Source organism: Bufo gargarizans, chromosome 1 (assembly GCF_014858855.1).
Source record: "Bufo gargarizans isolate SCDJY-AF-19 chromosome 1, ASM1485885v1, whole genome shotgun sequence".
NCBI lineage: Eukaryota > Metazoa > Chordata > Amphibia > Anura > Bufonidae > Bufo > Bufo gargarizans.
The window spans coordinates 494361216-494503780 of NC_058080.1; the positions used below are offsets into that span (position 1 = coordinate 494361216).

The 142565-nt window shown below is 44.1% G+C and overlaps 2 protein-coding genes across 2 annotated transcripts; both read right to left on the reverse strand.

The window, feature by feature from the left end:
- Window positions 1–76899: 76899 nt before the first annotated feature.
- MMP14 (matrix metallopeptidase 14) lies at window positions 76900–113787 on the reverse strand. The gene is made up of 10 exons (XM_044274284.1): window positions 113469–113787; window positions 85351–85499; window positions 82930–83052; window positions 82539–82846; window positions 82257–82424; window positions 81112–81275; window positions 80870–81008; window positions 80413–80563; window positions 80206–80321; window positions 76900–79125 (listed from the first exon to the last, which is right to left on the reverse strand). Exons 1-10 carry the CDS (start codon window positions 113547–113549, stop codon window positions 78800–78802), a joined length of 1725 nt encoding a protein of 574 aa, XP_044130219.1. The 5' UTR covers window positions 113550–113787; the 3' UTR covers window positions 76900–78799.
- Window positions 113788–128366: 14579 nt separating this feature from the next.
- On the reverse strand, window positions 128367–140553 carry MRPL52 (mitochondrial ribosomal protein L52). The gene is made up of 5 exons (XM_044287924.1): window positions 140350–140553; window positions 134750–134837; window positions 134602–134669; window positions 130979–131043; window positions 128367–128776 (listed from the first exon to the last, which is right to left on the reverse strand). The coding sequence occupies exons 1-5, from the start codon at window positions 140366–140368 to the stop codon at window positions 128627–128629; spliced, it is 390 nt and encodes a 129-aa protein (XP_044143859.1). The 5' UTR covers window positions 140369–140553; the 3' UTR covers window positions 128367–128626.
- Between the last annotated feature and the right edge of the window lie 2012 nt (window positions 140554–142565).

The window sequence follows — 142565 nt, forward strand, 5'->3', positions numbered from 1 at the left end:
CTCTTGTAAGCCAAGCTGGCAGCTATGGTGGAGCTCCACTGACCTCTAGTGGAGGTTTCTGGTACTGACCAGGTCAAACTGGCTAAAGCTGCAGCTACTTGCTGCTTAATGTTGCTGGAACTAGTGATGGGAAGTTCGGATCTTTCAGCTGAATCGGTTCATTTGAATCAGCTCATTCAAATGAACCGATTCATGAATCGGATCTTCGGTTCACTTCATGAGCCGGCAGAGGCAAGTGAACTGAAGATCAATGCGCATGCTCAGCTCATCGAATCTTCGGTTCACTTGCTGAGTCGGCTCTCAAGTGAACCGAAGGTCAGGAGGCTCCTGGCAAACACAGCTCTGCTGCAGTGAGCAGACTGTGATGTAGTGCTTATAGTTGTTGCAGGGACTCAGATAATTGTCTGAGAGTTTTAGTTAATAGAATCGTGTCACCGAGTCCCTACCAGACTTCCTGCTCTGCTACAGCATGTAGCAGAGCTGTGTGTGTACAGGGTGCATGCAGCAGTGTAGCATGATGCTACACTGCTGCATGCACCCTGTACACACACAGCTCTGCTACATGTGCTACATGCTAGATCAATGCCCCCCCTTCCCCCGGACGGACTTACTTACAGGGAGCCGCAGAGCAGGGATCCTGGCAGGGACTCGGTGACTCACAGTTCTTTTAACTCAAAAGAATCAAATGAGTCTCTGACTCATTCGATTCTTTTAACTAATAGACTCAGACGATTCTCTGAGTCCCTGCGACTCCCACTGTGCTGGGAGTCAGTGCTGCGGCCTCTGATTGGTTGGAGGGCGGGGAGGGGGCGGGGCTAGCGTCCACTGGCTGCCTCTGATTGGTTGGAGGGCGGGGCTATTACACTGCTACTGCTGCCTCTATGCTGATCTGACTGAGCCGTTTCATATCGGATCGGCTCAGTCAGAGGAACCGACTCTTCCGGATCAGTGAACTGAATCGGTTCAAAAGAACGATTCGTTCATGATCCGGACATCACTAGCTGGAACCTCCTGCCGGGGAAGACGGGTCTCGGGATCTCCGGCTGTAAAGGCTATGGCCAGGAAATCTCCAGTGGTGGTGATGGAGATTGGGAACTTCTCGCTGCAGCGGATGCCATTTTCCAGGGCAGCTGGTAGTTAATCACCGTCGGATTATAGGAGAAAGCGGTGGTTGTGAGGTATCCCAGCTGAAAAGTTGGAGGCGGTGGTAGACCTGGGATCAATAGGTTCTGCTGGGGCTGAGGTTTCTCTTGTGGCCTGCGGCTGCTGGATCCTCCTGCCAGCTCTCAGCTGCTGGCATAAGGACAAGTGGTTTGGAGAGGAGGGTCACCCCGGTAGCAAAGGATCCCTTGAGAGAGTTTATGGGGGTATACTCAACATGGTCCCCACATATAAGCTATATAAGCTATGGAGGGCCTGAGGGAGGTAGGGGCGTTTCACAGACCGATGACACACAAAGAGTTCCTCACCATCTTTGTCATCTGCTAGGAATCCGCTACCATGTTCCACTGAAAATCATAAGATAGTGCCCCGGTGTCTCTCTAGATGCGGATCCCCCGGCCGTGGGTGGTCCAGGACATGGATCACCCAGTCCTCAATGCTTTTTTTGTAATCCCACATTGTCTGGGCGTGGCCTGTAACTTCTGGCAGGACTATGGGGTTCAACTAAAAGAAGGAACCACTCTTTCTGGGCGGCGGAATGGACGCTCCGGCGCGGCGGACGCCTCAGACCTTTTCTCCAGGTTCCGATGCACCTGGGATAGTCGTACTTCTTGCAGGGAAGCCTGCACTTTGGGCTTGTCACCCCAGTTGGGCCGCAGAAGACGCGCCATTTTGTCTTCCTCTGTCTCTCCGGCACACACTGGTAAAAGGGGCGTACTCTTGGAGGTGGAGTCTTCACTTCCTACACTTGCATTGGGCAGTTCCCGGTGGGCAGGGCTGTTGCTTCCCGCTCTTGGGCTGGGCGTTTCCCTGTTTTCCCGCTCTTGAGGTACAAGAAGAACATACACCATCATTGGCAAAGATGGCGGATTAAAGATGAACATTGTGGAGGACCTGGACAAAAATACATAGATGACATTTTGTTAGACTATTAACCCCTTAGTGACCACCCATACACCTTTTTACGGCAGTCACTAAGGGCACTTAAGCTGGGCTGCCGCTTTTTTATGACTGCCCAGTCTAAGCGCTGCACGGGTCATCGGCTCTCATGTGCTCTAACAGCCTGGACCAGCAGAAGTGCTGATCCTGGCTGTTTGACACTTTACATGCGCCCGCCGCATGTAAAGTGCTCACAGAGGGAGCGGACTCCCTCTGTCTCCCATCAGCACCCCGCAAATGCGATTGCAGGGTGCTGATGTGTGTGAAGGTTGGCTGTGGTCTTGTGTAGGCCCCATACCAGCCTTGAGTCAATTCCAGCAGGCTGCGCATCTCTGGCGCAGCCTGCTGGTTAATATCAGAATAGCACTGATATTAAAATGCAATGCACTATAGGGATAATGCATTGCATTTTAAAATAAATCAGAATGTTGTCTGTTATAGTCTCCTTGTGGGACTATTAAAGGGAGTCTTTCACCTAAAATGACCATTATACACCACAAACATCATGATATCCATTACATTCCCCATATTATAATCTTACCTTTCATATTGCTGTCCGTCGCCTATTCTCTCTTAAAAACGCTTTCATTCCATATGCTAATTAGGTTCTGAAGGTGCCCAGGGGCGGCGTTTATGCGGCCGGTGCCCAGGCTCCACGGCGCTGTTCAAATCAAACCCCTCCCCTTTCACCCCTCTGGCCCGCCCTCGGTTCTTCAGATACCATCCTCCAGTCAATGACAAATCCGGCGCCTGTGCCTGCGCACTCCATTACCCACTAGGGCAGAGGCAGCAGAGCGTTTAATCCGCATGCCCGTACTTCCCGATCTAGCCGGCGGAAGTAAACTGCCAAAATATCGGGATGTACGGGCCGGCGCATGCGCATTAAACGCTCTGCTGCCTCTGCCCTAGTGGGTAATGGAGTGCGCAGGCGCCGGATTTGTCATTGACTGGAGGATGGTATCTGAAGAACCGAGGGCGGGCCAGAGGGGTGAAAGGGGAGGGGTTTGATTTGAACAGCGCCGTGGAGCCTGGGCACCGGCCGCATAAACGCCGCCCCTGGGCACCTTCAGAACCTAATTAGCATATGGATTAAAAGCGTTTTTAAGAGAGAATAGGCGACGGACAGCAATATGAAAGGTAAGATTATAATATGGGGAATGTAATGGATATCATGATGTTTGTGGTGTATAATGGTCATTTTAGGTGAAAGACTCTCTTTAAGTGGTTAAAAAATAAACAAACACATTTATTCAGAAAAAAATATCCCTTAAAAAAATTACGCTTTTTTTCCATTGAAAATCCATAAAAAATCCTGCATATGTTTGGTATTGCCACATCCGTAACAACTCGGACTACATAAATATCAGGTAAATTATCCCCTACGGTGAACGCCGAAAAAAAAAAAAGGAATTGCTAATTTATTCTTAGTTGCCACCAAAAAACGTAATAACAAGCGATCAAAAAGCGCCATTTACTCCAAAATGATGCCAATAAAAAATACAAGTCGTCCAGCAAAAATCTAGTGCTCACACTACTCTATAGACAGAAAAATAAAAAAGTTATGGGTCTTGGGAAGTGGTAATGCAAAAAAAAAGGGGTTTTATTGCAAAAAAGTCGTAAAACAGGAAAATTAATTATATGTATTTTGTATCACTGTAATCATAGTGACCCAGAGAATAAAGATATTATTATTTATACCGAAAAATGAACACCATAAAATTTATAACGTAAAAACCCAGTGGCAGTATTGCTGTTTTTCCCATCTCCCTCCCAGAAAGAGTTAATAAAAGATAATCAGAAAGTTATGTGTACTCCAAAATAGCACCATTAAAAACTACAACTTGTTCCGCAAAAGACAAGCCCTCATAAAGCTATATAGACGGAAAAATGTAAAAGTTATAGCTCTTGGAACGCGACGGTGAAAAAAGGAAGAAAAACGCTTGGTCAGTAAGACAAGTGCACAAAGTGTCACTAACAGGATAGGCTATGGTGCACACACGTATATATTTATATACATTGTTCTGTGCTGAAGGGCCTTCCTCTCTGCTTCCTCATTGCCATAACACTGGCGCCTGAGGGCACTTCCTCTGATGTAATTTCCCATTGCTATATATTTTCTCTCTGCCTTCAAGGGATGTCTGTTTTTGTTCTCTTAGGGCCGCTTCACACGAGCGGATGCCTTGCGTGGCATCCGCTCCGTGACAGAGTGCCAAGACCCGCTGCAGACTGCAGAGGCACGGGGCAGTAACATGACTGTTAATGCTCCGTGCCTCTCTGTGATCTCTTTACTACGAAATCACAGTTGTCACTGTGATTTCGTAGTAAAGAGATCACAGAGAGGCACGGAGCATTAACAGTCATGTTACTGCCCCGTGCCTCTGCAGTCTGCAGCGGGTCTTGGCACTCTGTCACGGAGCGGATGCCACGCAAGGCATCCGCTCGTGTGAAGCGGCCCTTATTCCCTTACAGACCTGGCCGATTTTCTTATTTTTTTCTCTCTGCCTTCCAAGGGCCATAAGTGTTTTTTTTGTTTTTTACTGTTATGTTCACATAGCCATATAAGGGCTTATTTTTTTTTTTTTAAGGGCTTATATTTTTTTTCTTTATTCCGATGTATAAAGCATGTCATCGCATATTACATATAATATACAAAATGAGGTAAATAGCCATTATCCATGTCAGATACATTCACATACATCCTTTTATGTCGCTAGTTTACATCATATTGGAAATCTTACAATCAAAAAAACTAATCATATCTCCCTCCCCACCCCCCCCCTTCCCCCATCCCAACATCTGCTGCTCATACTAATCTTACCACTCCCTCTTTACTACTATTATGCGATATTGTCCAAGACTACTCACTAGTGTGCCCCTCACCTTTGCCTCTAGGTACCACTTAGTTAGCTCAAATGGTGTCATCAATTCCTTAATTTCTTCCCTCGTCAAGGTATGTTCAATCAATTTCTTCCATTTTTTTATAAACTTTGCCACTGCCTTCTCCTTGCTTCTACCCGCTTCTAGTCTCTCAAAATACAGGATCTTTTTTATCAGCCCTACTACTTCTTCTCTAGTAGGTAGAGTATTTATCAACCAATGTCGCAAGAGGCATTTTTTCACCGCCATGAGGACAATATGTACCCCCGGTTCCGCTACCCCTTTTCCTTGCAAGACATCCTGGCCCACTGGAATATATTGAAATATGCATTGCTGAGGATCTGCCTTCACCTCTACCTCCCATACCTCTTTAATAAAAGATATCATGTCATCCCATAATGGCCTAATACTTTGGCAACTCCAAAGACCATGTAAAAGATCCGCTTTAGGCTGCGAGCATTTAGGGCACTCCCTAAGATAGTGTGCTGGGGCATTAGAATATGAGAGATTATATGCATATGTAGCTTTATGCAGGATCCTAAATTGCGATTCACGCCACTGTTCGCTATGAACTGGTTTTCTAATATACTCCACCCCCTCCCTCATTTTCAGAGTTAAATCTTCCGCCTCCAAATCTCGCTCCCAGTGTGTAAAGACATTTTTCGCTAGACCTATAAAACTCGTATTCTTCAAAAGTCTATACGTGTCAGCTAGCGAGACTGCAGCCCCACCTCCCCTCAAAAGAGCTGAAAACCAAGTCATTCTATCAGCTTCCCCCAGGGAAGTCGATTGGGATTTGCAATAAGCAGAAAGCTGATAGAACGGTAATGGATGCAAGGTTTCCAGCTGATATTTGTTTGCGAACTGTTCCCATGACATCAATGTATGATTTGGACCTATTAGTATGTTATTGAGCGTGGAAATGTTTTTCTCCTTCCATTGTTTGTACAGACTATTTTCTCGCCCTTGCGGAAAAGCCGGCAAAGACCACAGGGGCATTTGGGGCGACAAATAAATCGGAAGTTTGTAAATTTTCCTGACCGCTTTCCAAGCATTATAGTATCTCTGAGAAGAACAGATTGCTTCACCTCACTGGGCAGATCCTTAATCCTAGTATGAATAAGGGCCGCTAAATCCCACGGCATCGCCAATTCCCTCTCCACCCCACCTGCTGAAAAATGATCAGTTTTCCATATCCAGTCCCGTACATGTCGGAATAGGGCCGGCAAGTTATACAACCTAATGTCCGGCATATTTAGTCCTCCCTCCCATTTCATTAAACACAACTTCTTGTAGGCTATTCGGGGCCTCTTCTTATTCCAGAGGAATTTTACAAACGCCGATTGCAATTTGCCAAAATCTGTATGCTTAAGAAGAAAACTGATCATTTTTATCAAACAGGCTCTCCCCATCAGGGACAGTGGCAGGTCCTTCCATTTATCAAGCTCCTTGATAACTTTGGCTATAAGGCCTCGTTCACACTTCAGTGTTTAGTCAGTGATTTCCATCAGTGATTTGTGAGCCAAAACCAGGTGCAACTCTAAACACAGAACAGGAGCAGGTCTTTCCCGTCTACCTCATGTCTGTGGAGGCTCCACTTCTGGTTTTGGCTCACAAATCACTGATGGAAATCACTGACCAAACACTGAAGTGTGAACTAGGCCTAAGTGGAGGGTAATTTAAGGAGTAGATTGAGGATGCTGTTCTACCTATTTTATTTCCCAGATATGTAATGTAATCTTTACGTATCTCAACCCCTATTTGGGACTCGGCTTGTGCATTTCCATCTCCTAAAAATAACCGTTACCCCCCCCCCCCCATAGTTATGGAATAACTCCAAAATAGATTTCAGATGAGTGTTCGGTGATTTCATAAAAATCAACAAGTCATCTGCAAAACACGTGAGTTTCAAGACTACCTTCCCCACCTTGATCCCTTCATACACATCTGACTTCAAGAGGTACAAGGCCAGAGGTTCCAAAGCAAGGTCAAACAACAAGGGAGATAAAGGACACCCCTGCCTTGTCCCCCTGTGAAGCCAAAATATATCTTACAAGAAACCTGGGATATGTATCCTAGCCTGAGTACCCATATATGCAACACGCCAGACCTGCAGGGTATAGACGAAGTGAGGTCACGGTTATGGGAAATCGAGGGTTACTCACGGTATTGGAGAACCCTGGGCAGGCGCGTGGCAGTGAAGGAGAGGTAGACACGGTTCCTCTGGGGCACACTCTGTATATAGGGACCAGGCCTGATGGTGGATGAGGTGCCCTGGATGTTACGGGTATTTTGAGTGCCTGGGGCAAGGTCCCTGTTGTATTCGTAACGCCAGTGCCTTTGGACGGTGGCACGTCGGTTGGTAGTTGGAATGATGGAGGTACACAAGCAGAGTAGTGAACCAAACGTAATTTTACTGAACAATCCAACTTTGTACAGCAGGTAGTAGTACAGTCTTTCAATCACAGTTCCACAAGTAGGCTTATTCACAAAATGGCAGGCAATATTTATGCAAGATACGCAGAGGGTAACTTCACAAGCACTCCGCAGCAGGTTGTACCTTTCCTCAGAATCAATGTACACTGTCCTTTCTAGAACTCCTGCTCTGGCTTTATATCCCAAGGCCCGGATGCCTAAAGGGTGGCTTAAATCCTTGGTTACTATCTTCCTCAGGTATTAGATTCTTGCTGCACTTTCCAGCTTCATCTGCCCATCAGGGTCACTTAGCTTACCCTGGATCGCCCTCTCTTGTAAAGTGGATGACTGTGGGTTTCTCCCAGGAGGTTGGGTCCTGCAACTGGGGTGTCTCTACTGAGCTAATCCTAGCCTCAGGAGCTTCAGGTGGACGAAGTAACTCCTCTAGTCCCCTGGAATGAACTAACTCTTCCCTGTCTGGGCCTTCCTATATATAACTAGGGCTCTCCAGCTCCCTCTAACGTCTGGGAGGCTAAATTACACCCTGACAGGCCTGACACCCAGATAATACAGGGAAAACAAGCACATGACATTTAATGCAATGCAACACATTAACCTGTGCAGTGCCCACCTTTTACCTAGTGGGACACTACATATACATTGCTGCCAGATAATTCCTAAAGTTCCCTTTCACTGCCAATGTATCCAAGACATCATCTAGCCACTTCCAACTAACATTGTCAAATGCCTTTTCGGCATCAACGGCAAGGAGGGCTTGCATTTCTCGGGATCCACTATTTCGCTAACTATCCTGAACCGCTAATACTTTCCTGATATTTGTAACCGCCGAGCGGCCTTTGACAAACCCCACTTGATGTTCCCCAATCAGATCAGGCATGAGTGATGCCAACCTATTAGCCAGTATCTTTGAGGCCAATTTAAGATCCTGATTAATCAGTGAGATTGGCCTGAAAGATTCCGGCTGTGCCAGATCTTTTCCTGCTTTTGGGATCAGCTTAATATAAGCCATATTACTAGACGGAGGTATCCTCCCTCCCTTAAGCACCGCATTAAACAGGGCAGCTAACGTAGATACTATTTCCGGTCCTATAGCTTTGTAGAATTCTGCCGGGAACCCATCAGGGCCCGGAGACTTCCCATTTTGTAGGGTCTTTATAGTTATCTGTATCTCGGACTCTGTGATATCAGCATTAAGACTCTTTAACATTTCCGCCTACAGGGTTGGAAGCTTTACCCGACTTAAAAGCTCACTTGCCTTCTCTGCGGATCATATGGTGCACTTGAGTACATAGCTGCAAAGTATTTTTCCATTATCTCTAACACCTTTTTAGGATGTGAGTGTAAGTCACCCTTCTCATCTCTTAGGGAAAATGTTTGCGGGCGTCTGGTATATGGGCGCAAGAGATTCGCAAGCAATCTACCAGCCTTGTTTCCAAATTTGAAGAGGGTGGTTTGTCTACAGTCTGCAAACCACCTGACTTTACCTTCCTGATAATAATCATAGTTATGTTTGGCAGTAACCCATTGCACCTTGTTTTCTTCTGACGGATCATTGAGATATCTTGTGTACGCTAACCTGACCTGTTGAATGGCCTGCTCATATTTCTTCTGTGCATCTCGTCTTTTCCCTATTGTATATGACATAATCCTACCCCTCAAGACCGCCTTTGCAGTTTCCCAAAACAATTCAGGATTTTGTTTATGAGCTTCATTATCTTGGGAGTACTCCCACCACCAACCTCTCAATCTGTCGATGAAATCCTTATCCATCAACAGATGGTTTGGCATTCTCCAGACCTGGTCTGTACCCCTGGGGAAAGTTTCCTCCAGTTCCATCCAAACTGGAGCATGATTTGAGATCAATATGTCTTCTAACTCCGCCTTGTGAATTCTCGAGACCAAATCCGGAGACACCATAATATAATCAATTCTGGACCAGGATCTCTGAGAAAAAGAATAGTTTGAGTACTCCCTTTCAGTGGGATGACATCTCCGCCAAATATCGACCAAATCTAGGGTTTCTAACATCGGTGCGAGTGTATGGGAACCCTCTGGATTTTGCAGAAATCTATTATGACTCGTCCGCTTTATATCCCCCACACTATTTCTTACTCTATTAAAGTCACCCGCTACTATCATGGGTGGCTCCTTGTCTTGTAGAACTAAGTTCTCCAGGGCCTGATAGAAACCTGTTTGTGCCGAGTTAGGGGAGTATATATTATATATGATCAGATGTCTACCTCCTACAGTAAGTTCAACCTTCAATCTCCTCCCTTCCTTATCCACATCACTACTAACTAACGTGTACTGAAGGTTCTTATGAAGAAGCATCATTACCCCGGCCTTCCTACCAATTGATGATGAACCTAATACCTGACCCACCCAGTGTTTTACGCATCCTCCATAGGTCCCCTTCCTCCAGGTGTGTCTCCTGCAGCAAAGCCACATCCGCTTTTAGCTTCTTTAGGTGTCTAAGCACCATATTTCGTTTGGTTTGGGAACGTAAACCTTTCACATTCCATGTCACTATTTTCATACTGGCATCTCAAATAAAGCTACTACTAGAGACACGCCTGGAGAAAACCTAGACCGTCCATCTCTGTAAAGAAAGCATAAGTTTGCAGTAAGCAGCAGTACAAACATTCCCTAACTCAGAATCCCCCCCCTTCCCTCCCCACCCCCTCCATGAACACAACAAACATCCATAAGCGATATCAGTCTCCTTGCATAGACTTCTCTTTTTTCGCGCATCATCCGGAACTATCGCAATTCCGTGTCCCTATCTTCTCACAACAGTAAAAATCAAGGAAAATCTCCTACCCCCAAAGCCCTTTGCACCTTGTAATATTTATAACTTTTACTTTAAACCACTCACTGCCCCTCCCTATTAAGTCAGGATTACAAATTCAGTATCTCCCTCCCCCTATCTCCCCTATCTCCCCTACCTAACATCCCCATTAAGACCTGGTATTGCAAACTACCAATATAGCAAAAAGTGTCCTAAGTCTTCTAAATATCAACCGGTAACCCACCATACAAAACAAAAGTCCTCAGAATCTCCTCTCTTCAACCTTGGGAGTCATCTATGGGCTCCATAAAAGTCGGCGATTTTCTTTGATATCGAGGATCCGAAAGTCCCTCCTTCCTGCGATTATGGGTAGATTCCGACAATCTTCTTTCTCTTCCTTGCCTTGACTCTACCTCCGTGTTCTCTTCAAGCACTCTCATGGCCTCCCTCGGATTGAGATAAGTGTCAATGCATCCATCTTGGCGAAATACCCGCAACGTGGCGGGAAACAGCAGCGCAAATTTGATTTTTTTCCTGACCAAGGTAGAGCATACTTGTGAAAAAGCTCTTCTGCGCTTAGTAACCTCCATCGAATAATCACTAAAGAGGAATATTTTCGAGCCTCTCAGCACAATCGGATGGTGAGCTCCCTTGTATTTCCTCAAAATCGCCTCTTTGGCGGCATAATTTAAATATTTTGCAATAGCTTGTCTCGGTCTTGTGTGCCCCCGTTCTGCATCTACTGATCAGCCTATGCGCTCTTTCGACCGTACATTTGCCTTGAAGCCCCAAGGCCTGGGGGAGTTCCACCTCAAAGATTTGAAGCAATTGCGACTGCGGGATATCTTCAGGTAGCCCCACTATCCGAAGATTATTTCTTCTGGATTGATTTTCTAGATCTTCCAGCTTGTCTTTACGTATCTGGTTATTCGATAGCACCTCTCGCACCTTTACTTGAGTCTGCTCCAGCTCCTCTTCCATCAGAGCTACCCTCTGCTCTAACTCATTTATCTGAACAGAATGTTGAGACACCTCCGTTTGTATCTGGAGAAGTGTCATCGAAACTGTGGCTTCCAGAGTAGTTTTGATATCTGGCGCTAACAACTTAGCCTCCTCCAGCGCCATGGTTCGGCAGGAAACAGTAATATCCTGATCCGGGGCCAGACTAACCTCGGGACCCTCCGGTTCCACATCAGTGCTTCTGACTAGCTGCTGTGCTGCCGATCTGGTAAGTCTCTGCGTCTTCTCCGCTGCTGCCATCTTGCCTTTCAGCTGGCGCTCCTCACCCTGTGAGTGACGCGTTGGAGTGTTCGGCATGCCGTCTTTCTTCAGGAATTTCTCCATTCACTTGCTGTGTGTCACAAGTGGGGGTCATAGGAGGATTTAATCACACCCGGAGGGTCTTGTGGCTCGATTTACGGGCTTCGGGTATCAGAGCTCCGGTCTTCCTCGCCCTTACATGCGCGCGCCGGAACCGGAAGTCATAAGGGCTTATTTTATGTGGGACAAGTATTTTTTTAATGGCACCATTTGATACTATATCTTGTTTTAAAACGCAAGAATAAAAACACTTTTTGGGGGTGAAATTGAAAAAAGTGCAATTCAATGTTTTATTGGGTTCTGTTTTTATGGTGTTTACTTTGCACTTAGAATGAAATAACAACCTTATGCCTCATTCACACGTCCGTGTTTTGGTCAGTGATTTCCATCAGTGATTTTTAGCCAAAACCAGGTGTGGTTCTACACACAGAACATGTGCAGATCTTTCCATTATATCTTATCTCAGTGGAGCCTCCAATCCTGGTTTTGGCTCACAATCACTGATGGAAATCACTGACCAAAACATTGATGTGTGAATGAGGCTTTCTTCTTCGTCCTACAGCAGCACAGAAGGGATATTTCCATCCCAGTACTCCACTCTAGGACCACCCACCTAGAAATAATCCAATAATAAATCAATTAACCAGATTGAACACACCTTAGGCACCCAGTGCCCACCCAGTGCCCACCCAGTGCCCACCTAGGAATGGACTGTGGGCCTTGCGTTGTCCAGGCTCCATCTTGTATGGCTAGTGTGTTCCTGGCTTAGACCTGGTATAGTGTATGGTGGCTATTTTTGCCTGCCAGTGCATTTGCCTGGTAATGCCTGTACCAAGTCGTCTGTCTACGTCTAGTGCGGTTGCCTGGCTGACATGGTCCCGGTAAGCAAGATTCCTTCACACCGGTGTGGTAGGTGCACGGACTGCCAGTTCATTGTCTGGCTTATAATTTTGCTGCCGGACCATATACACTTACTGGTTAAATGGTAAGTGCTCCCTCCATGCTGTATCTGCTCCTAGTCCTGAGCTCCAATCAAGCCGCTTTCTCCCCTGTTGAGCGATCCTCTCATGCGGTAGAAAACTTTCTAGGGCGCGCGCCTTATGCCTCTGCTCCTGTCTAGGTTCCGGCCTCCATGCGCATGCGCACTCTGCTCTCTTCCTCCTCTGAAGGCAGGCTCTTGACGCGCCTTGGATGGGAAGGGCAGGGGGGCGTGGCTTCATTGGGGTAGATTCTGTTCCATATATATAAAGCCTCAGTTGCCTGCAGCACACCGCTGATGTGGCAGGCAGCTGAGTCTGAGTTTGTCTAAGGTAGATGTTTCTTCTTAGGCATAGAGGTATATTATATGCAAGAATTATACTGTAATAAATATATTTCTTATCTCAGATGTCGAGCCATAAAAGTCAGAGAAAAAGGAAACAGAAGTCCAAGCACCGTATTTGTGCAGGATGCAAATTGCCAATTCCAGAGGATTTGCATGATGATATCTGTGATTTATGTGCAGATAAATTGCGCACTCCTGTTTCGCAGCCTACTACAGCAAATCTATGTATTACGTGTCTTCAACCCTTAACACCGGGAGCAGTGTCTAACATTTGTAATGACTGTAATCCGCAAGATGGATTAGCAGAAGAAGCAAAAAAATGTTTTGCCTGGTTTAGAGACAATATGCAGGAGGTTGCCTCTATTTCTGTTCCTAAAGGGAAAAGATTCCTTCATCATCACCAAGATGAAATGTCACTTTCCTCAGCGTCTTATTCTGATTTATCATCTGACTCAGATGGGGGCAGTGAAGAATTTTTTCTATTAAAGAAGAGAAGTTGCTAAAACGAGTAAAACGGTGTCTTGAAAGCAATGAGGAAGAGGAGTCGGTTCAGGATAAAGGAAGTTTGTATTACTTTCCCAAAAAGAAATCCAGGGTTTTTCCTGCTCATCCAGTTCTAAAAACTATTATGGAGAAAGAGTGAAAGAGACCAGACAAGCGCCTGGACTGAGGTCCTCGCTTCAAGTCCCTGTATAAGCTAGATCCTGCAGCTTCTGAAGAATGGGAATTACTGGCAAAAATTGACCCAGAGGTCCCACGTTTGTCAAAAAGGTCTTTTTTCCCTCAGAAGATTCTTCCTTACTAAAATACCCGGTAGATCGGAAGGCGGACACCTTCCTTACGAGATCTCATTATAATCTGGCCTCTTTACAAAAAGGGGCGTTGTCTTTGGTGCCGGTTGCGGGAGCATTGAAGGTCTGGCTTAGTGAGCTTTCAAGAGATATCCAAACGGGAATATCAAGACAAGAACTGTCAGACCAAGTATCATCTTTAAAAACAGCCGCAGAGTTTCTTTGCGATTTTTCCTCTGGACGTAATAAGGATCACAGCTAAGAACATGGATTTAGCAAACTCAACCAGAAGAGCAATATGGCTAAAGCCTTGGACGGAAGACTCCACCTCCAAAGCTAATTTTTGTTTTCTTCCCTTTGAACCGGGAAGACTGATAGGCTCCCAATTGGACAAAATCCTGGAAGAGAATAAAAAGGAGAAGGCACTGGCATTCCTGCAGACGTTCAGATCTAGATCCTCAAGATTTCGTAACCAAAGAGGAAGGTTTTCCTTTCGTGGATGTAATACTCAGGAACCACCAGGAAGAAAATTTTGTTCCTGTTACTTAGATAAGGGAAAGAAAAAGCCCTCAGATACCCCAGCCTCAGCTCGAAATTCTAAAATCAGGCCTGCTGTCACTGTAGGGGCGGGGTTGAGAAACTTTTACGCGGCATGGGAAAATGTCACGTCAGACAGTTGGGTTTTGAATCTGATCAAGATTGGTTACTCTCTCGAATTCCATCATCTTCCAAGAGAAAGATTCCTAATAAATACCACAGAAGATATAAGAATTATGCCACTTCTTCAGGAGTTCCTACACATGGGTGCGCTGGAAACAGTTCCAGAAGAAGAAGCGTTTTCAGGTGTTTATTCAAGAATCTTTCCAGTACCCAAGCCAGAAGGCAAGTGGCGCCTCATCATAGACCTAAGGTTTCTGAACAATCATTTGAAAAAACGGAAGTTCAAAATAGACAACATAAGATTCGTCCTAAGCAACCTGCAAACCGGAGAAGTGATGGCGTCTATAGATCTAAAGGATGCGTACCTACATGTACCAATCCACAAAGATTCAAGGAAATATTTGAGAGTGGCGATCAAGACTCATCATCAGACGTGGCATTATCAGTTCAAGGCACTTCCGTTCGGGCTGTCTCCGGCTCCTCGTATCTTTACAAAAATTGTTGTGGTGCTGGTGGCTGCACTGAGGATACAAGGTCTAAGAATAGTCCCATATCTGGACGACTGGCTATTTTTTGCAGCATCCCCAGAAATTCTAAAGTCAAATCTTCACACTGCTTTGACTTTAGTTCAGAAATTTATTATCAACCTAAAGAAATCTCAACTGATTCCTACGACAAGAATTCAGTTCCTGGGCCTTATCTCCACAACAAGGCAGTTCTCCTCCAGACGGACAATGCTACGTCGGCATTTTATGTGAACAAACAAGGAGGAACTCTTTGCCTGTCTCTCCAGGCCATTTGCAGCAGAATCATGGCCTGGGCGGAACCGGTGCTACACAGTTTGGTGGCAGTTCACATCAGAGGATCAATACCACAGCAGACCGTCTCAGTCGAGAAAGTATGTCCCCGGGAGAATGGCCTTTGAACCCCAAATACTTCCATCAAATAGTGGACATATGGGGTTGTCCAGAATGGGATCTGTTTGCAACGAGGAACAACAAGAAAGCATTGAAGTTTTGTTCACTCAGAAGAACAGACAGACCCAACTGTCTGGATGCCTTTCCTCTCAATGGGAGTCAAAAGTTTGTTTACCTACAGTACAGACCAAAAGTTTGGACTACCTTCTCATTCAAAGAGTTTTCTTTATTTTTATGACTATGACTATGAAAATTGTAGATTCACACTGAAGGCATCAAAACTATGAATTAACACATGTGGAATTATATACATAACAAAAAAGTGTGAAACAACTGAAAATATGTCATATTCTAGGTTCTTCAAAGTAGCCACCTTTTGCTTTGATTACTGCTTTGCACACTCTTGGCATTCTCTTGATGAGCTTCAAGAGGTAGTCACCTTAAATGGTTTTCACTTCACAGGTGTGCCCTGTCAGGTTTAATAAGTGGGATTTCTTGCCTTATAAATGGGGTTGGGACCATCAGTTGCGTTGTGGAGAAGTCAGGTGGATACACAGCTGATAGTCCTTCTGTCCCCAAGTGCAGTCACAAAAACCATCAAGCGCTACAAAGAAACTGGCTCACATGCGGACCACCCCAGCAAAGGAAGACCAAGAGTCACCTCTGCTGCGGAGGATAAGTTCATACGAGTCACCAGCCTCAGAAATCGCAGGTTAACAGCAGCTCAGATTAGAGACCAGGTCAATGCCACACAGAGTTCTAGCAGCAGACACACCTCTAGAACAACTGTTCTGAATCTGCTGTCAGACTGTGTGAATCTGCTAGGAAACCACTGCTAAGGACAGGCAACAAGCAGAAGAGACTTGTTTGGGCTAAAGAACACAAGGAATGGACATTAGACCAGTGGAAATCTGTGTTTTGGTCTGATGAGTCCAAATTTGAGATCTTTGGTTCCAACCACCGTGTCTTTGTGCGACGGAGAAAAGGTGAACGGATGGACTCTACATGCCTGGTTCCCACCGTGAAGCATGGAGGAGGAGGTGTGATGGTGTGGGGGTGCTTTGCTGGTGACACTGTTGGGGATTTATTCAAAATTGAAGGCATACTGAACCAGCATGGCTACCACAGCATCTTGCAGCGGCATGCTATTCCATCCGGTTTGCGTTTAGTTGGACCATCATTTATTTTTCAACAGGGCAATGACCCCAAACACACCTCCAGGCTGTGTAAGGGCTATTTAACCATGAAGGAGAGTGATGGGGTGCTGCGCCAGATGACCTGGCCTCCACAGTCACCGGACCTGAACCCAATCGAGATGGTTTGGGGTGAGCTGGACCGCAGAGTGAAGGCAAAAGGGCCAACAAGTGCTAAGCATCTCTGGGAACTCCTTCAAGACTGTTGGAAGACCATTTCAGGTGACTACCTCTTGAAGCTCATCAAGAGAATGCCAAGAGTGTGCAAAGCAGTAATCAAAGCAAAAGGTGGCTACTTTGAAGAACCTAGAATATGACATATTTTCAGTTGTTTCACACTTTTTTGTTATGTATATAATTCCACATGTGTTAATTCATAGTTTTGATGCCTTCAGTGTGAATCTACAATTTTCATAGTCATGAAAATAAAGAAAACTCTTTGAATGAGAAGGTGTGTCCAAACTTTTGGTCTGTACTGTATATCCTCCCACACCGCTATTACCTCAGATCATAACCAAATTGATCAAGGAAGTGCCAGAAGCGATACTGCTAGCCCCATATTGGTCTCGCAGGCCTTGGTTTCCTGTCTTGTCTCAGCTATCAAAAAACGATCACTGGACTTTGCCTCTGTACCTGGATCTTCTTCTACAGGGAGACCTCTACCATCCTCAACTGAACAAGCTACATTTACCCGCCTGATACCTGAGAGGGAAAGACTAAGAGAAAGAGAATTATCGGATTAGGTCATAACCACTTTATTATCTTCCAGGAAGCAATCTACAAATATTGTGTACAACAAGTTATGGAAGGAATTTTCATTGTGGTTACAAGAAAAAGAAGTAGAATTATACAATTGAGACCATCCGTTAGACCACCTGTACCAATCTGGGATTTGTCATTGGTTCTGAACAGACTTACGGTCTCCCTCCTTCAAACCTATATCTGATATACATCTCAGTTAGTTATCCTACAAGATAATTTTTCTCATTGCTATCACGTGCTAAGAGATTAGGGGAATTACAAGCATTGTCCTCAAGAGAGCCGTATCTAAAGATTCTACCTAATGGTGTCCGAATTAGAACTGTACCATCTTTTATACCAAAAGTTGCTTCCTCTAATAACATTAATAGAGAATCTGTTCTTCCAGTCTTTTACCCGGAGCCTGAAGAAGAAAAAAGATTTCATACTCTGGGTGTTCAAAGAACATTAATTGGCTATCTTGAGAGGGTAAAACATTTTTGAAAAGAACAAAATGTATTTGTTTTATTCTCCGGTCCAAGAAAAGGTATGAAGGCTTCAAAGGACACTCTGGGTCAATGGATAAAGACTACGATCTCGAAGGCCTATACTTTAGAAGGTAAAGAGACGCCTATTCCCTTAAGAGAACATTCTAACAGAGCGACTTCAACATCTTGGGCAGAGAGACAACAAGTTCATCTTTTGGACATTTGCAATGCAGCCTCTTGGACGTCATCTTCAACGCTGGTTTGGCATTATAGGCTCGACATGCAAACCAGGGACTCAGCCTTCAGCACAGCAGTATTGTCAGCAGTAAAAGAGAGCTCCCCCCCCCCTTTGATTTTTATATGTAGATCCCTTCTGTGCTGCTGTAGGACGAAGAAGAAAGTGGGAATTTTACTTACGTAATTATACTTTCTTCGAGTCCGAAGGCAGCACACTAACCCTCCCAATTTTTTTTTTACTTGCATGAGTTTGCTCTATGTTATTACACGAATATCTGCAGTACGCTGGTTCCTCATCCACTTGCTTGCGGATGCTTGCGATTTTCACTGAACCCCATTCACTTCTATGTCTGCAAAAAAAAGTATGTCCATATTTCCGTTCGGCAAAAAAATAGATGTCATCCGTATTTTTTGTGGATTTGTTTTTTGGGGACGGTCATGTGCATGAGCCCTAAAACTGCAGTTTCCCTGAACATCCCATAAATATGCAAATTTAAATAAGCTGAGTGTGCATGTTTATTTCAGTGTGAGCAAAATAATATTCCAGTTCCAGATCAAAATGACCTGCTTCAGTGGTGACGTGTCCACAAGAGACATGTCACTGCTGAAGCCAGTGGTTGGCGGCAGTGGAGTATGTAAACATGCCTGTTTTCAGAAGGAAGTAAACAAGCCGGGGATGAACTCACAGGAGCCAGAGCACAAGCCCAGAGAGGTTCTTTCCATAGTAGTGTCATTTATTTTTGGACAACTCCTTTAAGCTGTAAAGAACTCAGAGCATTTGGCAGAGAAATTATAAATAGAAATGCAAACACATCACATGAGCAAAAGCATGCAGGAGATTGAAGAGTTAGCTGGAAAGCCGCTGAAGGAAACAAAGCCAGCAATAATCCTGTGAATAACTACCTATATAGTGGAGGTGAATGTTACTAGTAATAAGGGTGCAACACTGCATTGGAGTAGAGGCTGAAGCTTAGGGGTAGAAATAAACGACCGAGACGCCGATCGGAAAAGCAGCTGTCACTGCGGCAGGCCACGGCCAGGTGATCAGCTGAGCGTTCCCCGAGTCCCTCTAGTGATGCTGGCAGCTGCCTAGCGCAGGGCGGTGCTAGCGCAGCCTCAGAGCGCTGTCTTCAGAGTTCAAGTCTCCCTCACTCCTCCCCTGCCTCCCAGTCCCTCCATCTGATACGAGGAAGTCAGGAACAGGAAGTGACATCAGAGAGAGAGGCAGGGAGCTCCATGGGAGAAATCATTCTCCAGTCCAGCAGCCTGCCAGTGCCTGCCCAAGTGCCCAGACAGCCAAGTGCCCACTGTGCCCTGCCTGCAGACAGTGCAGCAGTGTTTGAGTGTTTTTTCAACCTCTGTGACCAAGTCCTGTCCTAGTAGTCACTTCTAAAAAGGTATATAAAACATTTGAAGTGTTTAAACGGGTTTCTGAATCTGTCATCACCAGAAAAAATTTCTTCTTTTACTATTGTTCCTCCTTGTGTTTCCTTTTACCCTACTGTCCTCTCTGTCTGCTTGGCCCGTTCCTCAGTTACAGCTTGTGCTCCACAGCTGGACCCACTTCCGGCCTGTGGAACGCAACTTCCGGTCCCAATGCGTTCCACCCGTGTTCGGGTTTGGCTTGAAGAAAAGGTGGAAACCCTATGTGTGTGCAATGAGCAGGACACTGGGTCAGTGGGGTTGCTATGCAGTGGGTCAGTTTATATGTGTAAAAGTTTGTGACGCCAATTGCAGCTTGCGCAGGTACTGTAGCAGGGCCCTTTAAGATGTTATAGCTCATATACCAGGTGAGGAATGCCAGAGGGGGATAATGTCTCTGTGTAGTGTCAACGGTGTTTCCTACCTTGGTATGGCTGGACTCCTGTATCCTGGCTCACATGCAATAAAATTGAGTGTTGTCAATAGGAGTTTTGATGGAATAATTGAGATCCAGACAGGAGATATAGTCCAACTCGTCTTTACTTAATGGCAGCTTTAAATCCGTACAAGTTACAGCTTTAGTCTTTAGGTCCCGGCAGGTATTGGCAATATGTGGCAGGAATTTATATGTATTCTGCTTCTTATCATATGCCTAGTAGATCTGGCAGGTATCTGTCTTCTGCTCTGTCTGTAGTCTGCTTTACGATAGGTCTGACTAGCTGAGGAGGTACTTATCTTCTCCTGGGCTTGGGAAATGTACTCACAGCTTGGCTCACAGGGTATGCTTCTTCCTGGAGGCTGGAGATGGCTGCTTCTCTGGTCGACCAGCTGAGGCGGATAGATCAAGCTGGGAAGATGGATCCTGGCCTCAGCCGAGGCGGGATCCAGGGTTGGGATCCCTGGTTCTGGAAGCTCCTAATAACACAACCTAGAACTCCTGGTACACTGACTAGAACTTTCCTTCCTCCCCATGAGGTAGGAAGTGGGAACAATCCACTCCTCCTCAGAAAGGGGGGAGCTAGCCTGGAATGGACTATTCCAGCCTAGATATACTAAAGTGTCTATAGACTGCCTACACTTTGCCGCCACCTACTGGTACATGGAGAATTACAGCAATTTATATAAAACAGATATAGGAAATTCATATAATGGAAAATGCAATGTAAGATTACACAGGATGATAACACATATACACTTAACATCGTGTAGCTGGGTGACAGTAGTTTTTGTGACATACTTCAGGATGTTACATGTGTTGCATATCACAACTGAGGAGAGTCTGCACACTGGTTGTGACAAGAGATACTGCAACCTGGGAGACTGCAGATTGTGTGGTACTATGACACGTGGAAAGACAATCATGGAGATAACTGCAGATACAGTCTTCATTGCTGCCACTCTGAGGAGACCAAAGCCAGAGTGTTGCAACCCAAGAGCTGGATGCAATGCATAACAAAGAGGTGGAGTGAGTTGTCTTTTAAAGAGACTCAATGTTATATTTTCCTGTTTCCACTTAAAAGAGGCTATACCTAATTAACCTGTTGCCTCCAACCAAGGCTATTTAGCCCTCATTGGGAGACTGTAACCAATAAGCCTGTTGCCTGTCAAAAGACTGTTTTAACTATTACGTTAGTTGCCCCATGAGTGAAAAACACCTTACAACTGTGTCTGCTTATTTCCTTCTGCCATCCTTGAGTGGGTTACCACCCATATCACTAAGGGACACAAATATTCCATTTGTAAGGTCTGATGCATTTCTTCAATGTAATAACTATATAAATGTTCTAGTCTTGTAATGTAATAAAATAGAGATGACAAAAACACTGATTGTTTAGGTCCTGTAGAAGCCCTTAATTGGTAATAGAGTTGTGAGTCATGCCTGTCATACTGAGTATTTTTTGAATTTCACAACGCTTTCTAGAGAGAAAAAAATATATGTTGCAATAGGTTTTATCCTAAATTACCTCATGAGGGTCACATGATGAAGATGGATTTGGTGAGTCAAATAATTTTTTGTTATTTCCTCATAAATGATAGCATATGATAGATGTGTTCTTAGAACAACACTCAATTCAAGTCAGCTTCTGTTCATACCATTATCAGTATTGAATCTTGTAGAATGCCACCTTAGTTCTGCCCCACAGTAGTTATGCCCTCTTAGAGACCCCAAACAGTAGTTATATACCTTATTTTATAGTAGAATGCCACCATAGTGACCCCCCACAGTATTAATGCTCCATTAGTGCCCCCCACAGTATTCATGCCCTCTTAGTGCCCCCACACAGTTATTTTGCTCCATTAGTGCCCCCACATAGTAGTTATTCCCCCTAAGTGACCTTAAACAGTAATTATATGCCCCTTAGGCCTTTTTCACATGAGTGTGTCCAGATAAGGTCCGGATGCTATAATTGCCTAATAATTTGATCTATTTTGATTTCTTATCACACAAGTTTTCAAATATATTATTTCTAGAATTAGTGACTTTTAAAAATACCTTTATTAGTGATTATGCGGGTATAGGTATGTATATACCGACAAGTGTACTACAATCTCAAAAGAATTATATATAAATTTCTTTTGATAGGGGAGTAGTAACCCCTGAACTTAAACATTCACTGGTGACACATAACTGTCTATAGGCTTAACGGTTCGAGGAAAACACCAAATGACGGCAGGGTCTGAGAGAGGGCAGGGCAGACTAACACTTACCCTAATGGCCCTATTATCTTCTCAGCCCAGGGTTGCCCCCTAATGGTGGGGGTTCCCTGTCCCCGAACCTAAGACTATTTAATCCCTAGATCAACCCTACACAGGGAAGAAAATTAAATGCAAAAAGACGGTTAGAAAGGCGATAAATCGTCAGTGGGAGGTGGCCCAAAATTCAGGGATCACCACCTGCCCTCTCAGAAAACCAATCTTTGAAATTACAACGAGAGTGAAAGGGGTGGTCCGGATTATCGGATAATCGCCAATCCTCTCAAGTAGATAATGCACACATTTTTAGTATACACATCATAGTATACAGACCTCGACGCGTTTCACCTGAAACAAGGCAGGCTCATCAGGAGGTAGGTAGACATTTGGACATAGTCCGACCATGATACAGATGTGAATAAGGATACCAAGGCGATAATAAAGAAGAGCAATACTTAGCTAGAGATGTCTCAAAAGGGGAGGCGGAGGTTAAAGGGTTACCGAGTGGCAACAGATATGCATCCCATCAGAGGATACCTAAAAGGGTATGTATAAATGGACGGAAGGTTAGATCCAGAAAAATTTAGACTAATCCCAACTAAAGCCCCAAACAATTGCAGGTTCTAGACTTATAATAGTGACTTACATGACGGTAATGCCGGCCAAAAATGTCCCCCTGGTAGCCTGCTCAGGGCCCAGGAGGGTTGCTGGCGTGCAGATGATCTATTTAAATGGTCCATTCAGTGCGTCCGGACGCCGGTGATGCACTTCCGGTCTCCGGAACGCACTGTGGAACGCAACTGATTTCCGGCCTAGGTCACTTCCGGTGCCGTGGAATGCATCATGAGCCGCATAGGGCTCGATGCCGGCACCGGAAGGTGACAGTCGGATGCCGCACTGCCAGAGGTACTAGGGCATTTTAAGATAAGAGATAAGGGGATTAAAATACAGGTACCTAACAAATGGCAGTCCAAAATGTTAAGGGGCATAGACAATAAACATCTTTAATTAGAGATGGAAAATTATATTAACACACATTGGCACAAATAACCCTCAGCAGCAACGCCTTCCCTAGAGACACAAAGCCACCAATGAGCTAGCGATATTTAAAGAGATATTGATGAAGATAGAGAAAAATATTACCTGCCTCTTCCATCATATTAATGATAATTTTAGAGGTACCAGGCCATATTTTTAAAGGATATGGGGAGTCAATCTTAATAGCCCCTTAGTTGTGTGGTGCTTTTCGCACTGATCGGCGCAGAGTGCTTGGGTCACATACCACTGGTACTTAAAAAATTACTTAGGGTCATCAAAAATATAAAAAATCAGACAGGGGAGATCTTAAATAAAACATGCAAAATTAAGTCTTTCATTGAGACCAAGGGGGGACTGGGACTGGAAACGATAGATCCAGGAGGACTCTTTTTGGAGAATCCTTCTGTCCCAGTCGCCCCTCCTCTCAGAATAGGGGACTACCTCCAAAACCGAATGGTCCGGATGCGTTGCGGCAAACCCGCGCGAGTAGGTACGCAATTGCAGTCAGTTTTGACTGTGATTGCGTTCTGTTGTTCAGTATTTGTCGCGCGGGTGCAATGTGTTTTGCACGCGCGTGATAAAAAACTGAATGTGGTACCCAGACCCGAACTTCTTCACAGAAGTTCAGGTTTGGGTTCAAGGTTGTGTAGATTGTATTATTATCACCATGGTAAAAGATCATGTGATGGACCATGTGATGAGCGCAGTGACGTCATCAAAAGTCCTATTCCTCAAAGAAGAAGACAGAAGAGATGCCGGCTGCGCAAACAAGTGGATTAAGATGAGTTAAATTATTTTTTTAAATTTTTTTAACCCCTCCAGCCCTATTATACTATGCATTCTGTAGTCAGAATGCTATTATTTTCCCTTATAACCATATTATAAGGGAAAATAATAAAGATTGGGTCCCCATCTCGATTGTCTCCTAGCTACTGTGCGTGAAAATCGCACCGCATCCGCACTTGCTTGCAGATGCTTGCGATTTTCACGCAGCCCCATTCACTTCTATGGGTCCTGCATTGCATGAAAAACGCAGAATATAGAACATGCTGCGATTTTCACGCAACGCACAAGTGATGCGTGAAAATCACCGCTCATGTACACAGCCCCATAGAAATGGATGGGTTCGGATTCAGTGCTGAAATCTCGCCTGTGGGAAAGAGGCCTTAGTGTTTACAGTAAATTGCAGCCTTAGTGCCCCAACACAGTAGAATCCCCCCTAGTGCCCTCACACAGTAGTTATGCCCTTAGTGACCACAAACAGTAGGATGCTTCCCTAGTGACCCCAAACAGTAGTTATGCTCCCTTAGTGGTACCTTCACAGTAAAATGTCTCCTTAGTACCCCCACTCAGTAGTTATGACCCCTTAGTGCCCCCCTTACTATAATGTTGCCCCTGTAATGTTAACAAAATAAAAAAGTAATACTTAATCCCCTGATAAATGGCGCATATCATGTTATCCCTAGCAGCAGGCATAATGCAGTGACATCATTGTTCCTGCTCAACTGACTAGGAGATTGCACAGGCCGGGGGATGTGCTCTCTATTTTGCTAAGCTTAGCATACACAATGACATCACTGCATTGCATTTGCCTCTGGGAAGAGCACAGACCACAGAATGATGGAGCAGGGGGCTGATGGGTCCCTACTTTACCATTGCCTACAATTGTATGTCCATCCTCAGGATGCAGATACAGTTGAAATTAGGACATACCACAGGCCTTCTTGGACCATGGGAAATCTACTGAAATCCCGGACTGTATGCCAAGGCGAAATGGCCGTTGATTTTTGTGTATACCGCATCTCTCACCAGCTCTTTTAAAGGGCTTCTCTGGAAGTTTGTTATAATGGTCATCAGCAACCCATCCTGACTGGAAGTGTTCCCTTGTCATCCTGTTCAGCTGCATAATGGAAAATGCAGCTGAACAGGAAGAGAAAGGCATACATCTGGTCAGGATCCAAACGGAAGAGCGGAGACGGCTTCAGGATGGGTATGCATTAACCAAGCTGTCTTGTCCCACAGAGCTGAAGAAAGCATTGGGTTCTTTAAAAGCCCGGAGAATACCTTTTAAAGGGGTTGTTTCCCCTCATTAAATGGCCCTTATGCTGCTTAAAATATTAATACAAGTAACTTACTAATGTGATCAATGTGTCTAAATTGCGTTTGTCAGTGTTTATTCAATTTTTCCATCCCATTATAGATTGCTCTTGTCAGGGGTTACGACCACTGCTGCTCACTGTGAAAGATTGATTTGGCCTCTCTGGTGGCCAGGATAGCGGGAGCGCATAGGCCCGTTCCAGCTGCAGTGTCCCAGGGGGTCAGTAGTGTATGCTGGGCTTTGTAGTGCAGATTGACCACTAACCTGGGATCCACTGTCGTCTTCAATTGGGGCAAATACTGGAACAGGCAGGTATTTAACAGTTCGTGACGCCAGTGTCAATTAAACGGTGACACGCCGTGTATGGTATTGTAGAAGAATGAAGCAAGCATAGGATAGCCAACAAAAACTGGAACTTTTACTGAATATCAGTTAATACAGCTGGTTCTTGAAAGTACAGAATGGCCGGTCTTAGCAAGGCATTATACAGAGTGTTGATTACAGGAGATGCAGTACAGGCGGCTTGCTCACTATTCCTGACTGGTCCTGCTACATGTGACTTTCTCTCCAAGGTCTAATGCCCTTTATCTGGCGTACCCTTGAAGCTGTCCTTATCTAGTACCTCCTCTGTTATCTTGAGTACCTCTTGCTTTATCTGATCGGCCTCTGTGGTATTCTGTGTCTTCAGGCTGATTAGCTATGCCCTTCCGACTTCTATGCATGGACTCAGGAGGGAATCCTCTCTGCACTGAGTCTGGAAACTTCTAACTTCCTGAGCTAGGCCCTAGCCTATTTATACTGAACTGGGGGCTCCCTCTGCTGGCTGTGATAAGGATTGCCGGTAACCGGCCTGACTGGCTTAAAGGGAACTACACACTCAAATCTAGCAGTGTCGGGTAGCCTACCCGTATGCTGCACACCCCCAGACTTTAACGTGAGTAAGGCCTCGTACTCACACACATGCCTGAACCAACATAAGCTGATGCATAATTTAAACATTACATTATAAATATAATAAACAACTATTTCACATAAAAATATAACATTTGCAATAAATGACGCAAGAAAAAGGGGCGTCTTCTTTCTTCTTAGGCACGGCCGCTGACCTGGCACAGCGGACTTAAGGTGAACCAGGTTAGTCTATTTTTCTTGACTGAGGTATAATAAGGAACTACACAGGATTTCCCCGTGGGTGTAGAACAGGCAAGGGCTCACGTGGAGGAGTCCATTCTTGCGCACAAACATCAAGCAGGCTATTTCCGATAGTAACTGTTCGGGAGGAGACACCACCAGCATAGTCAAAGTCTCTTAAATGGACTGGCGGACGTCCCCTGGTCATCCGGGTGGACCTTCTCAACACAGGGGTTTCCTCTTCCCTTAGCACCGAGGTAGAAGAGGGAGTAGCAACAGGAGGATCTCCATCCGTGAGACCTTGGTCAGGAACAACGGGAACAACAGGAACAACAGGAACCACTGGAGGGGGAACTGGATCCGGGGCATCTTGAACCGGCTCTTCTGGAAGTAAAGGTACAGTAGGTGCCGGAGCGGGCACCAACAAGTTCAACCATGGTGTCAGAAGCCAATGCATGGGATCGGCGTCATACCTAGATTTCGGACAGCCTGCATAGGATCCTCGGGCTGTATCGATGACTCTGACACAGGGGGTTCAGATATAGAACTCTCGGCACTGGGTCCTGGTGTCAGGCAGAGCTTTAACCGGTTTCGGTGTACAATTTGGGATCCCCTGCCCTCCCGGGTGATCTCATAAGTGTGAGTTCCAACATTTGGGATTGCAGTGACAACATAAGGACTTTGCTCCCATTTACTGTCCAGTTTACTGGTACGGCGGTTATTTTTTAACCATACCACAGCCCCTATTGTCAAGGGTTCTGCATGGGCTGCTTGGTCATAGTCTCTCTGCTGCCGGTCTCTAGCATAGTCCATACGTTCCTGAACAATAGCTTGGGCTGTATTCAATCGCCTTTGGTGTTCAGCAACCCAGTCGGTATTAGGGAATGGGTTGATGCAATCAGGTACGAGTACATCCAAGGAGTGGTCAGCAGGCAATAATCCTTGGCGCCCAAACATCAAATAAAAGGGGGTATACCCGGTGGAACAGTGTATGGTATGATTGTATGTGAACATGAGCTGTGGCAACAGATTAGGCCAATCTCCCCTGGTTTCAGGAGGCACGGTCCTCAGCATCTCTATCAAGGTCTGATTCATTTTTTCACATAATCCATTACCTTGCGGATGGTAGGCCGTCGTCCGGATCTTCTTACAGTTGTGCAGGTGGCACAGTTCATGGAACAGATGGGACTCAAAAGCAGGACCTTGATCGGTGAGGATCTTCTCTGGACAACCGTAGGGCAGGAGGAAGTGTTTCCAGAACAGTTCGGCTGTAGTCTTGGCCGTCTGGTCTCTCACAGGCACCGCTACAACAAACTTAGTGAAATGGTCAATAATAGTCATAGCGTACACATACCCTGAGCGACTAGGCTCCAGTTTCACATGGTCAATGGCGACAAGTTCAAGAGGACGAGTACTTACAATGGGTCTCAGTGGTGCCCTCTGATCATGGTGTTCACCTCGTTTCAAGGCACAGGCTACACACTCCCGACACCACTTCTCCATGTCTTCTCTCATGCCCACCCAGTAAAACCGCTGGCGGATATTTGCCTCAGTCTTTTGGACCCCAAAGTGACCGGATTGATTGTGGTACATCTCCAACACCATACCTGCATCTCGTCGGGGTATGAGAATTTGATGCACTCTTTCGTTGGACACTGGGTCTAGGCTTCTCCGTAGCAGCAGGCCCTTTTGTATGAAGAGTTGATGGCGCTGTCTCCACAGTTTGATGAGCTCAGGATCTGTACTCTTACGCCGAATCCTCTCAGGGGTTCTGCCACTGGTAATGAAGTCCAGCAATTCACCCAGCACTCTACTTTCAGACTGTAGTTTCACCCACCTTTCTTCTTTGAGTTCCGGCCTACTGGAGGGTGAAGGAACTGCAGCGCTGTTACTGGTAGCCCGAGCCTGATCCTGTTGAGCAAATTTATGGTAGAAGGCCGGCATTTCTACATCTTCCCAGGCATCTCGCACATCATCAGGAGCTGTCTCTGTGGGAAGTCTGGATAAAGCATCAGCATTGTCATTAGTACGTCCAGCACGATATTTTACAGAGAAATCATAGTTGGCGAGGCGAGAGGCCCATCTTTGCTCCAAAGCCCCCAATTTAGCTGTATTTAGATGTGCCAGAGGGTTATTATCAGTGAATGCAATGAATGGGGTAGCGGCTAGATAATCTTTGAATTTTTCCGTCACCGCCCACACTAATGCCAGGAACTCTAGTTTGAAGGAACTATAATTCTGGTCATTTTTCTCAGCTCCTTTCAGGGAGCGGCTTGCATAAGCTATCACTCTTTCTTTTCCCTCTTGAATCTGGGCTAACACAGCCCCCAGGCCTCGTTTGCTAGCATCAGTATACAGATGGAAGGGCTTGCTGTAATCTGGATAACCTAACACGGGAGGCTCGGTCAGTTTCTTTTTTAACAACTGGAACGCTATCTCTCTTTCTTCATTCCACTCAATGAGCACTGGAGTTCTAGGACTTTTCTTGGGCTGCCCCCTCAAGAGTTCCTGGATAGGATCGGCTATTTGAGCAAAATGGGGGATGAAACGTCTATAGTAGCCGGCAAAACCAAGGAAACCCCTCACCTCTTTGACGGTAGTGGGTACCGGCCAGTTACGGACAGCCGCTAACTTATCAGGGTCAGGTTGTACGCCCTCTCCGCTTACCACATGCCCCAGGTATTTTACCGCAGGTTTGAGCAAGTGGCATTTAGATGGCTTTACCTTCAGGCCATATTTGACAAGGATTTCAAAGACCTCTGCTAGGTGTTTCAGGTGGTCTTCATATGTTTTTGAGTACACAATGACGTCATCTAGATACAACAGCACTGTTTCGAAGTTTTTGTGACCCAAACACCGCTCCATTAGTCTCTGGAAAGTTCCTGGGGCATTACATAACCCGAACGGCATACAATTAAATTCAAACAGGCCCATGGGAGTGGTGAAAGCAGTCTTTTCCCTATCTGCCGGGGCCATGGGTACTTGCCAGTAGCCACTGGTCAAGTCCAATGTGGAGAAATAGGCAGCGGAGCCCAGAGCAGTTAGTGACTCTTCAATGCGGGGCAGTGGGTACGCGTCTTTGTGGGTTATTTGGTTAATCTTCCTATAGTCCACGCAGAAACGGATACCACCATCCTTGTTCTTTACAAGGACCAGGGGTGCCGCCCACGGGCTACGACTGTCCCGGATTACATTAGAGTCTTTCATCTCTTGGATCATTTCTTTTACAGTCTGATATGAAGTAGGCGGTAAGGGTCGGTATCTCTCCTTGATAGGAGGATGAGAGCCAGTAGGTATGGTGTGTTGTATGGCACTAACCTCTCCATAATCAGCAGCATGTTTACTGAAGGCCTGGTGGTGCTCTTTGACAAGCCGTAGTATCCCTTCTTGTTGATGTTGGGGGGTAGTCTCGTCCCCGACATGTAGCTCTTCCCACCAGGGTACTTGTGACTGAGGCACCGGCGGACATCCGCTGACTGCAGCTGGCGGCTTTTCTGTCACTGGAAGACGGATGATGTCTTGGAAGAACACCTGAGAAAGCTGGGCAACAGGGTAATGCTTAGTAAGCGCAACAGGATGGTCACTCAGGTTAATCAGACGGACAGGTACTTTACCTTGGGAGACATTCACCAGGCACTTGGCAGCTCTCACATAAGGGTAGTTCTCCATCTGGATAGGTTCCACCAGGGCTGGATAATCTTGGCCTTGGACTCCCAGGACAGCACGACACCATAAGAGAGTTTGGGAATTAGGAGGCAAAGTCACAGGCTTATTATCACGAATCTTGGCAGTACAAATTTCTCCTTTCCCGTTAGCAAACCTCTGCTGGGCACTTAACACAGTGATAGTCTTTTGAATCACCCTCTTGGATGCAGAGGAAGCGGTGGGCAGAGTCTGGTGTAATACGGCAAGGATTTCTGCATAACAGTTTTTGAAGACATTGGTGCCTAGAATGACAGGATGTCCTCCTCTGTCGCCGGCCTGTACTACTATCACCCCCTGTTGAGGCAAGGTTACTTCTCCCACCTGCAGGGTGGGTTCCCAGTATCCATGGATCTTTACCGGTTTGCCATTGCTGGCGATAATCTCTACCCAGGATTCAGGCGGCTGGGTCAATTGGTTGGTGTCCCAGAATCTTTCAAAGGCGGGCAGCTGAATAGTAGTGACCTGAGACCCAGTATCTAATAGGGCTTCAAAGGGGACCCCGTTAATCTCCACATTGATTTTAGGATGGGATCCTACATACCGTGGCATCCAATTTGGATCTTTTGGACCTAGTGTTCTACCTCCCGAGGGGTGGTCCTCAGCCTCAGGGGTTGCCCGTTTAACTGCCAGCAAGTGGATTCTGTGTGTCCCATCTTTTTGCAGTATGTACACACGGCCCGCTGGCGACCCCTATTGCGCCTCCCAGGATCCCTGGGGTGAGTCTCTTGGTATGGAGGTGAGAACGGCTTAGAGGGTGACAGGAACTCCTCTTCTGACATCATAGGTTTTTCCCATTCCTCCATTTTTCTGCACACTCTCTCTAGGCTTTTAGTGAGGTGATTTACTTGCTCTGTCAGCATGGCAATAGTATCGGTAGCTGTAGCTTGAACAGCTTGACCGGCCTCAGCTCGGTTAATGATAAACGGTTTTGACCTGCAGGCTGATAACTCAGGTGGTGTGCTCAACTCTGTAGATACTGCTGACCCCAGAATTTTTATAGCCAGTTCTTTAAAGTCCAGAAAGGTACTGTTAGGGTGTTGGGCGGACAGCATCTTTAATTGGGTCCTTATTTGCTCACTAGCCACTCCAGTAATAAATTGTTCCCTCAGGGTCTGATCCTGGTTATCAGCTTCCTTGGGATCTATCTGGATTACAGCCCCCAAAGCCTCCTGAAGTGATAGGGCATAGTCACGGAGGGACTCACCGGACTTCTGTTTCTTGCCAAAGAAGTGCATCTTTACCTCTGAGGCAGTCCTCGTTTCAAAAGTGGCCCTGAGGCGGGTGAATATCTGATCTAGAGTACTCCTTTCAGCAGCAGGCCAGGATAATACCTCTCTGCGGGCAGCCCCCTCAAGTTGCGCTAGCAAGATTTCCATTTGCTGATCGGCATTTATGGGGTACAGTTTGAATAAGGCCAGCAACTTTTCTTTAAAGTCTCTTAGGGTATGGGCCTCTCCGTTATAGCGGGGAAACCATGGGGCCCCAAAATAGTAAGGCATGGTAAAGGGCATCATGCTGGGGGCTATAGGATGATTAGGAGCCGCAAGCTCTCCCGGGTCCGGCCGCTCGGCAACTCCCGGATCTGACATGTTAACTGATTACGAGGTGGCCGCTGGTGACTAAAGGGGCCGGAACAATCCCCTTCCCTCCGGATACAAGTTCTTACCGGTATCGGCGGGTTCGCGCAGGCCAAATCTCGTGAGACTCCGGACGTCCTGTGTACGCGGTGACGTTGCTGACGCAGGAAAAGCAGGGCCGCGGCGGTGCGATGATGAAGAGGGGCGGGATTCTCTGTGTCTTTGAAGGGATCCGCCCACGGAGGTCCTCAGCAGCGCGGGAAACTTTACTCCAGGCGGCCGGTGGCCATCTTGATCACGATTCCCTGACAGCAAGCAGGGTGTTGCAAAGTCCAATAAATCACAGTCCACAAATACGATTTTCTCTCTGGGGGTAGCGCAACACAGTACAGCGTCTCTGATTCCTCCCAGGCACAATTTCAATCCACCGGCTTGGAAATAAAGGGTGCAGTCCTCGCAATACGGTGGTGGAATAGTTAAAGCACACAGTTCACACTTCTCTGCACTGTCGAAGTATGCGGATCCTGTTCGTGACGCCAAAAAGAGCGATGCAGTGTCCCAGGGGGTCAGTAGTGTATGCTGGGCTTTGTAGTGCAGATTGACCACTAACCTGGGATCCACTGTCGTCTTCAATTGGGGCAAATACTGGAACAGGCAGGTATTTAACAGTTCGTGACGCCAGTGTCAATTAAACGGTGACACGCCGTGTATGGTATTGTAGAAGAATGAAGCAAGCATAGGATAGCCAACAAAAACTGGAACTTTTACTGAATATCAGTTAATACAGCTGGTTCTTGAAAGTACAGAATGGCCGGTCTTAGCAAGGCATTATACAGAGTGTTGATTACAGGAGATGCAGTACAGGCGGCTTGCTCACTATTCCTGACTGGTCCTGCTACATGTGACTTTCTCTCCAAGGTCTAATGCCCTTTATCTGGCGTACCCTTGAAGCTGTCCTTATCTAGTACCTCCTCTGTTATCTTGAGTACCTCTTGCTTTATCTGATCGGCCTCTGTGGTATTCTGTGTCTTCAGGCTGATTAGCTATGCCCTTCCGACTTCTATGCATGGACTCAGGAGGGAATCCTCTCTGCACTGAGTCTGGAAACTTCTAACTTCCTGAGCTAGGCCCTAGCCTATTTATACTGAACTGGGGGCTCCCTCTGCTGGCTGTGATAAGGATTGCCGGTAACCGGCCTGACTGGCTTAAAGGGAACTACACACTCAAATCTAGCAGTGTCGGGTAGCCTACCCGTATGCTGCACAGCCACCTGTAACTGCGCTTGTAGTTAGTGTGGAACAGCTCTAGGACATGCGCACAGCTACTTCACTGATGTCTCATAGCATCGCTTGCTTGGGAACGAGCTTGCAGAGGCACACTGTGCTAGGATGACGACATCACGCCTCTTGCCTGTGCGTGCGTGTTCCCCATGAATCAAACTTCTAGTCAACATCCCGGTACACATCAGGAAGTTCAGGGCTGGTGAGTAGCAGAAGCCCTGAACTTGCAAGGTGAGACAACCCCTTTAAGAAAAACATGGTAGCTTTCTTCAAGAAGCAGCTCCACACCTGTCCAATGGCTGTGTCTGGTCCATAAAAATGAATAGGACTGAGAAGCAATACTACACGGAACCTGTGAATAGGTTTGTCACTGATTTTTGGAAGACAGCAGCCATATTTGAGGAAAATCAACAGGTGCAGACTTATTTGACATTTTAAGCTCCTGACTGGACAGTGAGTTTAATCATGACTATTTGAGAAGTTTCTACATTTTTATCTTAGCTGCACTGGAAGAATAAACAATACTAATGTTTTGGAGGTAGTATACGGCATGTGACACAGTGAGGTGTTGTGTCTGGCAAGGCAGGTATTTTCCTCCCAGCATGTGCGGCTGGGCTGGTTTCCAGCCAGGTGAGGTCAAATACCGGACCGGAGTTTAAGTACCGATTCGGGTTTTGGCAGCACCTGGCTGTCCTTAAATAGGCAGCTGTGCTCAGCAGAGATGTCTCTGTTTTGGGGCTCTGAGGCTTTGTGCCCTGCTGGAGGGCTGTGAGCCGCATGCTGTGGAAACAAGCCCCCTAAAGCCTGCTGTGGACTACTGGAGGTAGAACTGCCAGCAAGGTGACTTGTGTTATATTAACTTTCCATTGTGTGTGAATTAACACCAAGACTGCAAAGTTACGTGCTGTTTTGTGCAATTGCCTCAAGTGTGAATAAACACTGATGTTTTGAGTTAAAAACTTGTATTTTGCCTCCCGACTGCGCCTGCTTACCCTATATACCAGAGCGAAACTCCAGAATTGGTGGAGGATGCGTGCAAGAGCAGTGAGGCTGACGTGAACACCAATATTTTTTGTTTCTACATTTTTCAGGCATGGTTGCATGTTGTACATTAAACCAGCTATATTACAACCAGTGCCCCACGACAAAATGGAGGCTGTTGTGAAGGCTCTCATAGATGCTAATGCAGCAACGCGAGGCTAATAAGCAGCAGCAGGAGACTAACCAGTTGCTGCTACAACACGTGATGGCTTTGCAGACAGCAGGAGCAACCCTGAGCGTCCATGATGCCCGGAAAGCAGTCCGTGCCGCGATTCCGAAGATGACCCCCGCAGACGACATCGAAACCTACCTGGTGCTGTACGAGAAACTGGCCATCAGGGAAAAGTTACCCCGTGACCAGTGGGCTCAGGTCGTCGCTCCATTCCTGGCATCCGATTCCCAGCGGGTGTATTTTGACTTGCCGGACGATCAATTGGCCGACTACCAAAAAGTGAACGGTGAGATTTTGACAAGACTAGGGGTGAATGTGTTGGTCCGGGCCCAGCGGGTATATCAGTGGGGGTTTAAGCTGGCTGAGCCTGTGAGGACCCAGTATTATGACTTACTCCACCTCTTGCAAAAGCGGCTACAGCCTGATGTGCTGAATCCCACAGCTATGCTGGATAAACTATTGGCTGATATGTTCTGGATGGCTCTGCCACCCCCTCTCTAGCACTGGATAGGCCACATGTCTCCTGGCAAAGCCCTAGAAATGGTGGACCTGGTGGATCGCTACGAGGCTACTAAGATTGTTACAGGGGGTTCTTTTAACTCGTTTTATTGAAGAATAACATGGCAGGTCATGTCATATGCAGTATCACACAGTCATATAATTAGATCACTTAAGACAAGGTTATGGGCATTTCCAGTTACAATGTAGTAGCAAACAAATCCCAGATAGAAATATTGAGATATATGCACATCGGTAAAAACAAAAGGAAGAGTGACAAAGTGATTATTGTGTTGTTTCACTGTACATGGTTGAGCTTGTTGGTGTAGTTACGTTATTAGATATAGTCAATGGTGAATCACACCATGGACCCCATACTTTCAGGAACTTTTGAAGGCATTTCCGATGTATGAACACCACATTTTCTAATGGGATCAACTGATTCACTAGTCTCTTCCAAATACCTACTGTGGGTAAATCATCCGCCATCCACTTGAGAGCTATAACTTTCCTGGCCTGAAATAGAGTTTTTCTAAGTAAAATTTTGTTATAATGGGTCCAACCATCCTGTTCCAGGATGCCAAGGATGCCTTAGGACACAATGGAATAGGACCTAGGCCTAAAGTGGATAGAATATCCAGCACTTCTTTCCAGAATGATCTAATATATCTACAATCCCATATCATGTGCCAAAAATCGGCGTTGGAAAGGGAACATCTAAGACATCTAGAGTCCGTTCCCATTATATACAATCTAGAGGGAGTTAAATAGCTTCTGTGCAAAATAAACATTTGTATAAGCCTATTATTAGTGGACGGCGAGACCAAAGTGCAGGCCTCCAGTGCCTCTGACCAATTGTCCGCCGTCAATTGAGGGATATTTCCTTTCCATTTGCTTTCTGCCAATATTGGCCGTGATGACATATGAACAGGGGGTTCTTTTGGGAGGAGGGCAGTCAAACAGCGTAAATCTCCATCCCAGACCTGGCGAATTGTACCAACCAAACCTACCCGGGGTGTACCCTCTATGGACCTGGCTCCGATAGTCTGCTGGTGGTGTCAGGAGCTGGGCCATGTAAGAGCTGACTGTCCCCATCAGGTGGAACCCATGGATACTAACTGGCTACCGTCAGTCGCTATATGCCAGGAAGCTATGTGCAGCAGGTACCCCAAAAACTCTAAAACACCTGTGCTAGGTGGAGGTAGGAGACACTCTAGCGGAGGCTCTGTTGGACTCAGGGATTCTGGTGTCCCTAGTAAGGGCTCCCCTGGTATGGTCAGCGGAGTGTACTGGCTGGAAAGTCGGGGTCATGTGCATCCATGGGGACTTAAAAGACTATCCCACCACCCTGGTGTCTTGTAACGCCCTGCCCTGTGGGTGTTCTAAGGAGATCTGTCAGAGTTGCTGCAAGTGACTCGATCTGACAGTTTGTTTTGTTGTGGGTTTGAACTAAATCCCACTTCCTCCCAGGTGTTGTTCTTTAGGTAATTGGTGAGGCTATTTATTCCTCCCTCTCCCTATAACCTTTGCGGCTTATAGTTCTGCCTTGTGTGAGCTCTGGAAGTTTGGTGGATAGTCTGCTCCAACACATCTCTAGATAAGTCCTTTTCCCTTTTTCCTTCTGGGTCTGTTTTTACTAGGCCTCTAGGGTGATGCTAGCTCCTTCGGTTGTTGAAGGAGCTGGGTGTCTCTTTCGCTCTTCCCTACAGCTGAGGGTTGGGTTCAGTGTGTTACAGTCTTAGGTACATGGGCATGTGCATATCTGCTATCGAGATATGCACATGGGCATAGTAGCTTAGGGAAAGTGTTTTAGGGATTGCTAGGAGGTGACCCCTTTGTTCCATAGCATTTGGGGCCTAGTCAGTTATTTTGTTTGCCTTGTCGTGTTCTGTTTCCTTCACTAATCTTACCTACTACCTACTGTGACATGTCTCTAACCACTGTGGCCTGCTATGAGAGTGACTGATACCCATGCGACAGGAGTAACCCTAGCAGAGTGGCCCGGCTCAGGGGGGAAACCAGAACCCTAGGAACCTGAGATCGAAGGGCCAGTGGTAGGGGTGACCGTCACTTCGTTAGAAGAGGGGAAGACAACCCCGCTAAGTGTGATGGTGGGAGATGTGAAAGACTTGCCGCTGGGTCCTGAATTGGCAGACCGCAATATCTCCGGGGATAATTTTTGTACTGCCCAATGTCGGGACCCAACCCTATCCCGCGCCTGGGAAAATGTGTTAATAGTAGAGGGTGAACCACAACATCCTGGGGCAGAGTCAGTGTTTCCCCGTTTTGTGGTTCATCAGGATATGCTGTGTTGGGTAAACCAACTACGGGGTAAGCCTATTGAACAGTTGGTGGTCTCCAAGGCTTATCGCAAGCTTGTGTTAGATCTAGCCCACCAACACGTTCTCGGGGGTCACCTGGGGCTGCAGAAAACTCAGGATCATATTCTACAGCGGTTTTACTGGCCCAGCATATTCAAAAAAGTGGAAGAGTTTTTTAAGTCTTGCCCGACCTACCAGATCACTAGTCCTCAGGCACATTTCTGTAGTCCCCTAGTACCTCTTCCGATTATCGAATTACCGTTTGTCCGAATAGCTATGGACCTCATAGGCCCAGTACCGAAGTCCACACATCAACACATCTTAGTCATTCTAGACTACGCCACTCGGTACCCGGAGGCTGTGCCACTGCGACATACCTCGGCTAAACTCATAGCTAAGGAGTTAATGGAGATGTTTTCCCGAGTAGGACTACCTAAAGAGGTTCTGACCGACCAAGGGACCCCTTTTATGTCCAAGGTGATGAGGGAACTCTGTAAGTTTCTGCACATAAAACAACTACGGATGTCCGTTTACCATCCGCAAACGGACGGTCTGGTAGAACAGTTTAACAAAACATTAAAGGGACACTGACAGACCCAATTAGCATATTTAGGTATATATACGTGAGTACAGGTCTTATAAAGTCTATCAAAATGATCTAAGTATCCCCCCTGTCCACCTTATAAGTACCAAAATATAAAGTTATATAACCTGCTTGTCCGGTCACCAATCTGCCCAAGGGGCGGCGCTTCATCACAAAATGCGCCCAGCCAGCCGCTCCTAACTGCCGTTCTGAAGCGCCGCCCAGCTCATCAATATTCACTTAGCTGGGCGGCGGCTACAACTCTCCCGACTCAAGTGCCCGGCGCATGCGCATAAAGCAGAGGCTGCAGCACTTGAGTCCGGAGAGTTGTAGCCGCCGCCCAGCTAAGGTAGTGTCTAAAGATGGGAAGGACTGGGACCTCCTTCTGCCCTATCTCATGTTTGCAGTGCGAGAGGTACCCCAGGCCTCTCCTGGGTTCTTGCCCTTTGAACTGCTATGACACCCTCACGGTCTCTTGGATGTGGCAAAGAGGCGTGGGAACAACAACCCACTCCACATAAAAGTGTCATTGAATATGTTACCCAGATGCAAGATCGGATAGAGACAGTGTTGCCTCTTGTGTAGGGAGCATATGGAGGCAGCTCAGCGAGCCCAGAGTTGGGTCTATAATCGGCAGGCTCGGGTCCGGATCTTTAACCCGGGTGATCGGGTTTTGGTTCTGGTGCCGACCGTGGACAGTAAGTTCCTGGCTAGGTGGCAGGGGCCCTACAAGGTACTCGAGAAAATTGGAGATGTAAACTACAAGGTACACCAGCCAGAGCGGCAAAAGCCAGAGCAGGTTTACCATGTGAATTTACTCAAACCGTGGAAAGATAGGGAAACCTTTACAGAAGACAGCCCGCGGCTGGGTTTTCAAGGAGAAGAGGTACCGGCCCCTCTGTCTGATGCAAGAGAAGCGGCTGACACAATAAAAATTGCTGACAGCCTCTCCTCTAAACAGATTCAGGATGCCAGGGAGTTAGTTATTCAGAACACGGATGTGTTCTCGGACCTCCCTGGAGGCACTTCCATAATCCAGCATGACATTGTCACTGAGCCTCAGGCAAAAGTCAGATTAAAACCATACCGGGTACCCGAGGCTCGGCGACAAGTCATATTGGAGGAGGTGCAGCTAATGTTGCAGCTAGACATCTTTGAGGAGTGAAAAAGTGAGTAGGCCAGTCCTATAGTATTGATACCCAAGTCAGACGGGAAGTTGCGGTTTTGTAACGGCTTTCGAAAACTTAACGAGGCTTCCAAATTCGATACGTATCTCATGCCCCGGGTGGATGAGCTCATCGAGAGGTTAGAACAAGGCCAGTATTTTTCAGTTTTGGACCTTACGAAAGGGTACTGGTAGGTGCCCTTAACGGAGGCTGCCAAAGAGAAAACTGCCTTCATCATGCCTGAGTGGCTGTATCTATATAAGGTCTCACCCTTTGGTCTGCATGGCACCCCCGCCACTTTTCAGCGACTAATGGACATTGTGCTTCGTCCACATCGTCGGTATGCTTCGGCTTACCTGGACGAAATTGTCATCCACAGTACCGACTGGGAAAGTCACCTACCCAAAGTGCAGGTTGTAGTGGACTCACTTCGGAAAGCTGGCCTAACCGCTAACCCCAAAAAATTTGTGATAGGGTTAGAAGAGACTAAGTACCTGGGGTATGTCATCAAATCCCCAAGTGAACAAAATAGAGGCAATGTGAAATTGGCCCCGACCTGTCACCACTAGGAAAATAAAGTCATTCCTGGGAATGGTGGGCTATTACATGAGGTTTGTTCCCCACTTTTCTACTCTAGCTGCACCCTTGACAGGCCTCTTGAAGGGACAAAAATCAGTGATGGTTCGCTGGGATGATCGGGCGGAAGAGGCTTTTGCCGCTTTGAAGTCGGCCCTGTGTGGGTCACCGGTTTTGGTGACGCCCAACTTCAAGAGGGAGTTTGTAGTACAAACGGATGCCTCCAAAGTAGGTCTCGGTGCTGTACTGTCTCAGGAAGTCAATGGGGAGGAGCATCCAATTTTCTAAGCCGCAAGCTCACCCCAGCTGAAACCAGGTACAGTATAGTGGAGAGAGAGTGCCTGGCTATCAAGTTGGCACTCGAGTCTCTCTGCTACTATTTGTTGGGGAGAGAATTCGGCCTGCTGACCGACCACTCCCTTCTCAAGTGAATGAGCCATACCAAAGACAGGAATGCCTGGGTCACCAGATGTTTTTTGTCTCTGCAGAACTTTAAGTTCTCGGTAGAATTCAGAGCAGGCCGGTTGCAGGGATACGCGAATGCCCATTCGCGGGTGCATTGTCGGGTGTGTGTCCACCCCCTCAGGGTTGTACAAAGGGGGTGGGGTATGTGACACAGTGAGGGGTTGTGTCTGGCAAGGCAGGTATTTTCCTCCCAGCATGTGCGGCTGGGCTGGTTTCCAGCCAGGTGAGGTCAAATACCGGACCGGAGTTTAAGTGCCTGTTCGGGTTTTGGCAGCACCTGGCTGTCCTGAAATGGGCAGCTGTGCTCAGCAGAGATGTCTCTGTTTTGGGGATCTGAGGCTTTGTGCCGTGCTGGAGGGCTGAGAGCCGCATGCTGTGGAAACAGACCCCCTAAAGCCTGCTGTGGACTACTAGAGGCAGAACTGCCAGCAAGGTGACTTGTGTTATATTAACTTTCCATTGTGTGTGAATTAACACCAAGACTGCAAAGTTAAGTGCTGTTTTGTGTAATTGCCTCAAGTGTGAATAAACACCGATGTTTTGAGTTAAGAACTTATATTTTGCCTTTGTACTGCGCCCGCTTACCCTATCTACCAGAGCGAAACCCCACAGGTAACAATCAGTATATCTTTCACTAGATTTGTAGACCCTTGCCCTCTACTACCTGTTGTATACATTTCTCGTCATCTTCTATTTTCAGCTCATTGTCACTCTCCTTGCTTTTTTTCCTGTTGTGTGTTTTGCTCATTTCCTTTGCCTGACATGACCTGCTCTACTTTCCAGTCTTTCTGCATCTGGACACTGTTTTGTTCGCTCTGAATTAGTTTCTGGCTTGGCAAATAGTTAGTTGTAATTTCTTTTGTGTCTTTTATTCTTTTCTTTCTAAGTTCCAGTCCACTTCTTCTTGCTATCTACTGTATTGCACTTGTTGAGTACAATGTTTCGAGAGCTAAAAAGTATGTGAACCCTTTGGAATGATGAATTTCTGCACAAATTGGTCATAAAATGTTATCTGATCTTCATCTAAGTCACAACAATAGACAATCACAGTCTGCTTAAACTAATAACACACAAAGAATTAAATGTTACCATGTTTTTATTGAACACACCATGTAAACATTTACAGTGCAGGTGGAAAAAGTATGTGAACCCCTAGACTAATGACATCTCCAAGAGCTAATTGGAGTGAGGTGTCAGCCAACTGGAGTCCAATCAATGAGATGAGATTGGAGGTGTTGGTTACAGCTGCCCTGCCCTATAAAAAACACACACCAGTTCTGGGTTTGCTTTTCACAAGAAGCATTGCCTGATGTGAATGATGCCTCACACAAAAGAGTTCTCAGAAGACAGACAATTAAGAATTGCTGACTTGCATAAAGATGGAAAGGGTTATAAAAGTTTCTCTAAAAGCCTTGCTGTTCATCAGTCCACAGTGAGACAAATTGTCTATAAATTGAGAAAGTTCAGCACTGCTGCTACTCTCCCTAGGAGTGGCCGTCCTGTAAAGATGACTGCAAGAGCACAGTGCAGACTGCTCAATGAGGTGAAGAAGAATCCTAGAGTGTCAGCTAAAGAGTTACAAAAGTCTCTGGCATATACTAACATCCCTGTTAGTGAATCTACGATTCGTAAAACACTAAACAAGAATGGATTTCATAGGAGTATACCACAGAGGAAGCCACTGTTGTCCACAAAAAAAAACATTGCTGCACGTTTACAGTTTGCACAAGAGCATCTGGGTGTTCCACAGCAGTACTGGCAAAATATTCTGTGGACAGATGAAACCAAAGTTGGGTTGTTTGGAAGAAAGACACAACACTATGGGTGGAGAAAGAGGCACAGCACACCAACATCAAATCCACATCCCAACTGTAAAGTATGGTGGTGGGGGCATCATGGTTTGGGGCTGCTTTGCTGCGTCAGGGCCTATACGGATTGCTATCATCGAAGGAAAAATTAATTCCCAAGTTTATCAAGACATTTTGCAGGAGAACTTAAGGCCATCTGTCCACCAGCTGAAGCTCAACAGAAGATGGGTGTTGCAACAGGACAACGACCCAAAGCATAGAAGTAAATCAACAAAAGAATGGCTTAAACAGAAGAAAATACGCCTTCTGGAGTAGCCCAGTCAGAGTCCTGACCTCAACCCGATTGAGATGCTGTTGCATGACCTCAAGAAAGCGATTCACACCAGACATCCCAAGAATATTGCAGAACTGAAACAGTTCTGTGAAGAGGAATGGTCAAGAATTACTCCTGACCGTTGTGCACGTCTGATCTGCAACTACAGGAAGCGTTTGGTTGAAGTTATTGCTGCCAAAGGAGGTTCAACCAGTTATTAAATCTAAGGGTTCACATACTTTTTCTACCTGCACTGTGAATGTTTACATGGTGTGTTCAATAAAAACATGGTAACATGTAATTATTTGTGTGTTATTAGTTTAAGCAGACTGTGATTGTCTGTTGTTGTGACTTAGATGAAGATCAGATCACATTTTATGACCAATTTGTTCAGAAATCCATATCATTCCAAAGGGTTCACATACTTTTTCTTGCAACTGTATACCTTATTTATTGCATTTCTTTACATTTTCTAAATTTTTATTTCTTTTTATCTGTTTGGGAGCCTTGACTTGCTCATTGCTTTGGAGTCCCTAATTTCTAATTCTGGCCCTGTTCCAGTACCACAGAGTCCCTATATTAAATTCCCGAGTCAGGTTTTCTTTGATTTTCAAAAGATCAGCAAGGGAGACTTTAGAATCCCTGTGGTGGCTGTATGGCTTGGAAGGTGGGCTGATCATTCAGAAGGCTCTTGGCTCTGTTGGGGGTAGCCATGTCTAGTCTAATTTCCTGGATGTGGTTTTGTATGCTTCAAGTAGAAATGGTGATGAACCAGCTGAAAAAAGTCCCAAGAAAGTAGGAAGTGGGAAGGAAAACTGTGTGCTCATGACAGTGATATACTTATTTTTGGAATAAGAATACTAAGTAAAAGCTCTGCTTGCCTGTTTCACAATCAAATCTAATTATATGGAAAAAAAAATGCTTTGTATGAAAAAAACTAATGAAAACTATAAATTGCAACTTCAATATGCCATTTATATCAATGAAAGCAAATTAATTAATTGCTGATATGTAATTGTCTTCATAACTAAGCATGACGATCCATAACTGAGGTTGCCATGTAGCTCTTACAGAGGAACCCAATTTGGCCAATCTCTAGGAGCATGTCTCCTCATCACAGGCTACAAGATCCAATATAACATCCTATATATCCTCAGTTTCCTATTAACATGCATTTTTGGCATAGCTAAAGATATGGGTTATCTCAGTAGAGGAATAAGCATGTCTGGTGCTGGTTATCTATAGGGAGAAAAAAACACTGGGAAGTAAGAATCCATCTGACAGATCCAGGCTCCATAGAAAATACATTGTCATGGGATCACTGGGATATGCAAAAAAAATAATAGGAAATGTCTATGGCCGTCATTCTAGTTCCATGGTAAACTCGATGAACTGAGCTGTGCTCATTAGCTATGTACAATCCTAAAAGTATTCATCTTCATTGCAGTATCGCAGTATGACGAATCCTACTTAACAGACCATGGCTGTTCCCAGAGACAGGCTTCGCATTTCTGGGGCCCCAAGCAAAATTTAGTTCTGGGAGCCCTAAACAGGACAGCCAACCAGGGATCACTGCATGTAAGTGCAGCGGTCTCCTCCACTGTGCGAGCAGCTGACCGTGAAGGAACGCTTTCTTAAGGGAATCTGCTGCTCATTGCAGCAGATTGTGTAAATGCACCTTAAGGATTGGTCATCAAACTTAGAAAATCCCTTTAAGAAACCTCTACCCAGTGTCTGTAAAAATGGATCTGTGATATTTTTGAAGCTGGAGAAGCTTGTTCAGGTAGGTTGTTGTAAATGTAATTATCATTGTGCACTTCCAGTAAGCACCGGTAATGTGCTCATATTGTATCATTATCTTTCATTTAGAATTTTACATTTTGTTCTTAATAATTTTGGTTGTCCGTGATGTGGTAGCCCTGCTGTAGGTCATGACTTGTTGCCTTATGCTAACTTTGGTACCGGCCCTGCGGCCTTGCAGACTCTGTAATCATGTCACTCCTTGTGCTTTTCTCCATCTGTAATTAAAATTTTACATCTACGCCTTAAAGGCTTTCTCATGTTGTTCCAGAGGCTTCCATGCCTTGGGACTGCTTGACCTCTCTGCTCTGGACTCTCCCAAAGTTACCTAACTGTATGCTCACCTCAGCATGTGGAGGTCGTCTCTCAACGTAATCATTCTTCTATAAACCACTGGATGGATCCAGATCCAGTAGACTGCCTGTATGTCATTATCTGAATCATGATTGCTGTGCGTAATTGAGGTTACATCAGAATTCCTCAGCAGTGCAATAATATGCTGGCTAGTCCTCACAATCCCAAATGGAGATTAACAGTTTATATCGGCCATCCCCGAAATAATAAGTTCTTAGAGTGAAAGTAAGAGCCTCTAATCTCCACTGTGCCTTTGTCTATGTGATAAATGCATTGGGGAATCAAGAATCTGCCTTCGTGTCCCTTTTCCATTTTCCTATCCAAATTTTGTAGTTCTGCCCTCCCTTCTTCCTCTGTATTTGGTTCTCCCCTTTCTATATAACTCTGTGCCTCAACCCCCCTTCTCTCTTTTCTTCCCTGTCGTTCTCTTTGTTTTGTAATGTTGGAATCACGAGTTAGGATAGCTCTGTTTCCATTTTCTGTGGAATGTTGGCAGCTTTTGTGATCACAGGACCCAGACCCCTGGCCAGGAAGAGGAGAGGAGGGGAGGGGAAGAGTAGTGCTAGCAGAGGAGGAAGGCTTATGGGAGAAAGAAAGACAGGAAGAAATCAATGATGGAATAAAGCAGGACAGACATTTGTAGAAAAAGGAAATGATAACACAGCTGAATAAATCTCCCCGGTCTCCAAGCATGTGTTATACCTTTTCTATTTTAGTTATGATACATTACACAAGTTCACATGGAGACATATAGTAAAACCAACATCCCAACTATAAAACAGCGTAGTATTGCTATCACTACTGCCAGGATTGTACTATAAAACATGGTCTAATAGCTTAAAAGGGATGCACGGTTTCTGTAAGAGACCAGACAATGCTGGGGAAAAGCCTGCAGTAAATAATTCAACAGTACTTACCTTGCAGATCCAGCATCACTGCTTTAGTTCTCCCAGTCGGGCTCTGTTAACCTGGCTGTAGCAGTGATGTCAAATCAACAACAGGTGACTGCTGCCGCCAATCACTGGCCTCAGCGGTCAGTGATCGGCTGCTGTGGTTACCTGTTGTCAATATGACATCACCACTGAAACTGAGTGAACAGGGCCCAACCAGGAGAACTGGAGCGGCAACTCGAGATCTGCACGTTATTTCCAAGCATGACTGCAGAGAACCATAGATCAGCCACGTAATCACAATTTCCTCCCACTCAGTGGCGTAGCGTGGGTTGCCAGCACCCGGGGCAAGCCAAAAATTGCGCCCCCCCCGAACGGGCACGCCCCTTTTAACAGATACTGTAGTAGATCACTAGCAGTCCTATGTAACACCACAGATAACACAGTGATAACTCTGAGTACAGATAATGTAGTAGATGGGTGTAAGCCCCCAGAATTCAGAACACAAACAGTGTGACCTGAAGTCTGGGGCCGAATGCGGCAGGTTGGGCCATATTCTTAATCTCCTCCCCCAACCCTACTTTGAAACAGATATGTGAATCGACATTATTATTACAGTATAATACCGCCCCATACCTGTTACATCCAGTGACGTCTCCTGTGATGTAGATTTTCCTCGACGTCTTCATTCAGAGATAAGACCGCCATGATACTTTCTTTCAGCCGCTTCTCGTCTCTGCAGAGTTTCACAGAATTTTTTTTAGGTTCCTCACTTTACTCTCATCCTCTCCTTCCTGGTGTCTCAACAACTCATCCTGCTGCCCCCCAATACTGTGCTAGAGCCAGATAGTCCCCCATTCCTAATAATATTATTTCCCCCTGTATATTATAATGGCCCCCTCTTTATTATTAATATAATGTCCCCCTCTTTATTATGAATATAATGCCCCCCTCTTTATTATTAATATAATGTCCCCCTCTGTATTATTAATGTAATGGCCCCCTCTTTATTATTAATATAATGGCCCCCTCTTTGTTATTAATATAATGTCCCCCTCTTTATTATGAATATAATGGCCCCCTCTTTGTTATTAATATAATGGCCCCCTCTTTATTATTAATATAATGGCCCCCTCTTTATTATTAATATAATGGCCCCCTCTTTGTTATTAATATAATAGCCCCCTCTTTATTATCAATATAATAGCCCCCTCTTTGTTATTAATATAATAGCCCCCTCTTTGTTATTAAAGGGGTTATCCCATCTTAGACAATGGGGGCATATTGCAAGGATATGCCCCTATTGTCTGATAGGCGCGGGTCCCACCTCTGGGACCCGCACCTACAACGAGAACGGAGCCGGGGAGAGTTGTGGCTGGAGGACCCCGGGTTTCCCAGGGTCCGACCACCACCAGGCACAGCTCCCCGCCTCTCCCATTGAAGTGAATAAGAGCGCACCACACATGCGCGGCCAACGCTCCCATTCATTTCTATGGGGCCGACGGAAATAGCCGAGCCAGCGCTCTGCTTTTTTCGGCGGCTCCATAGAAATGAACGGAGGGCGGCTACGCATGCGCAGTGCGCCCTCCTCCACTTTCTCTGCTCCGTTCTCCTTGTAGGTGCGGGTCCCAGCGGTGGGACCCGCACCTATCAGACAATGGGGGCATATCCTTGCGATATGCCCCCATTGTCTAAGATGGGATAACCCCTTTAATATAATAGCCCCCTCTTTATTATGAATATAATAGCCCCCTATTTATTATTAATATAATAGCCCGCTCTTTATTATTAATATAATGGCCCCCTCTTTGTTATTAATATAATGGCCCCCTCTTTGTTATTAAAGAGGGGGCCATTATATTAATAATAAAGAGGGGGCCATTATATTAATAATAAAGAGGGGCCAGTACATTAATAATAAAGAGGGGCCAGTACATTAATAATAAAGAGGGGGCCAATACATTAATAATAAAGAGGGGGCCATTACATTAATAATAAAGAGGGGCCAGTACATTAATAATAAAGAGGGGGCCAATACATTAATAATAAAGAGGGGGCCATTACATTAATAATAAAGAGGGGCCAGTACATTAATAATAAAGAGGGGGCCAATACATTAATAATAAAGAGGGGGCCATTACATTAATAATAAAGAGGGGGCCAATACATTAATAATAAAGAGGGGCCATTACATTAATAATAAAGAGGGGGCCATTACATTAATAATAAAGAGGGGGCCAATACATTAATAATAAAGAGGGGCCATTACATTAATAATAAAGAGGGGGACATTATATTAATAATAAAGAGGGGGACATTACATTAATACTAATGTATTGGCCCCCTATTTATTATTAATATAATGTCCCCCTCTTTGTTATTAACTAAGTTATTACACAGGGTGGGACTCTGCACTCAGACTGTCACTCACTCTGGGTCGCTTGAATTACTCTCTGCCTGGCCTGGAGTCTGGACTTCTGCATCTTCATTCATGCTCCGGCTACTGGCTCTGCACTGCCTTTCCCGCCTGGAAGGTGGGCGGGGCCTATGGGGAACTGCCGTGCATGCCCCGCCCCCTCTCCCCTCCTCACTCTGCTCTGCAGCCGGACGCTGTGTGAAGAAAAAAAAAACACAGCGTCAGGCTCCATTTAACTTGTGCCAGCCCAGTGGACAGCTGCGCCCCCCTGCAGTGTGGCGCCCGGGGCAACGGCCCCCCCGGCCCCCCCCCCACGCTACGCCCCTGCTCCCACTTACCATAAAGAAGAAATGACTACTAACTAAAAAACATTTGTTGGATGAGGGTTGGTTACAGCTTTATTAATTTCACCAATATTTGATCTCAATAGTTGTTAACCAAAAACATGACGAAACAGGATGGGGGGGTCGAACACCGTCTCCCAGTGGGTTAGTCCGCCTTCTCTTCTGTTCTATACTTTCATAACCATCAACCACCAGCTGTGACTGGGATGCAAACGATCCCAGTAAAATTAACAAAATGAAGTAAGTGAACAATGAGAGGATAAACCACAATAATACACTCACGAGCAAAAGAGTAACAATGTTTTGAACTTTTGACTTTCAGGCTCCATATCTCACCATCCGCTACAGCATCGAATATGAGACTCCCATCATTTTATAGACTAACATCTTGGCTATCTCATATATAAATTGAACTTGCAACTATTTAGCATATGATTAGTTATTCAGATTCTTATTATGTAACTGCATTGTTACTGTTTTGCTCCTAAAATTCTAAATGGTAATTTTTCTTTTTTTATAAATCCACCTTTGGCTTTCAACTCTGCCTGAACTCTTCTGGGCATGTCTCGACTCTCCATCAGATTCAAGCATGTCTTGACTAAAATCTGTTCCCAGGTCTCTTCTACACGTTCCCAATGTTTGTGCATACTGGTTGACTCACTAGGGTACGAATACAGCTTTTTCTTCAACTCTACCCAAAAGTGACCACTACTTCATTGTCATTAAACCATTTCTTCGCCAATCTTGACTTATACTTCGGGTCATTGTCCTGCTGAAACACCATGTTGTCCTTTTCATACTCATAGTACTCAAGTATACAAAGTAACTCGTCTTGTAGGATACTCACAAACAGCTCAGCATTGAGACAACCATTGATTGCATTTGGCTGTGAAACAACCCTATATCATCAGGCTTTGTCCACCAAATTTTCTTCATGGCTGCTCCTGGATTTGAACCAGTGACCTTTCGCTTGGGAATCAACCTAATGACACACTGAGCTATTAGGGAATGTAAGAGCAGGTTGTAATTTGTAGTATACAAGAAGAAAAAGATTATTCCACCACCACGAGCAAAACAGTAACTATGCCGTTACATGACAAGAATTTGCATAACTAATCATATGCTACATAGTTGCAAGTCCAATTTATGTATGAGATAGTCAGGACGATTGTCTATAAAATGATGGTATCCTCAGGTTCGAAGCTGTAGTGGATGGTATGGAGATATGGAGCTCGATAGTCAAAAGTTCAAAAAATTGTTACCCTTTTGCTCGTCAGTGTATATATAACCAGGGTGGGAGAGACCAGTGTCCTGACAGGCACCAGAGAAAGAGGCTGGAACCATGTACTGCTCCTCTCCACCCGCAACTTAAAATGGCCTCTATGAGATTGGTAAATAAAGTTCAGGGCAAGAACTCCTCTGTGGGCTGGCTCAAGTAAGGATGACTTTTTGAACGAACTGCCCCTAACGCTGTAGGACATTTATTAACCCTTCAGATGCCGTCTCCTGAAGTCAAAGGCACCTTTGCTTTGCACTATTGTGTCTATTAGACTGAGCAGAACCATAAGAACACCCACATAATAACAGTGTCCTGCTGTTTCCCATAAAAAAGACATGACACAATTTATTGCGTATGAGACTCCAGATTTGGCGATGAAGGTTTGTTTTTATTAATTCTGAAAAATGTGCCTTATATGTCATGAGAAATTTGTCTGCTGACGTCATCCTGGGATTACCCTGGTTGAGGGTACATAGTCCTGTCTTTAATCTGAGTATTGAGGAATTAGTAAAGTGGTGTCCCTAGTGCGCTAATCATTGCATTTCTATCCAGCTCTCTGGTCTGGAATTAGAGAAAGTTCAGTTACCAAAATATATTAAGGATTTTCAGGATGTTTTTTTCCAAAAAGGCATCTGAGACCTTGCCTCGGCATCGTGATTATGACTGTGCTGGTGCCAAGTTCCCTAAGGGCAAAAATGTATAATCTTTCTGGACCTGAAAGACAGGCTATGAAAGATTATATTCAGTTTGTATTACACTGGCAGATTTTATGCCAGATGATCACTAACGAGTGTTCGTAGTAATGCTTGTTAGCGATCATTTGGCAGTGTAATACTGCCACCGATTACCCGCTCGTTCATCATGCTGAAAGATCACGATTTGCCGGCAAAGGTATGCTTCCCTCCCGACAGTCGCCTAGGTTCTTTTTTGTTGTAAACAAATATGGTGGTTTATGCCCTTTTATCGACTATAGGGAATTAAATAAAATCACAGTCAGGAACCAGTATCCTCTTTCCCTTATTAGTGATATTTTTTTATTCAATTTTGGCTCAGTGGTTTTCTAAGGTTGAACTAAGAGGAGCCTATAATTTGATTAGAATATGGGAGGGGAACGAATGGAAGATAGCATTAAATACCCCTGAAGGGCATTTTGAATACCTTGTTAATGGACTTTGCGCTGTGTAATGCCCCAGCAGATGTTTTTTGTCAATTCCTACGTAGGTCTTGTTGCTGTTATCTATATGGTTGATATATTTTTTTTTTTTCTGGCTGGGTTTCCTGTGTTATGCATGTGAGAAAAAAAAAGAGAGAATCAGCTGTTTGCTAAATTCTGTAAATGTGTTTTTGGTGTAAGAGAAGTCTCTTTCCTGGGTTATATACTGTCTCTTCAAATTTTTTATATGGATCCCGCCTAAGTGCAAGCTGAGATTCCCTCCAAGCCCATTAAAGATTTCTTGGGTTTGCAAATTATTATAGAAAATGTATTTAAAATTTTCCCATCATTGCCAAGCCGCTTACTGATTTAACTAGGAAAGGGGTGGATCTAATACATTGGTCTCCTGATGCCCTGTCTGCTTTTGACACTCTGAAGGAGAGTTTCATTTGTGCTTCTATTCTTATTCAGTCTGATGTTACCAAGCACTTCATTGTTGGAGTGGATGCTTCAGAGACTGGAGTAGGGGCTGTTTTGTTGCATGGGTCTGACTAATTTAAAAACATGTGCATTCTTTTCAAGAAAATTTTCCTCTGCGGAGAGGAATTATTACCTTGGCAATCTTGAATTATTAGCCATCAAATGGCCATTTGTGGAATAGCATAATTTCCTTGAAGGGGCTAGTCAACAAATAATTGTACTCACGGATCTGAAGAATTTGATGTATCTTGATAGTGTCAACTGCTTGAATCCCAGACAAGCATGTTGGGACTTGTTTTTTACCCGGTTTAATTTTATTGTTACTTATTGTCCTGGCACTGGTAATGTGAAAATGGATGCTTTATTGTGTAGTTTTTGGTTCTTGTGATTCTATTGATTCTAACCCTGTTTTCATAATGGAAAAAGTAGCAGAGTCTGCTATCAACAATCATGTCAGCTCCTTTAGTGGCATGTCACCTTTCTATTGTAAGTATGGATTTAATCTGCGTTTTCTTCTGTATCTGAGTAAAATTCTGTGAGTCCTGCGATGGATGCCATAATAAATTTTGTGCAGAGTTTGGGCCTTGGCTCGCAAGAGCCTGGAAAAACTCAAGGCATCCAGTAAGAACAAGCCAGTAAGAAACATTCATTGGGTCCAAATTTTGTTCTGGGGGAACTTTCCACTAAGAATTTATGCCTTAGGATCCCTTCTGGTAAAATCACTCCTAACTTATTGGCCCATATAAGATCACCTCTGCTATAAATCTGGTCTTTCAGTCTTCAATTACCATCCTAGTTTAGGATACATAATACTTTCCATAAATCATTGCTCAAGAAATACATTCCTCCGGTGATTCCTTCAGCTAAACCTCCTGATCCAGTTGTAATCCCTGCAACGTGTGTGTCCTGGGGTACATTATCAGTGGACTGATTAGCTCAGCTGCTCTATTACTGTGTACTAATGTTTCTGATTAATGGAGTGCGGAGTCATGGCCTTATCAGTTTTCGATCCAGGGACTTGGCGCTCTATTTAAATCCCTTCCTGGTCATACACCTTTGCCAGTAATAGTCTTGTTTGGCTCACTAGCTAGGTTCCTTGTTCCTCATTGCATTATTCAGTTATTGATATCCTGTGTTTCTGACCTCAGCTTGTCTTATGACCACTCTCCATCTCCTGTTCTGGTACTGCATAGCCTGTCTGGTTTTGACCCATTTCTGACGACTGGTATTGTGTTTGCCTGTGTCTGCACTTTAGTAGCGTAGGAACAGTCAAGCAGTTGCGGTCTAGCCATTTGGTCTTGTACTGCAAGTAGGTAGGGACAGTAGGGGATTTCAGTCCAGGGCCTTACTGTTCTTGTCCGTATCTACTCTACTGAAGTCACATGACTACTGCTCAATAAGGACACACTGGGCTCTCCACACGAAGGGGGGATCTAGACACCTCTTCCTAAAATGTAAAGTCTTGGAATGACAAATGTGTATGCGAACCAATCCATTGGCCGCAATTATATCCATAGAAACAGAAACATAGAATGTGTCGGCAGATAAAAACCATTTGGCCCATCTAGTCTGCCCAATATACTGAATACTATAAATAGCCCCTGGCCCTATCTTATATGAAGGATGGCCTTATGCCTATCCCATGCATGCTTAAACTCCTTCGCTGTATTTGCAGCTACCACTTCTGCAGGAAGGCTATTCCATGCATCCACTACTCTCTCAGTAAAGTAATACTTCCTGATATTACTTTTAAACCTTTGCCCATCTAATTGATAACTATGTCCTCTTGTAGCAGTTTTTCTTCTTTTAAATATTCTCTCCTGTTTTACTGTGTTGATTCCCTTTATGTATTTAAAATTTTCTATTACATCCCCTCTGTCTCGACTTTCTTCCAAGCTATACATGTTAAGGTCCTTTAATCTTTCCTGGTAAGTTTTATCCTGCAATCCATGTACTAGTTTAGTAGCTCTTCTTTGAACTCTCTCCAAAGTATCGATATCCTTCTGGAGATACGGTCTCCAGTACTGAGCACAATACTCCAAATGAGGTCTCACTAGTGCTCTGTAGGGCGGCATGAGCACCTCCCTCTTTCTACTGTTAATTCCTCTCCCTATACACCCAAGCATTCTGCTATCATTCCTGCTGCTCTATGACATTGTCTGCCTACCTTTAAGTCTTCTGAAATAATGACCCCTAAATCCCTTTCCTCATATGGTGAGGTTAGGACTGTATCACTGATTTTATATTCTACTCTTGGGTTTTTACGCCCCAGGTGCATTATCTTGCACTTATCAACATTAAATTTTAGTTGCCAGATTTTTGACCATTCATCCACAATCCTAATTACTCACCCTAAATTTTGGATGACTAGGTACTACTTAATGCTGTTGGACGATATCAAATATTACTTAAGGCCCTTCCTTCCCTCCCCCCCTTTTTTCCTTCCCCCCGTTCCCCTTGATTGTTATGGTCTTTTGTTGTAGACCTTAATGTACTCTGTTCTTACTATGCAAAACATCTACTTATTACGCTCTAGGAGAGAGCCTATTGTATAAGTGTTTATGAATGCTATTTTGATCAAGAATTTTCGGATGTATGGCTTGATCTTTATGCTTTACCAAAATGCCAATAAAAATGATTTACTCTAAATCCTTTTCCATTTGGTGTATCCCTTCAGGAACATCAACCCTGTTACAAATCTTTGTGTCATCAGCAAAAAGACACACCTTACCATCGAGGCCTTCTGCAATTTCGCTGATAAAGATATTAAACAATATGGGTCCCAGAACAGATCCCTGAGGTACCCCACTGGTAACAAGACCATAGTCTGAATATACTCCATTGACTACAACCCTCTGTTGTCTGTCCCTCAGCCACTGCCTAATCCATTCAACAATATGGGAGTCCAAGCTCAAAGACTGTATCAAAAGCCTTCCTAAAGTCTAGATAAGCAATGTCTACTGCACCTCCGCCATCTATTATTTTAGTCACCCAATCAAAAAAATCAATAAGATTAGTTTGACATGATCTCCCTGAAGTAAACCCATGCTGTTTTTCATCTTTCAATCCATGGAATTTTAGATGTTCCACAATCCTCTCATTAAGTATGGTTTCCATTAATTTCCCCACTATTGATGTCAGGCTTACTGGCCTATAGTTGCCCGATTCCTCCCTACTACCTTTCTTGTGAATGGGCACAACATTTGCTAATTTTCAATCTTTTAGGACGACTCATGTTACTAGTGATTGGTTAAATAAATCTGTTAATGGTTTTGCTAGTTCACTGCTAAGCTCTTTTAATAGTTTTGGGTGTATGCCATCAGGCCCCTGTGACTAAGCTGACTTAGAACCTCTTCCTCTGTAAAGACACAAGCATCAAAAGATTCATTAGTCTTCCTCCCTAACTGAGGTCCTTTTCCTTCATTTTCCTTTGTAAAAACTGAACAGCAGTATTCATTGAGGCAGCCTGCTAGTTCTTTATCTTCTTCCATATACCTTCCTTCTTTTGTTTTTAATTTGGTAATTCCTTGTTTTTGTAAAAATTTTCTCAAATCTAAAACTTTTGTTTTTGTGTGGTGTGACTCAGTCACTGTACTTATAGTAAATTACACTGACTGGTGATCACTGATCACTAGATCCCAAGCTTTCCCCTACAGTAATATCAGATACCAAATTCCCATTTGTGAATACTAAATCTAAAATGGCCTCCTGTAGAGATAATCCCAGTAGGGAATTTAGAATATCTGTACTCCTGGCAGAACTAGCTTTTTTTGTTTTCCAGTTTACATCAGGAAGATTAAAGTCTCCCATAATGATAACTTCCCCTTTCAATGTCATTTTAGCTATTTCCTCAACTAGTAGATCATCTAATTCTTTGACTTGGCCAGGTGGTCTATATATCACACCTACACGAGTTACCTTATGATTATCAAGCTGCAACGTAACCCAAACTGACTCTAAATAGGTCTTGCTAACTTGTATAAAATTAGATTTTTTGCTATCTTTCACATACAGGGACACCCCTCTCCCTTTCTTGCCTTCCCTGTCTTTCCTATATAGAGAGAACCCTGGTATTGTTATATCCCAGTCATTACTCCCATTGAACCATGTCTCAGTAACAGCCATTAAACAGCCACTATCCGACCTGAGAAGGCCCCAGCCAAGACTTAGACTGGGGAATCAATTTCCCAACTTATAGGGCACCAAAGAATGCTAGATAGAAATCGGCCCAGAATAGGGCTACCACAAATAAGGATGGGCAAACCTGTTCAGTGACTATAATTAACCTAGCAAGTCTTGGCTAATATATTCCTTCTTCCTCCCCTGGCAGACAATGAAAACCTTTTCAACATCACCTAACCACAGAGGTAAAAATGAAAACTGACCACAGATGACCACCGCTGGGCCACTACTTCAGAAACCTTTGACTCACAGAACCACATTAAATAAGATAAGGTAACAGACAAAAGTTCATCATCAGAATAATTGACAGCTAAAGCCCACCACTCAGATCATACCTTACCATAGCCATTCCATGTAGCAGGTGCCACCAAGGATTTGACCAAACACATGAGGTAGTCATCAACAAGTGCCACAGGTGTGGGAGGCATGGATAACCCTCTTCTGCTGCACCCTTCAACAAATCTTAGAACTCAATGAAATCAAGAGAGAGCGTCAGCTGCTGCACTGTCGACTCCTGGGATGTGGTGGGAACGGAACATGAAAATCTGAAATCGAAACACTTAAGCACTAAATGCCACAACAAGGCCAACACTGGGAGAGTTAAAGAAGACAGGTTATTAATACAGTAAACCATGGACATATTATCGGTCCAAAAACATATCTGTTGGTTTCGAAGAATATGACCCCACAATTCAACAGCTACAACTATAGGAAACATCTCTAACAAAGTCAGGTTAGAACATGACCTGGCTTAGTGCCAAGAGTCAGTCAGACCAGCGGGCGGACGCACTAATTCATACCAAGAATTGCTCCAAAACCTGCCAAACCCGCCACATCAGTAAAAAGCACCAAGTCGATATTTAACATCGTCTGAGCCTTTCTGGCTTTGCAGGGAGGACAAAGATAATGGACTTCTGAGTTAGGTCTACCACAGGCAGAGCACTCATATTTGTATTTGCACAAACAAGGAACAGACTGCCAGAGTTTACCATATCGTGCACAGCCAGATACCACCGTGCACCGCCGGATCCCCATACACTGTAATAGGATCTTGTGGGTATCTGGACGCTTTCCGGCATATATATGTTGGATTTTGGCTTAACAAAAAATGGTTTGTGTAGTATTTTTTTTTTTTTGTCTGGCTGAAAGTTTGCATATACGCCGGATTCAGTGACCGGATTACAGTGCCGGAGTTCACAACGCAGGTGTGAACCCGGCCTAAGACATTTTTTTTATAATTGTATATTTATTAAAGAATACATAAATGACAATGCACATCTACAATAGATTCATGCACAATAGTACAAGGTAAAAGATGAAACATGTAAAGCATCCCATTCATATTGATTGAGCATGTATAACACTTGATAATATGCGATGATGGAAAATTAAAAACCGAGCAGTAATAAGAGAAAGAGAAACTGTGTCTATCTTTAATCAGTCCAAGATAGGACTACTGAGCAGCAAATCCTAGAACCAATAAGACATCAAGTAGTAGTGAAGGTGTCTGGCTTCTCAATAAGTAATGCTTCATCAAACTAATATCCAAAAGACAAGACAAATAAGAATACAATGACACAATGGGGGGGAACACAACTTTCTCACAAGGTCGTTAAGGTTGCCTCGTGGCCCAGTAGTTATCCCATATGGTGTTAAAGAGTACAATTTTGTCCTGAAACATAGCCGTGGAGTATTCCATTGTTCAGACATCTGTCACCCTAGAATACAAATCAGAAACCCGTGGTGGATCAGGGCTTTTCCAAGATCGGGAGATTAAACAACGGTCTGCTGTTAGTATTAATAGTAATAACTTAAGTGAGTGTTTTTTAACTTGAATGGGGACCACATTAAGCAGGAAGGACATAGGGTCAGGTCGGATTTCCAGTGCGAAAATATCACTCAGGAGGGTGCCTACTCCAGTCCAGTAGGGGCGTATTTTGGGGCAGTCCCAGAAAATATGAGGCAATGTACCCCTAAGCAACCCACACCTCCAGCAATCTCCCAGGACTACTGGGTTCATTCTATGGAAGAGATCAGGAGTGTGGTACCAGTACATTAGAATTTTATATTGGTTCGCCTGGTGTAGTACCGACATAGAGGATTTCGCTGCCCTCCTTCATATAAGGTGCCAGAGTGCGTCCGGTAAGGCCTTCCCTACGTACTCCTGCCACCGTACCATGTAGGTGTGCCTTTGAACCCGATCAGGGAAGGGAGTCAGCAATATGGAGTAGATCTCAGAAATTAGACCCTTCGCGTGTACTCCTTCCCTGCAAAGGCGTTCAGAGGGAGTCGGGAGGGAGACTGTGACCCCTGAAAAAATTAACTGTGCAAAGTGACTGATCTGGATATAAAAGTAATTGGAGGAGGAGGAGAGATCATATTTGATCTGGAGGGTAGAAAACGGCAAGAGGTCTCTACGGAAGGGGTCCACAATATCTGTAAACCGAAACACTCCCCGCTGAAACCATGGTCTCGTCGGCGACGTGGTAAGACTAGTAGGGAGCATAGGGTGATACAAAAAGGAGGTCATAGCGGATTGGCTAGAAACCAGAGGGAACCTACCACTACACAGTTGCCATATGAGTCTAGTTCAAGCCATGGGCCCTAAGAGGTCCCTAACTGGTAGGGTCTTGTGAGAACCGGACCATAGCATAGAGTTAGGATGTGTAGGAGCTAGCCAGAGTCTTTCTATCTGCATCCAGACAGAGTATGGTTGCAAGGAAGCCCAAGCCGTGACAGAACGTAGTTGGGCCGCCCAGTAATATTTGGACAGATCTGGTACCCCCAGTCCACCCTGGAGCTTACTGGATAGAAGGACTGACCTTGGGATTCTATGACGTCTTCCCACCCATATGAATCTAAGGAGGTGAGATTGAATAGATCCCAGATCCTTGAGGCGAACTACAATCGGTAAGGTCTCAAAAAGATACAGAAGCATGGGCAAGATCATAATTTTAGTTGCGGCAATACGTCCCATGAGAGAGAGTGGGAGAGCGTGCCACTTGTCCAGGAGACCCCTGATTTCTGCATATATGCGTGGGAAGTTAGCTTTATAAAAATCCCCATATCGGACATAAGGTCAACACCCAAATATCGCAGGAAATCCAGTGGAAAGGGAAGTTAACCTTAAGAGAGCTCGGGGCCGCCTGAGAAATATTAAGAAGGAGGGCCTCAGTTTTATGTGTGTTGACCCTATACCCCGAGAGCCGACCAAATTCCTGCAGGATAGAGTGGAGGTTTGGTAGGGAAATATGAAGTTTAGTGAGGGTAAGAATGATGTCGTCTGCATATAGCGATAGCTTAAACTCCTTGTCCCTGACCATAACATCTCTGATGTCTGAACATGCCCTAACTTTGGCCGCCAGGGGTTCGATACACATGGCAAATAAAAGTGGAGATAGGGGGCACCCCTGTCTCGTCCCATTAGCAATGCGTATGGGTCGAGATTGAGCATGTGGGGGAGGAGTATAGGCTACGAATGGCCCTAACGAAGGGACCAGAAAGGCCATAAGCCTGCAAGGTAGCAAAAAGGAAAGGCCAACCTAAATGGTCGAATGCCTTTTCTGCATCTAAAATAAGAAGTAGCATCTCCTCACCCGAGCAAGTAATGACATCTATCAAGTCAATGCTTCTTCGTGTGTTATCGGCCCCCTGACGGCCTGGGACAAATCCCACCTGGTCTTTGTGGATCAGGGAGGGGAGAAAAATGTTTAGTCAGGAGGCCAGGGCCTTGGTGTAAATCTTAAGGTCTGAGTTAAGCAGGGCAATGGGCCTGTTATTTTGGCACTCGTGGGGGTCTTTCCCAGGTTTCGGAATCATCGTGAGATAAGAGTGAGACATTGGGGGAGGTACTGCGTTGCCAGCTAGAAAATTATTAAAAAGGGTTACTAAGTGAGGGATTAGTTCGGTCTTAAAAGTCTTATAATATTTATAAGAGAACCCATCAGGTCCTAGGGATTTACCCTCAGGTAGATGGTCCACCACTTCCCCTATCTCTTCCGGTGTTATTGGACTATTAAAGGGGTTTTCTCAACAGGCTATTACATACTTACCTGCTCCCGGCGCGCCGTCCACTTGCTGGTTTCGGCCCTCGGCAGGGGGCGGGCTCCATCTTCACTGATGTCTTCTCCCGGCCGGGCCGCGCGCTGTACTGAACACGCACGCCGAGTCCGCGCATGCGCCCTGGTGACTTCTTCCTGGCCAGTATAGTATACTTGCCAGGAAGAAGTCACCATGGCGCATGCGCGGACTCAGCGTGCGCTTTCAGTACAGCGTGCGACCGGCCGGGAGAAGAAAAGCAAAGTCGTCTGCGCACGCGCGGCCACCGCGATTCATGAGAAGAGCGGTGGCCATAACCAGGGGAGACGGAAGACAACAGTCAGGTAAGTATAGGTTTATTTTTTTCTAAGGGGTGGGGATTTGTTAATAAAATATATTTAGAAAAATGATCACTGTTAAATCATTAACAGATTTAACAGTGATCATTAAGATGATAATACCCCTTTAAGGGTGGCAAGATCAGAAGCTGACATGGTAGTGAGGTGACAGGAGGCCAAATAAGACTGGAGTGTACTATCTCTAAGCCTCTCATCCAAGGGGAGATCGGAGGGTAGATTGTACAGGGAAGAGTAGTAGGTCGAGAACCTCTCTGCTATCACTCTGGGGTCATAGTGGATTGTTCCGTCATTCCCCCTAATAGCACTCGGACCTGTTTGGGAATTGTGGTTCCTGAGTTGTCTGGCCCGCAAAGTATGAGGTTTGTTCCCCCAGGCGTAGTAACGCTGTTGTGTGTAAAGTAGTAACTTATTGACACGACCTAAAGCTAGACTCTTCAATTGGGCCCTAGTGTCAACAATTCGTCTCAGTGTGCAGCGTGAGGTGTGAGCAGCTATCTTGTCTTCTAGGATTCGGAAACGAGAGTTAAGGGTCTTGATCAAAGCAGTCGAGTCCTTCTTTAGTTTTGAGCTTATTGCAATACAATGTCCCCTCATGACCACCCTATGTGCCTCCCACAAAGGACAGACATCCCCTCATTCAGTTCGAAGTACGTTTTCAGGTATTCATGGAGTTCCTCCCTAGTAATGGGCTGCTTCAGGAGGGAGTCATTAAGTCTCCAGTGGCATTGGCGAACAAGGCCCAACCCGCTACTAATGTCAACCAGTACAGGAGCATGGTCAGACCAGTTGATTTGGCCCATGTCCGGTCCCTCCAATAACCTGAGGATCGAAATGGTACCAAAGAGATAATCAATACCGGTGTGGGAACCGTGTGGGGCAGAGTAAAAGCAAAAGGACCTATCAGTGGGGTAAGCAGGCCCTTCGCTACCCAACAGGCAAAACAAGCAATTGCTTGGGGCCCCGAGCTGGTTGGGGCACCGAGCTGGCCCGGGGCCAAGCAGAGCCGGTGGCGATGGTATATTCTAACCCCCAGGTGTTCCCATGGTGACGGGGACACTTGCCTGCGGGTTAGAATATACCATCGGATCTGAGTTTTACGAGCTCAGTGAGATCGTAAAAACTCAAATCCGATGGTATATTCTAACCTCCAGGCGTTCCCATGGTGACAGGGACGCTTGCCTGGGGGTTAGAATATACAGGGCCACGCCGCTCACAGCAGTATATTTATAAACTAACTAATCAGTAACTACTTTAACTTTAATCATTGCTCATTGCTGAGCTCTTTACTTGGATTATTTGGATATCTTACTTTGTCTTAGCTCCGGTAATAGCAGGCAGTGCGGGGGGGCGGCGCTCACTCACTGACCGACGTCACGCGCCTGCTCCTCCCACTAGGCGGCGCAGGCACGTGACGTCAGTGAGTGAGCGCCGCCTGCACTGCCTGCTGTTACCGGAGCTAAGACAAAGTAAGATATCCAAATAATCCAAGTAAAGAGCTCAGCAATGAGCAATGATTAAAGTTAAAGTAGTTACTGATTAGTTTATAAATATACTGCTGTGAGCGTCGGGGAGGGGGATCTGTGGATGGCACTGTAGGGGGATCTGTGGATGGCAGTGCCATCCACAGATCCCCCTACAGTGCCATCCACAGATCCCCCCTCCCCTAAACAGTGCCATCCACAGATCTCCCTTCTAAACAGTGCCATCCACAGATCCCCCCTAAACAGTGCCATCCACAGATCCCCCTCCCTAAACAGTGCCATTATGGCACTGTTTAGGGGAGGAGGGATCTGTGGAAGGCACTGTTTAGGGGGGATCTGTGGATGGCATTGTTTAGGGGGATCTGTGGATGGCACTGTTTAGGGGGGAGATCTGTGGATGGCACTGTTTAGGGGAGGGGGGATCTGTGGATGGCACTGTTTAGGGGAGGAGGGATAACTGTGGATGGCACTGTTTAGGGGGGAGATCTGTGGATGGCACTGTTTAGGGGAGGGGGGATCTGTGGAAGGCACTGTTTAGGGGGGATCTGTGGATGGCACTGTTTAGGGGAGGGGGATCTGTGGATGGCACTGTTTAGGGGGGATCTGTGGATGGCACTGTTTAGGGGGGAGGTCTGTGGATGGCACTGTTTAGGGGGGAGATCTGTGGATGGCACTGTTTAGGGGAGGGGGGATCTGTGGATGGCACTGTTTAGGGGAGGAGGGATCTGTGGATGGCACTGTTTAGGGGGGAGATTTGTGGATGGCACTGTTTAGGGGAGGGGGGAATCTGTGGAAGGCACTGTTTAGGGGGGATCTTTGGAAGGCACTGTTTAGGGGGGATCTTTGGATGGCATTGTTTAGGGGGGATCTGTGGATGGCACTGTTTAGGGGAGGGGGGATCTGTGGATGGCACTGTTTAGGGGAGGGGAGATCTGTGGATGGCACTGTTTAGGGGGGATCTGTGGGTGGCACTGTTTAGGGGGGATCTGTGGATGGCACTGTTTAGGGGAGGGGGGATCTGTGGATGGCACTGTTTAGGGGGGATCTGTGGATGGCACTGTTTAGGGGAGGGGGATCTGTGGATGACACTGTTCAAATTTCATGCATATTCAATGCAACAGCAGTATTTGCACTGTAAACCTCCTTTTTTATTTATATAAAGTGTGGGTGAACTTAAACTGTATGGCTATACTGTGGTTCCTGTAGGCTTTGCGTGCGTAAGGTGTGGAGGGGGGGGGGGGGCCTCCTTGTCTATTTTGCTTGGGGCCCCCAAATTCCTTCAAACGGCTCTGGGGGTAAGTAAGGCTCCAGAGGTCGTGTAGGGAGTATTTCCGTACCAGTTTACGAAAGTCCCTAGCTAAGCGCTGCTGTGTCGAATGTACCGGTCTGCCCGGTAGTGCCAGGCGATCCATCGATTCAGAAAACACGGCATTAAAGTGCCCACCCAAAAGGACCAGGGGCTCCGAAGAGTCCACTCTGTCAGCAAAAACCTTGCGGAAGATTCCGCCAAGAAAGCGGATCTGTGAAGTATTTGGGGCATAGATGTTATGTAAGGTAATGGGTTTATCTGCTAAGTGGCCACGGAGAACAATATAATGCCCCTGCGGGTCTAGAATTGAGGATTCAATTTTGAGGGTACACTGTGCAGACACCAAGATGGCAACCCCCGCCCTCCGACGGCTATGAGTAGCCGAATAAGCAATAGGGTACAGATGAGAGGCAAAACGGAAGAAAGAGCTGCCATCAAAATGTGTCTCTTGTAGGAACACAATGTCCGCTTTAAGGGATTTCAGTTCCAAAAGCAAAAGTTTCCTCTTGGCGTTGGAGTTGAGCCCTTTGACATTGAAGGTTATGCACCGCACCATGAGGGTATGTGATGATAAATAATATGTGCAGGGTACAGCTCACCAAGAGAATCCATACGTGTCGTGGCTTCACACTAGTGGAACAACGGACCAAATGCAAGACTGAGGTACACGATCCCCACAGGCAAGGAAGTTCAGGCTCCTACAACAGGAGAAAAAACACAAGGGGGGGGAGAGACAAGACGAGACAACACAAAGTCAGACAAACAAGCAGCAGTAAACAACTATTCCCAGGGATGCAATCCCTGCTAGGGGAAAATAAGAAGCCCCTTTGGGGGTGTAAGTGTCAGAGACCAACAAGTCGAGGTCGGCCAAAGAGCTAACCGCAGGTATCTGCAAAAACAATTAACAACAGGGTGGGCCCTTCAGATAGCCTGCACCGTAATGTAGCAACAAGGTATCAACAACTGGCTAAACAGTAATAATGAACGACCAATATGGGGGTCCATCAGAGTCCAACGCCCCAGGGAGTGTGAAGGATTAAGGGCAGAGTTCAGGACGACCAAGTCCTCCAGGCTAGTGGCAGTCAGGCAGGTGGATGTTGCCCCGATGATGGAGGTGACCACGGAGAAGAGGATGCACTTGGGCCAGGTCTTCTTTTCCTGGTTACAGGGGACCATATGCATGGTGGCAGGAGCGCTGGGGACTCAAACTCCCAATCAGACATGTCTGGTATAGGAATTCCGAGCGATTCGCAAAAAGGGTGGAGATCCAAGAAGGAACTGAGAGTCTCTGTTCTTCCTTTATGACGGACCACAAGGGCAAAGGGGAATCCCCAACGATAGGCAATCTGGCAGTCCTTGAGTGATGTGAGGAGAGGTTGAAGATGTCTCCTTTTCTGAAGTATGAACCAGGATAGGTCAGGAAACAATTGCACAGGAGCGCCATCAAAATCAAAGTTGCGTAGAGATCTCGCCTTAGCCATGATAGCTTCTTTAAGTGTAAAGTCTTGCACACAACAAATTAAGTCCCTAGGACGTGCAGCAGAGCCCTTGGGCTTGAGTGCTCTGTAAGCTCTGTCCAGCTTGGACTTATGCGAAGATGGCTGTCCCAAGGTCATATTAAATATGGCTTCCAATGTGGAAGGTCCTCATCTCCGGTGACCTCTGGAAGACCCCGTTCCCGGATATTATTCCGGCGGCCTCAGTTATCCAAGTCCTCTAAGTGCCGTCCCATGCCCCTGAGTACAGCCGTTTGGGCAGTAATGGATTAATGAAGAGTGGATATGTACTGCCTGTTGTCATCATGGGCATTTTCCAGGGAGTCCACCCGGTCCACTACGTGTTTCATATCAGTGCGGACTGCCGCAATCTCAGCTCTGCAGGCCTCTGTAACTTCACAAATAAGAGCCCGAAAGTCCTCCGTTGTAGGAAAACAGCTGAAATAACTCGCCCAGGGCTGGGGGGTCCATAACAGCAAGTGATGGGGGGCATGGTGATCCGGCCCATATATCAGAAGGGAGAAGAGAGTTGCCTTCCCCTTGATCCAGCAAAGGGGGGGGGGGGGGCTGGGGACTGCTTACCTTGCCAGGTCTCATGCAGGGGGGCCCTAGGAAGGCTAGGTGCAGGGGCCACAGGGTTAGCATCATGTCCCCTAGTAGGAGCCACAGTACCTTTGCGCGGCGTCTCCCTCTGAGGGGTGAATCCAGGACTCCCCATGGTGGGATCCCGCCTATCAGCGGCGGCTGGTAGAAACTCTACTGCAGCCAGTGAGAGCCCCCGTTCCGAAGCTCTGTTCACAGATGCCGGCAGCAAGGATCCGGTCCCTTGGTGAGCACCAGCAGGAGTTTTCAGCGCTGGATTTCGCTCACTGTTCAGAGCGAAGGAGTCAGGCGGGGGAAGGGAGGAATGGCAGGAGGCCCTCTGTGGGAGAGCTGAACCTGAAGCCTGGTCCTAGCACTGTTCGAGGGTCCTGACAAGTGAGGGGGACCGAGGATGAAGAGGGGTCTTCCTGGGGCCAATTTTTTCCCCATAGGAGCCGAAACAGGGGTGTAGCTGGCCAGAAAGCTGCGGTGCGGGCAGGAGCTGTTCTTTCAGGCGGCCATCTCAGTCTGCGTCCGGACACACCCCCTGTCCGGCTAAGACATTTATTAATTTCTCAGATGGTGTCTCCTGCAGTGAAAGGCACCTTCACTATGTGCTATGGTATTTACCATGTCCAGCTTCTTACTGAAACCAGATACCCCCTTTAATATCTGAAACAACTACAGAAATTATTATGACATGTAAATTCTGAAGCATGGCAACAACTAATAGGGCCCTTTTACATAGGCCAATGAACAGCCACTATCAGGAACAACAAAGTGTTCCCAATAGTTGCCTTATTGTTTATCCCAGGCAGAAATACACTTACATGCAGCAATCAACTCTGTTTTATGGAGACAAGTGATCGCAACTATGATCAGCAGCACATCCCTTTTTTCACAGAACAAACTGCAGGCCAGAAACTATATTATCTCATATCCATCCATCCTTCCATCTGTATCTATCTATCTAACTATCTAGAAAAAATATGGGGGATTCAGCCCGCACAACCCCTAGCAGGTGCAGATTGCTATGGCGAAATACAGATACAAACGCAAAAACACAAAATGCAATCGCACACTGCAACCAGCACTCTAACTATCTACTGTATCTACAGTTGAAACCAGAAGTTTACATACCGTATTTATCGGCGTATAACACGCACAGGCGTATAACACGCACCTTCATTTTAAGAGGGAAATTTCAGGAAAAAAAGGGTAGCCCAGAACTTTTTTTTATTAATATTAATACCACTTATAAGGTAAATAATGTAAAAGGATGACACTTATGGGGCTCTGTGGATGACACTTATGTCATCCACAGATCCCCATAAGTGTCATCTACAGATCCCCCATCAGATAGATAAGTGTGGAGAGAGGAGGCGGGAACACTCATGGCGGGGCCCGGTGCAGTGACTCTACTCTAATACACAGGGCCCCGCAACTGTTAAACATTCAATCTGACTCTATATCTAATTGTACGGTACTTACTGTAGTACCGGAGGTATAACATTAAGAAGGCGTAGACCGGCATCTCCCTCGGTCATGCGCCGCCTGTCTCAGCTCCCTCCTGATGCGCTGCCTGCCCCAGCTCCCTCCTCATGCGCCGCCTGCCCCAGCTCCCTCCTCATGCGCCGCCTGCCCCAGCTCCCTCCTCATGCGCCGCCTGCCTGCTTATCTCACTTTATGAATGAACAGGCAAGCGGCGCATGACAGAGTGAGCTGGGGCAGGCGCCGCATGACAGAAGGAGCTGGGACAGGCGGCGCATGAGGAGGGAGCTGCGGCAGGCGCTGCGCCGTCTTAATGTTATACATTCGGTATGTAAAAACATGGCTTCTTAACATTATATCGGCGTATAACACGCATACATCATTTGCCCCCTATTTTCAGGGGGAAAAAGTGCGTGTTATACGCCGATAAATACGGTACATTATATAAAAAGACACATATGCATGTTTTTCTCAATATCTGTCATGAAATCAGAATAAACCTTTCCTGTTTTAGGATTACCATAATTATTATTTGCCAAATGCCAGAATAATGAGAGAGAGAGAATGTTTCAAGACATTTTTATTACTTTCTGCAAAGATAAAAGTTTACATACATTTCATTAATATTAGGTACCATTGCCCTTGAAATGTATGACTTGGGTCAAACTTTTTGCGTATCCTTCCACAAGCTTTTCACAATAGTTGGTTGGAATTTGGGCCCATTTGTCCAGACAAAACTTGTTTGTTGGTCGCCTTGCCTTTTCAGCTTTGGCCATACATTTTTAATAGGATTGAGATCAGGGCTTTGTGATGGATGGCCACTCCAAAACATTGACTTTGTTATCCTTAAGCCACTTTGTAACCAGATTGGCAGTATGCTTCGGGTCATTGTCCATTTGGAAGACCCATTTCCACCCAAGCTTTAACTTCCTGGCTGATGTTGTCTCTTAAGTATTTCCACATAATCTTTCCTCATGATGCCATCTATTTTGTGAAGTGCACCAGTCCCTCCTGCAGCAAAACCACCCCACAACAGGATGCTGCTACCCCCGTGTTTCACAGTTGGGATGGTGTTCTTGGGCTTCCAGGCTTCTCCTTTTTTCCTCCAAACGAAGGTCATTATGGCCAAAAAGCTACATTTTTGTTTTGTCAGACCACAGGACATGTCTCCAAAAATGTAGGTCTTTGTTCCTGTGTGCAAACATTAATCTGGCTTTTTTATGTTTCTTTTGGAGTAATGTCTTCTTCCTGGCAGAGTGGCCTTTCAGTCCATGTTGATATAGTACTGGTTTCACCGCAGATATTGACCCAATCTTACCAGCTTCCGCCATCATCTTCACAAGGTCTTTTGCTTTTGTTCTTGGGTTGATATGCACATGCCGGACCAAAGCACGTTCATCTCTGGGACACAGAACCCATCTCCTTCCTGAGCGGTATGATGGCTGGACATTCCCATCTTGTTTGTACAGATGAACGAGGCACCTTTAGGTATCTAGAAATTGCACCCAAGGTTGAGCCAGACTTGTGCAAGTCCACAATTCTCTTCCTGATATCTTGGCTGATTTCTTTAGACTTTCCTATGATGCTACACAAAGAAGCAGTGTGTTTCAGATGTGAATTTAAATACATCCACGGGTGTGTCTCTAATTAACTCAGATGTTGCCAACAAACCTAACAGAAGCTTCCAAACACATGGCATCATCATATGGGCAGTCCAGATTGTTTAAAGGCATAGTAATCTTAGTTTATGTAAACTTTTGACATTGCACAAAGTAATAAACATGCCTTAAAACATTCTCTCTCATTATTCTGGCATTGGCAAATAATAATAATAATTACGGTAATCCTAATTGACCAAAAACAGGAAAGGTTTATTCTGATTTCATGTCAGATATTGAGAAAAACGTGTATATGTGTCTTTTTATATAGTGTATGTAAACTTCTGGTTTCAACTGTATCTATCTATCTCACATCTATCTATAACTAGACTATAAAGTATGGCCCAAGCCATACTTTATTTCATTTAAATGGGATTTTACATCTCATAAAGTAATGGCATGTCATTAAGATAAGCCATTACGTTTTGCTCAGTGGGGTCCAGCTTCCAGTACCCCCACTGATGTTGAAGATCCAAGTTTACACAGCGAGAATGGAACTAGGTTGCAACTCCATGCACAGCGGATAACAAGCAAAAGAATGAAGGGGACGCAGAGCTAAACCAGTGCTTGGGTCCCTATATTCCCAGAGGTCAGACCCCTATGGATCAGAAAGTGTTGCCATATTTTATCAATTTGCCATCACCTTATGAGATGGGAGAACCTCTTTTAAAAAAAAGGACCTGCCACCAACGTTTATTTCAGAATATAGTTGTATTCTCCATGAAATAACAATTGTATTTCCTTCCAATTCTGTGTGGTGCTGATATTTCTCTAAGAAATATATGAATAAATTCACAGCTGTGTGTTTCCTGTTGGGGGTGTATACCTACACAGTCTGCCACTGTCTAGACACTGCTGCCAGTGTCAGGCCGCCTCAGCGAATCATGGCCATGTGCCGTCCGTGTTTTAATGTATGTATTCACACATCCGTGAATTTTCATGGTCTGTGAAGCTGTGGTTACTTTATGGAAGCAAGCCCTTTTTTGTCCATGTTCACAGATCCCTCATGCCCATTATAGTTTAAAGGTCTGTAAAATAACACAGACACAACACAGTATATGTAAACAGCAGATGCTATGCCTTGTCCGTGGAAGTAGGGTTCCTACCCTGTTAAGTATAGCTCAAAATAACTCCAGTGACATAAGTAAATCTTCTTGAATAGTGATTTTTAATTATTATGCGGCTTAGTTGTGACGTTTCTGCCAACACGACCTTTTTCAAACTGAAGTGCAAACAAAAAGATGCATACACAGTAAATAACAGTTTGATCCATCATGATAAAAATTGTATACAGTAGGTGATTTTGTGACAAGAGCTACTGTATATCATTCATATCTATGGCTTTTTCTGCGGAAGTCCATGTGCCGAGATTTCAATTGCATGCAAGGGGCGACTAGAACATAATACAATGAATGCGTCATATACTACGTAACAAAAGTATTGTGACAGGACAACCTGCTGTCACAAGGCGGAAATCCAAGACACATAAAGCATATAAACATGAGGGTAGAGGTCAACCATAATACTACTGGCGTACAGGACGTGTATCCTAGTTAAGAAAACTTTGTCTAGGAAGCGGTGGAGGTGCAGAGGCAACAGGGAACAACACAACAGATAGCATCAGTGTTTCATCAGAGTTTTATGGAACTATGCTAGGAAATGCTCTTGAAATCAATTTTCAGCTTAGCAGTGTACATGGAACATGGATAACACACAGAGGGCAAAAGATGGACACACGAACTGATCCTTCACGGACATCTTCACAGATGAATCACTGACTGTCTAATCACTAATGTCATCACAGATGTGTGAATAAGGCCTCATACTGGGTCCTTTAATGCATCCCTTGACAAGTTAAATGGCAACATCCATTCCCCTTTAATAATAAGTAATGAATCAAACTTCAGCGAAGTTGCTGAATCAAATTTTTCAAAACTTTGCTCATCTCTAGTCCCCACCTTACATCAAAGTCATAACCTAACAAGTTAATTACTTCACCCTATAAGTAGAAAAAATACCCTTTTATCATACCCTGGGCTGCTCCTCTTTGCCTTGCCCTACCGGAATCCCCCTATTATCCTTTAAATAATGCGCCTTCCAGCCAGCGATATCTTCCAACTTTTATCCAAACAAGGAGTCAAGGAAAGGTCCTAGTTTCAACTTTGTGTGTGTTTTAGGTCCCCTATAATGGTGCCATGATCCCTTGCCATACATTGTCTGTATACAAGCTGCAGCTTTCTTTTGCATTCGTGTGACACAGAATTAAGGAGTTAGCACCATGACAACTGCAAAGTGTAAGGGATCAGCTCTTTTTCAGGGGTCATTCTCACAGATGTCTTCGCCAGACACCAAGTTTAAGGTCCAAACACTGTGCTTTATTGCGGCACATCCGCGTAAACATAAACAATTATACAAAATAATAAACAATCGCCTGGCTGGGCTCTAACTAAACATTTTACTTAATCTCTGACTCACCTATAGAACGGTGTTTAGACACGGTGTCAGGTCTGGCTTCCTCAGCCGCTTGTACACCAGCCCCCCAGGCTGTAGCAATGTCAGTCCAAATACAAGTCTTTTTGGGGGATTGTGGCCCAGCAGTCCTCCCGACTGTGGCCTGTGACCCTTGAGCCCAGGCATCACGGCTTCCCCCAAATGTTCTGGCTAGCACCTAGCCCCGTGGCCCCTCAGCCAGCCTGTCTGAGACCACTTGTACAGAACCTCCAGCGGGACTCTGCTGTACAAAGACTCTCTCCTTTTGACTGACAGTCTGGGCTGGGCTCTTATCCCAGACTGATTGTGGCCCCTGGTACTGCCTCATATCTGATGATTGCCAGGGAAGACATGGAAACATCTGCCATAAATTTCCCCTTGCAGCCATGAGGCCTGTCACTGCCTCACATACCCCCCCTTTGTTCAACCCCATAGGGGTGAACACTAGCATCAAACCAAGATGCTCGTGAGAGGGCATCGACATGGCCTACAGTCTTCCCCTTATTCTGCCAGACCCAGCACAATAGCACTTGGTTTGTCACCCGCATGAGTTTATTATGGAGCTTATAAGACCTACGGGATTCTCTTGCCCATCTAATGACCCGGTACTCTCTTTCACGAGTGAGGATGATGCGCTTTCGCACCCGTGGATTCTCTCTTTTTGTTTTTTCTTTTTCTCTCCACATTTGGCATCCACACATGCTCCTCATGTCCTTTCCTGGACTGCTGCAGCTCTTGACTGAACTGTTCCCAGTCATGGTCGTGTCCAGACACTTTCTCCTTTGCTTTGCGGGGCTCCTTCAGCAGAGCATGCTTGCCCCGCTCGCTTCTTTTACGTGCATCTGGTTCACTTCTTTCTTCTCTCCAGCAGTGGTTTCCCCAGCTTTGGTGGCAGTTTCAGAGATTTCTGCTTCTTTAGTGGCTTTTAACACTTCAGCTGCCGCTCCCTTTGTCTTGACTTTGATCTCTGCAGCACCTGGAGACTTCATGTCCACCAACACATGGGCCTTAAATTCTTCAGCCTTTGTCTTCTTGGAGTCTCTAGTCTCTTTGACAGCCTTCTCGGACATGGCATTCTGGAAGGCATTGACGGCAGAGGGTATGTCTTTCATGATCAGGTCCTGGCTACTCAGTATCACGAGTCTCTTGGATTCAGCATCCATATCAGCCGCATTAATTGGTTTCTCAGAACCATCTTCCATCTTCTCCGCCTCGGCCGGCAGCGCAGCGTCACCATCTCCAGACCCATTCTTACCAGGCTCTGGCTTAGACTTCTTGGCATCTTTTAGAGGACTCTCCTCTTCAGGTTTCTCATTTTCCTTTGCTTGAGCCAACCTGACATCTCGAGAAGCTCTTGCCTCTAACTCTTCAAGCTGAGTCTTTATTTCTTCCACCTGCTTCTCGAGAGTACACTTAGACTTCTCCAACTCATAGACGTTCTTCCCGACGTCATCCTTTGAGCTCATGAGATCCTCCATCTTTTCTCTAAGTTGTTTGTTCAGCCTCTCCAATTCATCTTGAGACCCAAAAACTTCTTCAAGGGCCCTAGCCAGAGAGAGAAACTTGGTCTCCTTCTCCCGAGCATCAGTCTCCGCTCGGTCACATTCTTTGGCACGTCGGGCTGAGGTGTTTTTCTCATCAGCAAGGAGCTGGTCAAACTTCTTCTGCTTCTTCTTCAACTTAGATACAATTTGTCTCTGGTGGTCTAGGTCCACCATCTGATTGTCCAATTCTTGCTCAAGTTCAGCAGCCCTGGCTTCCAAACGTCTTTTCTCATCCCTTTTCTGCTCTGCATGACGTCTGGATCGCTCAGCAGCTGCAAGTTCCTCTTGAAGTTGGAGAATTTCTGCCTCTATTTGTGAGTCTAGATCCTCCAGATCATTCATCTCTTTCTAGGTCTCCTCTTTTGACTCCTCGGAAGCTTTCTCCAGTTGCTCTGCGAGAACCGCTAGTCACTTCTCTAGCATATCTAGGGATGGTGTGGAGAGAGAGACAGCATCTTTATGTTTGCAGATGTACTGACATGCCAGGAAGTCTTCCACTCACTTTTTAGAGACTATGCCAACTTCTCCCGGCTTAATCAGATTCACATCCTGAACCTGCCCAGGCTCTCTTTCATGGGCCTGGTTCATATTATAGGTCACACCACCTTCATCTATCTTGCGCCTAAGCTCACTAACCATAGAACCCTGTGGAGACGGCATATCTGCACCTAGTACGTGTGGTACACCTTATAGCACTGCCTCACTTGCACGTTTATCACAGGGGGTTCCTTCAGCTGTGTGCTCTCACTATCAACCAACCTCCCTACCACATATACAATTAAACCAGCAGGGGTAGCTTTTTTTCCTGATAACAGCCTGTAAAGGAAAAGGGGTGTCATCATCATCACATAGTTTACATAACTTCACATTTTCATTAGACAATGCAGACAACTTGGCACCATTGGATCTAATTGACACTTCAGTCCCAGCTGTAGGACTACCTGACAGTCCTTTTTAATTAATCGCATGTCTATCCAGCATATTTATCACTATACCAGTCTCAGCTTTGACTATTGTGCTACCTCTTACCCGGGCTAGCATAGGGTCTAAAATTTTTCGCCACCCCGAGCCTAGCCTTGGTCACGGGCATTTTGGGCAACACAATAACCTTCTCCCCTGCAGATTCCTGTGAGGGAGCAACCGCAACAGGCTTACCTGCCTGCTCAGACACTGCGTTTTCCACATAGTCACATCCCTTTGCAACAGATCCTTGCCTCTGCGACTTATCACCTACCAAGATGGAATTTTACAAGATTGGAATTTTGCCGTCTAACTCTACCAGTGTACGATGCAATGTGAATATTGGATATATGTATCTTGTACACGCTACGGGTGACTGATGATCTAAAAACTAATAAAAATTTGGTTTAAAAAAATAATAATTTTCAATGTCTTCTTTTTCACTGATTGTAGTGGAGGATACATAGGGATCTGTCTCTGGAAGCACTGAAGCTGAATGACTCCTCCAGGCACGTCCTCACACCCTACTTCTAGCACAACAAGAACCTTCTCTTGGAACTCGGGGGAAGGGCCAGCCCACGCCCTGAACTCCAGAGAGTGCTGGGCTGGGATAGTTAAAGGCTATGTACATGTTTGCAGGCATTTTTTTTTATTATTATTATTATTGCATTGTATTCATTTTAAACTAAAAGTAATTCTTTTCAATTTGGATCCTTTTTCTCTGTAGTAGGTTAAGTTTATCTAGTAGCAGGATCAGAATTTTCTCTTTGTTCCATCAGGCAGTTAAACTGAGGGCTCCTTATCTATGACCTTCTAAACACTCATTATAGCTCAATACTTATCTTACTGATAAGAATGTGGCTAAAAGTGTATCTAGACGACCAGTTAATCAGGCAGATTGTCGGGAATGAACATTGCTGTGAACACTCATTCCTGATAATCCGTCCCTAAATGGGCAGCCGATCACCCGATGAACGAGCAAAACTTTGTTCATTGGGTGAAATGATTGCTTCACCCTCACTTAAAGGAGTTTTCCGGGTTCAAAACTGCACTCCTCCACTCAGCCTCTCTGACATGAGCATGCTCCGATGCTCTCCCTTGCCCTGTGCTGTATCACGCAGGGCAAGGGCTTTTTTGTTTATATTTTTACATTGCTAGCTTCCGCCTAGCAGGGTTACTGTTGACGTCACCGACTCTGATGGGCGGGCTTTAGTGCTTCCCTAGCCATTTTATAGGCTAGGGCAGCATTAAAGCCTGCCCATTAGTGCCTGTGACGTCACCGGGCTCACTGATAGGTGGAAGCCTTCGCCTATCTTACCCATGGAGAGCCCAGTAAGTCACCGGATCTCTAGAGCAGGGCAAGAGAGAGCCCAGTAAGAGACCGGATCTCCAGAGCAGGGAAAGAGAGTGGGGGAAAAAGGGGATATATCTGGGTTCGGCTCTGAACCTGGACAACCCCTTTAACGAGCAGCCAACTGTCAGGAAGGAACGCAGTAGTAATAAGTACTGCTAGAAAAACAGTTAACCCTTTGTGACAGAACAGCTCAATATTTTTAATAAAGACCAATTGGAAAATGATTTTTAGCTAAAAAAAAAAATTGCCCCCGAAGGTGTACATAGTCTTTAACTCTGGCTATGCCTGTTATGCTTATGCTGTATGTTTAATACTGGGTATGTCACATTACAAAGCAGGTGTATAGAATAACACTACAGTGCACTACCAAACAATAGCAGATACCCCTTTCCACTGGGGTACTGCCCATTTTGTATAGAAAATAGCCACCACATTGGATTCAATAGGGAATTTCTGCCTGAAATCTGCAACAGATGTGTGACATAAATTTACATGCTGTGGATTTTAAAATCCACATTACAGGTTACTTGACATACAGAATATTCTGCAACATGTTGATTGACATGTTTATTACTTTATTACACTGCATACTTGCCACAGAATAATCCTCACGGCAAACCTACACTTAATACGCTACGTGTGCATGTGGCCTTAGAGTGTCCTTAATGGATGTGTACAGAGGGAAAGGCAAGTACTATCCAGTATACTGTACCCTCAGGCTGCAGTCAGCTGTGTTGTTGTGTTGCTGCATCAGATGTGTAAGATTTAGTATATTACACAGATTTCCCAGTGACGTTTGTTTTAGATAATAATTAGACTGCTCATGAAATAGCAATGCTTGTGCATCTTCTGTTAGAGCTTTTCACTGTGATTTTCCTCTGATATTTCTCCTGGGAGTGTATGATTAAACTGATAACTGTTTACAATATGATCTATCTGCACTAGATGACTACATGGTAGGCACAAAGTCACAACCACTGCTCCCCACTATGTTATCTGTGGGCAAGGTATCAGACTACTGCCATGGCAGTGGTGCAGCTGGTGCTAACATAGTTATGATATTGGGAGATATAACATAGGTGTTAGTGACTTCTTATACTGTTATACATATCGCCCAGTCAAAGATTAAACCACTGGCAGACGAAGTGAAAAACACTGATTATGTCATGACAATGGTAGCTGTCAAGGGGTGGGATATATTAGGCAGTAAGTGAACAGTCAGCACTCAGAGATGATGTGGGATGGGTGTGAATGGACAGTGCACCAGCAAGGCTTTTTGAAAGCCTTCAGACCATTATCCTTTTTACATTTTGTTGTTGCGGCCTTTTGCGAAAACTGAAATGCGTTGCTCCTATTTGTTTTAGCATGTGTTTTTAAACAAACCGTTTTTATTGGAAGCTCCTCCATGCAGCGCGCTGTTTTTTTACTGCTGTTCCAGCAACTTGTTCCACGTGTATCTTCCGGCGTCCCTGAAGGTCCGACTGCCATACAACAAGTGCAGCAGCATGGCACTGCTGTTTCTATTCATTCACTACTTTGAAATATCTGACCGCTGTTATATATGGATATGCCAATCATTAACAATTAAATGGAGACCTGTCTGCTTTTTACTTGCAATACTTTTTCTTTGAACTTTGGCTGAACAACTACAATCAAAGTAATCAGCTCTATATTAGAGAGACTTAATATTCCTGCTACTTGTACATACAATAATTGTGGATCCATATTATTTTAGCTGCTGGGCCCTCAGCCTATCTTTGGACTGAGATTCATTATTGATACACTGCATTTTTATGAATTTTATTGTGTCATTTTAAATTTATTAGTGTTATGTATATTTATTATTTTTATTTTATTTAGTTTTTTCTGTATGTTTTGTATATCATGTGATTAAATATATTTGAAATATATGCTTGGAGCATATATATCGAATATATACACTTCAAAAAATGTTTAAGAATGGTTTGAGGAACATTAGAAAGAGTTCAAGGTGTTGACTTGGCGTCCAAATTCCCCCAAAGGCCTGACCTTGTAACATAAAGGACTTAAAGAATCACTCCAGTCGAAAAACAACGTTCAATCACTGCAAACCCTAATTATCAAGGTCTGGACTTATTTTTTGTATATTGTACTCACTTCCCTGAGGTTCAGCCTTCTGTCTGCCTCAGACTAGACACCATCTTGAGTTTTAGATTTTACCCTGCTGTTTGCTATCAATCCCATGGTGCCTCAGCATAACATCATGTGAGCAGCTAGAGGCAGTACCATCTCTGCCTGATGAAAGCATAGTGTATTTATCCTTTTCTCATTATTCTCCTAAAATCTAAGAGACCATAAGCATAGTCAGAAAGCCTGATGTTTTAAACACTTTGGGGGGAAATTCTTTATTCCCCCTGAGCCTGATTTTGGACCAGAAAAGTCATACTTTTCAGTGCTATTTTTCTAGTCGCAATTGGCATTTTACGCCACCCTAGACAATTTTACGGAAAGGGTGTGTGGAAAGGGCAGGGCCATTGGGTCCGACTCATTCATTATTATTGCATCAAACTTGCATCAATAATGACTGATATCTACAGCAGCTCCAAGCTGAAGGAGTCATGTTAATTATGATGAATCAAGGCATTTATCTCAAACATTAATGCTGAATCTTAATTTGCATTAAATGACATTTACTAATAATTTCACCTTCTGAGCTGTTTGTTACATTATGAACCCTTTACTCAGTGTAGAGTTTAAAATAATGCACAAGATTATTCTTTTGATTTACATCTTTTAGGGAATTTTTATGGAAGGTGATGAGGTGCTAGTCAGATCTTGTTGTTGTTTGAAAGCCTCATGCACTTCTCTATGCTAAAATACATACTGTAGATATAGATAGCTGTAGGCAGACTGGGCATACTGGGATTTGTAGTTTTACAACAGCTGGAGAGCCGCAGTTTGCCCACCCAAGCCCTAGGGTATTTAAGGCACCTTCTCCTGAGGTAGTCTAACCAGTAGGTACTAGTCTTCAAAGGTGTACCGTTAGCTTGTTTTTATTGACCTCTGCCTGTTTCTGGATTTGACCCCTCCAGTGCCTGACCTCTGCCTGTTCTCCGTACTGACCCTGAACTGCCCACTTTAACCTCTGACTATTTATCGGATTGCACATACTCTGCCTGTACTGACTACTGCTTGTCTCTGACAATGGTTTTGCCTAATCCCTCGGTGTTAGGAATCAGTGTTTCTTGATCCCCGTGGATTAGACGTTTACTGAACATAGCCTACTCCAGGAGGTAGCAGCCTGGTCGTTTCCCTGCGGTGAAGTCCAGATCCCTGTACAGGCATTAAAGGGTAACTGCCAGAATAACACCCTTAGGAGTAGCCCTAAACCAAATATGTTTGGTAACACAGTGTATCCACACCCACTTTCTAACAATCACTGCTTGCTTGAAATCGTAGGAAACCTACAAAATCAATACACACAAAAAATGAGTACAGATAGGTCATCTTTTTGTATTTTTATATTTCTAGTGTTACAAAACCACTGGTTCATAACAAATAGCTTTTAGGTGATTTTATAAAAGACAGTAAAAAAAAACATAAAAAACACAAACTTTGTCCACTTAAAAGATGCTTTAATTTGACCAAAAAGGTGGCCCCCGATCCCCTCCATGAATTAGGGTAAACCATGAAGAGATACATGTTCCAGCACCATACAGGGCTGTAAATGAGGTTACTCAATGATATAAGGCACTTGGAGTTAGGTTAGAAAGGGCAAATGCCTCTTTCCAATTCCAAATTGTGTGCAAGCTCTGACCCCCATTCTGTATGCTTAAGGGGAGGAGGGGTAAAGGCGTCGCCAACTCATTGCAGGAGGGATTAGTGGAGCATAATATAGACATGTTCTATAATGATCCACTGACCCCTCTGGCAGTGGACAGGTGGGAATGCAAAGCGGCCTGACCTGCAGGAGCTGCCTTATTATCAAATAATAATTATTATAATAATCAAAATATAAACAAAGATACAGAGAAAGACAGGAAACAAGCAAATGTGACCCCCACCCCCACCCCCTGACCGTACCATGTGATCTGCCCTTCTTAACTTCACTCAGTCAGAAACCCCCACCCCGCAGAGCTGTGATTAACCCCTTCTCTGCCTAGGACACTTGCAGAGCAATGGCTTTCTCCCTTTCCAGCTACAATGGTGTTAGGAACCATGACTGACTCCACCACAGCCAGAGACCTGCATGGAGGCATTAACCACCTTCTAAGACTGAGAAAAATCTCTCTGTGCCAGATACCTGCAAAGAATCTTTCAGAGCAGTGATTACTCCTTCCATCACAGAAAACCAGCATAACATTGTGTTTGCCAGGACCTGTAAAACAGTAACTAATGCCTGGTACAGATACCAGCAGATAACCCTGAGAGTTAAACCTTTTCATATAATATTTAACAGAATAGAGGAGGTGGTAGAGAAGGAATTACAGAAACACAATGCATGGGTTTTACATAGATACAGGGCACTTTCCAGGCAGTTTGGGAGCTTACTGATACTGACCTTACACTTGTCCCTTACTTTCTCTTCAGAGAGTCCTGCTCTGCACAACTTGCTAAACTATTTCCACTTTCTCTAGGTCACATATAGACAGTACTTTATATTCCACAAAACTTATGTCCTCATCACACAGTTTTTCATTTTTTAATAGAAATACTTTGGTCCCAAATCTCTGTTAAGAGTAGATCTATAGGTCACAACACAGCTGTGACAATATTCTTTGAAGACTGTAGAACATAGTCTCCTTAGTTAATATCAGTGTCCATTTTTGGGATATTCATAACTCTAATTATGACAAGAAGCCACAACCTCTTGGCATGTAGACGTAAGCTCACATGGTCAGACAGGTTACTCTCCCCCCACTTGCATTGTTCTCTCCTGTACCCATCCAAAAACAAGACAGCTGTTTAGAAGTATTTCCTTTTGATAGGTAGACCTATATCTAGATGGGGTGGCGGTGATGTTTGAAAGGGTAAAAAAACACAATCTGTTAGAAACATGTGGTTGTATGTGCGTTTTCTGACCTTTGGAGGGTGTCCATCTCTGCTCTGAATTTTGCAAGTGGTGGCTGTACCAAGAGCCCTGCCTGACCAATAGCCAATTAAATCTAATATATCTACCCCCGCAATAACCGTTATGGAAAACATAGCTCCAATCTGGCAGTGAAGGGGTTAAACATAGCAATGTCCACCGCACAAAAGCGGCAAAAGTTGGTGTAAACTGGTTCTCTCCCTTCCTCCCGTCCCAGGATACTGATACTGCTCCCCATGATATCTGTGTGTGTGAGGGACATGTGGGAGGGCAGGAGAGATTGTGATGGGGGCAGGGTCCAGATCCATGAGGTCTCACACTTTGTCCAGCAAGGAACGCTGCCAGTATAGAAGCCTCTTGGGTGTGCCATACTGTCTGAAGATCAAGACCGCCAGTCCAAGGAACAAGACACAAAGTAGGAGGAGTACAGGAACTACAACAGCAGCTGTGCTCACTCCTCCACTGGATTCATCAACTTCAATGATCACCACTTCTGTTTCCTCATCAGTGTCTTCAGGTTGGCGGGCAGTGCTGCAGCCCATCCAGTCCTGCAGGACAGACTTGGGAAATCCGGATTCTGTCTTTAGTTGCTGGTTATTAAACTTCCAATACTTATTACCCTTATAGAAATATGTAAAAGCTGAAAAACAGCAAAAAGTTGGAAACTTGAAGTAAGTACAATATGGTGCAATCAGTATAATTAATACAATAAGTTGTCGTATAAAGTGCACATTTTCTCTCTTTTTTTTATTTCACAATATCTGCACTGACTCAAATTCAAAAACAAATCACCTTAAAGGGGTTTCCATCTTCAGAGGCCTTTCGGGCAAATTCCCAAATACTATCCCATACTTACTCTCTCCCTGCTGCTCGGTCCCGGCACCTTCGCTCCTCTGATGCAGCTCTCCACTTTCCCCGCGATGACATCTGGTTTTGCGGCCGCAGCGGTGATGTGTCTCCCTTACGTCAAGTCAATAGGTAATTTGATGCCAGGGGTACGTGTCACCATTGCAGCCAGTGATTGACTACAGTGGGTGTCAAACCAGATGTTGACATGAGGGAAGTGGAGAGCTTCAGCAGCAGCAGGGGAGCGATGGTGGTGGAACACAGCAGTGGGGAGCAGGTAGGTATGCTTCTCTCCAGAGTTGTGGCCATGTGGGGAGCTCTGCCTGAAAGACCCCCAAAGATGAAAAACCCCTTTAAAACTGTACATGATGACCTTTAACACCTCAGCTTTTATCTTTATCATACAAAGACCAGTATTCTACAGATACAATTGAACAGTTTATTTCTACCATTTATGTATAACAAAATGTACGACTTAACTGATATCTAAAGATTTGTTTAACCTGGAGCATTTATCATCTACGCATAGTCCCCGGTGTCTCATGTTCTTTATATTCAGGAATGGTGGCGATGGCCACACTTGCTTACGTATTGTCCATTATAGTCTATGAGAGGTTTACTGGGCTGTCTCTCCTCCCAGACGAATTATACAGAACAGGGGTTACAGGAATGGCCGATTACTTAATGTATCTGAGACCATCCCAACTGCCCCTCAATGGCAAAAAAGACTGGCCTGTTGGATTTCAACATGCTGCATTCATTGTTCCCTGGAAGTTATGGCATATCTTACACTCCTTCTCGAAATAAGCATTCATCTGCATTCAAACATGACCTAGTTATTTGTTTTTAAGTTTTTTTTTATTGTCTTTCCTACCTCCATCACTTCCCATGAATGCCCCTCGAAGAGAGTCAGGGATTCCTTCCCACACGTTGATAGGTTTTGGGTAATCCGCATCTACTTCTCTCAAGTCCTCATTAAACCTGTAATATCTAAATTAAGACAAAGACAGAGAGAAAATGTGTGTGAAAAAAGCACCAGGGTTTTCAATGATTTAAAAGATTTATGTACACCATTATTTACTTGTTTCCTCTGAAGAAGTATGTTTTTCCATTGGGCATCCAGTAGAGTGCAGCATCAATCCTATCACTCGGTAATCCTCTACCCATCTCCTTCAATGACTTGGGATACCCAGGTTCAAGAATGGCTTCATCAAACACCCAATGCTTGTCCCCTAAATACACACAAATACACACAATTGAAATGGTTTTAAAATAACTCTCTAAAGAGAGTTTAGCAAATCTAAAGGAGGAGGAGCAAGGATGCAAAGAATGGCCTGGGCTAACCCTCAGTGCATCTAACTTCTCTTTTGCATAATAATTTGTACCTTTTCTTCACAATAAAGTAATGGATCATTAGTTAAATCATTACATTCTGCTGAGCGAGCCCTACAAGGCATTGTGTCTGGTTTAACACTGAATTTTCTAGTGAAAAATTTCCTTTAATGCATAATGGAAGAAGGTGGCCCTTGAATAATTACCCTTGAAGAAGACAAATTTCCCATCTTTTCTTTCATAAGCTGAGTTTATAGAACTTGGAAGTCCACGCCAGAATTGTCCAATGGGCAGTGGGTAGCCATCCATTACACGGTTATTCCGCACACGCCAGAACCAGCGTTCCTACAATGATATAACATATTAAGCAAGAAAATAAGACAACTCAATGTTTAGGCAGATAGAAAGTGGTGGACTACACAGAAATACATAAAATTACTTAACTGACCTTAAAGACAAACATCTCTCCTCTCAAAACGGCAATAGTGTCAAAATTGCCTTGACAAATGTCTGGTCCAAAAGGCACATTAGGATCATCAGGTTGCCGTGGAGTAGGTCTAGGTGCCCTTGTGGGACGAGGTGAACGTGTTGGTGGTAAGCCCTCTCCATGACCTAAAAAAAGTTTTTATAAAAGTAAATGAAACTTGGGAGGTTTGAGAATAATACTACAAATTTAATGCAAGTTATCATTTCAAATAGTGACTGATATAAGGGCCTTGAAGCCATGATGATACTCTAATCTATTACATAATATTGTACTGAAACCTTAACATAAAATGTCTAAACATTCCTCCTCTTTTTGGCACTAAAAGTTTTATTCCCAATACTACTGCTAATATTATTATTATTATTATTTATTATTTAAGCGCCATTCATTCCATAGCGCTGTACATATGATAAGCGGTGCACATACATAACACAGACAATTGTACTAATCATAAACAAGATGAGTTACAAACTGGTACAGAAGGAGAGAGGGCCCTGCCCGTGAGGGCTTACAATCTACATGGTATGGGAGAAGGACACAGTAGGTGCGGGTTAAGTTGGTCATGGCGGTATAGAGGCAGCAGGGTCATTGGTTGTAGGCTTGTCTGAAGAGGTGGGTTTTCAGGTTTCTTTTGAAGGATTCCACTGTAGGTGAGAGTCTGATATGTTGGGGTAGCGAGTTCCAGAGTATGGGGGATGCACGGGAGAAATCTTGGAGTCGATTGTGGGAAGAGGCGATAAGAGGAGAGGAGAGAAGGAGGTCTTGTGAGGATCGGAGAGTGCGTGTGGGGATGTATCGGGAAAGTAGCTCAGAGATGTAGGGAGGGGACAGGTTATGGACGGCCTTGTATGTGTTTGTCAGTACTTTGAAGTGGATTCGTTGGGCAATGGGGAACCAGTGAAGGGATTGGCAGAGGGGAGAGGCAGAGGAGTAATAAGGTGAGAGGTGGATTAGTCGGGCAGCGGAGTTGAGGACAGATTGGAGGGGTGCGAGGGTGCTAGATGGAAGGCCACAGAGGAGAATGTTGCAGTAGTCTAGGCGGGAGATACTTGATTTGACTATATTTTATATACATCAAGTAAGCTACTTTTCCTCCAGACTCTTACCACTTCCATAGAGCTGCTGGATACCTCTGCGGTCATCATCTGGTAGTTGAAAGTTCTGAGTGTCCATCCATTGATAGAATGGAGCCATAATGGCTGATGGATCATTGGAATGTTCTAGACCCAATGCATGGCCTAGTTCATGGACAGCCACAAGAAACAAGTCATTCCCTATTAGAAAAATAAATACAAAAATGACTTATCAAAGTTCTGAATTTTTCTACATTCTTTCTCAAGATAAAATGTCCACATTTATGGACTACAAATTGTGACTCTTTCTCTTACCATCTAGATCGTCATTTCTGGATGTCCAGGGTTCAGCAGAATCAAAGTGAGTGTCTCCACCAATGCCTGGCCCAGGAAAGTATGCATGCGCCAAAAATCCACCTTCTCCATCAAAAGGTGTGCTATCTCCATGGAACCCCTCAGCAAAGAAAAGCATTATGTCAGCATGTTTGGCATGACCATCCTTTATGTCCACATATCGAACCTCGCTGAATCGCAGTGGGGTGACAGTCTGCCATACTGCAAATGCTCTCCGGATAGCTTGATATGTCTCATATTCACCCACTTTTGGAGTATAGTTCTGTATGCTAGGAGTAAAGAGTTGCATTCAGTTAAAAACCAGGACAGCCCATTATTCTAAACTACTAAGATAGTACATCTTGTCACGTACCAGTAAGTGATGTCCTTGTGCTGCCATTTCAGACCTTGAATAGCGTATCTTTTTCGTCTTACATTTGCTTTAATTTCAGAACCAAATTTATCTGGCACACCACAACGTGGCTTCTTCATTGCCCTGAAAATGAAATTTGGATTTAAAAGTTTTGTTACAAGAACATGGACCAGTTACTACAGGTAATAATGAATTCCTTATAGATATTTTGTTCAGCCACAAGCTACCATAAGTAGAAAGCAGGTTTGGACTGGGGTTCCTTGGGTCCACCAGAGGAAATTATTCTCAGGGCTCAACCACAGATATCATCAATAAACTTGTGTAGGTTTTGATTCAAAGAAATGGACCCTAGTGGCAATTTATTGTCTAAAGGCAGCTCCAAATGTTTTTTTTTATATCTAAACTTTTGGGGCCCACTATGATATCAGAGTATGGGCCCATCGGAGGATTCTCCTCTACTCTGATGGGACAGTCTGATGCTGGTAGCAAATGACTTTAAAGGGTTTCTGTCACTTGAAAAATGGGTATTAGGCTGGCTGACATTAGCGATGTGCTAATGTCAGCTGAACATAACTATATCAGTGCCATCTCACTGCCTAAAGCCTTTATTGAGAAAAACAAACTTGTATAATATGCTAATTAGCCTCAAGGAGCAGGGGTGTTGCCCTGCTACACTAGATTGACAGGGCCAGGCAGCGTTGGTCTCCTACCTCCGGCCCTGTCTGCAGTGTAAGTCTCGTGCTGTTCAGTATTCTGCGCAGGCGCAATGAGGAAACTGGCGGACGGCGAGCGCCCTTCACTCACTGCGCCTGCACCGTATACTGAACGGCACGAGACTAACACTATAGACAGGGCCGGAGGTAGGAGACCAACGATGCCTGTCCCTGTCAATCTAGTGTAGCAGGGCGTGGCCAGAGGTGGGAGAACGGAGCCTCTAGGACAAGTGGCAACACCCCCCCTGCTCCTGAGTAATTAGCATATTATAAAAGTTTGTTTTTCTCAATAATGGCGGCAGGCAGTGAGATGGCACTAATATAGTTATGTTCAGCTGACATTAGCACATCACTAATGTCAGCCAGCGTAATACCCATTTTTCAGGTGAGAGAAACCCTTTAAGAGACATAAGGCTGTGATTATGCCTGACGGGAGAGGTTGAGACACCATCATCCTATTCCTAGTTCATTTTAATAATTTCTTCTTCTCTCTTGACTTGCCTCTTCTCTATAGCAGCTGCCCCTCAAATCCAAGACTGTCTTAACAGTTGTCCTCCAATGCTGGGAATTATAGAAGCTGCAATGCTGGCTACCTTAGATATCAAGTGTTCTCAAGTGAAAACTAGCCCCTTCCAGGGCCGGCGCCACCCATAAGCAAAGTACGCCACCGAGTAGAGCGCAGTCTTGCTAGGGGCGCTGGCGCCGCTCTGTCCAGGCTTAGCATTAAGACCCTTTTATCCGGCCCGCAGCACCGCCTCCTAGCTAATTTATTCACTTCACTTGCCGCTGAGGTAAATGCAGAGAAGCGCCGAAATCTCGCACAGGCGCACTGGATACAGTAGTCTGTGCCCGGGCCGTGCGGACTACTGGCAGAGGCATTGTCGAGCGAAGTGCACATGCATCGTCTTCCAGCACACCTCGCTCGACGATGCCTCTGCCAGTAGTCAGCACGGGCGCAGACTACTGTATTCAGTGCGCCTGTGCGAGATTACGGCGCTTCTCTGCATTTACCTCAGCGGCAAGTGAAGTAAATAAGTTAGCGGGGAGGCGGCGCTGGGCGGGGAGGGGATCTGTGGATGACACTTGTGGGGATCTGTGGGTGACACTTGTGGGGATCTGTGGATGACACTTGTGGGGATCTGTGGGTGACACTTGTGGGGATCTGTGGGTGACACTTGTGGGGATCTGTGGATGACACTTGTGGGGATCTGTGGATGACATGGTATGTAGCTGGAGGGAGAAAACGTGGCCTTACTACAATGAAGGGTACAGTCTGTATAAATAGGTGGGTGACAAAAAAGGGGCTGGTCAAAGGGCGTGATCAATAGGCGGAGTCAAGGGGGGCAGCAAAATTAGCTTTTGCCTAGGGTGGCAAAAATCCTTGCACCAGTCCTGGCCCTTTCTTTCCCCTTCTTGACAATATAAATGAAATAGTTCTAACTATGAGTTTTGCATCAACAGACATACCATTTGTGCTGCAGAGCCCTATGGGCAAGGGGGGCCCAAACCACAATAAAAAGGGCACCAAATTTCTCTTACTTCAAAATTACTGATGGATTCTATTTTATCAGATGACAGTCATAGAAAGGAGTAAGGCGCACCATGATGAGTACTGCACCCTGCCCTTTACTGTCTATGTTCACCCCATACTTATTTCTGCATCAGAGACCCCCTTTAAAAAAAACTCAAGGACTGTCAGCTCCAATACCTCTCTGTGTCAGAGTCCACCTTGCCAGTCACTGTCAGCCCATAGAACCTCTGCATAGCAGCAATAGCTTCATTCATAGACTGAGGAGAGCGTAATGTGTGAGTACGGAGATCTCCTGGCGGCAAATATCCATATTGTTGTAGCCAGGCCTGAAGACAGAGAAGAGCGGAAGGAATGTTAGACAATTCTATTAATGTGGCTATTTAATAAGATACCATTTAACTAATGCAAAGACAGGAGATCATACACCCACATACACTGTTGTTATGGAATAATTTGCGATATTCAAAAATACATTACAGAAATTACATTTTTCAAGGTAGTATATAGGACAGCTTGATAAATTGGGGTATTTCATATCTAAGTTTCTTTAACCTGATAGTGTCTGACAATACTCCCATACATTAAAAGGCTTTTCTGACTTTTTTATATCGATGACCTATCCTCTAGATAGGTTATCAGTATCTGATCGTGGGGGACCCCCGCCGATCAGCTGTTTGAGGAGGTCGTGGCGGGCGTGGTCTGTAAATGCACTGCATAAATGTGGCAGGCCCTCCATAGAAGAAGTCACTGGGGGGAGATTTATCAAGCTGGTGTAAAAGAAAACTGCTTTAGTTGTTCATAGCAACCAATCAGATTCCACCTTTCAGTTTCCTTTACAGAAGTTCTGATAAGTGTACCCCACTCTGTCCAGTAGCTACTCTTCCCTTTAGGTCATAGATGAGGCTCCATTTTCTGCTGTCTGTTTTCGGTTTAGGCCTTGTTCACATCTCTGACACAGCAGCCTGCCAGATCCTCTACTTCACCGCTGGATCCCCACTGACTGCAAGAAGGTCTGTCGGTGATCAGGCCGCTTTCCGGAATAAATGCCAGGTTTCAGCCGGACAAAAAATGCTGCCTGCAACAGTTTTTTGTCCCGCCAACAGCTGGAATTTGCACCGGATCAGGCATCCGGATCTCCTTAAAGAGGACCTTTGATCGGTCCAAACATTGTGAACTAAGTGTCATGATCTGTACAGCGGCGCCCCAGGGATCTCACTGCACTTACTATTATCCCTGGGCGCCGCTCCGTTCTCCTGCTGTGCCCTCCGGTATGTTCGGTCACTTGGTTATAGTAGGTGGAGACTTAGGGGACTTGGTTATAGTAGGCGGAGTCTGCCCTTGTTCTCCTGGGCGTCTCCTTCTCCCAGGCTGTAGCGCTGGCCAATTACAGTGCAGAGCTCACAGCCTGGGAGAAGAAGACGCCCAGGAGAACTAGGGCAGTCTCCTCCTACTATAACTAAGTCCCCCTAAGTCTCCTCCTACTATAACCAAGTCCCCGAACATACCGGAGGGCATAGCAGAAGAACGGAGCGGCGCCCAGGGATAATAGTAAGTGCAGTGAGATCCCTTGGCGCCGCTGTATATATCATGATACTTTGTTCACAATGTTTGGACCAACGAAAGGTTCTCTTTAATGGAGATGTGAATGAGGCATTACGGCAAATCCAGACAATGCTGATCGTTTACAGTTAAAACACTTTAAAGGGATTTTTATGACATATGCCTTGAAAAAGCGTCTGCGTACAAGAAACGGTTGTAGGCTGTATCTGCTTGTACCACTTGAGCTACCCCATAGCGCTGATTTAATAGATTGAAATAAAAGAAACGTTTATGGACTGGTGAGTGCCGTTGATCTATTTTTTTCTTTCTATTGGATTCTGATTATGTCTTCTTTGTTCCAGTGAGAACTTCCAGAGTGAAAACCAAACACATCTCTGCTGTTCCACCTGACATGTGGTGCCGTACGTGTTCTTTTGAATGGACTTGAAATATGAATGAGTTGGGCCTCAGTAATGCAAACTGTGTGGCATACCTAATTGAAATATTATAAAAGTATATGTATAAGTTTCCATTATATTCCTCTCTGGGAGTCTTTTTTTACCCAAGCGAAAAGCAGGAAACATGATAATAACCTTTTAAATGACCTGTCTCCAGGTTTAGGCGACTGGTCTGATATAATAAGCACATAGGGGGAGAGTTATCAAACTGGTGTAAAGTAGAACTGGCTTAGTTGCCCATAGCAACCATTCAGATTCCACCTTTCATTTCCCAAAATGTGAAAAATGAAAGGTGAAATCTGATTGGTTGCTATGGGCAACTAAGCCAGTTCTACTTTACACCAGTTTGATAAATCTCCCTCATAGTGATTTCAAAGATGCATGAAAATCTAAGCCTGGAGAATATACATGGACTACAGCCAAAGCAGGGCAGGGGTTAATCGTTACATCTTGAAGGCCTGAGATGCAATTTCATCAAAGAGAGTGTGCTGGGGGATGTTCTGAGAAGGATAATCTATTTATCTCCCCTGAGGGGACACCATAAAATGGAAAAAGCTTCAAAGGGTGTGGGGGAAGGGACCAGGAAAACTGTTTAAAGCTACAGGAAAACCTTTCACATATAGAACCAGGAGCGGAAAGAAGAAATTGTGGGAAGGGAGAGGAGTCTGTTGTTAAAAACTGCACACTACAAAACAGCCTCACATGATCAGTTACCAAAACTGGCAGTTTTTCAGCAAGTTCAATTAAACATTTACGCAATAACTGCACAAAAATAACCATGAGAAAGACTCATCCAAAAACACTTCCCTCTATAAGACATGCAATACACCCACAACATCTAGTACTCAGCACATCTTCATTACAGCAGATGGGCATTGCCATGTAGACTGGGTGTACACGGGTATCTATTTAATTGCTGCCCAATTACTACTATTTCACCAGCATGGAGAGACAGTCTTCACCATACTGGCTAGGAAGACGAGAGGGGAGAAGTTTAATGTTTTTCCCCTGGTCCCCTGAAGATGCAGAGACATGTCAGCACTCCAGTAGCTCTAGAGAGGGAGTAATTCATGTATTTATTTATTTTATGCACTTATATAGCGCTAATATATTCCGCAGCGCTTTACAGACATTAGCATCCACTTATATAGCGCTACTATATTCTGCAGCACTTTACAGACATTAGCATCCACTTATATAGCGCTACTATATTCTGCAGCACTTTACAGACATTAGCATCCACTTATATAGCGCTACTATATTCCACAGCGCTTTACAGACATTAGCATCCACTTATATAGCGCTACTATATTCCACAGCGCTTTACAGACATTAGCATCCACTTATATAGCGCTATTATATTCCACAGCGCTTTACAGACATTAGCATCCGCTTATATAGCGCTACTATATTCCGCAGCGCTTTACAGACATTAGCATCCACTTATATAGCGCTACTATATTCCACAGCGCTTTACAGACATTAGCATCTACTTATATAGCGCTACTATATTCCGCAGCGCTTTACAGACATTAGCATCCACTTATATAGCGCTACTATATTCCACAGCACTTTACAGACATTAGCATCCACTTATATAGCGCTACTATATTCCGCAGCACTTTACAGACATTAGCATCCGCTTATATAGCGCTACTATATTCCGCAGCGCTTTACAGACATTAGCATCCACTTATATAGCGCTACTATATTCCACAGCGCTTTACAGACATTAGCATCTACTTATATAGCGCTACTATATTCCGCAGCGCTTTACAGACATTAGCATCCACTTATATAGCGCTACTATATTCCACAGCACTTTACAGACATTAGCATCCACTTATATAGCGCTACTATATTCCGCAGCACTTTACAGACATTAGCATCCACTTATATAGCGCTACTATATTCCGCAGCGCTATACAGACATTAGCATCCCCTTATATAGCGCTACTATATTCCGCAGCACTTTACAGACATTAGCATCCACTTATATAGCGCTACTATATTCCGCAGCTCTTTACAGACATTAGCATCCACTTATATAGCGCTACTATATTCCGCAGCGCTTTACAGACATTAGCATCCACTTATAGAGCGCTACTATATTCCGCAGCACTTTACAGACATTAGCACCCACTTATATAGCGCTACTATATTCCGCAGCGCTTTACAGACATTAGCATCCACTTATATAGCACTACTACACTACGTGCAGAATTATTAGGCAAATGAGTATTTTGACCACATCATCCTCTTTATGCATGTTGTCTTACTCCAAGCTGTATAGCCTCGAAAGCCTACTACCAATTAAGCATATTAGGTGATGTGCATCTCTGTAATGAGAAGGGGTGTGGTCTAATGACATCAACACCCTATATCAGGTGTGCATAATTATTAGGCAACTCCCTTTCCTTTGGCAAAATGGGTCAAAAGAAGGACTTGACAGGCTCAGAAAAGTCAAAAATAGTGAGATATCTTGCAGAGGGATGCAGCACTCTTAAAATTGCAAAGCTTCTGAAGTGTGATCATCGAACAATCAAGCGTTTCATTCAAAATAGTCAACAGGGTCGCAAGAAGCGTGTGGAAAAACCAAGGCGCAAAATAACTGCCCATGAACTGAGAAAAGTCAAGCGTGCAGCTGCCAAGATGCCACTTGCCACCAGTTTGGCCATATTTCAGAGCTGCAACATCACTGGAGTGCCCAAAAGCACAAGGTGTGCAATACTCAGAGACATGGCCAAGGTAAGAAAGGCTGAAAGACGACCACCACTGAACAAGACACACAAGCTGAAACGTCAAGACTGGGCCAAGAAATATCTCAAGACTGATTTTTCTAAGGTTTTATGGACTGATGAAATGAGAGTGAGTCTTGATGGGCCAGATGGCTGGATTGGTAAAGGGCAGCGAGCTCCAGTCCGACTCAGAGGCCAGCAAGGTGGAGGTGGAGTACTGGTTTGGGCTGGTATCATCAAAGATGAGCTTGTGGGGCCTTTTTGGGTTGAGGATGGAGTCAAGCTCAACTCCCAGTCCTACTGCCAGTTTCTGGAAGACACCTTCTTCAAGCAGTGGTACAGGAAGAAGTCTGCAAGGTAAGAAAAACATGATTTTCATGCAGGACAATGCTCCATCACACACGTCCAAGTACTCCACAACGTGGCTGGCAAGAAAGGGTATAAAAGAAGAAAATCTAATGACATGGCCTCCTTGTTCACCTGATCTGAACCCCAATGAGAACCTGTGGTCCATCATCAAATGTGAGATTTACAAGGAGGGAAAACAGTACACCTCTCTGAACAGTGTCTGGGAGGCTGTGGTTGCTGCTGCACGCAATGTTGATGGTGAACAGATCAAAACACTGACAGAATCCATGGATGGCAGGCTTTTGAGTGTCCTTGCAAAGAAAGGTGGCTATATTGGTCACTGATTTGTTTTTGTTTTGTTTTTGAATGTCAGAAATGTATATTTGTGAATGTTGAGATGTTATATTGGTTTCACTGGTAAAAATAAATAATTGAAATGGGTATATATTTGTTTTTTGTTAAGTTGCCTAATAATTATGTACAGTAATAGTCACCTGCACACACAGATATCCCCCTAAAATAGCTAAAACTAAAAACAAACTAAAAACTACTTCCAAAAATATTCAGCTTTGATATTAATGAGTTTTTGGGTTCATTGAGAACATGGTTGTTGTTCAATAATAAAATTAATCCTCAAAAATACAACTTGCCTAATAATTCTGCACTCCCTGTATATTCTGCAGCACTTTACAGACATTAGCATCCACTTATATAGCGCTACTATATTCCGCAGCACTTTACAGACATTACCATCCACTTATATAGCGCTACTATATTCCGCAGCGCTTTACAGACATTCGCACCCACTTATATAGCACTACTATATTCCACAGCGCTTTACAGACATTAGCATCCACTTATATAGCGCTACTACTATATTCCGCAGCGCTTTACAGACATTAGCATCCACTTATATAGCGCTACTATATTCCACAGCACTTTACAGACATTAGCATCCACTTATATAGCGCTACTATATTCCGCAGCGCTTTACAGACATTAGCATCCACTTATATAGCGCTACTGTATTCCGCAGCACTTTACAGACATTAACATCCACTTATATAGCGCTACTATATTCCACAGCGCTTTACAGACATTAGCATCCACTTATATAGCGCTACTATATTCCACAGCGCTTTACAGACATTAACATCTACTTATATAGCGCTACTATATTCCGCAGCACTTTACAGACATTAGCATCCACTTATATAGCACTACTACTATATTCCGCAGCACTTTACAGTCTTTAGCATCCACTTATATAGCGCTACTATATTCCGCAGCGCTTTACAGACATTAGCATCCACTTATATAGCGCTACTATATTCCGCAGCGCTTTACAGACATTAGCATCCACTTATATAGCGCTACTATATTCCGCAGCACTTTACAGACATTAGCATCCACTTATATAGCACTACTATATTCCACAGCGCTTTACAGACATTAGCATCCACTTATATAGCGCTACTATATTCCGCAGCACTTTACAGACATTAACATCTACTTATATAGCGCTACTATATTCCGCAGCACTTTACAGACATTAGCATCCACTTATATAGCACTACTATATTCCACAGTGCTTTACAGACATTAGCATCCACTTATATAGCGCTACTATATTCCGCAGCACTTTACAGACATTAGCATCCACTTATATAGCGCTACTACATTCCGCGGCACTTTACAGACATTAGCATCCACTTATATAGCGCTACTATATTCCGCAACACTTTACAGACATTAGCATCCACTTATATAGCGCTATTATATTCCACAGCACTTTACAGACATTAGCATCCCACTTATATAGCGCTACTATATTCCGCAGCACTTTACAGACATTAGCATCCACTTATATAGCGCTACTATATTCCGCAGCGCTTTACAGACATTAGCATCTACTAATATAGCGTTACTATATTCCGCAGCACTTTACAGACATTAGCATCCACTTATATAGCGCAACTATATTCCGCAGTTCTTTACAGACATTAGCATCCACTTATATAGCACTACTATATTCCACAGCGCTTTACAGACATTAGCATCCACTTATATAGCGCTACTATATTCCACAGCACTTTACAGACATTAGCATCCACTTATATAGCGCTACTATATTCCGCAGCGCTGTACAGACATTACCATCCACTTATATAGCACTACTATATTCCGCAGCGCTTTACAGACATTAGCATCCACTTATATAGCGCTACTATATTCCACAGCGCTTTACAGACATTAGCATCCACTTATATAGCGCTACTATATTTCACAGCGCTTTACAGACATTAGCATCCACTTATATAGCGCTAATATATTTCACAGCGCTTTACAGACATTAGCATCCACTTATATAGCGCTACTATATTCCGCAGCACTTTACAGTCTTTAGCATCCACTTATATAGCGCTACTATATTCCGCAGCGCTTTACAGACATTAGCATCCACTTATATAGCGCTACTATATTCCGCAGCGCTTTACAGACATTAGCATCCACTTATATAGCGCTACTATATTCCGCAGCGCTATACAGACATTAGCATCCACTTATATAGCGCTACTATATTCCACAGCGCTTTACAGACATTAGCATCCACTTATATAGCGCTACTATATTCCACAGCGCTTTACAGACATTAGCATCCACTTATATAGCGCTACTATATTCCACAGCCCTTTACAGACATTAGCATCCACTTATATAGCGCTACTATATTCCGCAGCACTTTACAGACATTAGCATCCACTTATATAGCGCTACTATATTCCGCAGCCCTTTACAGACATTAGCATCCACTTATATAGCGCTACTATATTCCGCAGCACTTTACAGACATTAGCATCCACTTATATAGCGCTACTATATTCCGCAGCGCTTTACAGACATTAGCATCCACTTATATAGCGCTACTATATTCCACAGCACTTTACAGACATTACCATCCACTTATATAGCGCTACTATATTCCACAGCGCTTTACAGACATTAGCATCCACTTATATAGCGCTACTATATTCCACAGCCCTTTACAGACATTAGCATCCACTTATATAGCGCTACTATATTCCGCAGCACTTTACAGACATTAGCATCCACTTATATAGCGCTACTATATTCCACAGCACTTTACAGACATTACCATCCACTTATATAGCACTACTATATTCCACAGCACTTTACAGACATTACCATCCACTTATATAGCGCTACTATATTCCACAGCGCTTTACAGACATTAGCATCCACTTATATAGCGCTACTATATTCCACAGCGCTTTACAGACATTAGCATCCACTTATATAGCGCTACTATATTCCGCAGCACTTTACAGACATTACCATCCACTTATATAGCACTACTATATTCCGCAGCACTTTACAGACATTAGCATCCACTTATATAGCACTACTATATTCCGCAGCACTTTACAGACATTAGCATCCACTTATATAGCGCTACTACTATATTCCGCAGCGCTTTACAGACATTAGCACCCACTTATATAGCGCTACTATATTCCGCAGCGCTTTACAGACATTAGCATCCACTTATATAGCGCTACTATATTCCACAGTACTTTACAGACATTAGCATCCACTTATATAGCACTACTATATTCCGCAGCGCTTTACAGACATTAGCATCCACTTATATAGCGCTACTATATTCCACAGCGCTTTACAGACATTAGCATCCACTTATATAGCGCTACTGTATTCCGCAGCGCTGTACAGACATTAGCATCCACTTATATAGCGCTACTATATTCCGCAGCGCTTTACAGACATTAGCATCCACTTATATAGCGCTACTATATTCCACAGTACTTTACAGACATTAGCATCCACTTATATAGCACTACTATATTCCGCAGCGCTTTACAGACATTAGCACCCAACTGTCCCTAATGGGGTTCACAATCTAAGGGCCCTATCAGTATGTCTTTGGAGTGTGGGAGGAAACCGGAGAACCCAGAGGAATCCCACGCAAACACGGGGAGAACATACAAACTCCACGCAGATGTTGTCCTTGGTTGGATTCGAACCTCAGCTCTGGAAGGCAACAGTGCTAACCACTGAGCCACCGTGCTGCCCATCATCTGTATATGTTTATGGAAGGAGTTCATGGCCAAGAGTTTTTGAAGGATTCAACTGTTGTCAGTCTACATAGCTGCCTAGGAGTAAAATGGCTGGAATTTATGCCCAATTAAAAAAATTGGAATAATTCACCTTCCCATAGTCCCACCGTTTCCATGCCACTGCCCCGTTCCTGGCCACTTCCTGTCTCCGCTGGACTGGAAGTGAGTTGGTCCTGTGACGACTGCAGCCAGTCACCGGCCTCAGCAGTCACATGTGCTAGAATGGCATGTCACTGGAGTTCTAATGAATACACAGAGATCTGCTGCTGACCATTGTGCAGAAATGTCTACGACTGATAATCAGTCCCGGTAGGAATGACGTGAATAGATAATGAACTGCATAATATGTTGCAGAAAACTGCAGGACTCGTGATAAGTCAGTCGGATCCTTTAGATTCAGTTATATACTGTAGATCTGTTGAAAATGGAAGCCAGTGTGATCAATGCCAATGGGTCCTTTTACATGAGTGCTGGATGGTGATAGGATGGGGAGTGTATGTATGGAAGGTTTAAAAGGAGAACAAGGCTTGGCAGTTGAGGGGCGGGGATTTAGTACCTCGGAGCGAGGTGTGGGACGCTTGGCGTCCGAAGTTTACTGGAGGAGATATTTGAGGGGTGGTTCTCAGTTTAATCAACCAGTGTGACTGGGTATATCTGATCATGGGATTAACAGGGGCGGACACTCACATCGGGTCCACCAATTAAGATTTAGCCCTCCCTAGTAGTACTATTTAAAATGCAGCCTTTTCCCTGGCATAATGGAGCTGTCTGTTTGCCCCTTGGAGCCCCCCAGCTGTGCATCGTGTATCTGCAAGAGGATTCATCTGGATCAGCTAAGTAGTTTCTACGTCATGGGAATATTAGGCAGTTTATCTTGATTAGTTGTTTATAACTCATTTTTTGGTCTGAATGCCGTAATTAGCATTTGGCGCATCTATCATCTTTTACTATCATTACTTATGTATACGGTATTCCACCATCATACTGTTGTATGTATATGGCATTCTATTACCATACTGATACTAATAGTCCCCTGATGAACCTTTAATTATTATTTATTAAGGGGTAACGCATTAGGACAGTACATGCTGTGTCAGTAAGTGATAGGGCTGTATAAGGACATGTTAGCCCAGGTACGTGGACAGAGTACACCTACCTTCAAGGTGTATCTCTGGGCTGAGCAGTGGGGTTAAGAGGACAAATTAGGGACAGCTACAGTATATTTCTTTGAATATGCGTATCCTACCACAGCCTTTTTTTGTACTATAGGTATCACACTCAACCTGTGGTTGGTTGAACAATTTAGTATTTTTATTGTATGTAGATTAAAAATTGCGTTTTAGGAAATTGCCCTCAGTGATGTCCTTTAGACATGGGCAGATAAACCGCCCGCAACGAGATTTAATCGGCAATACAGCAAGTCTATCATTTTAATGTTTCATGCTTATGCTAAAACGTCCCGTATACTGGGTTCAAGTCTGCATCATTTTAGCACTATATCTAACCAGGCTGAATACATGATGTTGAATTGTCATCAGTTTTGTTTCATGACGACCACTGACCACTGAGTAATAAGAACAGAAAATGATCATGATGGAAATGATGAAAACCAAACAATGCTGAATTCCAGCTAAAGGCTCTGTTCACACTTGGGCTATTCATTTTCCATCACGTTCCTACTGCTCTTCAATTGCCAGAACTGTGCAGCATGTTCCCAGTAAAAAAAAACGGAAATCTGTTAGACTCGTTATAAGTCAATGGGGCGTGTCTGACAACAAGATGTCGACTGTCTCCCCTGACAGCCAGCAGGATTGTGAATGCAGTTCTGCAGTATTGTACAGGCTGTAACAGATGAAGGTCATGTACTAGAAAGTACTCTAAATGTCGCTCCTAGTACCACTTTACTGTACATGTCGCTAGTAATACCAAGATAATGATGACATCCTCAGGATAGGTCATCATTATCACATCGGTGTGGGTCTGAGTCCTGGCACCCCCACAGATCAGCTGTTTCAGGGAACCGCAGCTCCGGGCAGCTTTCCAAGCACAGCGCCGTACATTGTATAATGACTGTGCTTATTGCGCTCAGTCCCATTCACTTCAATGGGGCTGAACTACAACTAGGCCATGTGACCATTGTACGGTGATGTCACATGGCCTAGGAAGAGGCCGTGGCACTCACAGAGCGCTGGCCGCTTCTAAAAGCTGATCGATGGGGATCCCAGGAGTTGGGCCTCCGCTAATCTGATATTTATTTCTTCAACAGTAATTACCAGATAACCCCTTTAAATGGATATTCCAGTTATGTAAAGTTATCTCCTATCCACAGGAGAATGGGATAGGGCATAACTTTACATACCCTTTAAAGTGTACCTGTCAGCATGATCAACCCTATTAAAGCAGACATACTGCCTGTTAGGGTTAATCATGCTAACAATCTTTCTGTATATGAACTCGGTGGTTCATTGTAGAGAAATATGCACTTTAATGCATATGCATGCACCGGTGTACGTTGAATCGGCGCATGCGCAGTCTGGATGTCAGCTATGGGGAAATCCGAACTGCGGATGTTCCGATTCATCATTTACTGAAAGATCAGGCAGGAGCGGTGCTGCAAGGGGTTAGGCCTGCCCCTCAGAGCTTTCAACAACTCATTGGCATATGCAATACAGTACAACTTTCTCTACCATGGGGCCACCAACTTCAAATACAGAGGGATTGGTTAACTCAGCATGATCAACCCTAATATGTAGCATGCCTAGTTTAATAGGGTTGATCATGCTGACAGATTACTCTAGACGTGTTTTTCTCATGAAGACAATTCCCATAGACCTATTGTGAAAAAAGCAGCTCTTTTGAGGGCCTCAGTTTCTATTGGCTGCATTACCTGATGTTCAGGACAAGCTCCGATTAAAGATAAATGCGCCAACCTCAATTACACCGCGCAACAATGATTTTGCCTGACGCGTCTAGATTTTAAGTTATACGTGCAAAGCCTATTCAGTTATAATATTGGAAATATTCTAATGGATATGTCCAGAACGGTCCGGACACACTCAGGCTGATGTCAGCAGTAAGTATATAAGGCAAGCTGGAAAGATTTTGATAAAGTTGATAAGATGGATAAACGCAAATGTGTTAACGATCCAGACAATTTCTGCTACATATGTGGCAAATACACTACTTATGATTTCTTGCTTACAAGTATTACTTTGACTGTAAAATTGGAGACTAAGATAAAAGCTCGGCACCTCATGTTTGTTGCACTGTGTGTTACTCTGGGCTAATGCAGTGGTTGAAAGGAAAGGAATGGCTTTTGCAGTGCCTATGGTTTGGCGTGAGCAGAAAAATCACCATTCAGACTGTTACATTTGCATGACTAAAATCGCTGGATATTCAAAGAGAAACAAGTCACAAACTGTGTATCCTGACTGTGAGTCTGCTCTTAAACTAGTACCACATGATGTAGAGAATCCAGTGCCTGCCCCTTCCTCAGCAGGAACGGCAATTGAAACAGACGGTTCTGATCCTGATGAAGAAGAAGATGTTGATTGTCACAATGTATTTCCTGATCCAGAACATCTGGAGGGTCAGCCGCACTTGCAGAGCCAATCAGATTTAGATGATCTGGTAAGAGATCTGTCGTTATCTAAAGAAAAGTCAGAACGGCTAGCTTCTAGACTTCAGGAATGGAATTTGCTACGAGGCACCACAACTTCACACTTTCATCATCGACACACCAAGTTAGCTGCATACTATGCAATGGAAAGCGATGTCTGTTTCTGTACTGAAGAAAATGGTCTTATGATGGAGTTAGATGGTACACATGTTCCCGAGGAAGGGAGGTTATTTACAGACTCTAGAAAAACAAGTTTGAAGCTGTCTTGTTGCACAATGGTAACAAAAAACCATCTGTTCCATTGGCTCATGTGGTTGGAATAAAAGAGACCCATGCTTCTATGGAGTTCATTTTGAAAATGATCAAATACTCAGAACATAAATGGAAAATCTGTGCTGACCTGAAAGTGGTAGCACTGCTGCTTGTCTTACAGTTGGGGTACACAAAGCATATGTGCTTCTTGTGCCTATGGAGCAGTCGGGATGACAACAATCATTAGAAAATGAGACAGTGGCCTCTCAGAGTCGAGCACACAGTTGGTCAGTACAATGTACAACACAAATCACTGGTCGATCCCCTTCAAGTATATCTTCCACCACTTCACATTAAACTTGGTTTAATGAAAAATGTTGCAATTGCACTTGATCATGATAGAAATGGTTTCCAGTATTTGAAGGAGAAGTTTAGCACACTGAAAACTAATGCTAAAATAAAGGCCGGAATTTTTATTGGCCCCGAAATCAACAAACTAATGCATATTAGATGACACATTCAGAACAAAACTCAACCCTCTGGAACTTGCAGCTTGGGATGCATTTGTGCTAGTAGTGCAGAACTTTCTTGGGAACAGACAAGCTGCAAACTCTGCTGAATTAGTAGACAACATGCTTACAGCATATGAACAACTTGGCTGCCGAATGTCATTGAAAGGGCATTTCTTACAATCCCATCTTGACTTTTTCCCACCCAATTTGGGACACGTAAGTGACGAAGATGGAGAGCGGTTCCATAAAGATATTTCTACAATGGAGAACAGGTATCAAGGCCGCTGGAATCCCAACATGATGGGGGACTACTGCTGGTTTTTGCAACTGGAAAATATAACCGTTCACAAACGCAAAAGCCTGAAGCACTTTTAACAGTACTGGGCCTTGCTCAAGTAAAAGTTTTAAACTGAAATTTTCTTATTCCATTACATTTTCATACACTGTTTACTACGCAAACTTTCATGTAGATCAGGTAATTGTTTGAGTAAAACTCGTTCTGTTCAAAATTATTCAATGCTTTCCAAGTGCTTAATTCATTTAGGCATACTTATGCATAGCAAAATTTTGTGACGTGCTACAACAATTCTGACTTCGGATTTGTAATCCGCACACTCGACTTAGTATAGGACATGGTTTTTGCCCAGTAGCAGAGGAAATATTTTTTTTCGTTGCGCGGTGTTATTCCTCCCCCATTCAGTTTTATTGTTGACAGCACATCCCTAATCATGCTGATAATCAAGTATCTTTTATTCTGGATGAAACATGCAATCAACTGGCTGAAATTTTGCAAGTTGTTAAGGACTCAATTATTTAAAGAGAACCTGTCACCTATCCCCACCTAACCTGTCTGGTTTAGTAACTACTTGTGTTCCCTGTTTGATAACAATTCTGGAGCATCTATTCTCATGACTTTATGTTGTGCTAGGCCTCTAATTATTCCTGCTAGAAGTTTATGAACAAATTGCTAACAGTCTCCAATAAAGGTCAATCTGGGTGTTACCAGCTGAGGGGGTGTCCCTGCACAGTCTGACACCATCCAATCAGTGCTGCCGGTGTCCGACTGTGCAGGGACACATCCTCATATGGTAACGCCCAGTTGGATCTTTATTGCAGACTGCTGGCAATTCATTCATGAGGAAGGAATAACAAAGGAATGGCACACCATAAACCTACATGAAAGGGGAATACAAGTAGTCACGTAACTAGACATGTCAGGAAAGGTGACATGACCTATCACTACTCCTGACATGTCTGTTTTACCTTGAAATAACAGTTCTGGGACATATTTTCTTAAAGCTATGCATTGTGTCTTTCTTCTGTTAATCCTCCTAGAAATGTATGAATAAATTGACAATGGGATGTTACCAGTTACTATGTGCCCTTACATAGTGTCATATTGTTAGCACTGATAGGACTGTGTAGAGACACGCCACAAGTGGAAATTCCCAGTTGTCAATTATTATGAATATGTTTGTTATATCAAGGGGAAAACAAGTATTTACTAAACCAGACATGTCACTCAGGAGAAGTGATCGTTAAACGGGAATGTCCGGGTTCAGCTCTGATCCCCTTTTTCACCCCTCCGGCCCCTCCGACATGAGCATCGAAGCATTTCACATTCCAATGCTCTGCCTTGCCCTGCACTGAATCGCGCAGGGCAAGGGCTGTTTGTTTACATTTGAGACCCGGACAGCCCCTTTAACTGTGTTATATTGTGTTTTTATATACTTTACAGGTTTTGCCCATCACCTTCCAACTCTTAACCCTATGCGGTGTTGTTTTTATAGTTATTTGGGGGGTTTGAGTAAACCTTTGGTCCTTGCTTTGTCATGTGGATGTACAACACTATGTACACAAGCCACGATGCAAATGTGAACAGAGTTTTACAAGCAGCGACCTGCAGGAACACAGATCCCTTTAGGCCTGGAATGAGCACAGACAGAGATTAAGCACCAGAAACTATGATAATAGAAACTGTGTAACCTCGGCTATCACAAGCAGAAACTATAAACTATTTGTCTACTCAAGACTTGTATGAATCTGGTTATAGACATTAGGTACCTGCTAGCTGAGAGACATTTATAATGACTAGAAATGAGCAAATTGCTTGAAATTCTTTTGGGGTCTGATTCACTCGCATTGATCATCAGATTTGATTTGAGTCCAAATAAATATGAACTGACTCAAAAGTGCCTCGATTCCCCTGAAAAGTCATGCATGACACTCCGAGGTATCCTAGTACTGTATCCAATCCCTTTCAAGTCAATGCCAAGACACCATTAGTAATGTAAAAGTAACAGCAAGTCACTAGTATGCCTACTAATAAAGGCACTGCAATACTGAATTTTTATGCTTTTTAAAATTAAAAAACAGCCAAAAAATGATCCCTTCTTGGGGAGTAGGAAAATGCTTGGTGTTACGTTTAAGTAAAAAAAAGAATCCAGTACAAAACATGGTAACTGCAGAAAATACTATTAGCACCGATATTAATATTGTAAAAGATTTGTTTCTGTAATTGTGCATTATGTGATGTACACTGGAGTGAGAAACATCAATAAAAAATTGAGTGCTATAGCTTTAAATGCCGCTTCAGTCCTCACTGAAAATGGCTGGTAACCTGAGATTCAGTGACACACTGCATTGACTTCTGTCCTGTCCCTAGCTAAAACCTATCTTTTTGTCTATCAGTTAATTAAATAATGTCTCACTTAAAGGGGTATTCCCATCACATACAATGGGGGCATATTGCTAAGATATGGGACCCACACCTACAAGGAGAATGGAGCTGGGAGAGCTGTGGCTGGAGGACCCCGGATTTCCCATGGTCCTTCCACCAAGCGTTGCTTCCCACTGCTCCCATACAAGTGAATGGGAGCGCACCGCGCATGCGCAGCCCCTGCTCCCATTCATTTCTATGTGGCAGACGGAAATCTTCGGTAGCCCAATTGAAATGAATGGAGGGCGGCTACGTATGCGCAGTGAGCCCTCCATTCATTTCCCCGCTCCGTTCTCGTTGTAGGTGGGGGTCCACACATCCTAGTGATATGCCCCTATATCATGTGATGGCAAAACCCCTTTAACTGTCCCTGATACTAAACTAGCTGTGTTCTGCATTTAAAGGGAATCTGTCCCCAGTGACCTCCCTATCACACTGTGTACATAGACACATAGTTGTGGTTCGCCTGATTAAAATGCTGTTTTTCTTGTGTTGAGTTATGATACTGTTTCTTAATATGCAAATTAGGCCTTTGGTGCATAGAGGGCATCACCATTGCTCTTGTTGCACCCAAGCTCCACTGTTTTCTGTGGCCAGCCCCTACCGTACTGATTTGCCACTGCCTGGCCCTGTCAATCAAAGCAGCGAGGGAGGGGCTGACTACAGAAAAGGGTTCCATGGGAACTGAACAATCGTATAGGGATGTCCTCAAGGTAATAAAATTGGGAATAATTGACCTGAAGGGACCTAGAAGTTAGCATACACATTAGATAACACAAAAAAGAAAACAGAAAGCTCTGCCCAATGTATTGTACCCATATGTCTAAGGACATTGACATTTTCAGATGACTTTTCAGAATAAGCTGCCATGTGTGCACATGAGGAATATCAGTAATAAAACAGTATGTAGAGTTTCTCAATATAAGATGTTTAATAAGTGCCTTAGATGCATCCTAGAATGAGCTGTGGACATCTGGCATTCTGTATTTTGGGGGGTTTATTGGACCACTCTCTGAGGTTTTATTCAGCAATTATGCCCTTTTTAAGTTGTGCAAGAAATTATAAAGGTAAAAAGAGTATATGGGCACTGATACCATAAAAACCGAATTGATTATACAAAAAGCATAAATTAAAAAACAATAAAATAATATTCCCATAATAGACAAGGTGCTTGTGAAAGTAAGCAAACTGTCTCCAAAATACATCGCACTGTCAGCACTCTTTGCACCTCCTTAAAAAAAGGAGCAGACTGCCCCCGAAACGCGTTGCACTGTTAGCACTATTTGCACCTTGCCCATCATTGGAATATTGTTTTATTTTTTTAATATATTCTTTTTTGTAAAATAAATTAGGTTTTTATGGTAGTAGTGCCCATATACCATTTTTTTCTTTATAATTTCTAGCATTGTACTGGTGGCACCAGTTTCCTGATCGCGGAGAGTGGAGCTGCCACTACCTTTAACATTCATGTGCCCTAGATTGCCCAACTGCAACGGGTGAGCTGCGTTTATTGTGGGCCAGACTGTGTTTCCTTACACGATCACGTAAAGGAGCGACCCTGGGTTTCTGTCTCCTAATATTGCGTTCTTCGTAGTATATATAATGTGTTTATACTCACACTTATCACATTGGTGTCATCATAATATTGCTGTTCTAAGTGCCAAAAACTCCCTGCAAGGTTTAACATTACTGGCATGACAATCTGTTACTGGGAAGGTATCCAGGCAAAAATAGCTAGTGAATGGGAGTAGAAATGACTCACTTTTGTTTAAATAAAACAAAACTCTGCACATACCTTGCCTCGCGCACACTAGGGCAGATTTACTGACACTGTCCTAACAGAACAGAACTAGACCAGACGGGCAGACATTAAGCCATATCGCAATGGCACACACTGAATCAGATGTTTGGTGCAACCCAATATACATGTGGGTTAGACACTTTTCTCTCTCTTACCTCCCGTCAGGGCTGGCATAGTATAGACCACTATTTTGTGGCAAAGTGCATTTTCCAGATTCCTTTTAGCCATTCCCCTTCTTTTAGACACTTCGAAACTGGATGTATAAAAGGTATCTAAAACACATAGTAAGTTTGGAGCACGTACACCACTTTTTTTTATACACTTTTTTTTCTCTAATAGTTGGGAAATATACTCCTAAGATCTAGGGGACTTGCTACGGTCATCCTATATATTCAGAAGATGTAATTCTGTGAAGAAATAAGAAACATGGTAATTCTATGCTATAAGATATGAAAAGCTGGTGATAGACAGCTTGGGGTTTTCCTGTCTAATCCAATAACAGGAAGCATCTTGATCAGAGGCATAAGACATCTATTAATGGCGGAGTTATCCTGCCTTTTTTGTGATAGCATTGGGAGTGGATGGAGGACAAGCAGATACCCTCTACAGTCTGTGCCACAGAAGCACCATCTATGGCCAACTGGACATCGAGATGAGATGCAACTTGAGAATTCAATGAGCTATGTAGTTCGTTTTTTGACCTTGTGCAGGCTAGAGCATAAATCAATTAATCAAATGGGGAGCAACTCGCACAGTAAGAATTTATGGCACCGGATGATGGAGAATACAATGACTGTGGGATATCTACAAGTTTTGCTAAAAACGCAGAACGCTTAAACTTTCCATACCAAGAAACTCACTTCACAGAAAAAGAATCCACATAGTTCATGTGAAGGTTCTGGCATGTGACCCTCAAAAGCCACATTTCCTGACATCATGGGAATATAAAACTTAAAAAGCACTTTTTTAACCACAAAAAAAGAACTGATCTTAGCACTGGCTCAGTTGTTTGACTTTGGCCTGTACATATATCGGGGGTCACTTAAAGGGGTTGTCCAGGTTCAGAGCTGAACCTGGACATCCCTCCATTTTCACCCCGGCAGCCCCCCTGACATGAGCATCGGAGCAAAACGGCTAGGGCAGAGCTAAAGCCCGCCCCTCAGAGCCGGTGACGTCACCGAACACACTGCTGGGCGGAAGTTACCGCCCGGCAGTGTGTTATTGTAAACACAAGAGCCTGTGCCCTGCGCGATCTAGCGCAGGGCACTGGAGCGCATCGGAGCATGAGATGCTCCGATGCCAGGCTCAGGAGGGCTGCCGGGGTGAAAATAAGGGTATGTCCGGGTTCAGCTCTGAACCCGGACAACCCCTTTAACATTCATTTCTGAGGTCATGTATTTCAAGGTGTTGTACCTAATGTGATATCCCACATGAAAAGAGTATAGTCCATAGATCACGTGGCCCTGTGCACACTCTTATGACTATCATAAGTTGTCCAGTAACATTCTGCTTTTTAAAGGCGGGTTTACATGGGCCAATGGAACAGCCGATTGTCAGGAAGGAAGGGTTCATTCCCTACAGTCGGCTGCTCGCTCAGTGAAGGAGACCTCTGTATTTACATGCAGCGATCACCTCCACAGTATGAGGATGAGGGATCGCCATTGCTATCACTTATCCTCATACAGAATTATTGTTTCTGGGCAGCAGGTCGCTGTTTAGACAGCACAATCTGCTGCCTGCATGAACAACAGGATCACCTGATGAACGAGCGTTTTGCATGTTTATTGGGTGATCGGTGGCATGGCCGTTCCCGATAATTTGGCCGATTATTGGTATGTGTAAATCCACCTTACGTTACATTCAGGAGATCATCAATAATAATCAGCCCATCCCATCTGCTTCAAGTCAATTCAATGGAGGACATGGGGCAGACCTACAAATGAAAAGTTGTCAAATTAAGACAGAATATGCCGTGTGCTACATTCCTTAAGTGCCTTAACCACTGTTTACAACAATCTCGGCAATGGGTGTGTCTTTGTGGGAAAGGGGTGTGTCTCTGTGGAAAAGGGCGTGGTCTATTATATGACACTGTGCTAATATTGTATCGGAATTTTGTAAAATCTGCAAAATTCAATGATAGTGCTCCATCTAATAAGCCCTTTAGACTAGACAGCCTAACGTTCTGCCAGATTTATCATCCAGCATCAGTCTCTGTGATAAATCTGACACAGTTTAGACTGTCTAGTCTTAGTTTACACTGTCTAAATATTAGGCGGTATTGGTAATTCTGCCCATTGACTTTATTTATCATACTTTTCATACCATAATTTTCCAGCAGGTCTAAAGGTTCGTTTACATGGGCCCACTGAGCAGGCAATTATCGGGACTGATCCATTTATTCCCTATAATTGCTTGCTTGTCACTGGAGGTAAGCAGTGCATGTACATGCAGTAATGACCTCCACTATATGGAGACAAGTGATGGCAATTGCGATTGCTCATCCCCATACAGACTCATTGTTTCTGGGCAGTAGATCCCATTTTACACAGAAGACCTGCTGCCCAGAATCAAAGATGCTTTCACCAGATGAACAAGGGTTTGCACGTCCATCAGGTGACTGGCAGCACCTTTACAAAGGCTGATTATCGGCAATGAGCATTAGTACAAATGTTTGATCCCAATATTTGGCCCGATAATAGTCCAGTGTAAAGGAACCATAAGTGCATTGTGCGTTAGGGGTTGGGGGGCACCCACACTGTTTTGACATGTATCACTTTAAACGGTGTATAGGTGGTAAATGTTTTTGGGCTGTTTTCCCTCTAAATAGGCCTAAAAGTCTGTGCCTATTAATTCCTAAATAGATCTTGATAGTGGTTGAGGCTTTCACAGATGCTTGCTGCAGAAGTTTATACACTAAGCTGGCTATTAACCAACATTAGCGTGTTATAGGGTTCTCAATATTACACAGACCCAAAGAAAACCTATTGTCAACTTCATTGGTGATGACCAGGTAAAAACAGTGTAAATGGTGCATACTGTTATTGTGATATGATTAGAGTTATCAATGATCCCTGTGGTTCAACGCATTTTATGATCACGTGAACACCGGTGAGGGGTATTTGGATACAATTTCTAAATCAATGATTCCAATGACTGCAGTTTAATCCCACAGTGTTTCATCAGGAATACTTTAACAAACAGGTCTGGACAGATGCAGCCTTTACTTATCAAGATATAACACATGACTGCACGGGCAACGTTGTGCAGTAGAAAAAGGGGTACAGTTAATAGACAACCCAAGGCGGACCATAGATAAAGTGAATGTCTACCTTATAACTCACTTTTTTGAAGTTGGGGGCTCTACTTTTACAGACACAGAGCTTTAAATCCCCTTGGTAACCTAAGGGTATGTTCAGGTTTATTGCACACCGAAATCCATATGAAATTATAACACACTGGCTACGTGCAGCCACCCGAACCGGGTGGATTTAGTATATGGCTGCACATTAATTTAACCAATAAAACAGTATATAGTCAGCTCCGAAATTCCCTATATTGGTGGTTGTAGACCGTTGGAATAGTATACTTTAAGTCTGTCTATGCAGATTTAGAGCGCTGTATAACAAAAGCTAAGCTCCAATTATTATAAAGATATATAAAGATATGAATAAGCACAGAATAATGGACCTACATATATGGGGTTAAAAAGTAGACACTTTAAGAAATCCAACATGCCGATCCCTATTTCCCCCAACAACATATATCTAGGGACCTTTAGGCAGAGCAAGATTAAGCTGACCATACTCATTAGATGTATGTCAGCTGAATCCACCAATTTTGATGGGATGGGCCAACCATCAAATGTGCATGGTGGCCTCCTGATGGGAGAGGCAAGTCGTCATGTTGGATTTCAACATGCAAAATACAGTTGAAACCTGTGGTAGAGCAAGAGGCCATAGGCTCACTGCCTGGCCACTATCGCTCTTACAGGTTGCAGGCCACTTTAGGACTCTGGCCTGAAGAACGTTGGGACCATGCACAGGACATAGGTACACAATGATGTCATTATATTGCCTGCGCCTGGACCCTACTATGCAGACATGATGATGCCTCACTGTGCTGATTAATGGATTAGGGTGAGGTTAATATAAGTTTTATTTTTTTCCTGGGACACAAAGGCACTTGGTGCTTGGCACTTAAGGGGCATCATTACATTTTAGGGGGCCACTTGCAGCATTATTCTTATTAAGGGAAGCAATCATAGGAAATTATTACTTTTTAAGGGGGCACTCAAGGGGAAATTATTACTTTTGGTACTCAGGGGGACATTTTGTAAAAAGCATTCGGGGCATTATCACTTTTTAAGGAAGTAATCAAGAGGGAATTATTACTTATTATGGGGCGTTCTGGGACTTTTTAATGAGGCATTTGGGGCATTATTACTTTCAAGTAGCGGGCAGGGGACATTATTACTTTCAAGTAGCGGACAGGGGACATTATTACTGTCTAAGGGGAAAGGGGGAGCACTGGAAATTCAGGAAAAATGAGGAGCCAAAGATTTCTGTTGCAAATGCTGCAGACACGAGTCACGGTTGGAAAAACTTGTCATGGTGGTGTGAGCCGGATGAAAAAGATGGGAAAAGTAAATGACTCCAGTCAAAGAACATGTGTCAACTGTAACTCATTGGATTTTACCATACTACATTCACTTATATGGTCTGTTGTAGCACGAATATCTACCACTGCATGGTCACTGTATGGGGGAAATATTGGTCTTTGTCTAGTAGATTTTATTCAGTAACAGTATGGCGCTAATATTTAGTTACTCTATGAAGGTAGTTGTATGGTGGTATTATTGGTAATATTGGCAGTATACAGTGTTTTATTCAGTAGCAGTATGGAAATAATTTTTATTCACTAGGTGATGGATGTGTCTTTAATTGGCTACTAAGCACATGCCTGCTGGGGAATATGGAGCAGGTGAAATAACTACATCAGTGGTGGCATTCCCTACAGATGCCATGCCCTTTAATGCAAACTTCCCTCAATGTCTCTGGATAGTTTAGATTTTGGCCAGATCTGGTTGACTGATAAAATGAAGACACTAGATAACATTTGTTTGCGTATTTTGGCTAGTGAGACTATCAGCCCCTTTGCAAGAACTGGATGTTCCCATTTTCCAGGGAGATGGAACAAAACATTTTCCTTGGACAAGTGCTATTTATTGGGACTATGAGCTCTATCCATAAAGACAAAGAGCCAAAAGAATCTCCCACTAGACATAGAATGGATATGTATGCATTACTGGACTGGAATTTGAGTAACTCACTGGTTCCTCAGCGATGGAAGACATTTATATCTATAGGTATACCATGCTAGTAAAGTGCTAGGGCAGAGAAGAAGGCTTGGCGCTCTTGATATCTAAGTGCTTATGTTTTACAAGCAATGGTTTTGGAATAATAGAGGTAGCAACAATCTCGGAAGTCTGCACTGGTTTGATATGTTGACTGAAAATTAAGAAAATCTTACAAATCTCCTCAAACTACCCCATAAACATACTGACTAGGATTGGCTAAGTGTGCATGTTTAGTGCCATGCGGAGGGGGGAGAAGTCATTAGGGTACTTATCTATGGGCAGTAAAGTCTCAGGCAGGTTAAAACCCATCATATCTGATACTTTATGCCCAAACAACTTCAACTATCTAATGTGTATGGACAATTTAAGTTGAAGCATGCATCAGACATTTAGAGTTGCCATCTATCGTCTTCCACAGGTTATATTTTAAAGCTACCGGAGGTGACTGTCACCTATGCCTTACAAATGGCACTAGTGGAAACCTGCAGTAGAAGTAGTCTGTCATGAGAACCCTAAGTTTGATCAATTGCATCCAGTTGAGGGAAAGTTGAGGTTGCACAGATAGGGTGACTGTCCATGGAGGCAACACCAGAACCCAGTAAATGGAGAATATAATACAGAAGGCTGGCTGGCACTCTTTACACCATAGATAACATTTTTTTTTATTTTTGAACTGTAGACACAGAAATTCGCCATATGCCAGCCAAGCTCTTGCTGACGTGTACAGGATAATATCTAAGATTGAGACAGCAGTCCAAAACCTGTAAACTGAGCTAATAATGAGGATATTCCAGTGAGATAAAAGTATGCCATTTGTAGTGCATTAGTGTGTATCTGTGAAGATACATTCACATGCAATAATGTCACATAATACCAGTCTTAATATTCCCAAAAATGTAATGATGTCAAATCTTAAGGACTGAAGCGCTAGAGGCCAAAGCCACTCATCCATAGAGCTGTTATAGTAGAAAGAGCCAGCATGTCTGTGATTGTCTTAAGACAACCCTGGCTCCTATGCCCCGTTACGCCCTCTATTCGCCAGAGCAGCGAGCCAGAAGAAGACAGCGGTTCCTGCTCCAACTTGGTCTGACCATATATTACAAGATCACCCATTCACATAAACTGGCGCCATGTAATACTACATTTGCCAGCTGCAGGGGAAGGTGTGACTGACTGCAGCTTTCCCCAGCGATGTACGCTCAGTGCCAGGGTTTCAGGAGCCAGATCTGTAGTTCAATGGCGTTCTATAATAAAAGGACATCTGTGCATCTGAAGTCAAATAAAAATACTTATTCTGCACTGCCCATTGATGTCCTGCAATTAAAGGGAATGTAGCACCAAATTTTTCCATGCCGATTAAAAACTGACAGTGACGCATTATCTTTTTCTATTTTTTATTTTTTTTTCTGGTTGTAGATTTTTATATTCTGATTTCTGTACATGAATATAGGGGAAGCCATCTTACCTGAGCTGCCAACAGCAGCCACATGGACCGTAAGCACCAGTAGACTGAAGATGTTCATTGACCTCTATGGGAATGCTCTGTGACCCGTGTAGAGGTCATTCTGCAGGGAGGGGAGTTGACAAGATAATGTGAAAGGTGGATCCTGTGTTGTGTGTATACATATATATATGTGGCCAATGTGAAAAGTGCAGGATTGTATTTTTTATTATTATTTTTTATTATTATTTTATTTGGAGTAATACGGAAAATAAAAAATGTCACCAGAAATTTTAAAAATTATATTTTATGAAAAACTTTTATGTAAACAAAAGATTATTGTCTGATGATGCATTCCTTTTAAAGGGATATTCTCATCTCAGACACTTATGGCATATCCACATCCTGTCTGATAGATGAGATTCCAGCTCTGGAACCTGTGCCTATATCTAGAACAGGGGTCCTCTAACACCATCCCACCTCAAACTTTCCTGCTGGCCTCTGCATCCAGGCTACTAAAGGTGGCTAGGTTCATGGAAATAGCTGAACTCACTATGCTACTCTGTTACAGCAACTGTCATAAAGGTGAATGGGAGTTATGGAAATTGCACAATGAGCTACAGTAGGTTGTTTCTTTAACCTCCATTCACTTCGGATCTGTGGAAGCAGCATCTAGTAGCATGGATGTGCTGCCGGCAGGACAGATCAGGGGAATCCCTGTTCTAAAGATGTGGATATGGCTAAAATGTCTACGATGAGGGGGGATACTATATCTCCTGCTGAAGGTGGAAGGGAATGCAGATGTGCTATAGTCCTGTGTCAGGAGATCCTTCCATACAGCCTGCAGCAAGAAAATTCTTCAAAGACACATTTCTGTATGTCTGACTAATCATACGGGTGTACCCGTGCAGCACGTTTCACAGTACTAGTATCTGTTTGCCACATATTATAGCTGTATGGTTTTGGTGTTTTCTTTATCACAAGAGTCTGGAAGTCAGTGTCACCAAAAATAGCTCCATTAGCTCAGTTTTGTATTATACTGTGTTCTTTTTTTTTTAAATTGTGGTTATTATTATTATTCTCACTGTAGTTGATCTTCTGTAATCATATGGTTAAGCTTCTAAAGCTGAATCATCTATTTTGCTTAGTAAGGAGAATGTTAAATGAGGATAATGCTGGCCTACTCAATATGGCTTGGTGACCCACTTTTTCTATTCCCACCCATATATTAAAACCATCTGGATTTCTTTAGGACACAAGGAAACTGGATAGTGAGATAGATAGAGACTTCTTTTGTCTCTTTAAACTAGTGATAGATGTGAACAATTCCCCGCCCAATCTGACAAGCATTCCAATATTTTTCAGTATTGGGAAGCTTGTCAGGAAAACGCCTGCATGCAGAGATATTTCCAGTGATGGAGACAATATTCCAGGGGGAGGGAGTTGTCTTTGGGACAGAAATTAACATTTATAATAGCATTGTTCCAAGCCAAATGCTAATTGTCTCCATAGTTCATAACTGACTGTACTAGTACCACTGACAATTGCCTGATCTATGGTCAGTTTAAGAAATATCCTACCCCTTAGTGCTGTGATTTCAATACTTCCATGAAATAATTCATCCACTACTACTGCCATTGAGTTAAACCCGTCAGTTCTTAATGGATTATTACATTTTCTTTTGTCCATGCGAACAATTGATTTTTCACATTCCCCTGGTGGCTGGAACATAAGCCTTTGATTTATGACCAATACCATTAGACCTGCAAAATGCAGATGTGGTCACTGGATAAACAGATGATTGTGCCTGCCAGGAATTCGAGCATAGGTGAGGAGTCATAAGAGAAGGGGGGAATAAAGGGTTTGGCATTAGAAATAGTTAACAAAAAATAAATAAAAAATCACCATCTGCACAAAATGGAGGAAAGCGTGGTAACGTCTTTTCTCATTCATGGTCCTGGAATGTAGAAGATGCTTACATAGACATTTTAGAAGAACAGTCTACAGATACACGCTCATTTCAGATTGTTACTGGTACAATTCAAAGCAAATCTTAAACTGAGCAAGTCTTTGTGTGAATCTGGACTGGAGCTACATCTGGGAACTTAACCCTACGTAGGAAGCCTACTTGCATCTCTATGTTGGAAGCACATTTTCTAGGCTTTCTTACGCCTCAAGATGAAATATGATTCCAGTAACTAACAGAAAACAAGAAATGACTTTACAAAAGAAGTAACATTGCGAGGAAGCCCTTGTAGTTTGTAGCATTTAGCTAACACAAGCTATTGGGATTCTGTTATCAGCCTTTATGTAGTCAACATTTTAGATTTGGACACTCTTTGAGACATTCATGTACATAAATACCCTTTTCCTTTTTGCACAGTTAAGCTTTACTTTCTCTACTGGTCTCAGACATCATTTGTGTAGACAGGGTCTTTGAAATAAACTGATTTATTTGGAAAATCAGACAGCGTTGCTGCTTTCACAAGACACATAGCTTGTTGTAAGGCTTCATGTCTCTGGTTAGCTAGGACAAGGAGACCAAAGAAGTCTGTTCAATGGAAGATCCTCCAAGTGGCCTCTCTCTCCCCCACCTCCTCCTCCCACAATGACTCTCCTCATTCAGTCTCCTGGCTCCAGTTTTCACCCCTTCTTCTCTGCTCCATTTTACTTCATGCACCGCATTTTCCAAACAGTTTTTTTTTTTAAAAGAACCCACTAAAATAAATGATATCTTTGTGAATTATACAACTGAAAAGCGGCAATTCAGAAACCCACAAATCATTTCCTTCCATTGTAGGATACCAAAGCTTTTTCCTCCAAGAAATACCTTTTTTTGGACCAAGCAGAAGGAAAGACATATATTCCTAGACATTAGACTTCACTTCGTGACTCTGCTCTCTAGTCTCACCCACTGTCCTTTGTACTGTTCTCCTCATTTTCCTCCATACTGTTTCTATCACTTTCCAAGTGCCTTAAATCTGTCTCCCAATTCCCAATAATTCTGGGTCTCTCCACTTTTCTCCAGCTTCTCGCCCCAAACATTGAATCTTTTCCAGAAAGCACATTTCCAGATTTTAACAGGATTCATGTGTGACCTCAGATTCTAAGGAGAGCCCAGAATGACTTCTCCAGGAAAAAAAAGGAGGGAGGGGGAAAAAGTAATTGGCTTCAAGGGACTCATCACAAAGACTATTGGAAAGTTCAACATATCCTTCTTATATCTTTTTTTTAGGATGGATGGATGGTTTGATGGATAGATAGATAGATAATAGATAGAGAAATAGAAGAGAAATAGATAGATAGATAGATAGATAGATAGATAGATAGATAGATAGATAGACCATTGTCTCACCTCTGGGCTGAACTTGGCAAGGGTGAAGGAGTATACCGAACACAGCATGAGCCATATCCAGATTGTCCTTAGAGAGTCCATTCTTAGCAATGTGGCTGCAGTCAGTCTTTCACACTCCTGGAGGTGGGAAGTTGGGATTGTATGGAATATTGTCTTCTGTGCTTTCCCACCTCCACCCAGTGCCAGTTACTGGTGCTCGCTTTCCACAGTCACAGGAAGTTCTCCTCCAGCCGTCATCTACTCTTCTACTTCTCCATGAACTCTGTTGTCCTCTTCTGCAGCTTTCTGTTTCCTAATTTGATGTTCCTCTTTCCAACAATCTCTTTTCCAACTGGGTCCTGCCTCTGACTTGCTACGTGGTCTTTACTCCCACATTTGGAACATGTGCACATGTGCACTCCCTAGTGGACGAAATGGATATTACGTTGGAGCTACAATATAAGAAGATGCAATAAGCAGTTGCCTTTTTAGGTGAAGGGGCTCAACAGGCAAAGTTGCTCAGTAATGTAAATGAGGACCTAATGTTGCTAAACAAAATCTTATTAGGCACATATGGGTAAGGTGCACATACGATTAAATATGTAGATTTAAAATGTAGATCCATACCTTAAACCCAGATGAAAATGTGGATGTTTTAGTCTAATATACCTAAATATACATAATGCTTATGTGACATGCAAGCTCAAATCTGACATTGTCACATATTCAGACTATATCCGATGTGTGTTGATCTAATCTAAGCATGTGGATATTTCAATAGATCATGTATATAAAAAGACTGCATTGTGAATGAGACAAGTTTTAATGTAACTTTCTTCAGTAATTTTCTTGGATACAGATTTCCACTCATCTGAAGCAATCACTCCATCCTTCCTATGATTAGACTAGATTGGCAGGATTCACTTATCTTTGGTCCTCCTGAGCACGAAATAGAGTGAAACTTTCTTTGTGCATAGACAATTCCTATTAGAGTATATCAGGACCTGACATGCACTGGATAATCCACCATTCTGGATTAGTGGACATTCATAGAAAAGTCTTTACAACGTATCTGTTAGGCTAGGGCAGTGATAGGCAAACTGCGGCTCTCCAGCTGTTGCAAAACTACAACTCCCACCATGCCCTGCTGTAGGCTGAAAGCTGTAGGCAGTCTTTGCATGCTGGGAGTTGTAGTTCTGCAACAGCTGGAGAGCGGCAGTTTGCCTATCAATGGGCTAGGGCTTCACGGCGACAATAAGTCCTGCAACACATAGGGTACATCTATACTGCAACATGTGTCGCGCGACATTCATGTCGCACTATTGTCACGCGCTAGTTTATAAAGCTAGTCTATGGTGTCGTACTGCGACATGCTGCGACTCCGACTCCGACATGACAGTTGCACAAAAGTACATCTTGGATGTTTTTTTTGCAACTGTGTCGCAGTCACTGGATGTCGCAGTGTGACACCATAGACTAGCTTTATAAAATATGTCCCATGACATTACTGCGACAAACAGTCGCGCCACAAATGTCGTCATATAGGCCTAGCCTTAGGTCTGGTCTACCCTGCGACTTTTTGTAGTGTTACTTATTGATTTCAACTATTGACTGTCAGGTGCCGTCCAAAGGTTGCACTACAAATAGTCGCAGTGTAGTCCTAGCCTAAGGGACGATATCAGTAGACAATGGTCTAGAGAGAAATGAGCATTCCTATGAAGGTTCATTACTGATCATTTCTAGCTCACTAGCTGCAGCAATGATTGCTTCTGTTTGGGGCTGAATGTGCATTACTATGGTTCATCCCCATAGAGTTTCATCGTTTGTTGGCAGAACATCCCTGTTTAGACACGGTGAAGTCCTGATCGGTGGCACATTTACATGGGCCAGTTATCTGGACAGACTGCTCATGCAGTTTATGATGGACAAACGCCTTCTCAATGGGCCCAAACAAATCTTCCAGCTACAGCAATGTCAATACAGATGTGCCAGCCATCATAGAGGTAAAAAAATGGTGCCAACCATAGCAGTGCCCAGACAAATGTCACAGCAACAGTAGTGTCCATATAAATGTCATAGTGCAGCTATAGCTTGCCACTGTGCCCACATGCTACAACACACTTATCTCTTCCATGATATGCAGCTTACCTTAAAGACACTTATCTTCCGGGGTTGGAGCTATTGGGGGGGTGCAAAGGTAGCAGTCACACAGCTTGGTAACTGAGGGGGCCCACTCTCTTAATTAAGACGCCAGCATTGTGTGGCTCAGGGTAGGCTCTCTTACACACTTTGCATTGGAGCTCGGGCCCTTTGAGTTACGTATTTGCCTTCTTTCAATGCCAGTCTCTACTGTAACTGTCAAATATGGGCACCATGGCAGTGTTGAAGTCTGTCTAGCAATTGTATAGACCTACGTACAATAGCTGGTAATTTCTCCCCTTTGTTGAGCACATCAGGGTCATAGCTTAGTAAGATGCAAAGGTGGCAATCGCACCTTGGTGACTGAAGTCTTCTGCCTCACAAGCAGACACCAGCATTACAGATGGCACTTGCAGCTGGTAGGTTGGTAGGTACTACTACAGATTTTGCACTATACAACCCACATCTATACAACCCACCTCCCTGCTGCAGCCTGCAGACACTTTGCAGTATCAGATGGCTACGTGGCCTTCATTGCAGCAAATTATTTTGGCATGTGTCGTTTTAAATGAGAGGAATCTTATAATATGGATTCCATATCAGACAACGCAGAAGATAGAGAACAAGATAACACTGTACCGATGGATTCCAGTTCAGCCTCAGTAAGGCACATGAACTTGGGGGGGCGTTGAAGGGACGTTTATGGTGTGTTAAAAATACTTTTTCCAGTACTCAGCATACTGCAAACATTTAGAGAGTTAAGACTAATACAATAACACATGACACATACAAAGGAACTCTCTGAAGGTCACACAGGGGCACCAATGGGATGCAGACTTGAAAGCTAAATGTCCATACTAAGCATCCTTGTGTGGTAGAAGGAGGTTGTAAAAGTGCTTTGTAGACAGCAGCGGTCTTTTAAAAATCCCTCCTCTCAGCAGCTCTGACCAACAGCTCACCAGGAAAGGCTGTGGGGAATCTGTTACACCTTCTGGAAGAGAAGAGGTTACACAACAAGTTATCCCAACAGCATCCATCCCATCCTATGTTAGCTAGCCCCTCCATGCACCTGGCATGCTGCCTTCCCCACAGTGCTCAACCCCAGAAATCCTGTCTCAGCATTAACTTTGGGTGTGTTTTTTGCTGAGCCGTCATTTCTGCTCCCCCCACCTTTCTTCCTTGTGACCCTCATTTCCTGAAACTCCCGCCTACTTTTCCTCCCACACCCGTCTTCATTTCACCTCCCCACCTTTTTTTACTCCACTCTCTTTGTGTCTGCATCTTTGCCCTTCCTATAGCCTCTCCCCACATTTTTTACATTTACAATAAAGTATAAGGAGCGTTACAAGAAACAGTTGCAGGGCGTTACACCGCACAGATATAGGTTTGCGCATATAATTCTTTCTGCAACTTAACTGAAAATGACCCCAGGTACCCTTTCTTTGTGTAAATGTAAAAAAGACCAAAACTATTGAGAACACCTACATATCTTGCTTTTAAAATGAATTTAACACTTAGTTTTATGGTAGCCTGCATAGAGTGACCACAGGGAAGACTCCTTTCTTCCCTACTTCCTGTCCTTGCGGAATATAGCTACATTCACACGACTGTATGAATGAGTCCGCATCCGTTCTGCAATTTTGCAGAACGGGTGCGGACGCATTCATTTCAAAGGGGCCGCAAAAGATGCGGACAGCACACTGTGTGCTGTCCGCAACCGTAGTTCCGTTCCGTGGCCACGCAAAAAAAATAATAATTTAGCATGTCCTATTCTTGTCCGCAATTGCGGACAAGAATAGGCATTTTCTATGATATCGGCGGCATATGCGGTCTGCAAATTGTCCGCAGGGCAAAGGCATTTTCAGCAGATCCGGTGACATACCGGGCTCTCCTTAGGGCTGTCAGGAGGAGGTTTCCGCCCAGCAGTAAGTCCGGTGACGTCACAGCCACTGATGGGTGGGCTTTAGCACTGCCCTAGCCTGTAAAACTGCTAGGGCAGCGCTAAAGCCGGTCCATCAGAGCCAGTGACGTCACCGAACACGCTGCTGGGCGGAAGACTCTGCCTAGCAGTGTGCCTAGGTAAATAAACAAGCCCTTGCCCTGCGTGATCCAGTGCAGGGCAAGGGAGAGCATTGGAGCAAGGGAGAGCATGAAATGCTCCGATGCTCATCGTAGGGGGGCTGTCTGGGTGAAAATATGGGTATGTCTGGGCTCAGCCCTGAACATGGACAACCCCTTAATCAACATCTCCAGTTATAAGGAACTTTAGAGACATTTTATGAAAGCAGTATACTAGTACCATGTATGTATTCCCTAGAGGAAGGCGGCCTTATATACATCACTATCTCTTGGCCATCAACAGGGACCAGAACCCGAGATATGGCATATCCTTAGTCTGACATTGTCCAATATGTGGAATGCATGTATGGTCAGTTCTATAGCACTCCACTGTAGAGATACTAGGTGCAGTAGCGGGGTCCCAATCCAACAGACAATAAAGAGAACTATGCACTCCAGTAAATGATGCTCTGAACATCATGACGTTTCAGCCCCTTGGACGTTCCTCAGATGACATTTGTCAGTTACCCTCTAATAAAAGTTTAATGAGCATCACTTACTAGATTGCATAGTTCTCTTTACATTCAGGGGAATGGTCCTTATCCAGGAGAAATAACAGAAGAATGGTACAAAGAGAGATCTAAGAATTATTCTCCAACATTATTTCATGAACAATGCAAGCATTTACTAAAACTCCGGCAGTCTGTTCTGGCAGAGGAAAATGGCAGGTGGAGTTGCTATACACTACCAAACAAAAAGGTTTGACCAGAGGCAACATAGGTTCAACTCTCTATCATCCCAGCAAGCCCAAGTATGCCAAACATATAAACACACAGTTTATGGATTCATTTCAGAATAACACGGATAGAAGACCTTGGCACATGCAAGAGAGGCAATTAGAATATATGTAACAACATGTAAAAGGAATTCACACACACCCCGCTGATTTCTTTACAGTGTGAATATGGGAGTGTTCCTGAATGTCCCTCTAACCATCTGCAAATATTCTACTTCCAAATAATAGGAAGCCAAATGAAAAACAACATTCACATAAAAGTTTGATTTAATTAGGGTTTTTAGTTAAGAGAAATTCAGCTGAGCAGTAAGCTACAAACTATGTATACATATGGTGTAACTATAGAGGTCGCAGTAGTCGTGGTGGCGACCGGGCCCCTAAGCCAGGGGGGCCCAGAGGGCCCCCCTTGCCAGTGGTACTGTACTTTTCCCTTTATAAGATGTAGTGCATCTTATAAAGGGAATACTAGCGAGCACTTCCATAATGGAAGCGCTCACTAGTCTGCAGGAGGATGGGGAGAGAAGCGCTGTGAGCGCTGTACAGTACTTACCCCTCCTCCTGCTCGCTCTTCTCAGGGCCCGCGCTGCTGTGTCCTGGCTGCCTGCAGCGTCAGGACGTACAGAGAGCACTCTGACCTGACGCTGCAGGAGGTCAGGTGACTGCAGCACGGGCCCTGAGAAGAGAAGACAGCCAGGACAGGGAGAGTGGCGACAGGAGAAGTAAGTTACTTTATTATTTTACAGTCTGATCTGAGGTCTAATGGGGGGTCTGGAGGTCTGACAGGGGGGTCTGAAGTGGTCTAATGAGGGAGTTTGGAGGTTTGACTGGGGGGGTCTGGAGGTCTAATGGGGGTCTGGAGGTCTAATGGGGGTCTGGAGGTCTAGTGGGAGTCTGGAGGTCTAATGGGGGTCTAGAGGTCTGATATGGGGGTCTGGAGGTCTGACAGGGTGGTCTGGAGAGGTTTGACTGGGGGGGTCTGGAGAGGTCTGACTGGGGGTCTGGAGGTCTAATAGGGGTCTAGAGGTCTGATTGAGGGTCTGGAGGTCTAATGGAGGTCAGATATGGTGGTCTGGAGGTCTAGTGGGAGTCTGGGGGTCTAGAGGTCTGATATGGGGGTCTGGAGGTCTAACTGGGGAGTCTGGAGGTCTGACTGGAGGTCTAATGGGGGTCTGGAGGTCTAATGGAGGTCAGATATGGGGATCTGGAGGTCTAATGGAGTCTAGAGGTCTGATATGGGGGTCTGGAGGTCTAATGGGGGTCTGGACGTCTAATGAGGGTCTTATCTGAGGTCTGATATTGGGTCGGGGTCTTACATGGAGGTCTAATGGGGGTCTGATCTGAGATCTATAACTGGGGTCTTATATGGGGTCTGACATAGAGGTCTAAAGGGGGTTTGGTCTGAGATGAGGATCTCATTTAGGGTTTTATATGGGGATCTGAAAAGAAGAGGGGAAGTTTTTTGTACTAGCGCACAATATAAAGGGGTGTTTTAGTACTGAGGTTGTATGGTACCTGCGCTGAGTGAAGGGGGAGTGGGGGGGGGGGCAAGCTGAACTCTTGCACTAGGGCCCATGAGCCTTTAGCTACTTCCCAGTCAAGGTAAATATGAAAGCCATGATCTTAGGGTGAACAGAGCCGGAAAAGTATACAACTCTAAAGCCTCATGACCCATTTAACTTGAATAGGTCCGTGATCCTTACGCAAAAAAATAGAACAAGCGAATGGGTCCAAATCTGTGCCGATGCCCGTATATATTTCGGGCCTGCTGTTTGCGGACTGCAATACGGGCCCGGCCACGTGTATGAGGCCAAAAGGGGAGATTTATCAAACTGGTCTAAAGTAGAACTGGCTCTGTGAAGAATCTGTGAAAAATGAAAGGTGGACTCTGATTGGTCGCTATGGGCAAGTAAGCCAGTTCTACTTTACACCAGTTTGATAAATATCCCCCCCCCCCCCAAGACTATATAGCTATAAAGCATCATATGTATTTTACTAAAACCCTCATTTCCTACTAGAGATGAGCGAATTTCAGGTTATGAAATTCGTTCACACTTCGTTTACCGGTAAAAGCAGAATTGCGTTATGGATTCTGTTACCACGGACCATAACGTAATTCTATGACGGAATGCATAACGGAATTCCTTTAGAGGCATTCCGTTATAATAGAAGTCTATGGGCTGCATAACGGAACCGTCCCGTTTCCGTTATGCATGAGAGGACTCCTTGATCTCTCCGTTGGATTAGTGACAATACCACAAAAATGTCTGCCCTCATGATCACTACTTTAAGTCACATATGACTACCTCTAAGAAGATCCAGAAACTCTTTTACATCTGGCAATGATACTGGCGGCTCCTTCTGTTAGGACTCGACCTCTGTACGTACACGATTGTTGTGTATGGAGCTCCACATGAGCTCTCAGCTGTACCTCCATATGCCTCAGTTTTCATACCAAGGAATACATTCCTTACAAATCTGACAGAAAAAATTGTTGCATGTAGGAAGGTATCCCTAGAAGCTCTTTTAGCCTTATAACACTACCCTTTTACATCTCCTCTCACGTCTGGCCCTATTTTCCTGTCAAATCTAACTTAGCTCTCTAAGCAAAAGCTGACTATCCACCCTCTTGCTTGTCATTTCTCCCCTTCACTAACCCTAACAAGCCCCCTGACCACCCTCTAGCAATACGGAGTAGCGACCCCTCTAATGGTTCCGCACACGGAGCAGGCGCACCCATTGCTTTTGGGCTGTGACTGTTCATGGGTATCATGAAACATCATCTTGCAGTTATATCCTCTTTTTGGTTATCCAGGTGTTTCTACTTTGTGACTTCCTGAGCTCAGAGGGATATACATTTCTTTCATGAAGAGTTTAGATCATAGAGCCTTCAATAAGAGGTAGGCATTACTAGGAGATAAAAGATGTATGAGGAGAGTAATGAGTCAGTATGGACTCACCAGCAACTCAACTCTGAGAGAGGAAGTGATTAGACAGGACATGGTCAATTCAGGCTTCCTCAAATGATCACATAGGAATTTACAATATGAATGGAAATAGTTCTTCACTTAAAATGAAATATGCAGAATAGGAATGAGATTTTTTTGATTAGTTTTAGCAAGTAGAATCACAAAAACACAACACTAAGGTAACTAAACACAAAAATGAATTTCATTTGTGTCTGTAGCCCCCTCTCTGTCTGCTTAAAAAAATCTAATAAAAATTATTATATATATATATATATATATATATACACTCACCTAAAGAATTATTAGGAACACCATACTAATACGGTGTTGGACCCCCTTTTGCCTTCAGAACTGCCTTAATTCTACGTGGCATTGATTCCACAAGGTGCTGATAGGATAGCATCTTGCAGTTGATGGAGATTTGAGGGATGCACATCCAGGGCACAAAGCTCCCGTTCCACCACATCCCAAAGATGCTCTATTGGGTTGAGATCTGGTGACTGTGGGGCCATTTTAGTACAGTGAACTCATTGTCATGTTCAAGAAACCAATTTGAAATGATTCGAGCTTTGTGACATGGTGCATTATCCTGCTGGAAGTAGCCATCAGAGGATGGGTACATGGTGGTCATGAAGGGATGGACATAGTCAGAAACAATGCTCAGGTAGCCCGTGGCATTTAAACGATGGCCAATTGGCACTAAGGGGCCTAAAGTGTGCCCAGAAAACATCACCCACACCATTACACCACCACCACCAGCCTGCACAGTGGTAACAAGGCATGATGGATACATGTTCTCATTCTGTTTACGCCAAATTCGGACACCATTTGAATGTTTCAACAGAAATCGAGACTCATCAGACCAGGCAACATTTTTCCAGTCTTCAATAGTCCAATTTTGGTGAGCTTGTGCAAATTGTAGCCTCTTTTTCCTATTTGTAGTGGAGATGAGTGGTACCCGGTGGGGTCTTCTGCTGTTGTAGCCCACCTTTCTTTCCCATTCTGACATTCAGTTTGGAGTTCAGGATATTGTCTTGACCAGGACCACAACCCTACATGCATTGAAGCAACTGCCATGTGATTGGTTGACTAGATAATCACATTAATGAGAAATAGAACAGGTGTTCCTAATAATTCTTTAGGTGAGTGTGTGTGTATATATATAAATTTTATTATATACAGGACTGTGCTTAACAAAGGCTCTGTGTTTTGAGCCGAAACGTCGCCTCACTTTGCCACTGTGGTTCAATAAACTACCACTTTTTTCTACTGGATGTGCTGTCCGTTTTCATCTACATTTTGAGGGTAAGCAGTGACACCCTTGGACATAGCACCCGCCATCTATGCTGTGAATTGGTGCTGCCACATCTTTCCGCACACATATATATATATATATATATATATATATATATATACAGGACTGTGCTCAACAAAGCTTTGGCTGCGTTAACACAACCCAAGGGTTAATTATGCATAAAGCAGTTTATTAGATACTGTAAAACCAGACATCAATAAAAATATTCTGAAATTACAAAATCAATAGGCCGTACTAAGTTTCGTTCTCTTAGACTTAGGTCATCCAAAAACATAATGCAAATAGTATTTTTATGTGTTTACTTAGTAGATACTTAACCCAAGAACGAACCGCTAATATTTACTGTCAAGTAAAATCCCCCTTCCAAAAGGATTATTTTCGACATATACCGTAACCTGTAGACCCAAATTTGCATGGGTGAAGTTTCTCTAAAATAACTTCTGATGAAATGATACTCATGAGATGTATTTATTTCAGACCAGTTGATACTTGCTGTGAAGTAATTACCTCTCTGTTAATACTTTATGCAGAATACATGAACTCGGTGCACATAATAATGCAGAATACAGCAGTGCCTTTAGGGGATTGAAATCCTCCTACAGAATTAGGAAAGGTTGCAGTGCTTCAAGGGGAAAATAATATGGCGTTTTGGGCTCTGATTGCTGGGAGTGCCATATTACAGCTCTGTACAACTAGGAGTTTATATAGGGCCGCTATATGTCCATGTGCACAAGCTCCTAGGGGCTCATTTTCATACCTCTTTGGTTGCTCCATAAAACTGTGGAAATATTAATATTTAGCAAATATTGGTACATGTAAAATTGTATAAAGATGGACAATAAAGACATCACCACAGGACAGGGGGTCTGAAAGTTCATGGGTTGAAGACCACAGCTGGGTGTCGCTTGTCGCAATCAACCATAAAGGGTTAATTAATATATCCCTTGATGTCATTGACTAGTCATACTACAAACTTCCTCTAGGCTGAATGGAGTACTGTTTCTATTCAAAGCCATCTGCAACAGACGTATTCTTTGTGGTGGCTTTCAGGAAAAAAATAAAAAAAAGCTTTCATAAATCAGGAACGGTTATGACTCCATTTCCTCATGTATATACTGTACACAGCTCCTGTAAGAGTTATGTTCCTCGGCTCTGGGGAATACCGACCACCAAGCAGACAGTTTACATTCTGCCATGCCAATTGTATAGTCAGCAGCCACGGGCAGCTGCTAGCAATGCTGGATTCCCAGCTGGGCGCTCTACGTGTCTGCAGGCCCCCACTTTCTGCCTCCTCTATAAAACTAGTGCCAAGGGGCCTATAGCAACCAACCACATCACTTCTCATTTTTGAACCTGCACCGGAAAAGGAAAGCTGGAATCTGATTGGTTTCTATCTAGCGTATGTAGAGACGCATGCACAGTGCACTATATGATGCCGGGAACTGGATACTGCCTAAGGTTCTGAAAATGACGGGGCACATTACTAGAGAAGCACTGCGGCAACCGCATAGTGTTAATCCTGCTGTGGCTGCCTCTAGGGGATGGGGGGAGTATCTGTAGACCACCTTAGCCCAACTTCATGAAGGCACATATGATTGATCCTTGTATGGAGGATGGGAGACCATGTGGAGCTCACCCAGGAGACTATCTAGATGTTTCGCTACGGCATTAGAGCTAATGAGGAGCTAAGCTCATATAAAAGTCACAGTAAGTCCACTTTCACATGGTCAATATTTTTCGTCAGTGTTTGTAAGCCAAAAACCAGGAGGGGAACCTGCAGAAAACTATAATGGAAAGATTTTATAGCCATATATTGGTTTTATATATATTTTATATTGGTTTTAGCTTGTTAAAAAAAAATACTGACAGTATACAAATGGCCTTAGGGTACTTTCACACTTGCGTCGTCGGAACTGCCTGCTGGATCCTGCAATCCGGACGCAAACTGATGCATTTGTGAGATGATCCGGATCGGTCTGACAAATGAATTGCAATACCGGATCCGTCTTTCCGGCTGTCATCCGGAAAAACGGATCCAGTATTTATTTTTTTCACATTTTTAAAGGTCTGCGCATGTGCGGACCGGAAGACTGGATCCATCAATGCGGCAATTTTAATGCCGGATTCGGCACTAATACATTTCAATGGAAATTAATGCCGGATTCGGCGTTACGGCAAGTGTTCAGGATTTTTGGCCGGATAAAAATGCAGCATGCTGCGGTATTATCTCCGTCCTGAAAAGGCAAAAATACTGAACTGAAGACGTCCTGATGCATCCTGAACAGATTGCTCTCCATTCAGAATGCATTAGGATAAAACTGTTCAGTTTTTTTCCCGTTATTGAGCCCCTAGGACAGAACTCAGTGCCGGAAAAGAAAATCGCTAGTGTGAAAGTAACCTTACTGTCACTTTTTCATGAGCTCAGCGCCTGGGGAAGCTGCTACCATGGAGTGTGGAGAGAAAACTGCTGAAGAATATCTCACACAGGTGGTAAGGAATAAACGGCGGTGGGATTCAGATTTTTAACAACAGATTCTCTATAATCAAGATCTTTAAAAAGGTAAAAATTCCCCAGAAACCAACCATAATGGCTGCTGGGGCTTGCTGAGTATAATAAAACACATTCTTTTTTTTGCCCTCCAGTGGTGCATTTCTGAGAAAAAGATTTTTGATTCAATATTTAAATGAGCAGGGGAACCTGTCACCTTGAACTTGGTGTCTGAACTGCAGCAACATTTTATGGGAAAAGATTTAGTATAACGTGTATTTCATACATTTATATCCCTGCCCATTCTGTGCTGTGAAGTCCAGGAGGCGGTCCTATCAGTGATTGACAGCCTTCCCTCTATGTCTGTATATACAGAGATAGCTGTCAATCACTGATAGGACCGCCTCCTGGACTTCAAAGCCTAGAATGAGCAAGAATTATCATTAATGAAAAAGTTTTACTGAATCTGTTCCCTATAAAACGATATATCAATCTGCTCAGCTTCTCCTGCTCTATAACATGCTGCCTGCAGATTACACTGCATTTTTATGGTGACGGGTTCCCTTTAAGGGCACCAAGGCCAGGCCCAGGCCCCTTGGTGTACCTTAGCTCCTCCTCCTTCTTATGGTTGATTGACAGGGTCAGACATCAGAGTCTTCCTCTCGCCAAGCCTTATAATCTTGCGCCTGTACCATATTTAATCAGCGCATGTACAGTACAGTTTTTTTCTGACAGACTGAACAATTTGCTGTACTGAGCATGCGCTGAGTTTGTATAGTGCGATATTACAAGGCTGGGACAGACAAGGATAAAAATGCCTGGCCCTGAACAGGAGTAGCTGTCTAATGCGCCTTACTACCAGCTGGCGTACGTGTTAATAAAGAATTATGTGGAGTGGCACCATATACCACTCAACCTGTAAAAAACATGCACCAATTTTTTTTTTTAAAGTATATACAGTACAGACCAAAAGTTTGGACACACCTTCTCATTCAAAGAGTTTTCTTTATTTTCATGACTATGAAAATTGTAGATTCACACTGAAGGCATCAAAACTATGAATTAACACATGTGGAATTATATACATAACAAAAAAGTGTGAAACAACTGAAAATATGTCATATTCTAGGATCTTCAAACTAGCCACCTTTTGCTTTGATTACTGCTTTGCACACTCTTGGCATTCTCTTGATGAGCTTCAAGAGGTAGTCACCTGAAATGGTCTTCCAACAGTCTTGAAGGAGTTCCCAGAGATGCTTAGCACTTGTTGGCCCTTTTGCCTTCACTCTGCGGTCCAGCTCACCCCAAACCATCTCGATTGGGTTCAGGTCCAGTGACTGTGGAGGCCAGGTCATCTGGCGCAGCACCCCATCACTCTCCTTCATGGTCAAATAGCCCTTACACAGCCTGGAGGTGTGTTTGGGGTCATTGTCCTGTTGAAAAATAAATGATAGTCCAACTAAACGCAAACCGGATGAAATAGCATGCCGCTGCAAGATGCTGTGGTAGCCATGCTGGTTCAGTATGCCTTCAATTTTGAATAAATCCCCAACAGTGTCACCAGCAAAGCACCCCCACACCATGACACCTCCTCCTCCATGCTTCACGGTAGGAACCAGGCATGTAGAGTCCATCCGTTCACCTTTTCTGTGTCGCAGAAAGACAGGGTAGTTGGAACCAAAGATCTCAAATTTGGACTCATCAGACCAAAGCACAGATTTCCACTGGTCTAATGTCCATTCCTTGTGTTCTTTAGCCCAAACAAGTCTCTTCTGCTTGTTGCCTGTCCTTAGCAGTGGTTGTCTAGCAGATATTCTCCCATGAAGACCTGATTCCCACAGTCTCCTCTTAACAGTTGTTCTAGAGATGTGTCTGCTGCTAGAACTGTGTGGCATTGACCTGGTCTCTAATCTGAGCTGCTGTTAGCCTGTGATTTCTGAGGCTGGTGACTCGGATGAACTTATCCTCCGCAGCAGATGTGACTCTTGGTCTTCCTTTCCTGGGGCGGTCCGCATGTGAGCCAGTTTCTTTGTAGCGCTTGATGGTTTTTGTGACTGCACTTGGGGACACTTTCAAAGTTTTCCCAATTTTTCGGACTGACTGACCTTCATTTCTTAAAGTAATGATGGCCACTAATTTTTCTTTACTTAGCTGCTTTTTTTCTTGCCATAATACAAATTCTAACAGTCTATTCAGTAGGACTATCAGCTGTGTATCCACCTGACTTCTCCACAAGGCAACTGATGGTCCCAACCCCATTTATAAGGCAAGTAATCCCACTTATTAAACCTGACAGGGCACACCTGTGAAGTGAAAACCATTTCAGGTGACTACCTCTTGAAGCTCATCAAGAGAATGCCAAGAGTGTGCAAAGCAGTAATCAAAGCAAAAGGTGGCTACTTTGAAGAACCTAGAATATGACATATTTTCAGATGTTTCACACTTTTTTGTTATGGATATAATTCCACATGTGTTAATTCATAGTTTTGATGCCTTCAGTGTGAATCTACAATTTTCATAGTCATGAAAATAAAGAAAACTCTGAATGAGGTGTGTCCAAACTTTTGGTCTGTACTGCATATATATATATACACACACACACTAGCCCTGCCTATCCTTTCAAATTAAATATCCATAAGCTAACCCTGCCGTCCAATAGCAGTCCACAATGTTCCCTGCCTGTCTGCCATCGGCTGGCAACCAAAGACAGAATAAGCTGCAAGCCAATAGAGAAGAAGAAGAAAAAAAAAAAAAAAAAAAAAAAAAGCATTAGTGGCAAAATAGTGTACCAGTACTGCAGAGTATTACGGAGGAGACGGTCACTCAAAGTGGCCATGGCTGGCAGTGCAGGAGTACTGAGGGCACAGACTGAACCATCCAGATCATTATTCTTACGAGCAGCAGTTACAGGAGGACAATAAACATTTAGTAAGTTGTAAACCTCTGCTGCACCAGTCAGGGCTCTGCTTCTGTTATTTCCACAATGGTATAGCAGAACTAGCTGGAGAAATATTCCACTTAGGAGTACGATACAATTATCCATCACGTGTTCAGGAATATTACTCTAGATCACACACAATGGCTTATCGTAACAGTACAGTTAAAATAATGGGCACACCGTAACACTACAATTAATTACACACAGTACTGGATATGATACATTTCAAATGCTATCAATTTATGGGTCATTTCTCAAGCATACATGGCACATAAATGTATAATTTAACCCAGGAAACATGACAAATATAATGCAGTGAGGTGGAATAATACACCCTTCAGAGAGCAGTAGTAACCAAAAAAAGAAATGTTTTAAACTTTTAGGTTAAGGATTCACTTTACTTTCACCATAATAAATGCATAATATAAGCAATAAACAGTAACGTTCATGAATGAACAGAAATTAAACAGTTTATGTATTTATTGGGATTCAGAGTTTTTCTTAAATACAGCCTTGGCTTTTAGTTGATTCTTCTGTTTCAAAAGTTGTTTTTCCTTGATACGTTCCTGTTTCTCTGTCCAATTTTTTATTCCTTGATCTATCTCATTACTGAGCAAGACAATACGTCTCTGTGAATGAGGAAAAAGAAAGAAAAAGTCATTCTATAAGACTGTGGGAGTTACAGACATCAATCTTCAGCTCTGTGCAACATGTCTTAAAGGGAACCTGTCACCGGGATTTTGTGCATAGAGTTGAGGACATGGGTTGCTAGATGGCTGCCAGCACATCTGCAATGCCCAGTCCCCATAGCTCTGTGTGCTTTTATTGTGTAAAAAAACGATTTTATACATATGCAAATTAACCTGAGATGAGTCCTGTCCCTGACTCATCTAATGTTAATTTGCATATGTATCAAATCTTTTATTTTTTTACACAATAAAAGCACACAGAGCTATAGGGACTGGGCATTGCAGATGTGCTGGCAGCCATCTAGCAACCCATGTCCTCAACTCTATACACAAAATCCCGGTGACAGGTTCCCTTTAAAAGTTTTTTTTCCCCACTAATACAATATAGAGGAGCGTTAGATCTTCATAAATTATACCAGCCTGTATTTATTTGGATTTTAAAATGCCTAAAAGTTATGCCCTTCCCAGTGGGCCATGTCCTAAAATGGTTTGTGAATTTGTAGGCAGCAGTAAGATCCTCTGCTGGTTCTTCAGTAGGTTGTCATTATGTGCAGATTATGGTAGATCAGTGAATGGTAGAGCTGCCCTGAGTGACATGTCTGCCTGCTGGGAGACTCAGCAGCATGTTGTATGTGTAGGACACAGCAGCATGGAGCCGACTATGGCAGCCAGGACTTCAATAGCGTCCTGGCTGCCATGGTAACCGATCGGAGCCCCAGGATTACACTGCTGGGGCTCCGATCGGAACTGCCACCAATGATAATACTTGGGGGATGAGGGGGGGGTTGGGGGCCGACTGCACCACCAATGATAATACTTGGGGGCGGGCGCACTGGGGTGTTTGGTGTGTACCAATGAATATCTTTTATGCGGGACCTTTCATTACGATAAAAAATCTAAACTAAGTATGCTGACATGGAGAGTGGCGCCCAGGGATCTCCCTGCACTTACTATTATCCCTGGGCGCTGCTCCGTTCTCCCAGTATAGGCTCCGGTATCTTCAGATTTTCGGCTCAACCGGGAGGAGCCTGCTCTTGTTCTCCTGGGCATCTCCTTCTCCCAGGCTTTAGCGCTGGCCAATCGTAGCGCTCAGCTCATAACCCAAAAAATGTTTCTCCCAGGCTATGAGCTGAGCGCTGCGATTGGCCAGAAGGAGACTCCCAGGAGAACAAGAGCAGGCTCCTCCCAGATGAGCCGAAAATCTGAAGATAGCCTATACCGGGAGAACGGAGCGGCGCCCAGGGATAATAGTAAGTGCAGGGAGATGTCAACATACTTAGTTTAGATTTTTTATTGTAATGAAAAGGTCCTCTTTAATACAAACGCAGGCTGTGGGTGCCGGCCATATCCCATACCCGGCACCCAGCCTCTATGACTGCGCGCTGCGATCCGCCGCTATTAACCCCTCAGATGCTGCACCTGGGCGGTTAATAGCGGCGGATCGCAGCGTGCAGACATAGATGCTGGGTGCCAGGTATGGGATATGTCCGTCACCCGCAGCCTGCGTTTGTATTAAGCATAAACGATATTCATTGGTGGCGCAGTGGCCATAGCCCCTCCCCTCCTCTGTACAGGGGGGGGGGGGGGGGGGGGAGGAGGAGAAGAACATGTCAGCGCGTGTCATGTCAGTAATGTGAAAGCGGCAGAGGTCTAGGCGCAAATGGCGACAAGACTACAAAGCCATTTAGCAATTCTTGTCGCCATTTAGCAATTCTAGGTCGCATTTGCGACCATTTTGGTCGGCATCGCCCTGCACTGTACTCATTGGTATACCGCAGAGGACAATGATTGGCTGCAGCAGAAGTGTGTGACGTACACCTGCACGTTATAGTGACATACAGGTTTGCAGCATGTGACTAGCCAATCACTGCCCTCCACACACGTCAGTAAACAGACAGCAGGAGAAGAACCGGACTGTTGGTACAGAAAAAGGTGCTGGAGAAAGTACCTTTTTTTATTTTACAGAATTCATGAGCATGTCCAAGACTCTTAATTATCTTGATCAACCCCTTTAAATGTACCACCAGGCCAGTATACCTGTCTGCAGTGTAACAAAAAGGGTTCATAGTTATACAATGATGAATATTATACTGTAAACTGACTGGAATGTTAGATACAGTTCTGTACGTAAAAGACACTTACAGCAAGTTCTTTGTTCTCCTCTTTTCTTCTGATCTGTCCTTTCCATGGTGGACCTGGTCGACCATCTGTTAAGAGTACATTATAAAATGAGATCTAAGCAATGAAATAATGTATTATAAAACTTACTGGGAATCAATATTCCGTAAGCCTATGACAGCACCCCGAGACCAGCTTTAGGCCAGGACAAGAAAACCTATGTACAGCTTTAAAAGAGAAATCACTGCCTAGCACATCAGTTAATAGCAAGAATACTGTAATATATATATATATATATAGTATTTTTTGCACTATAGGACGCACCTGACCACTAACCTAGGTTTTAGAGGAGGAAAATAAGGCTACTTTCACACTGGTGTTTTAGCTTTCCGTTTGTGAGATCCGTTCGGGGCTCTCACAAGCAGTCCAAAACGGCCCTAATGCATTCTGAATGGAAAAGGATCCGCTCAGAATGCATCAGTTTGCCTCCGTTCTGTCTCCATTCCGCTCTGGAGGCAGACACCAAAACGCTGCCTGCAGCGTTTTGCTGTCCGCTTGACAAAACTGAGCCAAGCGGATTCGTCCTGGCACACAATGTAAGTCAATGGGGAAGGATCAGTTTTCCCTGACACAATCTGGCACAATAGAAAACGGATCCGTCTCCCATTGACTTTCAATGGAGTTAATAACGGATTTGTCTTGGCTATGTTACAGATAATACAAACTGATCCGTTCATGACGTATGCATGCGGTTGTATTGTTGTAACGGATCAGTTTTTGAAGATCCATGATGATCCACCCAAAACGCGAGTGGGAAAGTAGCCTAAGAAAATAATGTATTTTCCATCAGACCTCAGATCAGAAAATAAAAATAATAATAACTTAAATCTCCTGGCCTGGACGGCACCACCACTCCAGCGCGCTCTTTCTGCTATGCTGGACTGTGACCTGATGTTTTACAGCTTCATGTCATAGTGCGGAGAAGACCAGGGAGCTATGAGTAATACCAGCGCTACACTCATCGCTCCCCCCCCCCCCCTTTTTTTTGGGGGGGTATTAGGTAGCAATTGTGGGCAACTAAATACACATATGCTTTATACTTGACTGCTTCTTTTTGTATTGAATTTAAATAACTCAAAATAAAGTTTAAAAATAAATCTAAAATTAAAAACGAAGAGGGCGGGAATTAGGCAGCGCTCACAGAAAACCGATTATGGGTAAATTCTAATCCAATATTTTATTTACACCCATGACCGCACCCTGAGAGAAAGAATAGAATAGAAATGCCAGGGAGGAAGTATGGCCTGAAGAACTGTCCTCCCAAAAGACTAATGAGGGTGATTATTCCCTAAATCGAATCTGCAGTGTCTGAAAAGGTATTAGGAGAACTCCATGTAGCCACTCAGCATAGGAAGATTCTTCTTTAAGACTTTGATTAAACTAGACACTTCAGATCTAATCATGCCCTTAAAAAGGCTGTGCTCCTTTTGGGGTTGATGGGATTGGCAACCCCCCCCCCCCTCCTAGTCAGACCTGTGAAGGTAGGCATACTTAGTTGGGGACAGCAATTGGCTGCAGCGGTCTCAAAACAGGAATTTTCCATCCAGGCAGCCCAGCGAGCAAACATGACAGGAGCCAGCACTGGGAGTCAGGTAAGTATGTTTTCCCTTCACATATCTGCCCGAAAGGGTAGGGAGGGGGGAGTTGCCAAAAAAAAAAAACCCCAAAGGTGCACAACCCCTATAATATTCTATAGTAAAAGATGGGAATCCTTCCTACATAACCTTATCCTAACCCATGACGGTGAAAGTTTATTTTTACATAAGGCACATTCTCTCCCTTTGCAGATCCCCATTTCCAGTCCTAATGCTCAGGGGCGATATCCGGTCCCCTTACTCCACTTACGATCGGGATAGGAAAAAAATAAAAAAGCAGGTCCTTGCGCAAGGCTTCAGCATTCATCACAGAGTGGTACTGCTGACCCTCACCACAGATGGACACCTCAGAGAAGTGGCAACCCAGGGGCGGCATACAAAGCCAGTCGGGGCTCAGGAGGAAAAGACCCAGACTTCTAGGATGACTTACACCCTCCCAGGTAGCCTCTAGCCACACATTTGGATTGCTGTCCTGCAGCCCAAGAAAGCTCTTAATACTTAGCCTACCCAGCAGGACAGGAAACAGGTAGTGAGGTGCTAGGAGGTGGCTCCCCTTTTAAAGCTCTCCATAGGAGTTCCTGTTTCTTGTCCGGGACTGGAGCTGGCTTCATTGTGCTGTAATGGGCATAAAGGAAAACTACAGCTGCATGCAAGCTGAGTAGCCATATCCCACGTCCAATATAGAATGCCATCACATGCGCTTCATACACAGTGAAGCCAATTGTCTCATATCCATGTGCCTCATCCTGCCACTTGGAATGCTTCTCCTGGCTCTCTTGTACTCCTTCATAACACTGAAGTTTCACTGTGTTATGGTGCCACCTGCTGGCCAAATTAGGTCTACCCTAAAACAGTGGAGACATTATTAAAGTCTGTGGGATACTCTGCGGGACGAGTGTGGGCACCACGTTACTGTTCTATTGTTAGTTCACATTCCTACATCTCCTCTCCCTGCATGGGGAACATTCTCCCATAATCTTTTTTTTTTATGTTAAAGCTTAAATAAAATTCCGTTATACAAAAAATTATTTGTAATCAGAGCAATCTGTAATCAGTGGTTTGGGTAGATTGTGGTGGTGGCATGTGCTGGCATGAAACAAAATGACATGCAATATTAAAGGGGTATTCTGGTCTGTAGATAATGATTACTTCTCCTTAAAGGGGTATTCCAGTTCTTAGAATAGGCAATAACTACTAAATCAGAGGGGGTCCTACCACTGGGACCAGCAACGATCACGAGAACAGGTGCCCCATACCCCTGAAATGAATGGAGCAGCAGGTCAGGCATGTAAGCCTCTCCTTCATTTAGCTCTATGGAGTTACTGAAATAGCTGGGTGCGGTACTTGGCCGTCTATCCTTTTAAAGGGCTCATTCAGAAGACTGTATACGTTTTTTGCGGTCCGCAAATTGCGGATCCGCAAAACATGGATACCGGCCGTGTGCGTTCAGAATTTTTTTGGGAAGAGAATGGCCAGCCCAATGATAGAAATGCCTATTCTTGTCCACAAGTGTGGACAAGAATAGGACATGCTCTATCATTTTTGCGAGGCCACGAAATGGAAGTACAGCTGCAGACAGCACACTGTGCGCTGTCCGCATCTTTTGTGGTTTCATTGAAATAATTGGGTCCGCATTCGTTCAGCAGAATTGCGGCAAAATTGCGGAACGGATACAGTCAAACATACAGTCGTGTGAATGGGCCCTAACAACTGGAATCCCCCTTTAATATCGACCATTAAAATCAGATCAGTGTGGGTCCAACACCCGCAGGCGCTGAAACTAATATAGGTATCTAACCTTTAAATTCAGTAACCTATCAAAAATTTGAGATATTCTATATAACCTGCAGATTTTCTAATAGTTTATAATCTGTAAGTGTTGGCCGTTTGTTGGAAAGAATGTGAAGAAACTGTGCACTGGATTGCCACGTGTTCATACTTCTCCAATAATCGCCCAGCAGAAGATACCACAAACATAAATTTCTCAATTACCAGCAAAACTCCAGTCTGGAAGATCTGTCAAGGGACCGTATTCTGAACCACTGCGAGCAAAGCCATGCCTAAAGCAAAAGAGAATAATAAAGAACACAGAAAATGTCAGGCGAATGTGAATGATGACCTAATCCAAGACCAGACTTACTTAATCCTCCAGTCCTGTGCAGCACACTGCAAAGCACTGCTATGTAAAGCGCGCTTCCATGGGTACAGCCCTGATCGCAGGCGGCTCACTGAAAAACAGCCAAAGAAAAACAGTGCATTCAGAATTATTTTGCAGGAAGAGAATCTGAAAATTAAGATAAGGGTGCATTCACACACGGCAGTAATAAGGCTGCAGAGAGACAACTAGGGATCTGCTCACTGATGAGGACGCTCAACATTTTAAAGACTGTCCAAAGCAGATATCCCCTTTAAAGGGACTGTGTCATCAGAAAAATACCAATTGTTAAATCATGTTAAACATATTTTTAAAGAATCTTTGATGTTATTTTTAATTTTCCATTTCTATTATAAATATTAAAAAACTAAAATACAGTTTTCTCACTGGCCACTAAGCCTAGTAATAGGCGCCACTTCTTGGTCTGTACAGATCACTTTACTGACGTTATCTGCTTAGCAGGATTACAATGACAGATAACACGTCACAATAGGTGATATAATAGCTTCCCTTCTCCCTCCTGACCTCTGCACAGGTCACAGAACATGCCTAGAAAACTCTCCCTTAGGCCTCGTTCACACGAACGTATTGGTTCCGTTCCGTGCATTTTGACGTCCCCAATGCACGGCCAACGTCTGTGCGGTCGCCGGGACGGATCCAGACCCATCCAACTTGAATGGGTCCGTGATCCGTCCGTTCCGCAAAAAGATAGAACAAGTTCTATCGCCCATGGTGGCTGCTGTAAAGCACATCTCTGTTAATAACAGCCCAGGCAAGATGGATGACCCCGTAATCATGTTCAGGAAATAGAATAAAACAATCTACACTGTTCAAATAAAAAAGGATATGTGTTGCTATCTGGTAGAAAACAAATTCAGGGACACGTACCATATAAATCTTCCCTAGTTTACATTTGGCCCAATCCAGTTGATGGCTAATCGTCCAGATAACACATTTCTTTGTGTATTTTGGCTAATAACACTATTCCCCCCCATTGTAAGGGCTGGATGTTCCAGGAAGGAGTAACAATTCATATTCATAGCCAAAAATATCCTGCACTAGACATAATATAGAGGTGAAGAGGTTTCTGGTTCTTAGTCCTAACAGTCTGTGTGGCGGCCCGTGGCACTGGAGGAACGGATTAGTAACAAATCCTGAAAGCCAAAAATCAGTAAAGAAACGGAGGCTGTAAAAACGCTGCATATTACAAGACAATGTTCCTAAACATACATCAGTATCATAGTGCAAGGGTCCCCTGCAATACAAGAGCACTCAGGACACAGCAGGTATTAGCCCCAAAACTCTGGGATTCCCCAAACTCCTCTACTCCCTCAGCCAACACTGAAGATATCTAGCACTGGGATCTTTACCTCATTCACTGTGGAACTTGCACCCATCTTAAAGGGGTTCTCCAGGAATTAAGAAAATGAAAATACTTAAAGGGGTTGGCCACTATATAAGTACTTTCCACTATATAGTGGGAGGTAGTGTAAAAAAGTTTCCGAATATACTTTATTAAAAAAATCTGAATGGTAATGTTTTTATAATAAGCCCTGCCCCCTGAGCCCCGCTCTGCGTGCAGCTAGTTCGTCCATGGCTTTATTCTAACTGCACATGCGCTGTTTTTCATAATAAGAGCAGCGCATGCCCAGTCTGCCACTGGCACGCTCCCTGCTCCGACTCGGTCTCTACAACCGGCTTATTCCTGTCTGATCCCCGATGTGCTCGTACTTTTCTTCCCGCTCCGAACTCTGATAGGAATAAGCCAGTTGTAGAGACAGAGTCGGAGCAGGGAGCGTGCCAGTGGCAGACTGGGCATGCGCTGCTCTTATTATGAAAAACAGCGCATGTGCAGTTAGAATAAAGCCATGGACGAACTAGCTGCACGCAGAGCGGGGCTCAGGGGGCAGGGCTTATTATAAAAACATTACCATTCAGATTTTTATTTTTTTTATAAAGTATATTAGAAAACTCTTTTTTACACTACCTCCCACTATATAGTGGAAAGTACTTATATAGTGGCCAACCCCTTTAAAATATTACTTTATTATAAATATTTTCCCAAATACCTGTCATTAGTTATAATAGGTATTTTTGTCCAGGGAGCAATCATTAGGAGACATCAGTACACACAGAACCTGTCCTAATCACACAGGAGGAGAAGTGACTTCACAACACTGAGCTAAAGAGCTGCCTCATCCTCCTCTCTGCTCTGCTTGTCAGGACATAGGAGTGGGTCCCAGAGACATTTATGGCATATTCTGTGGATATGCCAACATTATCCAGGTGGGACAACCCCTCTGAAAGGTTAATTTCATAATAAAGGCATTCCTGCATCACACCCTTCACTGTTAAGGGATTACAAAAAAAATTAAAATAGTGCTTCCTCTCCTCTCCATTCCCTGCAGCACACAAGGGTGGCCTGTTTTTGAGAGAGGGGCATATTTGTAAAAGAAATCTGGGGGAATATACTTTTCCAATAACGGACACCATGACAGAACCCATTAGAAGCACCTGCTGGTGTCTGTCGTGTGATGGATCTGCTACAACACAGTTGTGAACAGTAGTCTTGTGCAAATGGGGAGATTTAATCTCTGGTGCTGGAAGTTGGCACCAGAACTACACCGCTTGGTCCGTTGTGTAGTGGACGGAGCTCCTACTGAAGCAAATAGGAGCAGCACTGCAGTAACCAGCTCCATCCTTCAAACCCGGGGTAGGCAACCTCCGGCACTGCATGCATACTTCCTCTGTTCTTCTCAGAACTCTCACAGAAATGAATGCTGGGAATTGTAGTTTCACAACAGCTGGAGTATCGGAGGTTGCTGATCCCTGCTCTACACAATGGACAGAGCTATGTAGTTCTGGCGCAGAACAGCTGATCTGCGGGCCCCCAGTGATCATGAAAGTGTGATCTGCGGGCCCCCACAGAGGTGAAAGTGTGTAGTGCGCATGCGTGACAACCGACACAGACAGCACTTGTCACGCATGTGTACTACTATTCCATTTACAAAGGGGAATATGGTGTTCTTTTTCGGAAAACCCCTTTAAAAGGAGTTTTCCGAGACCATCAACCCTTTGGATAGGTCATCGGTATCTGATTGGTGGGGGTCCGACACCTGGGACCCAGAAGGCACCAGAGCTTGCAGCAGGGCGGCAGCCTTCTCCAGCTTTCCTAGGCCCAGTGACATTGTGTTCATTGGTCACATGGCCTAGTCCTTTGATGGGTAACTTCCGGCACTCCAGCTGGTAAAACTACAACTCCCAAGATGCACACTTGCTTGGCTGTTCTCAGAACGCCATAGAAATAAATGGCGTATGCTGGGAGTCGTAGTTTCACCACAGCTGGAGTGCCGGAGGTTAGCCATCACTGGTCTAGGAGCACCTCAGCTGATAGAAGTGAAGGTGGCCGAGCTGCGATACCAAGCGCAGCCGCTGTACAATGTACGGTGATGTGCTTGGTGAGAAGGGAGAAGGCTGTGGCGCTCACAGGGGCACAGCACAGCTGATCGGCAGGGTCCCGGGTGTCAGACCGCCAATCATATACTGATGACCTAGCCAGACAACAGGTCATCAGTAGTAAAGTCTTAGAAAACTCCTTTAAGGCCATGTTCACAGAGGATCTACACTCAGTCCATATCCCAATCTAAGCTGTAATTCATAGGGCGTTCTTTTTCCATGTCTTGATAACTGGGGATGAGTGAATCGCCTTTGGATGAAACATCTGATATAGATTTGCATAAAACTTTGTTTCAATACTGTACGGGGCGAGCGCTCTGTACAGTATTAGAATGTATTGGCTCCGATGAGCCGAAGTTATTACTTTGCGAAGTCTTGCTAACTTCAGAAATTGATTTATACTGTATAAAACCATTTCCCGAAATCGGGTTCGGTTCCAAGGTATCACTTGGTTTTATGTGAATCGACTTCAGATGTTTTATCCGAAGTCAATTCGCTCATCCCTATTGATAATCTCTGTTTCACAATAAAAAAACATGTTCATGTTTGATGCTGATTCTTTGAGGAATATCCCACTGAAATCAAGGAGTGGCCTAAAAACCACATCAAAATCTGCTTCAAGCAAAAAATCATGTGGGAAAAAAATAAACAACCTGGAAAATGCATGGAATTTTGAAGAACATTGTATTTTTTCAGTGTGCCAATACAGGAACATGAACATATCCAGTCTATCTTTTGACCATGCTAAACTGCTGACAGCTCTAGGTAGGGGCTGGGGAGGGAAGGATGAACCTAACTTTTGATACACCTTATCAGGAGTAGTGTATTCTGCTCTCTCTTAAGTGCACTGTAGGTGGAGCTTCACTGTGAAGTGCTCGCTGCGCTGTGCTGCTTCACAACCCCTACCCTTTGCTTTGTGTGACAGCTGTGCTGGTCTCCTGGTCAGATGCTACAGGTGTCACTGAGAGCAGAGGGTCGCGAAGCAGCTCAGAGCAGAGAGCATTTCCTAGTAATGCTCCAGTGCACTTGCAGGAGCAGAACCTAGCAGAACAAAAGTTCATATTCTCATTACTAACGATAAAAGCTCAGCAAATGTCTATTTGTATTGCTCTACGCCAGAGTTGTTGTGATACCAAATTTTTGATTCTATTTAGATACCATAAAAAAGTATTGCGATACTCGATACCATGCGAAAAAAATAAAACCAAAAAAGCTATGTGCATTCTGCATTTTAAAAAATGCTGAATCGCACAGTTTTTATTTACTTTTTCTGTTCCGGCGTTCACTGCATAGATTTTTTATTTTATTTTAATAGTTTGGACTATTCTGACGTGGCGATATGTGATGTTTATTTATATATTTTATATGTGAAATTGGGAAAGGGGGTGATTTATACTTAATATCTTGGTGTTTTTTTGTAACTTTTTTTACACTTTTTATTCCTGCTGAGTGCAGCCTCGGGGCCTAGCAACCGCCTCCGCTGAGTGCAGCCTCGGGGCCTAGCAACCGCCTCCGCTGAGTGCAGCCTCGGGGCCTAGCAACCGCCTCCGCTGAGTGCAGCCTCGGGGCCTAGCAACCGCCTCCGCTGAGTGCAGCCTCGGGGCCTAGCAACCGCCTCCCCTGAGTGCAGCCTCGGGGCCTAGCAACCGCCTCCCCGCAGAGCATTGTGGTCATCATTGTCATTATCTATCAAACACCATCTTGGACTATCTTTTGCAGTAATATACCTCTCAGGGCACACGTGTCAATGAGAACACCATCCTATCAATGAACAAGTCGTTCTGTGCCCGGCTGTTACTGCAGGTCATCAGACGGGATTCTCCTGTGACAAATGACAGCTGCCCTTACCAATCACATGGATCTTTTCAATTTCCAAAAGAGCTCTGAAAAATGACAACTGAGATCTGATTGGTTGATATAGGCAGCTAACGTCAGTTTCCCTTTGCATCCCTCAGTGTCAGCTGAGAGTGGTCGCACACGGATTATGCTGCTATCGGCTGTAACATGGGTATACACGTCTGAGCCAAGGAGCAGGTCATACATGCCCCTACTAACAGTACAGGCGAGGAACACGTCCATATCAACTACTACCGGTGTGGTTACAGATGCTACACGTTCACACTCCTCACCTAACATGGGCGCCGCCATCTTGCCCTGTACGGCTGTAGCTAACGTGACGTCGGGCCATTCAGTCAGGTGACTCCAGCGAAGGCCAATCAGTTACTACGAGGAGTTGCCATAGAAACAAAGTAGCTGGAACGCGGCGTTCTTTTGTATAAATGTAGCTGCCCTGATATAGGTGAAGGGCGAGGGAGGGGGCGGGGTGGACGTGAGAGAACCAATGACGGTGCCGCCGCCATTTTACAGTCTACGCATGCGCGCAAGCCGCCATTTATCCTGACCTTGAGCAGTAACGCGCTTACGTTTGTACAGTTTGTGTCATGGCGCCCATTCAGGAAGGCGGCGTGTAGAAGTAGCGGGAGGGGTTGAGGGATCGGGTTCAATGTTAAACCTGGTCACTAGGTGGCGACCTAATCTGAAATTGTTTCATGTAGCTTCAAGCAGCTATAAACTAGTCCAGAAGACGTTAGAGTGTGGCTGAAGAGGCAGATAGAGGGAGTAATGTGCCCAATGTCAGTGCCCTCCAAATGTATGGAGATAGCTGCGCACTGTAGTCCTATAGACCTTAACCAGGTCAGGTGCTCAACCACCCAAAAAGTGGCCATAGGCGGAGAAGGTGGTCCGCAGGCAGACATGACCACCATGGACTAACTTATGTGCCAGAAAACTGCCACAGTCCGGCTCCTGGCTTGTGTAGATTTCATTCCTGCCGCATGGCCGACACAATATGTGGCACAATTATTATTAGGCATGCCCGCTTTATAATTGCAGTGCGTCGCATAGTTCCGCACGCTGCTCGATACTGGTGCCAGTAAAGGACTTGACCGTCACTGCTTATATAGCACAGAATTGCGTCACTTGGACTGAAATTTGCAATTCAGAATATTTTATTATACAATTCCACGTCCAAAGTTCATTAATGACCACTTGATATGTATTGTGTACTGAACATTTCCATCCATAACGACCTTCTCCAGCGGTTTTCTTATCTGTGGCCTGGTAAATGTGTTCTTCATACCTCCCAACTTTTTTAGACGGTCAAAGAGGGGCACTTATGGTTTATTATGTGAAAAATCCACTTTTCTTGCATATTTACAGTGGATATAAAAAGTCTACACCCCCTTGTTAAAATGTCAGGTTTCTGTGCTGTAAAAAAATGAGACAAAGATAAATAATTTCAGAACTTTTTCCACCTTTAATGTGAGCTATAAACTGTACAAATCAATTGAAAAACAAACTAAAATCTTTTAGGTAGAGGGAAGAAAAAAATATAAAAATAAAATAATATGGTTGCATAAGTGTGCGCACCCTTAAACTAATTCTTTGTTGAAGCACCTTTTGATTTTATTACATCACTCAGTCTCTTTGGGGTATGAGTCTATCAGCATGGCACATTTTGACTTGGCAAGATTTGCCCACTCTTCTTGGCAAAAACACTCCAAATCTGTCAGATTGCGAGGGCATCTCCTGTGCACACCCCTCTTCAGATCACCCCACAGACGTCCAGTTCTTGGTAATGTCACTGTTGTGCCATATTTCCTCCACTTGATGATGACTTCACAGTGTTCCATGGTATATCTAATGCCTTGGAAATTCTTTTGTACCCTTCTCCTGACTGATACCTTTTAACAATGAGATCCCTCTGATGCTTTGGAAGCTCTCGGTGGACCATGACTTTTGCTGTGGGATGCGACTAAGAAACTTTCAGGAAAGACCAACTAGAGCAGCTGAACTTTATTTGGGGTTAATCAGAGGCACTTTAAATGATGGCAGGTGTATGCCGACTCCTATTTAACAGGATTTAGAATGTGATTGCTTAATTCTGAACACAGCTACATCCCCAGTTATAAGAGGGTGTGCACACTTCTTTTTTCTTCCCTCCACCTAAAAGATTTCAGTTTGTTTTTTAATTGAGTGATACAGTTTATAGGTCACATTAAAGGTGGAAAAAGTTCTAAAATGATTTATCTTTGTCTCATTTTTTTACATCACAGAAACCTGACATTTTAACAGGGGTGTGTAGACTTTTTATATCTACTGTATATACTTCAATAGCTTTTTTACACAATAGCTCAAAAATTATCTGAATATAAAGATTTCTAAAATCGTAAGACAAGGCTTTCGTCTTGCCACTCTACCCCATAGCCAAGACATATGAAGAATAATGATATATATTACAAGGCAGGCTCTATACCTCAGATCAAAAAGAGGGACATTTAGGGAG

What these genes read in the sequence shown, in the direction of transcription:
- MMP14 (XM_044274284.1), bottom strand. Translation starts at nt 113,549, where the DNA reads ATGGACTCTCTAAGGACAATCTGGATATGGCTCATGCTGTGTTCGGTA. An exon ending in GAGAGATGTTTGTCTTTAAG is followed by an intron (nt 81,009 to 81,111) that starts GTCAGTTAAGTA and finishes ATATCATTGTAG; the next exon opens with GAACGCTGGTTCTGGCGTGT. An exon ending in TACTTCTTCAGAGGAAACAA is followed by an intron (nt 80,322 to 80,412) that starts GTAAATAATGGT and finishes GTCTTAATTTAG; the next exon opens with ATATTACAGGTTTAATGAGG.
- MRPL52 (XM_044287924.1), bottom strand. An exon ending in GCACAGGACTGGAGGATTAA is followed by an intron (nt 134,670 to 134,749) that starts GTAAGTCTGGTC and finishes CTTTTGCTTTAG; the next exon opens with GCATGGCTTTGCTCGCAGTG. An exon ending in TCCAGACTGGAGTTTTGCTG is followed by an intron (nt 131,044 to 134,601) that starts GTAATTGAGAAA and finishes TACTCTTAACAG; the next exon opens with ATGGTCGACCAGGTCCACCA.